Raw genomic sequence first — 144,179 nt, 5'->3', positions numbered from 1 at the left:
GCTGATGGGCGACGGGCGCGAGTGCAGGCTGGGGCTGAGCGGCGCCTTCCCACTCGGTGCCTGGCTGAACACCACCACGCAATCTCCCACCTGCAGCAACGCGATCACACACACCCCGGTTAGGAAACGGTTAAAGTAATTGGCTAATGTTGTTTACGAATCGTAAACGATTACAAACCGTCGCACACGTTCCGAGTGGTTCGATGGGAGGAGACGAAATGGCATTTGCAATGCACGACATTACAACTGCGGATAAAAAAAACATACAAAGGTGACATTGTTGCCGATCGTCGAGTATTTTGGGCCTGTGCCCGGCAACCGTAACTTTAAAATAGATTAAGTCGCAGCACACATTCTTTGCTTTGTTGTGATTTTCAACAGGCTCTATTGATACAGAGTGTCTATAAAGGTATCAGCTATTATTATATAAATATATAATGGTTTCAGGTATGTCACCACAGTGGCGAGGCGTTAACTACCTCGCCTGACACTGGCGGAGCCAGTGGGGGGGGGCTGGGGTGGCACGTGCCCCCCCCAATGATCCGATCGAAATCCCTAATTTCGATCGGATCATTGGGGCTTATTAGTAATAAATCGGCATTTTGCGACCCCCACTGCCACTGTGTAGCATATTATTACGTGCCAGGGACTCTATGAGATGATAGGAAAATAGTCTGAGTCCATAATTGGCAATAATTAACGGCAAAGCAGTTATAAGTGATTCACAAAATTGTGTGCAGTTGCGTATACAGTCCACGACTTCCCTGAAGGCCTTCAGCGAGCGCGATGCCGATCACACACGGTTCGAATTCAACCCTCGATCGATGGCTGTGCCATTGCCGCACACGCGTCGAATAAAAAGCAAGGGACAAGTCCTTACTTACTAACAACTCCTATAATTTTTCATTGCAGGATGGGTTGCCCCGTCTACCTGAAAATCATGGCTCCGCCATTGCCGCCTGGTATATAGGAGGCCTTGGGGTTGATCCCGACCCCGATGCCTGTATATTGCATGTTTTCCCCGTGATTGCATGGATTTTTCTGGGTCCTGCAATTTTTCCCTCCACATTTAAAAACATGACTTCAGAGTATTTGGCTGTTAGAAATTTCCTCCTGATAAGCCACTTCATTGCGCTATAGCTTGTGGCCAGGTCGCTTCTGCACATGAGCTATATAGCTCAGTGGGCCTTACCTAGTAAAATTAAAATATTTTATAGTTTATAGGTCGATAGAACTACTAACATACACACTTAATTAAAATACACATATAGCCCCAAGTCAATGTTAATGAAATGCTGGATGAAGGCCTCCCTCAGCTGTGTCGGTCACAGGAATTATTTGACCTTACCTCCCCACACTGGTCAGTGTGCACGCTAATACTTCAATGTTGACGAGTTGAAAAGACACACGACATTCTGGAGACAAGACTCAGTTATGTGTACCCCCAGCACATTGGCATGCTGGCATGCTCCAGAGGTCGCAACCGGGTACCCGATACCCGTACCCTACCCGATACCCGGCTACCCGTACCCGGCCAGGTACGGGTACCCGTTTGCGACCCTGGTGCGGCCGGGTACGGGTACGGGTAGGCCATGAGTCACTGGTGAGTAAGCGTTTATCACTCATTTCGGGTAGGGTACGGGTAGGGAACGGGTACCTGTACCCGGCCGGGTACGGGTACCCATTTGCGACCCTGGTGCAGCCGGGTACGGGTAAGGAATCAAAACCCGTTTGCGACCTCTGGCATGCTCCCAGGCAAGGCCGACTGAGGCTGGCACACACCTTGCATGCAGGGTGGCACCAGAGCTCAGGGGCGCAGTGCTCTTCGTTGACAACCTCCAGCTGCTGCCAGTGCCAAGGCTGCACGTCCAGCAGTAGCAGCCACGCGTCCTTGAACACCTGCAGTGTGCGCACATCACCCTTAGCCAATAGCGTTGCTCGAAACTTACACGGTGGTGACGCACCCTTTTGTCAGGGTTCTTCAAATAAAGGCGCTCAAAGTGGCCCGCTGAGCTATGGCCCGTCGAGACGAGCAGAGATACAGATTGGCGAGATGAAAGAGATATGAACAAGAGAAAGAGATAAGAGAGCTGAAGCCAAGAGATGAAGATAAGCGAGACCAACAAGAACTAGGCAAGAGGTAGAGGTGAGAGAGATGTAGACGAGAGATAAGGATTGTGATATGTATGCGAGATAGACAAAAGACCTGAAGAAAAGCGGTACACAAGTGGTAACACGTACAGATGTTATGACGTTAAAATGCTCCACGACCTGCATCATGACATTTCATTCACTCGCTGGGGACTGCGGTGGTTATGTCTGGTGCATACCCATGACCGTTACGCTATGGGATCATGGAATCGCATATTCTTTGGAGACAGTGAACGTAAGAAAAGATTTTCCATCACATACCGAACAATTAAACTTTGGCTTTATGCTGCATCAACTGAAAACGTTGTGAACAAGAGATGCAATTGTATATCTTTATTACTTTGAAAGAGATCAAATTGTGATACGTCTGAGCGAGCACACAGAGTACAGGCACCACAATCATGCACGGAATGACTTTGAGCATGATCAAAAACCTGAAATGGAAGAAAAGAAAAAAACACTCACAGCATTGGGGCCTCCGCAGCCACCGAGGATCAGGATTGTCTGATCATCCAACACAATCTGCAACAGAAAAAACACACACACACACCTATGAGATTCCCATGGATACATTGACATATCGTCTCCTCTGCATGGAAGACATTCTCCCCTGCCTTATTTAAAATAGAGCCTTCTCTTGTGAGAGTTGGAAAAAACAATACTTGTTGTCAGAATGCAAACAACAAAAAACTCTGATAATATATGCATTGTCTTTGAAACTGATTGGTCCACACCAGAGATAGCTTTCTTTTGAGCCTAGTCTCAAAACGGTGTTAGACCAGAGGACGCCAAAAGGCGTACAGCACAAAGACAATGCACTATCAGAGTAATGAGAGCTCGGGGATGAGCAGCTACATCATGGGACCCCTCCTTCGCCATATTCACACCTGTTTGTTGCCAGAAAAAAGGGGAAAACCTATTCTCATATTTTGGTACTGGCAAAGGAGGTCCCATGATGTTGGAAAAAAACACTTCATAAAAAGTATATCCTAGGAGATGCAGCCATTTTTGGTTCAGCTAGCACAAGCGTTTCTGCCTAGGAGTTCACAAAGGCAGATATGATCATGGGCAAAAATATCGAAAGTGTCATGCAGAATGATAGGGCAGGCAGTTTCCACACATCAATTTGCAGCCAGTGAAACAGTGATGCTGCACAACTGAATCTGAACAAGCCATACGCTATGAGAGCAGTCGGTCATGAGGCACTGTGAACCCTTTCACCATGCTTTTACGGTAAAACTCTTCTTATCTGTGGCTGGATTGGTGCTAAAACCTTCCTATTTTGTTGCTTGTCTGCAGATAAGATGGAAGGCCGACAACCGTGTTATGAACAAGACATAAGCCTGGTGGGAGGCTTAATGTTGTCCGAGGTGATGCGAGTGAGATCAAAATTGGGTGATAAGTTCATCCTAACATCTGCAATTTCCAGCTGATAAAAACGATGACCGGGGAGCCAAATATTGGTTAAAGCAAATAGGGTAAAAAAAAATATCACGGGGAACACATTCGATGCATACCGAATGACATTACAATACAACGTGAAGATGATTTTGAAAAATAATATTGGATGCCGATAATGACAATGAATAACAATGAGCATAAAATGACGATGGATGATGATGACATAATTATGAAATTAAATAACAATGAGGATGAAGACAATAATGATCATAAACAGGTCCCTGCGGGGTGGGCTGGTAGGAACGAACAAATGAATGGATATAATAAAATGAAATGGCGGGGGTACGATACGAAGGGAGAGTTTGAGGCCTAGTTCTAGGCTTTAGGCCTAGCTGTAGGCTTTAGGCCGCTGTGAGTTAATTTTTAATTTAAATGTTTTAATTAAAAATTATCTCAGGGAATTATAAGGGAATGTTACACTTATTTAGCCAGGAAAGCCTCACCGAGTCTAAAGGTTTTTGTAGGGTCCTGCCAAGTGTTTGCAGTAGGGGGCGATGTTGCTACACCTAATCGGACATCGGACGGACGGACGATATAATCTATTGTAGGCTGGTTCACTTCGTTCCTACCAGTATAAAGATCACGATTGTTGCCAGTCTTCATTGGTAAACAGTGCATTAACTGCTGCCATTATTGATTATGACGAAGATTAATTGAACTGCGTTGGTCGTTGCTATCATTGCTGGTCATTGTCGTCAAGACAGCTTGGCGAGACTGGTGTTGGAAGTGAGCTCGGAGAGGTCGGTGACATCCCTAGAGTGTCCCTAAATTATTCATTCATTACTAAAATAAATACAATTAAGACTGTAGCTTGAGCTAAGTCGATAAAACTACACCCACATGCACACTAGTGGCAGTGTGAAAATATTTTCTTATGAGTCATCCCTCGAATCGCTGAGTCTCACGTCCACCAAGGGCACTGGTGGCACACATCGCATTGAGATTTGAGTGTCCCAGGTGATTGAAACATCTCAATGCTTATAGTTTTAACCACAAAGAACACTTCTGCTTGACAACCAGAATATAATGCATTATGTTGCTAACTTTCAACACAGATGTTAAGTAAAGTCTATTTGTTTAACCAGGGGAGAAGACAAGACACCGGGAAAGTCGAATTTGCACTCGTGACCTGGGTGACCAAAATTACAAAAAAGCTGAACAAATTAAATAAAAGTACAACGATGAAGTAAATATAATCCAGTGGTGCAATGACGACACTTGCCTGGGACTGGCCTCCACGAGGCTGAGGTTTGGTGCCGGTGACTGCAGGTCGCGACCAGGCCCACTGCTCCAGGTCCAGCACCCACACTTCGTTGTTCCTAACGCACGGCAAACAAACGTCACACGTACGTAGCCGGTTGCCCATACACAACGGAGCATCAATTACCCGGCAATAGCAACATCCTTATTCACACTATTTTTCAACATTAACCCTATGTGAATAAGCAGTATACCTCGTTAAAATCTCCTCTGACAAAATCACCCAAAATTATCTCAATTCTGTCAAATCTTGTAAGCAAAGCAGTTTTGAGACCAAATAGTGCTTTGATGCATACTAATACAACAGTGGATTGGACAAAGAGCAATACATTCACACCACAGGTGTTACATAGACTACAGCTATGTCTCCACATCTAAGTTCCCTCGCATTCACCAATGCACGCTGACCAGCGTGGAGAAATGTAGTCAAATAACCCTCCTGTCCCACATAGCCACATAAGGCCCTCATCCAGCAGTGGATTGACACAGGGCTGCACATTTACACATTCAATTTAAGCGGAGTTAGTTTAATTATTTGATTGCAACAAAAGGATTGTACCATAAAATATAACGTACCATAAATACTACCCGATATTGGCTTTCAACACAAACGCCAATAATCCTGTTAAAGCGAAGAGACTGTTTAAGCAAGTGCGTTGAGTGGACACCTATCAAAGGCCAGCATGCCACTCAGGGGAATAGTGGGAACAGCACTAGATTCTGGCCACCTGTTTCCACAGTGATTAAACTGATGTATTCAACCAGGTACAGTACTTGTTTTAGGCAAAATGGAAAGCAGCAGAGGTCAAGGCCCATTCCAGATCCCTACTGTGATCGCCAGTTGTGTGCATGGCTAGTGATAAAACAAAGCTCTGTATATACATAGTTTATACTGGTAGGAACCTCCTGGTTACACCAGCCCACACGGGATTATTGTGTCCGTCGTGCAGGGAGGGGCTGGGTGGGGAGGGGAGGGGCTGGGTGGGGAGGGTGGGGAGGGGCTGGGTGGGAGGGGTGAGGCTGGGTGGGGAGGGGCTGGTCACCCCGTGGTGCCCTTATAAAACTCAACGTTTAACCTACTCACGCCGGCTTGTGTCCGCCCTCACAGTCGGCCATATTTGCCGTTGACCCTGGCCATTGACCGAGTAACCCAACGTTCCTACCAGCTCCCTCCGCAGGAATGTGTTTGCCATTTGTCAAGCCACTGCTGAATGAATGCCTTCCCAATGTTGTGCAAATCATGGGGGGGGGTTGGGGTTGTTTGGCCATACTTCATCATGCTTGGTCTTTGTGGGATGACGAAGTGGGCACTGCTTCATGTATATCACTCACCAGCAATGTTAGAGCTAGGAAATGAACTTAAGGTTCGCTCGGTCCATGGTATAGTACCGCACCCAATCAGTGCACCAACCTAATCCTTAGCCTTCAACAATACCCCCCACACACACTGGCCCTGATACACATGTGACATGTATGCAAAGACTCACATTTGCCGGGATCCCAAGGAGCCTCCAAAAACAATCATCTGATTGCCGATAACAGAGGCCGAGTGCCCGGCCATTGGCGGTGGCCCCTGTGTAGTCACAACGCAATTCCACCTGCGCCAGATGGGACACAGAGCAACACCGGTCACCTGCTCCACCGGATTATGATGTTTTGCAACAGTGGTCGATTTCATTTTAAGTCAATCAACAATACAAAAAAAGTAACTGAAACATTTTCTGTGTCATTCCAGCTACATTATGCAACATTCTAGTGGGAACAAAAGAAGAAAAGACGAGGGGAAAAAAGGGGAAGTCACGTCTAAAAATAAAATAATAAATTAAAATAATAGCGACGTTTCGATTGCAACACAAGCAATCATCATCAGGCATAAAAGAAATAGCAATAAAAATCTAACTAGAAAGGGGAAACCATCGAGCAAAAATTCACAATTACGATCCGGAACCAACCATGTATCAACTATCACGGGAAAACCCATAGCTGATGACTTTTTGCGAGATTGATCCTTGAGTGTTTGCTATTTATGAAGGGAGCAAAGTATGGTTAGACAAGCGAGAGCTACATGGCTCTAGTCTGGTACGCGAGCGATGTATGTCCAGTGAAAATCTCATGAAGACTTATATAGTGTTATACGTTAGTGTGGCAGTCACGGGATACAGGCAGGATACAGGTGCACGGGAATGGTACATATTTGATGAAGTTGCTTGTTTGTGTGTGTGTCTGTGTGATACAGGTATGATACAGGTGTGATTTAAGTGTTGTGCATTGTGCAAGCATGGTGCAGGCATAAGGGCAGCTGTGGGCACATGTGTGAGTGTTCCAACGTGGTTTTGCGAGCTTGTACCAGTTCTTGGAGGGAGAGTAGGTGTGGATCTCATCAAAGAATCGTTCAGGCTGGTGCAGCGGGTAAGGGCTGGGCCGTGTCCATCCTCCAAAGAGAACCAGCAGGTCCCCATGTACCACCAACGTGGCACCCGCTTTGGGGGACGGGTACGAGCCTGGTGTACACACACAAACACAAATATTGCATAATCGGCAATAAGTAACGGCAAAGCAGTTATAAGTGACTCACAGAATTATGCGCAGTTGCGTATACAGTACACGACTTCCCTGAAGGTATACCTTCAGGGAGCGCGATGCCGATCACACACGGTTCTAATTCGACCCTCGATCGATGGCCGTGCCATTGCCGCACACGCGTCGAATAAGGGACAAGTCCTTACTTACTAACAACTATCATTTTTCATTGCTGGAGGGGTTGCCCCCCCCCTCCCTGAAAATCCTGGCTCCGCCTTTGATTGTATCCACATTTTCTTTTTACAAATTTTATTTCACCAGTAAGGCCCACTGAACTATACAGCTCTTTTTCAGACCTGGCCACAAGTGATGGCTCGACGAATTGGCTTACTACGTGGAAACTTATATAAATTTGGAGGAATAAAACCGGAGGACCTGGAAACAGCTCCACGCGACCATGGGGAAACGGACATGCAAACTCGAAATATACAGGCGTCAGGGTCGGGATGGAACCCACGACCTCCTACATACCAGGTGAGGTAATTAACATCTCACCACTGTGGTACCATATTCTTGGGTCTTTCGATAAAGTTGCGTAGATAGGTTATCTACGCGACTTTACCGAAAGACCCAAGAATATGAATTCCTGCAATCACGAAAGCTTTAAGTCACTGTGGTACCCCTAACATCAAAGATCCCCCGTACAGCCTTTAACAGACTTGGAAGCAAGTGCTGTTCGCATGCTCTTATGGAGGCTGCCACGGCTCAAGAGGGGGTGGGTGGCCAACACCACACCCACTGTCTGTCTCCTCAGTGCTGATGTTTACACGCCACACCAGGTATCACATGGCCTTGAGCCCGAGGTGGACATTCCATATTCCTATGGCAGTGGCTAGTCACTCTGCGGGACTTGCACTGGTGACATGCCATAAAGCGAAAGTCATTTCTATGACCATGCAGCAATGCTGGGGCTGGGTCGTTCCCCTAAGCAGGAATCAACGCCCATCTACGAACCATTTGGCTGCCAGGTCCACAATAGTCGATGACCGAAAGTGAATACAGGTATTCCAAGACTTACGATGGTCCGACTTACGATATTTCGATCTTACAATGGCGATAGCGATATGACAAAATTGAAAAATATTTTACATTTTGCGTGGCAGGCAAATGCAGCAGCGTGCGAGGTACGACGCTGTACGTTGGGACGCTGCTGGGATGTACTGTACGCATATAGTTTATACAGTACGGTACTGTAAATTGCTCTGTTTTGCTAAATTATCACCATTCTTTAAGACTCCTGGGTAAGTTAGGCCATTTTCGACTTACGATATTTTCGACTTACGATGGGGTCGTCGTAACACATCTCCATCGTAAGTCGGGGACTACCTGTAGTCCAAGACAAAGATGACGATACTGACCAGAGGCCAGCGGCCGGATCCACTCCTTGCTGTTGAGGTCGAGCCGCCAGAGGTCGTTGAAGGCAGCGTTACAACTGCTGTGCGTGCAGCCCCCAAACACGTACATGGAGTGGTTTGTGTCGTAGTAGCAAGCACCTGCATTAACAAACAAACGTCGGCATTATTCAGGGTTATATACCAACAAATACAGTGGGGAAATCCAAATTTTAAGTGCTATGAGGAAGGACTACTGACTGAAATGTTACCTACTTATCCTTTGGAGAGTGTTTTTGATTAATGTGTTGAATCTTTCGATTATTACTCTGCCCGTTTATGGTTCGATTACTCGATTATTCAAGCATAGATGGGGGAAAGAAGTCTCATATCTGTGCTGTTTAGTGGGCGTCACAGTATATTGTTTGAATCTGCTTCCAGACCCATACCAGGTGTTTTGTGTGACATGTGCCGTGTGATGTGACGAAGTAAGACAACGTCATGCCGTGTGTGCGTCTTACTGTGAGAAGCAGCGGGTGGTAGGTGTGACAAAATAAGACAATGCAATATGTGCATAATACTCAGAAGCACTGTATGAATAAGTGTGGTAAGGTAAGATGACATGCATGTGTGTGCATCTTACAGTGGGAGAATCACTGTAATGGGTGTGATAAAGTGAAATCATCTGAGCAAGTGCAAGTAACTTTTATTATTTTTTAAATGCTTTCTCCAAATTCTATCAAGATTGTGCTGTCAACGTCATGTCAAGCATCGAAGCATCCATTCGAATATCTCGCGCAGAAGTGAAACCCTTCGTGTTAGAGAACGGCCCACGGAAGCGGATATAAGAGCTTTGTCCGAGATCCCTTTAAGTGGTCTATGGTCCACACACAAGAGGGCAGCACTGTCCTACCCGCTCTGCCATTTGAAAGTAATCTTTGCCAAACAAGAACTACGTGAAAGAAAAGACCTGTGACAGATGTGCAAATGCAGGACAACTTTTTCAGGTGTGTACATTATTCTGTGCGAGTAGCAGTGGGCAAGAGTTGTGATCAAGCAACACAATATGATCACGTTTGTGCATGTGTGTGCGCATGCGCGACTCTTACTGTGAGAGAAGCGCTGCGTGATGGGTGTGCCGGGATAGGGGTATGTACGACTCTCCCACTGAATGCGTCCGTCCTGCACAGCTCGAATAAACCCGTGGTAGCACTGCCGTGCAACGCCTGCAATGCACACACACGAACACGCACCTGCTGTTAGATGATCAGGCCAGACAACAACAACAACACACGCCACACTTAAGAGAACACCCGAATTGCATCACACCAAAGAACCATGTCCCACACCTCCAATAAGCAAGATTGCCGATATACGGTGCAAAAAAAGTTCAACATAAATATAAAAGTCGCATCACACCCACAGTGCCGCACGTTCTGCTATAGCAGAACAGCACACATTGATTACACCCATTCGACCGTGAAATTAAACTCTAAATCAGTGTTCCTCCAACAGGAGCTCGTGACCCTTTCCCACCTGATGATAGACGCTTGTGTTGCGCCCGAAACGTCGTGATTTATTTCATTTTCTACCTACGTGACTTTACCGAAAGAACCAAAGAGTATGCATTCCTGCAGTCACGAAAGCTTCAAATCAAGATTCTTGAGAACAGTTTGTTGTGTTTAGTTTGTTGCCCTTCCCCGCACCTCCGATTAACACAATTTGGCTACGTACGGTGCAAAGGAAGTTCGATATACATACATCTCCTTTGGATTAGCTATCCACATCTCTACATCTTTTCTTCTGGTATCCCTCCCCATATCTCCCGTTCATGCCTCTCTCAATTCGCCCCCCCATCTTTCCTCCTGTTCCCTCAAATCTCTGATCTTTATTTGTATCTTTTTGTCTCCTTATCTCTGTCCTTCTGTCTGCTCTCGTGTTTCTTTATACCTCGAACAAAAACCTACGCAGCGTTGCCACAATGTCGAATGCATAATGCACCCTAAAATGTGGTATTTATTTTGCTAAAGTGTCTTATAATTCAATGAAAAATACTCTAAAGTTAATTAGAAAAAAACGTTGCTATTGGAGAGCCATCTTACAGAAGATGAAAATTAATGTGCTACTTAAAAGGGGGGATAGATATCATTAGCAAGATGATTCTGATTGGCTGGTGGTGGTTCCCTGCCCTTAGGGAATTCTGCATTGCAAATGGAAAAAAAAGTCATCCAGAAAATAATTGTGAAACATTCGATTACTACACATCTTCCAGAAGACAATGTATCCGCTGGATCAGCGGTGGCCAAACGGCGTCTCCCAAGCCACATGCATCTCTTTAATCCACCACATACCCCTCTATCGAAGGGGCATAATGGAGAACATTATCAGAGGAGCAAAGAATGATGTTTCCCAATGCCGAAAACTGTTTATATATATGTACACACACTTGGCTCTTTGCAGAACTCATGGGTACTTTTTTGCTCTTGGTCTGTAACAGATTGGGCACCCCCGCTCTGGATTATAAGACAACAACTACGCCAACTCTTGCTTTAAAATACAGGAGGGGAAAAAAATTGCGTGTTATCTGGAGAACGTGGTGTTGCTGCTGGTCGTTGAGCAGACCAACCTTTAATGAGGCGGTGCCACTGCTTGCACACAAGTGCGGCCGTCTTGTGCTGCTGGTAGGGAGACAGGAATGCCAGGATGTACTCCAGGAGCTCCTCCGGGAGCTCCCAAACCGATCGCTCGTGCTGCTGCTGCTGCTGCACCGCTCCACAAAGCCCCAGGCCTGGCCTGTCGGCCAACTCCTCCACATCCATGGCCTCCCCACCTGCCTCCAACGCCGCGATAGCGCCGGGCCACTCGGCCCCGCCGCCGAGCGAGAGGCTCACATCCTGCATGTCCTCAGAGTCGGGGTAGTAGGGCTCCTCTTCACTGTCTGATGAGCTTGCCATGCTGCCGCCCCTGTGGGGTGACATTGAGGGCACGTACGCACACACACAAATATATATATCAATTAATAAGGACATACATTTGGGATTTGTACCACTCAGTACACACGAGGGGAGACCCCCCCCGCCGCACGAGAGCACCCCCCAACCCCCCCTCCCCCCACTGCCTGCTCCCCGAATAATTTCCACTCGCAATGGAATGAAAAGTCACAATTCAGGGTTGTGATTTGATCCAAGAATGTCTTCCTTTTTTAACACTGTGGTGAATTTAGTATGGTTGCTGTACTTCTTTTTCACCGTATGTAGCCAACCATAGTGGCCCCCAGTGGATAGTCACACATTAACCCTTTATAAAGTAGTATGTATATTCGGTATTCGCACTATTATTTTAGTGCAAGGCTATCATGAAAGTGCTACGCTTCACGAAAGAGTATGTTCTGCAAATCGGGGGACTATGGTGCCATGTGGTTGCTCAATTTTAGTAACTTGCAAAAATTGTCTTATTGCTTGGCAATGTCACTGCACCGGGACCATCATCCTCCAAACCTACAATTATCAAAGGACTATGATGGTAGTAGTGCACTAGCCACAATTCAAAATCAATCTAAAAATTCTTCATTAACATTGCATTTTATTGTAAACAATATATGATGGGCGCATTATGTTAAATAAACGATAAGATGGAAATGTCGTAAGCTTAATATTTGATACTAATCGAGTCAATACATCACGACACCCCTGTTACAAAGAAAAAGATCCCCTGTGTAGCCCTGAACAGACTGTTGGGGCACGTGCTGTTTGCGAGCACGTATGAAGGCTGGCACATCACACGAGGGGGTGGGTGGCCAGAACCACGCCCGGCTGCCTTTGTCTCCCGAGTGGTGATGTTTGCACACTGCGCACCAGGTACTCATTTGATGCCGAGTTGACCTAAGGTAGGCCCAGAACGAGTTCAGATAATAATCACTGGCGGTGGCCATGAGCGGGAATCCAACTCAGATCGCCAGGTTCTTGTTGGTCCCACAAATCTTCTTGTGGCTGTGAGCCAAACTAAAATGTGTTTTCTGGCTTCATGCAGCCTTGAGAGCACATTTGACATTGGCGGCATAAATATGTATCAGCAGCCATCAGCACACTCTGCTTACATATCTATACAAATATCTGGGGTGGGGGGGCGTTTAGTGGAATTTTAGGAAAAGTGGCGCAGTGGCGAATGTACTGCGCTACGTACCCAGTAGCCCATTGTTCAATTCCCAGACACAGCTGCTAGCACTAGTGATGAGTAACATTTAAACTAGACCAGGACCCCAACTTTACAAACCCACGCTGATCAGCCTGTGTAAGTATGGTTACGCAACCTATTTGAACAGCACATCACAGGGAAGAGGCTTTCATCCAGCAGTAGATTGACGACCTACTGTAAATAATTCTTAATTATAGGTCTCTACAGCACAACTGCAGAAACCTACGCTGTATCATTATAAATAAGTGTTATTATTATAAAGGGAAACGTAATGCATAACATTTTTAAACAAGTTTGTTCAATGCCAACCAAAAAAAATTAAGGACAATCTTACTCTCGCCAGAAAAATACAATTTGTTGGAAAGAGCGGATGTCAGATTGACAACTTTAAGGGTAACGCCTAAGCAACGGGTGGCACAGCAGTTACAGTGCGCAAGCCGAGAGTTCAAATCCCGGTCGGGTGTCAACTCAGCCCTTCATCACTCTGGGGTCCATAAAATGAATACACCTCCTCTTTGTGGGGAAGTACAACAGCGGTTGTCCTATTCATTAACTTGCCCTGCCACAGGAATGTGAAATTTCTCATACCACTGGCTTCAGGGCTGTAAACAGGGGAAAGAGAAACTCAATTTTACATGGAAACCTATGCGAAAAGCACTGTGATGCAAAATAACACAGGTACTTTAAATTGTAAAAAAAAACTATTTCTAGCCCTCTGTAATTCCACTGCTGGCTATCCTTGAGGCTGGTAAACATTTTGGAGGTAGTTTGGCTAAAGCCACTCAAAACATAGCCAGCTTCTGTGACTCTTACATGCTTCCTTGTCTCCAAAAACTGGAAAACCAGAGTTTTTACTTTCATAGACACGAAAGAATACGAACATTTTACAGGCTTGCCTAAGATATTGGAAAGTAGCTTATATCTTTACGAAATGTAAATGTACCTGTACACTCCTTTTGTCAGTCGACTGCTGGATGAGGGCCATGCCATTGGGGTTATCAGGGTTATTTGACCCTACTTCACAGCGCTGGTCAGGAGCATATATGTGGAAGCATAGCAGTACAGTACAATGATGGATTTTTCTGTACTGCCTTGTGAAGCCCACAATGTAGCCCTGCATCTTGGCAGCGTAGTTTGGAATTAAGGAGTCATTTCATCTTCTTTGCTGGTATACATGTATGATGATAGAATACCATTATTGTAGTGTAGGTCAGCAGAGTGAAGGTAAGTTTACTAAAAATGTGCGATTAAGCATAGTTATATGGATGCTTTATAGGAAAGTTTTAGACAGTAGGAGCAGCTCAACACGGGAATACGTATCGTGAGTTAAGTATGCAGGTAGAGTTTCGTAGCTTTAAAGACGACCCGTGGATGATTGTAAAGGTGATTAAAGGCCATGCAATATTATTATAAGGGATGATGGCCAGTGGTCAAGACAAACCACAGTGGCAAGCAAAGGGTGGGATATGCATTAAAGGATGTCCACAGTGAGGGAGCGATAAAATCATCTCGTGTGTGTCAGATTTAAAGATTGGATTGTTACATCACGAGACCCTGAGAGATGACGGCAGCTTGGGGGTTGCCTTCATCCGTAAGTCCATAGATGATGTTTGATTAATTATTGTTTAAATCTGAATTTGATCAATTCATTGGCATGTATCAATAATATCTTTGTAAACTTGACAATCTTCTTGGGTGGGGGGGCAGGAATGGGCCACCGGTGTTATATATGGCCAGGTATCGAACTAGGGGCGATCAGTTTAGAACAGTGCTCTAACAACTGTGCTACTGCTTCACGCCACAAGTATTTAACAAAACAGACTCGCCACATGATTTAGAAATAATCTATACACGCAATTCATTATATTTTTAATGCCTACAAATTTTCAGTACGAAAAGAAATATTTTATAAAAAATATTTTATTCAACGGCGAAGAAAGGATATCTCGACCCAAGCGAAGAAACCGATATATTTTTTTTATCTGAATCACAGGAGCAGAGTTAAGTGACAAGTGTCGCTTTCGCTGATATCAAGAGGTTACGTCCGATGTTCACCCTCATCGCATTCCTCTTCATCTTCACTGCAGTATTTTGCCCTTCGAGAGGTTTTGGTAGTAAAAACATCAAAGTACGCGTTACATTGTTTTCGATCTAAATAAAGGGTTGAAATTAAGTCCCTTTTGTAAAACTTTCTTTTTCACCTTTTAACGAATACCATTTACTCCGCTGCCACAGAATAATAATTTTTAACCCTTTTTTGTAAAGACGAGCACACAATGTTAAATTCGGCCAGTTCCAACCCTATGTTAGTAAACCGGAATCGTGTTTTTCTTCCTCGCTCTGATACCCGCAGGTAATTAACCTATTATGACTCCGTGCATAACAATGAAAGTGAATGGATCTAGGGGGCAGGGCTCAGGGTGGGTACACACTGCGGTAGCACGAATATGCGTGTCGACACACTAAAAGCTCACCAACCCTCACTTAGCAGGTTGGTGAAGTATGGTTAAAAAAACTCCCAAAGACCGGCACGGTGTGTGGTAGCACAGCGGTGCATGCGTTGCACTTCAAACCCAGCGACTAGAGATCGATTTCCGCTCACGATCAACACTAGGGGCGATTATATGAAACAGTCCTGGGCCTCCACTAGGTCGACTCAGCCTCAAGTGCGTACTTGGCGTGGTGTTAATTCAGCTATCCAAGTCATAAATCTACATAAACAATTGTGGGACTGAAGGATGTAGAAGTTGTCCTTCAGCAATAAGCGGATGCAGAGGCTTGATGCTCGCAGCCAAGGAGAGCAAACTCGAGGCTGCTAAAACATAGCAAGCTGACGGGTAGGAGTACAGGTTGCGCATTCACCAGTCTTCCTTGGTCAGTTAACCTAAAACATCTATGCCTTTTCCGTGACCTCTGGTGAGCGAGCTTTGGCCACGTCACGGCGCCTCAAAAGTTAACCTAGCATGGCCCAAGCACCATGGTGACATCAACACCATTCAGTAGCAAATGGAGGTTGTTGTTTTTGTATATGCATTTGTATGTGTATCCATGCGTGTTTTTATTCTGCTTCAGTTGGTTCGCTCCGAGTATAATCTGGCCAAATGTTTGGTTCAGTCAGAGCATAAAAATCCTTCCTTCTGGTGTAACACTAAATCATGATGACATGCAGGCTGAAGAAGGGCAAGCTGAAGAAGGGCAAGCTGCCTTGATAGGCGCTGGAGTAGCAACGAAAGATGGGCAAGCAAGAGGAAACATTAAGCCAGATTAGAGGACACTGGAAAGGCAATCCTGGGAGCTCCATTACCAACTGTGCAACGTGCATTAGGAGGTGTAGGAACCTCGTGTGCAAAGCTGTTGGGTCTGATAGAAAGTTGCAATGGTGGGGAGTCATAGGCCCAACAACTCGACCTTGACCTTGAGACACGTGTGTAATATGTGAAGGGAGAACATCTGTGCTCCACTGCAGCTGCAGATTTCAGAAACCCCTTGAGAAGTTGCAGAGGGGATTTAGCAACAACGTGAGGCTGTCCAGAACTTCGCAGGTGGACATCAACACACTGTTGGATAGATTTGCAGAGGTGGGAAAGGGGCGAATAAGGACTCAATTGGTTGGCTCCACATTCATGAGTAGGAATTACGCCATGCCTCTGTGGCATCATCCACATCCACTACATTTTAATTGGGATTGGCTTCCACTGCATCGCATATTATGCGATCCACCCATTCCTCATGAAAGACACACAAATAAGCAGAATGAGCAACAACATGGTGACTGTGAATAGCCTTCACTGCATAAACCTTTCACAAAGACAGAGAATTCTCCCCTCATTAATCAGGCCACTTGTTGCGATTTATACCATGCATAATTTGATAGATGTTCCAGTCCAGGGCCACTCTTAGGCTGACCCAGCCTAAGTTCAGTGTCGACTGAAATTCGGCTCTTGAACATCCACAGTATGATGAGGAATGAGGCTAGACATGTGTGGTGCTATCTCTACAACTGCCTCACACACACGGACAATGTATGCGATGCCAGCTGGAATAGATGATCCACACTCGCTAAAAGCACTTGCAATGGCAATTTATATGGTGTATGTGTGCCTTGAGCTGAAGGTAGTAGGATAAGGAGTCATGGCCATATCACAAGTTGGCAGGAATATAGATTTTCACCGGCTTGTTTTTTCCAAGGTCACTTTTCACACCATCGTGTCAAAAGGAATTATAGCTCATTATCATGGTGCATTAAGTGGATTCCAGAAACTAGCGGTTTTTGGGCTAAGTTTTTGAAGCAGCCTCATTTCATAAGCAAGTCAGAACTGTGGTCCAAGAGATTCCTTGCCAGAGTGATGGCACCTCTTAGTCAGGAGAACCATAGAACTGGTCTTGACATTATGGGGTCACCTTGGCAGAGAAATGCGACATTGTAATATCTCGCACCTCGCTCAACCACTTGGCCATGTGTGTTTTAAAACACAGCAAAAGTTAAAAGAAGTTTTCACTTAACAAACGCAAAGCCAACCAACATTACATTATTTTTGTGACTACGTTTTGCAACACTGGCGCAGAGCAGTGGTGCACTGGTTTGTTCGGTGTACTACAAACCCAGTGACCTTATATTTGTGGCCATAGCTAACGTTAGTGGCGAGTTATATTTAAACCAGTTCTACCACCCTCTCCCCTAATTCACCAACCCACACTAACCAGCACAGTGAAGTATGGTCAAACAACCCCCACTACCAACATGCCATGAGGAGGACATGTTGTGGACTACAAATACATTTTTAAACACCGCATTCCAACCATTACCACCACCCTAACTTCAGCGTGATCCCTACCCAACAAAAGCACACCCCCTGCCCAGGTGAGACACCAGGCCACAGCAGCTAGGATGAGGGCAGGGGTGGTCATGCAGAAAGCAGGAGGAATGGAGGGAACACAGCAGGAGGTGGAAGTGAGACCACTAACTCTCTCATTCATGCTTCTGGCATGGAGACCGATAGTCTGCATGCTGTGGCGGCCCATGATTGTTCTCGGTCACCAAAATATAGGCTCCAGCATAGTGTGAAGTGGTTGTGGAAACGCACAGGTAGAGGAACCACCAGTGGCTAAAATCTGCTGCCTGTCATTTGACAAAGAATAGGGTTGGAGGCAACATTGACCTTAGGTTATTTTTTATAAAGACAGAAAGTGCTCATTGCGGCTATTCATCAAGGTTGACTTTTTCTGCATTAATTTTAGCATACCGCCAGTGTAAAACCCATAGTCATTACTGGCTGTCCCATAAAACGGGAGGACCATGTTAATGCACACCTCTGCCACGCTGTCACTCGTAATAATGATGCATAACACCACAAGCAGCAATGACAAAAAACGGGTGTGAACAAAAAACAGAACAGCAATGCAGTGAAATTCATGGTGACACTGGCTCTGATTGCCAAGCTGGAAAATAAATTGTTGTACAAGGGGACCAGGCCTGAAAGTATTTTATGAGCTCTCATAAATTTTATAGAAGTGCAACTACCGTGTAATATGAAACATTACGCAATTCATTTGAATGATGTATGAATAATTATAATGCTGTTATAACCGTTCTAATGGAATTAGTTTAAACGGTGTTATTAAAATTAAACAAGTCTTTATGAGCGGCTTTAAGAATAATTAGCAAGGGCGTAGAATCAGACGCAATTGTTTTCCTTTATCTATACGAGTCATCCCACCACGTCTGGCAGACACTTTTACATAATTTGTATTACTGCTTCATATATAAGTGTCTGTACATAACGGAGTACTACACAGTCACGAGCAGTCACTTGACTTGTGTACGCATGCAAGCACATATCAAATAATCTATCCGCACACAGGCCAACAAACTAAGGCACCTTCAAAATTATTAAGATTCAATTCATGCGTTCAGAAACACTATAAATTAAAGTTTACTCACTCGAACAGAAAAACCATATAAATATGAGACATGCATTCCAATGCACGTTGCTCAAAATAAAGATTAAATATAGAAATGCATCTTTGAAGTGAAATGCTCCTCGTGCATAGAACAATAGGGGTGAAGTTGCGGGGACAGTGGTTGGCACACTGCATTATGAACCCAGCGATCAGAGTTCAATTCATGGCCATGGTTCACATCGGTGGCGAATAATATCTGAACCGGTCCTAAGCATCCCCCTCCCTTCACCAACTTGCATTGATCAGCATGGTAAAGCATGGTGGACCAACCTCAATGAGCGACAAGGCATGAGAAGGCCATCATCCAGCAGTGGATTGAAAAAGGGCTGTAAATCACTATTACCTGCTTAACATTTAATTACCACAACATCAATGTCAGTTGTAATGTGTGTGACGCAGAGCACTGATTTGTACGTATCACAGGCGACATCGCCAAAACTTATATATCACCTGCAATAGGCCAACAATTCAATTGCAACCCTGAATCGTACCAATTAATTGGATGGCAAGGAGGAATATCCTTACGCCTTAATATTAATGCCTTTATCTCTTTTATACATTTCTAGCCTTCACACGGATGACACTAATCACATAACATGACTTCCACAATGGAGGCAGATGTCGCCCTGAGATTTTTTTTCATTTCTAATCTTCGATCCCATATACATTAAATATATAGAGCCACTTTGTTAACCCACTGCTGATCAGTGTGGGTTGGTGGTAGCAGTTATCATAGATGTGAGGACACATACGGTACAACAATGGCATTTACTGCACTGCACTCTGCTGCCCACAATATATCACCGCCAGTAGCCTATACCACCTGTTGTATATGTTGGTAGTGGCCCATCCAAGCACTATCCCGGCTCACAACCCTATTTCGCTTTAGAGGTGTGACATGATCGGGCACATTCCGGATGATTTGGTCATGGGCCCCATATACAGCAGTTCATCCAAAATTCCTCCCCTGCCCTTGTGTCTATTACAGTCCATGGGGGCACACTGCAGCGGACCACTCGCATACAGGGCATCAATCAAAAATAACTTTATTTATTTAAAGGAACCTTCCTTAAAACAAATTTTAAAACCCACGCAATTAAAATAATAATTTTTAATCTACGACCATACATTTTGTACCATGAATTTAGTTTTCATCTGTGAATGCCAGCCTAAACAAATGTTTTAGGGGTTTTTTTCTTTGGAGGGTCATACAGTCTGTTATCTTAAGTATGGAACCCTGATCAGTATTTGCAATGCAGTTTAAAATATATTCTCTTTTTTTATACAAGCCAAGGTTAATGTCTGTAGACAGTTGGGAGTGGATGGCCTTGTATTAAGGACACCAATAAATTACTTGGTTAACAATTAACTTTTATTATGAAATTGTTATATTTAAATACAGAATAATTGAAAGTTCATTGTCAATTACTGGATGAAGGCCTGCTCATTCCATGTAGGTCATAAGGGTTGTTTGACCATACTTCACCACGCTGGTCAGTGAGGATTGGTGAAGGGAGAGTGGAGGAGAGAGCCAAGAACTGCGAAATATATCAAATGCCACGGTTGTTAGCAGTGGCTATGAATCAAGATTAGGTCGCTTGGTACTGTATATTGTAGAGCAAGACAACCTCCATATTACTGCTCCACCCTCGAGTGCCATTTGTAAGATTAAGAATTGATTGGAAGATTGCTTGGAATACAAATGTTTACGTCCTTCCAAAAAAACGTATCCTCCTCGTAAAAAAGAATTACAATATTTATTTGCCCTTTATATTGTCATAAAATGTATTTATCAAGCAGGGAATGCGTTCTGAACAGAAATAAGCTGTATTTGACGTATTCCATTAAATTACAGTACTGGTATAGTTATGTCGGATGCTACTGTAATACAGTCGTGGTTGTTGAAGGTAAATAATTCATGTTTGTAAAATGACAAGTCTATTCACTCATGTCAGGGAATACATTGCGATTGTTTTCACTTGCGTCTTAACAGTAAACCAGGAACCAAGATAATTAAATAGGAGGTTGACTATATTTCCAACAATGATAAGACTATTGTGAGATGGCAGAGAGATGGCAGCAGAAAATTGGATCCTTGAATCTGTTGGGAGATGTGAGTGTTATCCCTTTGCATACGTAGGTGTTTTTTTTCTATAGCTACTCCGATTTGTTTCTGAATACCAACTACCATAAACATACATCCCAAAGCAGGACATTTTCCAAAACCATCTTTGAGGTCTTCGTAAAACTTTCCCAGATAAATGAGGGCGTTATTATCACTATTCTCATTAAAACTCAATGTCTCTATTGTAGAAATTCCGCCTTATAATGGCAGTCACTGTCCACTAGACCAACGTTGTTCGTACACAATAAGTAATTGTTTTACGAGCAAAGATCTCCACCGACACCTGCTGTCAGGTAAATCGCATATGGATATGACAGGCAATGTAAGACAATGTTGAGATGTGGTGTGAAATACTACTGCTTTGAAAACCAGTGGAGAGGCAGCTCAGGGAGGAAACGTGCTTGAAAGGACATCCCCCGTGGAAATGGGGCACTGAAATAAACTCGTGTACAGGTGCAAGGTGGAATGTTACATTGCAGGACCATGCTATATGGTGACGGCGTGGGGAGGCATTCATCCAGAAGTGGATTGATTATAGCTACCGATGACGAAACCCACGACAGTTATACTAATCATTGCGCAGTTCATTTTGCCATGTTTCCCCCCTTAATAGTAAATAGTTACACAGTACATATTTATAAACCTTCAAGTATGGTGTCCGTGGACCAAATTAGAAAGAATGTCAATTATTTACCAAAGAAAGCCCTGCGCAAGCTTTTTTTCAGGAGGGTCCTACTTCATTGGGATGCGTAGCCCACACAATCGGCGTTTGGCTTCGTGGGGTTAAACCGCAGAAACCAGAGGAAAACGCACTACACACTCGAAGGGGGCTGTGATTGAGCACCGCCATATCCTCCGGCCACCTCGCAGCATTACGCCTACAACACCTGGCAAGCCCTGGTGGTCATCCATGCCATCCCAAGAACACACTTTTGATATCCGATGAGACTTGGGCGCAGCGAGGGTTATTTGGTTATAAAACCCAGCAAAGTGGACGCGAGGCGTGATAAGGATAGGCCGTTCCACACAGAGACAATGATGTCTCTATATACATGGGCCCCCTTCACCTGCATGAGAACAATTTAACGGTGCAAGAACTGCACGTTATTTTTTAGATAGAGCCCCCCACAAACCGCATGGTGTGGGGGAGAATATCAAGCAGTGTAGTGACAAATTAACTGTTCCTGTATAATTGTATAGGTTCAGTCGTGGCATGTAGTAGTATTGTAATAATACTGAATGTTAGATGTGACGATGGCACTCACGAAAATGGTGTACATTAGTGATGATGTACAATGTTTGCTGATCATCAGATATGATGTATACGGTAATAATGGTCGTGTTGTGGTGGTGCTGGTAGTAGTAGGTAGTGGTGGCATCGATAGAAATTGTGTAATGGTAATATTGTGAATAGCTGTATTAATATTAAGTACGGTATTAGTATTATTAATGCAATTAGCAGTGAGAGCAAGAGGGGGCTGATGGTGCTGAAAGGGAGTGTTGGTCCCACTACCAGTAATAACAATGTGAAGTACCATTTGCTGCGGTCCAATTACCACTGCAGGCGAATTAATAACATTAGTAGCACAATTATTCGTAGCGATAAAATTTAAGAGACAGTGTGGATCTTGGGTTGGTACCGGCCACCGCTGTAATAACAGCGCGTTCATAATCAACGTTTTTAGGTTAGATCGCGTTATTTATAAATGTGTCGTAACCCTCCACCACCCGACACGGCCAATCAGCAAAAAAGCGTCACGTTGACAAAAGACAAAATAGTTCACTGCTTTAGCCCACCGGTGTGTTGAAGCGTGAAACCACAACATTTACAATTTTTTTGAGTTGTACGACGTTTCGCTGGAAATTGCATCCAGCATCATCGGGCAATTCGCCAGTCGTATATTATCATCATCATTAAGGAGACATCATCATCACGCGTGTAAAGCGGTACGCCGTCAACATTCGTACTGTTAGTAACTGTTAAGAGAGACGAGCAATTATTAAAACGTTCGGGATGGGGGGGGGAGACTCATGCGACACACACCAGGCCTGAGCGTGAGGCGCCACCACCACCACCACCACCACGACCACCACCACCACGGTTACCACCACCACCACCACGGTTACCACCACCACCACCACCACGGTCACCACCACCACCACGGTTACCACCACCACGGTCACCACAACCACCACGGTCACCACCACCACCACCACGGTCACCACCACCACCACCACGGTCACCACCACCACCACCACGGTTACCACCACCACCGTCACCACCACCACACTACCACGGTCACCACCGTCACCACCACCACGGTCACCAGCCACGGCCACCACCACCACCACGGTCACCACCACCACCACCACGGTCACCAGCCACGGCCACCACCACCATCACCACCACGGCCACCACCACCACGGCCACCAGCCACCACCACCACCACCACGGCCACCAGCCACGGCCACCACCACCACGGTCACCAGCCACGGCCACCACCACCATCACCACCACCACCTTCCACACAAGAAGACAACAACAGCCGCACACACGCGAGAGGGCGGCCCACCTTTGCGATCCTCCGAGCCGCCTCTGTAAACGACGCGCGCTTCTCTCCTCTTTACTGCATCGGGCATTTAAGTTCGCTCCTTCAGTCGCGGCGCCAACGAGGTTGGAGGGTGGTGATTTGGTTGGTTGGTGGTGGTGGTGGAGAGGTGAAGACTTCGTCCGAGGTTTTATTTTCCTTCTTCTCAGTGGCGCACCGAACCGAGCTCCGTCGAGTCGCCACTTGCAGCCACCATCTTTTTTGTGCCAACTGCGGGAGGGGGCGGGGGGCCGGACGTGAGCAATGACGTCATCGTCCCCGCCCACTACCGCCCCACCTCCAGCGCGTTGACGTCACCACGCAACCGAGAAAAGTCCGTCGTGCCGGAGTGACGTCACCGCGCCGGAGCGACGTTATCGCGCCGCCGAGTAAACGGTGATTTGAGTTGAACACCACCCTATTAGTGGTTAGTCATAATAATAGTAATTCCATTTATAATAGCTGGTTTTCATCAAGGATCTCAAAGCGCTGTACAGGACAACAGTAGCAGCAGACACTCGGCATAAATATAATACTATAAATACATTTCTTGGTTCTTTCGGTAAAGTGACGTAGAAGGAAAATAATCAAATAATACAAATATAAAAAAATTAATTGTTTTATATTTGTATACAAAAAATTTTGTTGTATATTTGTATTATTTTATTATTTCCCTTCTACGTGACTTTACCGAAAGACCCAAGAATATGAATCCCTGCTGTCACGAAAGCTTTAAATCAAAACTATAAATACATTTTAAGAATAATCTGCTAAACGAACTCAAAAAAGTTTAATAAGCGGAAGCGTATGAATCGATTTTAAGGCGCATTTTAAAAATGTCCACAGACTGAGAGATCACTCCGATATATCATGGAAGAGCGTTCCTGGTGGTCACCAATCGACCGAAACTTTGACCTGTGGGCTTTTGCGACCAATATTATCTATGAAATGGGTTTTTTTGGGGTGAGATCGCGAAACATGAGGATTTTTATATATAAGAACGGGAGACAGAGCAGAGCCTCACCATTCTGGCGAATTGCCCGATGATGCTGGATGCAATTACCAGCGAAACATCACAGTACTCAAATTGTAAATGTTGTGGTTTCACGCTTCAACACACCGGTGGGCTAAAGCAGTGAACTATTTGTCTTTTGTCAACGTGACACTTTTTTTACTGATTGGCCGTGTCGGGTGGTGGAGGGTTACGACACATTTATAAATAACGCGATCTAACCCAAAAACGTTGATTATGATTATGAATGAGGATATTTCTCCACAACTCTGGCTGTCACCTGATGAGGCTGGTTGCTGTAATTACCGGTGGAACGTCACGGTGTTGCTGGACTAGTAACGAATTGGCATGTTTTCTTTACGTGACAAACCTTACTAATTGGCTGTGTCGGGTGGTGGAGGGTTTAACAACACATTTATATTTACGCGATCAAACCCAAAAATCTCTATTATGGATAATGTGATTTTATTTTTAAGAATAAACTCACCTGATGCACAAATGGAAAATTAAAAACTCTCCAATAGTTTGAAACTGTGTTCATCCAGAATAGACCATAACAACATATAACAACACAATGCCCGATCCATAAATACGACATTACGGTGATACACTCCACTGCTTCTGATGCAGTTATCTGGCTTGACCACCTGGATGTGAAATTGGAGTTGTTGCTCTGCATCCACATCAGCTATACGAAATATTTTTTCAGAATCAAAGAGTTTATGTAAGAATACCGTTGTCTATCACTCAAAAGATACTAATAGGTAATTTAATATGCCAATAAAAACCCCGTTAATTATGATTTCTTTCCGAATGATCATGTGTATGAAATTCCCCTGTTTTTATTTTATATGCAACCCCTATAAAGCTTCCCTTCCTGTGTAATGTGCCTGCTACACGGAATCAGGAAAACATCACAAATACTCCAATAGCTGTGGAAAAAAAAAAGTCAAAACTTGTAGACTTTTGATTTTGAAAGTTTTTTATTTTATTTCAAAACAATAGTACAGCGAGTAAACACTTCTGCTCTAGTCTATGGCATGCCCAGTCACATGCCTCAAACCGAGCTGATGGAGGAAAAAGAAGAACATACCCGTGCAGTATTGCTGTGAATCAAAGTACGAGCGTTTCCCTGTAGGGCAAACTAAAAACTAGACCTCGAATTTATTAAAGCTAGTAGCTACATCAGGGAGTTGTTGTATACACAGTATACACGCGGGTGCCCTTTCAACATAGTGGGTTTTTTTATTTTTCGGATGCCTTGGAGATTGGAAGTTATGAAGCTGAAGATGTATTACTGTACAATCGTTCATGTTCTACTTGTATTTATTAGCCGATGGTGATTATCATTGGATAGAGGTTCTTGACAAAGTCCTGAGACTGAGTTTTAGCTTCCCTGGATAAACATACTATTTCCATTAACTTTGACTTTAATGTAGCCTCAAGGCTTAAAGCAGATATTTCAAAGGCATAAATTGGCAGCACGTGGCATATACAAAACAAATAAGCCAGGTGCTCATAAAGGAAAAACACATTGGTAAAGAATCCTAAACAGCAGATGTAGCTCAGTCAATAAAAATGCACACACTAAAATAAGCCATTTTTAGTTCACCAGGTAAGGTCTACTGAGCTATGTAGCTCTTTTTCAGAAGCGACCTGGTCACAAATGATAGCTTAACGAAGTGGCTTCTTCTCATGTGGAAATTTATAGCAGCCAAATACTCTAAACGCCTGTTTCTAAATGTGGAATGAAAATCCGAAGGACCCGGAAAAAAATCCTCATGAACATGGGGAGAACATTCAAACTCCAAATTTATATGTGTCAGGGTTGGGATCGAACCCACGACCTCCTGTATACCAGGCAAGATTTTAACTATCTCCACACACACTGGGTGGTACAACGATTTTCTAATTTGAGTTGCGTCTCTCTAAATCATCAGATGCTAGTGAACATGGAACATTGGACCAATGTTGGTCCAATGTCGAAATTACCTAAAAAAATACCTTTCACCTAACAATTAGGCTCATAGGCACCCGGCGCTGCTTACCTAATGTCCAATTTGCATTTGCAAAAGGTACAGCAGATAAGCACATGGCTCTCATACCATACAACAGACGTGCTATTTGGGAGGGGTGGGTGCTGGGGCAGGGGGAGCTATCCAATCTCAACAGGCTTCCCACTATATTGAATAAAAGTGGTGAGTCAGGCTCGAGTGGGTTGAGACTGAATGTCGAGCGATTGTCACCATCACCTCATCCGTAAGGACAGGCTGCCCTCTAGTTTGTACGGAGAGACCTTTCAGTGAAACACACTGACCATGCCACCTTGCTCTGCACCGGCTGGAATGCGGCACGCATAACCCCCGTCACGGCCGTAAACACGCCGGTTTACACACACATGCAGTCGCCAGCCTCTGCGTGATGATGGCGCTTCCTTGAGAACCCTTAAGGGAGGTTGCGGAAGCCACGGCTGGAGGCAGTTGGTTTGGTGTCGCCTTGTGTCGCCACTGGTGTCCATCAGACATCCGACAAAAATCGAGGAAGAGATTAGTTCCGATAATAATTTCAACTTGCAATGAGCCGCACAGTATTCGCTCGCTCTCATACCGAGAGAACAACTCAGTGGCATGAGGAACCACAGAGAAGCAGGTAGGCAGCAACCATGAGATGAGCCGGTGCCAACAATTGCCCAATCTCTGCGGTCCTCTATAGAAGAAGGTATTTTCGCCCAATTAATGAGTGTTTACACGTGGCAGGAAACCGTAGCACCCGGAGAAACCCATATGTGCGAGGGTGAAACACTCCATCCCATACAGATGGTACAGGTAGAGTCCAAATATTTGCTGTACTACCTTCTCCTGGCAAACCAGGGTATGACACCTCCTTGATGGCCACAGCGAAGGAGTTTCGCAGTATTTGCTCGGTCCATTAACCTTTTCCTCTACAGTTCTGGATTACAGGCATGCACCACTATCGTCTGGGTATGCAGGTCAGCGTAATAATTTTTTCATGGTAATGTGTAATTATCCTGTGATGAAACCAACCGAAATGCGCCCAATCTCGTCATATTTCGGAAGCTAAGCTGAGTTAAATCTCAATCTAGCTTGGTGGATGACCAATTATTGTTGGGTGACCAAATATTGACCACAGGCAAAGCTGTTCACAGCTATGCAGTAAATTACCTCCTCTCCTTCTCTCCAGGACTGCTACTGACAACTCTACCTACTCCTAATCAGGTAAGAATTCATCACTAAATGTACACGTGCAGTTTTCTTCTGAATTTACTGCCGAACGATGCAACCCCACGCCATGCTTGGGGATGCATCGGATTGCACCATGTTGATCAGTGCGGATTGGTGAAGGCAGGCAGCATAGATGTGGGAGCATAGAAAGTGCAATACAGCCATGGATTCTGCTGCAATGCCCTCTGCTGCCTACCATGTAGCCCCCCCACCCCATTCCACAGTATGACCAGCTACACCACATTTACTCAATAGTGGGGTCAAGTTGGAATACTTCCACCTCTTCCAAGATGTCTGGTCAGCATGGAAGAGTAGGTCAAAACAGCTTCGAGAGGGTCGCCCTAAAGTGAGCCCCTTCTAGTTAAGGCCCATCGCCTATGACTTATTCCATAAATGGGCCGAATTTTCTAAACCTATAATAACTATAAAAATGGAATCCCGTATTATAAGGACGATTTCGAAATGTTAACGGCAAGGCTGCCTGATTCGCGGAACCGCCCATGCGGTAGGTCGCGTGTGCTCGCGCAACTCACCTCGTGAGTAGGCGGTGTCGGTGAAGAGCGCGACACGTGAGCATGGGGCCACGTGGAGGCCCTGCCTCAGCTTGAGACACAGGAAGAAGAAGGTGAAGACTGCGAGCAGCAGGGATAGGCAGGCGATAAGGATCACCATGCTGTGACCTGCCGGCAAGTGTCATCGTTATCATCATTTATGGTTTGATACTGTACCTCACATGAGTACAAATTTAACTATTCACTCTTTCTATTTTACCAGGTAAGGCCCACTGAGCTATATAGCTCTTATTCAGAAGTCACCTAGCCACAAATGATAGCCCAATGAAGTGGCTTATCACGTGCAAATGTATAGCAGCAAAATACTCTAAATGTATGTTTATAAATGTGGAGGAAGAAACTGGAGGACCCAGAAAAAAATACATGCGTAATGAACTTACATTAACACATTCTGAAGCGCCGATGGGATTAAGAATCACAATTGAATAGAGCACTGCACATAGGTAGTAGCACGTGAACTTATGATGAGCAAAAAAGTTTCCAAGACAACCAATGACATTGTGTACAATGGAGTGTATAACCAACTACGCATAGACACAATACGCTGACATGCAGTGGCACACAATTACAGGCAGCTTCACTGATAACGGTGGCACTCAAGATACTTGTTTTATACTTGCCAGGAACCAAATTTACTACATTTTAAAACGATCCACAAATGACTCAATTGGAATTATACATGGCAATCATCGTCATCGACTGGCAGACAGACTAATGCCCCAGAGTCACCCTTGCAAATGAGACTATCCTGGTCTCTTGATTTCTCACCTGGTTAAATAAAATAAACTTAACTAAACACACTCATGCCTTCATAAAACACCACAACATTTAAACACAACATCTGTGAGAATGCATTGGCAATAGTGTCAACACAGAATTGCAGGCTAATTAAGAAGGAGATACTCGTTTTATGTGTGGTTGTCTTTAAATATTGGTAGTGTGTACACAAGCAGCCTCACCATCTGCATGGCTCTCTGTAGTAGGGACCAGGTGACTCGTAGCTGTAAGCCACAGAGAAGGAAGGTTTACACTCATATCAGATCCATGTTATGTTTCAAGTTCAAGTTTATTTTGTTTAACCAGTTGAGAACTCAAGAGAAGAGTATGAGTCTCAAAAGCAAACAAAAAAAAAACAAGAACTTCATCACACAAACAATTTCAACATTGCAAATATATTGCCCTGCAGTGCAAATCGGTGTGGGCAAATAACCTCTAGTTTGAACACACCATAAATTACAAAACGAAGCTACGGAAACATTCAACATTAAACGGATATAGGGTGACCATAGTACTAATTTGTGCTCAGATGGAGGGGTCCGATGGTGGTACTAAGCATAAGCTAACTAAGTGAATGCTTTGGGCCCAAAGCTGCATGAGGAATCCTGAATTTATGGAAACAAATATTGGCAAACCAAATATTAGCTCGAATTCATATTCTAATAAACAAAAAAATGTAATTTATCTCTCTCGCGCCTATCCTGTCTGTATTTCCCATCTGTAATCCAACCCCACATTTGTCTTTTGTCTAGAACCCTCATTTCACTCCGTCTGTCTCATCTGTATATCAAATCTGTCATATATATCTTTTCCATCCTCTCACAAGGAGTTTATATCATTGTTTTATGCTTTGGAACCCTAATGGGAAAACACCAACGCAACCCAACGTTGAAACAATTTTCCCCCTTACAGTGCAATCACGATTCACAGTCTAATGCTGGACACTTAGGAGAGGATGAAAGGCACTTGCGGAAAAAAATAACTGGCTGAGAAGGGTGCTGGAAGTATCGAGACTACAAAAACCAAGCCAAGGGACCATAAAAGATAACACTCGGCCAGCAGCAGACTTTGATGCAACAGAGACATCGACACAAGATGTCTTTGGTTCGGACAGGTACATAGAATTGAGGCCAACAAATGACCACCATCAGTGACTTTGCACTGCTGTGTGGGAAGAGCAAGAGATAATGGTTATCCACATAAAGACGTGGATCAGACGGTGTCAAGGAGGACTTATAGTGTAAGCCAAATAAACGCACTGGATGTAACCGCTACTGGCCAAACATCGCAATGCTGAAAAATTACCTGCAAATTACTCAAATGGGATTACACACAGCAGCAACATCACCCAATACTACGAAAACCTGGTAGGCCCCTACTTAAAAAGGGCATTGAGACCCATTGGGGCGTTCCGGGGAGACATAAGCAGAGTAATATAATGAATAATACATAAGAGAGAGAAACAGTCATCTTGCTTACTTTGAAGTGTCTACTACCCACACTTACTTGACCCAATGTATGAATGTTTGCATGTTTTATGGCAATACATTTTGGACAAACTGGTTTTCTGGTCTTGCTAAGCTTAAGGGGCGATACTGTGATAATGTCACTTGTTTGGTGACATCACATCCCAATTAACGCATGTCTCAACTTTATTCCCACCGTGTTAAAAATAGCATCACTTGGCAGCTTTCCAATGTTTTACTGTGGGAAAACTAGTGCCTTGGTATAGAGATACATCCTAGTTTATGTCAGCAAGCTTGACGTACAACATACAAAAACAAGTGGCAATTGACGCTATTTAAAATATTTGTTCATAACTAGCTTTTCTCATTTGCTATGTGCCTTAGTCTTACATTTATCACTCACCTGACACTTCAAACTCGTGTGACACTCAGCCAACACTCATCAGACAACTCACCATTCACGTGACACTCACAACTTGCCAGAAATTCACCTGACACTCGCCTAGCACTCATCCACCACTTATCAAACACTCACTACCTGACACTCACCTCTTACTGCTCACACACAACTCACACCTAACAGACAATCACATCTCATATTGTAGCGGGGTAAATGTGGATATTCTTTCCTCTGTCCAGCATCCACCACTCACCTGACCCTTACCAAATTCACATCTCACACTCGCTTGAGGTCCGTCAAGTAGACAGAGTCAAGTAGACAAAGTCTGAATGGCACGACTCTGTCTACTTGACGGACCTGTTCTCCACCTGAGGACGGCTGCTTGCATTGTGGCCGAAACGTCGTGAGAATGATTTTATTATGTTTTATTTTTATTATTTTATTACTTCCCTTCTACGTGACTTTACCGAAAGAACCAAGAAGATGAATCCCTGCAGTCACGAAAGCTTTAAATCGTAAGACTCACCACTTGCCTGACACTCACCGCTCACCTACGATGATGTGCTAATGAGCCCGGTTTGTCGTGGAGTACTACACGATTTGTTGACCGTTTGTGAGCACCCACCTGACTCCTGTAGGCTGATGGTTGTCAAGTTTTGAGCATCCACCAGGCAGGGTGGCCATCCTGTCGCCAGCAACCCAACCACAGCCACGACGAGCCACATCCCAGCAGCCATCCCGTGTACAACCTGCCATCGTGCATACGCAGATTTAATTAGGTTAAACCATGGATGTGAAATGTTGTGGAAAGGTAAAGTGTAGCCCTGAAATTGGCTCCTCATGCCACTGCGGGCAGACGGGTCTCCGCTAGACAGAGCTGTAGAGAGCCCCTCTAGAGGGTATTAGGCCTACTCTTCCACAATGGATACAATTTCTTGACATAGGTGGGAGTCTTCTTGGTTCTTTCGGTAAAGTCACGTAGAAGGGAAGTAATAAAACAATAAAAAATAAAACATAATAAAATAATTCTCACGACGTTTCGGCCACAACGCAAGCAGCCGTCCTCAGGTGAGGACCTGAGGACGGCTGCTTGCTATTTTATTATGTTTTATTTTTATTGTTTTATTACTTCCCTTCTACGTGACTTTACCGAAAGAACCAAGAAGGTGAATCCCTGCAGTCACGAAAGCGTTAAATCGAAAAATAGGTGGGAGTACCCACACTGACCACGGCACACACGACCTGCCGATCACGAATACGTCCAGTCCGCGTGTAGTTTTAATTGTAGCTATCCATCTGTGTGGAGGTTTGAATGTGTCTCCTTGGATGTGTGGTGGGTTTTCTCTGGGTACTCTGGTTTCATCCCACATGAAGCCAACCTCTCATGAATGTAAATGGTCAAACGTCCTATTGCAGAAACCGTCTCCATCTGAAAAATACTTTTGTGACTTGGCAAGACTTGATTGGGTAAATAAAGCACAAATGCAGTCAAGGGAAAGTAGAGATTTGGAAGGAAGCCTGCATTTCAGAATCACAATATTAATTTACAGTGAAGGAATCCGATGAGTGATTAAGTTATTTTTTTACAGTGGTGAGGGTGGCACATTTCATGTGACCATCAAGCAGTGGTGATGCTGGCTCATTGGGGGCCCCAAAGAGAACTTATTTTTTGGGGCCACCTGGTTTAATCTATAAGATCGAAGATAAATGATTGAAGAGATATAGATTTAGTTAGAAAAATGTCAGTAAAATAGAGATGTAGTGAGATGATCGAAGCCAGATGCAGACAGGATTGAGATGAGAGAGAATAATTAGCTTTTTATACATATTATGGTCGTGATTTGAATTTGAGCTGATATTTTACACATCCCTATTTTTGAAAATGAAATTTGAGTACCTTGAACCCCTTGGGGCTCTAAACGTTTGTTGATTGGTTAGATCTAGACTTAAAGCTTTCGTGACTGCAGGAATTCATGTTCTTGGGTCTTTCGGTAAAGTCACGTCAATAGGTTCAAAGAAAATAACAAAAAAATAACAAAAACTACGACGTTTCGATCGCAACACAGGCGGTCGTCTTCAGGAAAAGGGGGGTTAACTTCCAAGGCAAACTGTTTATAAGGGTTTGAAATGGGCGTAGCTCTAATGTCAGCAGCCAATGACAATGTAAGTGGTGGGCAGCCAACCCGACGGTGGTTGGTTTTCACCAATCAAAGGGCTGCCAGGTGAAAATTAGCATGTTAAAGAGAGATTAGCATGTTAATGGGAGATCACAGAGCCGCAAACAAGGGGTCGGCGCACGAAGTGACTGTGCTAGTGAGAACCGAGTGAAAACGCAAGTTTCAAATGGGAACATCATAGCCAATTATAACTTAAACTGGTTGATAACGTCCTTCCAATGATTGCTCAGTTTATACCCATCTTCTCGGTTGAAATTGTGTCTGTGTCTATTTATATGTATGGCTTCCGGCAAAAACAACCCCCTACCTCCTCGTGGTGCCGGGCGGCAACGCTGTGGTGGGCAGTGCCGCCGGGGGAGGGCCAATATAGATTGGCCTTTCCCCTCATGGCGTTTGTAACCACCACAGCGGCCAAATGGGGCTCTGGATGGGTGCGAGGGGCTGGTAACCCCTCCACCTTCAATTAGTTATCACCAAACCACGTCTAAAATATCTAATGAATAAGCTTGTGCCGGAGGCCCCGGGGGAACAGGCGTCTATGACGTATCCTGGCCAAACCCCATTTGGCGGAGCCAGGAGATTGAATCCTTACCCTCGGGGCTCCTCCAGAAACAAAAAAAACCCTCTACGTGTGGCCACGTGGAATGTTCGAATGCTCACTGTGGAGGAGAGGCTGCCACTCCTCTGTCAGGAGCTGGACCGGTACCGCCTGGAGCTTTGCAATATTCAGGAGGTCCGGTGGACCGGCTCTGGCTCCTGCCACCATGAGAGGTGGACAGTCCTCTTCTCGGGGCAGGAGAATACCAATAAAGAGGGAGTGTCTCTTCTTCTGAACAAAAGAATGAAGGGGGCGTGGGAGCGTGGCGGTGAGGTGTGGGAAGCTGTAAGCCACAGGCTACTTTGGGCTCCCCTTCCCATCAACCAGAGGCGAGGAGTGGTGGTCATGGTTACTTATGCCCCCACCGAAGACGAAAATCCGTGGAGGGATGCAGGCAAGGCCGATGAGCCAGATGCCTTCTATGAACTGTCACAGGTGCTGGCTAAAGTGGCCCCTTGGGATAGAATCATCTTGTTGGGTGACTTCAATGCCCGAGTTGGTCATGATGCTGGCACCTGGTCTGGAGTGATTGGAAGGCATGGGCCAGATAAGCTCAATAACAATAGCAGGAGGCTGCTAGATTTTTGTGCAGCCCATGGCCTTGTAAACACCAACACGCTGTTCCGGCATCGGCGCATCCACACATCATGGATGCATGCCGGGTCCAAGCAAGAACATCTGCTGGACTACATAGCAGAGGTGGGACAAAGTCATTGTTATGCAAGTCCAAGTCGAGTCGCAAGTCATCAAATTCATGACTCGAGTCTGACTCGAGTCCAAGTCACATGACTCGAGTCCACATCTCATAGGTGGGACAAAGTCATTGTTATGCAAGTCCAAGTCGAGTCGCAAGTCATCAAATTCATGACTCGAGTCTGACTCGAGTCCAAGTCACATGACTCGAGTCCACACCTCTGCTACATAGTGACGGAACAGCGGATGCGGGCCCATGTCCTTGACACCAGGACCTACCGTGGAGCTGATCTGCCCACTGATCTTCAACTTGTCATCTGTAAGATGCACCTGCCATTCTTCCACTCCAGTGGTAGGTGTACACCCAGGACCCCATTCAAACCCTTAGTGGCATGATCTCAGCAAGCTGATGAAAGTTGCAAGCGAGAATTTCATCATCGCTTGTGGCTGGTGTTAGCTTCGTCCCCCACTCCTCCTGATGTCGAGGGGAAATGAGCGAGGCTTTGGACTGTGGCTCATGCAGCTGCAATGGCTGCTTTGGGTACACGGTCCAGACCTCCCCAGAGACCCTGGCTGACAGAGGAGGTGTTCAAGCTGGCTGAAAAAAAGCGACAGGCCCACTCTCATCGGCTACAGCATCCCACATCAGAGAATGAGGAGGCTTACCGCAGCCTTCGCTCAGAGGTTCTGAGAGCCGTGAGGCGCTGCAAGGATGGGTGGTGGTCGCGGGTTGCTGAGGAGATGGAGTCTGCCTCAATGGCCCGCGATCACAAATCGCTCTTTAATTCCATCAAAAAAGTAACCTGCAGCGCCACACCTATTACCATCATTAGGGGAAAGAATGGTGATCCAATCTCTGACCCCCAGGAACAGGTTTGCAGATTTGCTGACTATTTCTGTGAGGTCCTGGGGGAGGGGAAATCCCTCAGCTTGGAAAACAACGTGGGACAAAGTGGGGATGACCCTGCCAAGGCTGTGGTGCCTTTAAATATTGAAAGAAGTCACCCCCTGTGAGTGGCTGGCTGAGGTGCCATCTGTTGAGGAAGTACTGAAGGTGATCCAGAGCCTGAGACCAGGAAAGGCACCGGGCAGAGATGATCTCCCAAGCGACATGCTGAGGGAGGGTGGTGTTTGTGCACAGACTGCTCTACATGACATCATAACAACAGTCTGGACCACCGGACAGGTTCCGCAGGATTGGAAGGATGCCCTGGTGGTCCCCCTCTTTAAGAAGGGGGACCGCACAGACTGTAACAACTACAGATGCATCTCACTCCTCAGTGTGCCGGGAAAGATCCTGGCAAGGATTATTCAACATCGCCTTGCTAGGCACGCTGAGGAGAGGTTTGCGGAGCCCCAATGCGGTTTCAGGAAAGGGCGGTCCTGCACAGATGCCATATTTTGTGTCCGTCTGCTACAGCAGAGGTGTAGGGAATTCCAACAAGACCTACATCTCTGCTTTATTGACCTGGTCAAGGCCTATGATACCATCGGTAGGCCAGGGCTCTGGGATGTTCTTCGTGCTTTCGGAGTCACTGACCCTCTGCTCACGATCATTAAGGACCTTCATGATGGTGAGCAGGCCCGGGTAAATCTACGTGGCCGGGTGTCGGAGCCATTCCCTGTACACCTTGGGGTGCGGCAGAGATGTCCTCTGGCTCCCACATTATTTAACTTCTATTTTGACCACGTAGTTCGTGAAGCCTTCAATAGCTGAACCGGAGGAATTTCCATCTGGTACAAATACAATGGGAGGCTGATCGAAGTCCAGGTGCAGTCAAAAGATGACTCCCTATTGCTCAACCACGTTATGTATGGCGATGATCTGGTAATTGCTGCTCACTCAGAGGAGGAGTTGGAGGCGCTGCTGCTGAACCTGGAGCTTGCCACTAAGAGGTGGGGACTTACCATCAGCCCCACCAAAATTAAGCACCTGCCTGGGAATTTTGTACCATCGGACACTCCACCCCCATAACTCCCAATTGGTGATGGGGTGGTTGTGGAAAGAGTGGAGTTTCCCATACCTGGGCAGTGTGTTCATGACCGGTTCTGGTTTAACAGCAGAGGTCTCACTCCGAATCAGTCAAGCGGCATTATCTTTTCATTGGTTGCGTAACGCTGTGTGGAAGCTACTTGGTCTGTCACTCTGCATGAAGCTTCAGGTCTTCTCGGCCATGGTTATTCCTTCCCTTCTCTATGCTTGCGAAACGTGGACCCCCCTAATGGAACATCTTCGCTGGTTAGAAACATTTAGGCTGGCCTGCCTACGATCCATCCTGGGTTTAACCAGGGTGGATTGTGTGAGGAGCTCACAAATACTTGCAAGATTTGGACAAAGTCCCATCGGTGAGCTCCTCCGGCAGGCAAGGCTGCGTTGGCTGGGCCATGTAGCCCGCATGCTAATCTCTCTTTAACATGCAAATTTTCACCTGGCAGCCCTTTGATTGGTGAAAACCAACCACAGACGGGTTGGCTGCCCACCACTACTTACATTATCATTGGCTACTGACATTTTGGCTATTCCGATTTTAAAACCTTATAAATAGTTTGCCTTTGAAGCTAACCCCCTTTTTCTGTGTTGCGATCGAAACGTTGTAGTTTTGTTATTTTTTGTTATTTTATTTGAACGTATCTTTGTGACTTTACCAAAAGACCCAATAAATTGATTGGTTAGCTTATAACTAGCACCAGCGCTGGCATGAAGTCTGAAGTAAGGCAAAAGAAATAGTTCCGAAATCAGCAATTCATTTAGAAACAAAATAAAAAACCGACCTGGCAAAGGCCGATTGACTTTTATCTTTGCAAAGTAGAAACATGTCCACACCTTTTCCACTCACCCATCTCAAAATTCAATTGGAAACTAAACATAGGCACTGCAATACATTACATAATATAATTACACATTGGCACTGCAGTACATTACATAATATAATTACACGTTGAAACGGTAGTTATTTCTAGATTTGAAGCTTTCGTGACTGCAATGATTCATATTCTCAGGTTTTTTCGGTAAAGTCACGTAGGTAAAAACATTAAAATTAATGAAAGTAAAATAAAACAAAACAAAAATAAAATTCACGACGTTTCGGAGGCAACACAAGTCTCCGTCATCAGGTGGGACCGTCACAGCCGAATTAGCTGCATCAAGTGAAGCAATGATTCAAGATGTAATCCCTTATAAGCAAGTTGAAGGGAGGTGGAGAGGGGGGGGAGAGCTTATCAGGCTGTGGTAGCCAATGAATGGAAACGTATCGTGAGGGAGGAGGAGCGGTGATCAAAGACTGCACGCAGTGCTCAACACAATGAATGGAGACGTGTCGGGACGGAGGGCGAGCGGCGATCAAAGACTGCACGCAGTGCTCAACACAATGAGTGGAGACGCGCCGGGACGGAGGGCGAGCGGTGATCAAAGACATCACGTAGTGCTCAACACAATGAATGGAAACGTGGCGAGCGGTGATCAAAGAACAATGAAGAGATTACTGTTAAACACTGTGGATGTTAACACTCGGTGAAGTAAATTAAAATAGTGCCTGTCAGATAAGATGGTCCAAAAAGTGTAATTAAGTCTTTTTTGCGTGGTTGATAACATCTTTCCAGTGATTACTGAGTTTGTACCCATCATCACGGTTGAAATTATGTCTGTGTTTGTATATTTGTATGGCTTCGTGTACAAACCTTTGATGGTAGCCCGGAGGTTTGCAGAGAACCTTGGTCTCGGAAAAGACAATTTCATGAGAGCCCGCCGAGTTGTAGCAATGATCGGCAACGGCCGAAGAATCAGTTCTGCCGTGTTTCAGATCTGACTTGTGCTCGCGGACACGATCAGCAACATGACGTTTTGTTTCTCCAATGTAGCAATCACCACAAATGCAACTCAATTTGTAGACTCCAGGATACTGTAAGTCAGGAACGACATCCTTCACAGATGGAATCAGATCACGGATTTTATGCACTGTACTGAATCGGACTTGGATCTTATGTTTGTTTAGAATTTTGGAGATCTTTTTGGTCACGCCTGCTATGTATGGTAACGTGATAGTTTTGGTCGGAGTTTCATGTGGTTGTTTCTCTCTCATGTGGTTGTTTCTCTCTCCCACCACACAGAAACAACCACATGAAACTCCGACCAAAACTATCACGTTACCATACATAGCAGGCGTGACCAAAAAGATCTCCAAAATTCTAAACAAACATAAGATCCAAGTCCGATTCAGTACAGTGCATAAAATCCGTGATCTGATTCCATCTGTGAAGGATGTCGTTCCTGACTTACAGTATCCTGGAGTCTACAAATTGAGTTGCATTTGTGGTGATTGCTACATTGGAGAAACAAAACGTCATGTTGCTGATCGTGTCCGCGAGCACAAGTCAGTGCTGAAACACGGCAGAACTGATTCTTCGGCCGTTGCCGATCATTGCTACAACTCGGCGGGCTCTCATGAAATTGTCTTTTCCGAGACCAAGGTTCTCTGCAAACCTCCGGGCTACCATCAAAGGTTTGTACACGAAGCCATACAAATATACAAACACAGACATAATTTCAACCGTGATGATGGGTACAAACTCAGTAATCACTGGAAAGATGTTATTAACCACGCAAAAAAGACTTAATTACACTTTTTGGACCATCTTATCTGACAGGCACTATTTTAATTTACTTCACCGAGTGTTAACATCCACAGTGTTTAACAGTAATCTCTTCATTGTTCTTTGATCACCGCTCGCCACGTTTCCATTCATTGTGTTGAGCACTACGTGATGTCTTTGATCACCGCTCGCCCTCCGTCCCGGCGCGTCTCCACTCATTGTGTTGAGCACTGCGTGCAGTCTTTGATCGCCGCTCGCCCTCCGTCCCGACACGTCTCCATTCATTGTGTTGAGCACTGCGTGCAGTCTTTGATCACCGCTCCTCCTCCCTCACGATACGTTTCCATTCATTGGCTACCACAGCCTGATAAGCTCCCCCCCCCTCTCCACCTCCCTTCAACTTGCTTATAAGGGATTACATCTTGAATCATTGCTTCACTTGATGCAGCTAATTCGGCTGTGACGGTCCCACCTGATGACGGAGACTTGTGTTGCCTCCGAAACGTCGTGAATTTTATTTGTTTTGTTTTATTTTACTTTCATTAATTTTAATGTTTTTACCTACGTGACTTTACCGAAAAAACCTGAGAATACGGTAGTTATTCATTTTTAAATATATTGACAGGAATGGTAATGTATCAATGTGTACAGTATACATGATATAAAAGACTAAACATTATTTTATTTTAAATCCAGGACGGCAATGGCTTTTGCCGCACTGCCCTCTGCTGCCCATGCATGGTGGTTACCCCTGATCAGTGCCTATCTTATTACAGACCAATTCAACACCTTATTGGTTACCCCGTGCCCTTATAAATGACGTTGATCCTACAAAGTCCCATCACAATTGAGAAACACAAACGAATAGACAAAACCTTTTTTGCCAATATTTAAACGTCTGTACGCCGTATGGACCTGACAACTCAATTTCCCTACACAAGAATACGGGTAACCCCGTATGGGTTGGCACGGTATGTGCATTGTCCAGGCTCAAACCAGCTTAGCTTCCGAGATCTTACGAGAATGAGTACATTTTTACCCCTGATCAGTGCCTATCCTATTAAAGACCAATTCAACACCTTATTGGTTACCCCGTGCCCTTATAAATGACGTTGATCCTACAAAGTCCCATCACAAGGGGGAAACACAAACGAATAGACAAAAACATGTTTTTGCCAATATTTAAACGTCTGTACGCCGTATGGACCTGACAACTCAATTTCCCTACACAAGAATACGGGTAAACCCGTATGGGTTGGCACGGTATGTGCATTGTCCAGGCTCAAACCAGCTTAGCTTCCGAGATCTTACGAAAATTAGTACATTTTTACAAAAGTGATTTAGTCATAGGCAATGACCAACGTCACTTGAGACCCAAACAGCGTCGATATTCCTCGAAAGCCAATGGTATAACCACCAACCGCATTCGAACAACAAAAAGCCGATGTGCACACCTCCTTCCTACATTTAAAATTCAAGAGAAGCCACATTCGTGTGATTGTGGCCGTGTAATTCAAACTTGTGGGCCGTTGAGGACGTAAACCACTGTTAGTTTATGCTCACTCAATGGAGGAATAGTAAAATGATACCAACTCTCTCCTTAAGCCCTCTTGTGGCGAGCACATCTTGACATTGGCATCGAGCTCTTGAACATTTTGCCATACGCAACGATTGAAGAGTCAATGCAAACGGGAAGCACAAAACGGTTGTAGAGCTCTAAGGTTAAAATGTGCAAATTTAAACTGTTATGCATGTGAAGAAATAGGCTTTGTTTCGCTGTGTAACAGGAGGGAAAGTAAAGTAACACTCGTAATTAAATATCAGACCTGGTTTGAAATTCAGAACCAACACACCCGTCAATAGCAGTGGCTTTAAAAGAGAAACAAATTGCGACGTTTCGGGCAATTGCCCTTTCTCGTGACCCATCGGTTTGCGGTATAAAACTCGCGCTCTGATTGGCTGGACGGTATCACGTGGTCATCGTGAAAAGTCCAATTTCAAATTGGCTGAACGTTTGTGTCGATTTTTTAAATATATTTTTTCTTCTTCTTAAAAACTGGAGTAATATATCATTATAAATGTGTTGTTTTCTTAACACAGTATCTTAATAATTATGTATTATCCCAGTTAATTAGTTGAAAAATAAAACAACTTGGTTATTTTGCTTTATAGGCCGAGCAAGGATCCTGCGCCTTGCCTTGATCCTCTGCCGCGCTCCGTGGGCCGGACTGCCCAGGCAAGAGTGGAGGGTGCGGATTGGGCCTCCCGACTTCACTAACAACTAAATTAATGAGGCTGTAATACAATTACTCAAGATTTGAAGCTTTCGTGACTGCAAGGATTCACAATCTTAGGTTTTTTTCGGTAAAGTCACGTAGGTAAAAAATAAATAATAAAATAATAGCCTAAATAATAGAAATCAAATAGTAAATAACAATATAAATAAAATAATAAATCACTGATTTATTATTTTATATCTATGATTTTTATTCTTTATTTTTTTACCTACGTGACTTTACCGAAAAAACTTAAGATTATACAATTACTCAGTAACTTGAAACTACCCCATGACTAAAATCATCGGAAATGTTGCCTGATCTCGAAAGCTAAGCAGGTCTGAGCGAGGACAGTGTCTTGGTATGGGTTACCGCAATGTATAACACAGGTAACAATAGAGGTTACTTTGTCAACAGATGGCAGTGCGAAATAAAAAAAATAAACGATTGTTGTATTCTACGTCTATGCTTCGACATCTATGTTCCCCCACCTGCAACCCGCATTGACCGACCGGTGCGACGAAGTTTGATCAAATTTACCCGCACGACGTGAAGATGCCCCCATCCCAGGACTGTAGTGAATTGTCAAACGGAGTTTCACAGTAATGTATGAATACAACAAACCGTGTTGCAAAACTGACATTTGCTTCGTCCGACCCTGAGACGTTGTGCAACATTTAGAGAATGATGCCACGGAATATGGGTGCAGGTCAACAACAAAAAAAGCTAAGCCACTTAAGCTTACAGACACACACCGTAAGTCTTCTTGGTTCTTTTGGTAAAGTCACGTAGAAGGGAAATAATAAAATAATAAAAATAAAACATAATAATATACAATGTATTTTCATGTAGAAGGGAAATAATAAAATAATAAAAATAAAACAAAATACTATTTATTTTCACGTAGAAGCGAAATAATAAAATTAAAAAAAATTAAACAAAATAAAATACAATTTGTTTTATTATTTTATTACTTATTATTTCCCTTCTACGTGACTTTACCGAAAGAACCAAGAAGATTAATCCCCGCAGTCACGAAAGCTTTAAATAGAAACACACCATAAGGTCAACAGTTGCTGATACAAAAGGGTGACAAAGTCACACTCGACCACGGTCAATACATCGCCGGCTGGCTCTCCAAAGTCGCTATTATCTGCGACGTTCTGTTTGTAAATGTTATCCACCTTTGCACGTGAGCTGATTCAGTCGCTCCCAGTACCGTGTCGTTTTAACCTTGACCATTGTCCCTTCTGACCACGGCGTGTCCTGCCCGCTTATCAATGCGAATGGTGTCAGGAGCCCGCGTTCTCCAATTTGTTTTTTTTAAAGAGTGACACATTGCATTAGACAATACCACGTATAATTTTAACTGTCTGGAACAAGTTCCATTTCTATCAAAACTCACTCGTTTGTAAAGTGTTGTATCCATTCGCCTGAATGCATACCTGTCAACCCCTTATCAGTGCCCTATCTTATTACAGACCAATTCAGACCTTATTGGTCACCCTGTGCCCTTATAAATCTCAACGTTCATCCTACAAAAAGTCCCATCACAAGGGAGAAACACAAACATGTTTTTCTGGCCGTAATGAAACGGCTGTACGCCGTATATGGACCTAAAAACTAAATTTCCCTGTACAAGAATGCGGATAAACCATGTGGGTTGATAGGTATGGGAATTTATATTTTTGGTTCTTTCGGTAAAGTCACGTAGAAGGGAAATAATAAAATAATAAAAAGATAAAACAATAAAACAATTCTCACGACGTTTCGACTGCAACACAAGCAATCGTCATCAGGTGTGAAATCCACAGCAATAAAATTTCACACCTGATGATGATTGCTTTTGTTGCAGTCGAAACGTCGTGAGAATTTTTTATTTATTTCCCTTCTACGTGACTTTACCGAAAGAACCAATAATATGAATCCCTGTAGTCACGAAAGCTTTAAATCAAAAGGTATGGGAATGTCACAGAATATAAATTTTCCGTGTCAAAAAACATTATTTGGACCCTAATAAGCAACCATTTTTTAAATCTCTTTGTCGATCCACTGCTGGATGAAGGGCCTCTTCCATGCCGTCTCAATCCAACACCACAATGGCTCATATACGACTCGCCACTGATGTTAGCCGTGGCCTGTCATCAAACTCAGGTGGATTCACGGTGGATGCGCTCACCAACGCGCCACCGTTCCACCGTCAAAATACGAAAAACGCCAATTCTCGCACAGGCGATTCTATGGGTCTATCTCGGGTTCTTTATCGTCGATATTGATCGATTAATACATCGTGTGGGCCCTAATACGCAACCAACAATAATCGTGATGTCACACAACCCAGGTATAACTCGACAATGACACCTAGCGCCAACCCTAAACCCTAACTCAACAGCAATCATGAACTGAAAGTATCTGACACAGTACGGCGCTTGACACCAGCCATGGAGTCAACATTGGGGGGGACCAAATCTTCCAGGGTCTCTGGGGGTCCCAACCCAGAAAAATATCTAAATTTGAAAACAAATTTCCTGCCTAAAATATTAAAAAAATCACTAACACATTGGATGGACTTTTTTTTTTACAATAATGTCTAATAGTGTATTGTATTACATTGCTCTGTTTTTACTTTTTTCTTACCATTTATTGTATCATTGTATATAATGGCAGAGATTAGGGATGAATAAAGTACAACCATAACCAAAATCATATAAACAGAAATCTATGCATTGATTTTATGAAGACAAGTCCAGATATTGTGGCCAAGGTTTAGCAAATTGTTGTTTTTATTTACATAGCATAGCAATTATTTTCATAGCAATTTATTGGGGGGGACATTTTGAGCATATTTGAATATTGGAGGGGAGGGGATGTGTCCCCCCCAATATATATTATAATTACGGCCTTGTGGTGAAGTATGGTCAAACAACCCGCCTGACCGATATAGCCCCCGGGAGACGCCTTCATCCAGCAGTGGCTTGGCGAAGGCGCTGATTGACATTGCCCGTCATTAAGCACCGTGTTGCTAATGACTGGGACAGGGGGGGTACATGTCAAACGTGAGCACGGTTGGCCACGTACGGCGCGAAAGAAGTTCAACGTAGAGGACAGACATACGGAGTAACAACAACAACAACGACGAGACGTATGGCCAGCACAGTACTTGGGACTCTTTTGCAAATCCACTGCTGGATGAAGGGCCCTGCCCCGGAGCTTTGTGTCGGCCATGTGAATCGTTTCACTGTTGTACGTCAACCACGCCGGTGCACACGAGGTAAGACGCCTTATGGGATTGCAGGCTGCCGTGAGGTTGTACTCCTGTGTTGGACGTTACAGGGCCACCAAACTCGATGTAGGATTTAACACCACGCGGTTTTGTCTGTATGTGTACCGTACGTTGGACGACAGACAAGAAGTTCACCAAAAGAGATTTCGAGTTTTTCGTTCACTCTCGGAAGCTGCTAAGCGGCGCTTAGTCTGGATAGCGTTTGGATGGGCTACCACGGCGTGCCAAAACCAATGCTCACAGGCTCATTCGCATTGTCCACGTTGGTGGGCAGTAAAAAAAACACAACGGATTCATCAACAACCACAATGATGGCACTGCAACTGCGCTCCCAACATCTACATGGCTGTGTGCCTTCACGAACCCCGCGTTGGTCACTGTGGCGAAAACCGGTCAAACAACCCGAACAACAACCCCACGGACCCAGCACGCACAGGCGTGGGGTGGGGGGGTATCATCATCATCCAGAAGTAGATTGACAGCAGGGACGGCTGCCTGTTGTAGGGTGGTCCAGATGTATTGTGACCCCCCCCCCCAATTAATTAACCCCTAACATTACTTTCCTTTGCAATATTCATTTCTGTTTTAAAAAACCTCGCTTTAATTTTTTTAAAGTTTAAGATGACTAAATGGGGTGGGCAGGGGGGGGTCACAAGACATTTAGGCCACCCTGCACAGGACTGTACGTGTAGGATCACACCGTACATGAAGTGCGAGATACTTACGAAGTTGCGGCGAAGACCATCAACGTTGGGTGGACGTTCCGAACGAAGAAAGAGCGAAACGAATGGCTTAGGGTGGGGGGACGGACTCAGCAGCAACCCTGGCAACGTAGCTTCTATATATTTTTTATTTTCCAAACCGGATTAGAGCAGCCCCTTTAAACTTTGTACCCTTGGGACAACAGGATGTGCGACTGTGATAATATTCAACTCTCACAAAGTGCTGGGCCCGCGGTACATTTCTTCCTTACACCCCCTGCCACACTGCAGTTACTTACTGGCAATGTTGTAGGACAATCGATACAACTCGACAAGAGTTTAACGTGTGCGCGTTGACGAGCGAGTTAAGGCGAAGTTGGGTCTCTTCTCACAGGCAAAGAACTCCGTGGCGGTCAGAGTTGGGGCCACACCTGGGCCACGTCACTCAAAACGCCGCGCGACCCACAGGTATTTACTCCTGGCCGACACGTGGGCGTGCAGGTAGTGGTGGTGGGAGGTGCTGGTGGAGGTGTGGGGGGTGGGTGGGTGTGGATGTGTGGGGGGTGGTGGTGGGAGGTTCTGGTGGTGGGTGGGTGTGGAGGTGGGTGTGGAGGGGTGGGAGGTGGTGGTGGGAGGTGCTGGTGGTGGAGGGAGGTGGTGGTGGGTGGTGGTGGGAGGTGTGGCTGGTGGGAGGTTCTGGTGATGGGTGTGGAGGTGTGGGGGGTGGTGGGTGTGGAGGTGTGGGAGTGGTGGTGGGAGGTGGTGGTGGTGGGTGGGTGTGGAGGTGTGGTGGTGGGAGGTGCTGGTGGTGGTTGTGGTGGGTGTGGAGGTGTGGGGGGTGGGTGTGAAGGTGTGGGGGGTGTTGGTGGGTGTGGAGGTGTGGGGGGTGGTGGGTGGAGGTGGTGGTGGGTGGGTGTGGGGGGGTGGTGGGTGGAGGTGGTGCTGGTGGTGGGTGGGTGTGAAGGTGTGGGGGTGGTGGTGGGTGTGAAGGTGTGGGTGGTGGTGGATGGAGGTGGGTGGAGGTGGGTGTGTGTGGAGGTGTGGGGGTGGTGGGTGGAGGTGGTGCTGGTGGTGGGTGGGTGTGGAGGTGTGGGGGGTGGTGGTGGGTGGGTGGGTGGAGGTGGGGGGAGTGGTGACGCAGCTGTTCGCGCTACGCTGCGCTACGAACCCGGCGACCCGAGTTCGATTTCCGCTCACGGCCAACAACACCGGTGACGATTATCTGAACCGGACCTGGGCGTCTTATAACTCGGCCTCAAATGAGCACCTGGTGCGTTGCGTATTTAAAAAAACCCATCGCCACTCGGGAGACAAAGGCGGCCGGGCGTGCCGGCCTTTATATGTACTCGCTAACAGCACTTGCCCCAACAGTCTGTTCAGGTTATACGGGGGATCTTTGTCTTTGGTGGGAGGTTGAGGGGTGACGCAGCGGTTAGCGAGCTGCTATATGAACCACGACACACCTGAAGACATACACCACCACCACCACACCCTGTCAAGTCATAGGGGGTTTGTTTGACCAATTATGTACAGGGGTTGGCAAACCTAAGGGGCATGCGGTTCTCACTAAGGACTGCTTCGTGACATTATATATATTAAAAATTTAAGGACAACCGTCTCGTACATTGTGGCTCTCGAAATATTGAGTTCCTTAGGTTGCCGAGCCCTGGACTAAATACCTCACCGTGCTGGTCAGTGTGAGTTGGTTAAAGGGGTACACTAGGATGTGTTAAGATAGACGTTTAAGTTGTAACATTCATGTTTTTGTTTTCTCTTTGCACACATTTGCGAAACGAAACTTGCAATGACATCTGAATATTCACAAAGACTGGAAGAATCCGATGAGCTATGAAGCTCTTCTTCTTGGATCTTTCGGTAAAGTCACGTAGAATTGACGGCTACTTGCGTTGTGGCCGAAACGTCGTGAGACTTATTTTATTATGTTTTATTTTTATTATTTTATTATTTCAATTCTACGTGACTTTACCGAAAGAACCAAGAAGATGAATCCCTGCAGTCACGAAAGCTTTAAATCGAAATTTATAAAGCTCTTTTTCCACAGATGTCCAGTATGGGCGGGTCAGCAAGTTACAATTATTTGCAATTATACCCAGAATGCGCCTGAGCTCGCTCGTTGGGTTCATGTAAGCTAAGCAGTGCTGAGACTGGATAGGGCCTGGTGTTCTATGCTGTGGGGCTGGGTGGTGGGCAGCAGAGGGCAGTTCATCATATTCCATTGCTGTACTCTTACTGCTGTGCTCCCATGTCAGTGCTCATGGAGAGGCATGGGCAAATACTCCCCACGACTCGCAAGCCACGGGGAGACCACATGAACAATACATGAACAATACCTACATCTATATACAGAACATACACACCCTTACACATGTACATGCATTTATGGTACCTGTATCCAGAGTTGTCAACTTTTCCATTTGCAAACCATGGGGGTGGAATTGGTAGTGGGAAGAGAGAAGGGTTGACCACTCCATGGTCAGTGGACAGCAAAAAACGCTATTAACCTGGCAACTTGAGTTTAATTCCCATCCACGTCTCACATTAATGGAGTTAAAACTAAACTTTTTTTTATTTTACTAGGAAGGCCCACTGAGATATGTAGCTATTTTTCAGAAATAACCTGTCCACAAGTGATAGCTCAACGAAGTGGCTTATGATGTGGAAATTTATAGCAGCCAAATACTCTAAACGCATTTTTCTAAATGTGGAGGGAAACCCGGAGAACCCGGATAAAAATCCACGCGACCACGTGGAGAGAGACACACAAACTCCGAATATACAGCAAGGGTCAGGGTCGGGATCCATCCCACGACCTCCTGTATACCAGGCGAGGTAGTTAACATCCCACCACCGTGGCGCGAATCTGTCCTGGGTCTCACCCTGCCACCTTCAACCAACCTACAGAGAGTAAAGTTCATCACATGACAGCAGTCAAATTAATACTTCTAATTTTTAGAGATGGAATTTAGCCAAATTAAGTGCAGAATCGAATTTACTGTGGCGTAACCACAAACCACTGCCTGGATGCAAACCTAGCACTAAGCGGTGCCCGCTCAGCACTCTGGCCTCTGAGCCGCGTGGTCACCTCTGACTTTGCCCCCATTTGAATTAGGCCATCTAAAATCACAGGCAACAATTATAGAATATACCCCTTCACGAATTGTTAAATGGCAGAACTGAAACTGTCCGTAGTTTTCACGAAAAAATCGTCACAGTGGCCTAGCTATCAAGTGTGTAGGTTGATGCAACTGCACCGTGGCCCACTGGCCATTCCCCCACACGCTCCCTTTTGAAGCCAGGCGCTTGGGCCCCTTTGGCCAGTGGGCCCTATTTAATGTATTGCATGAGGGCTCATGCTAACCATGATAATCCACTTGCTATCATAACGCAAAAATGGGCAAAATGACGGCTAAAACATTAATCAGTCATGTGTTACGCAACCACTGTACGGTGAACAAATTTACATTCCGGGCAAGTACATGGACGCTTTGTAAATCTCACCTGCTGCCAACCTTCCCAGAGTTTATGAGCATTGTACAACATTGTGGTGTGCAATTCTCTACGGGAAACTTTTCACTCACGAAAGAGTCGTTGGCCACCCACATATAGTCAATATTTGCTCCCATCATGATCATCATATTCACGGTGAAATGGCGCATTCGTCCTTTGTTGCAGAGGCTCACGGTTCAAAGCCAGCGGCCTTCCTGTTGAATACTCTCGTTTTATTGACCTCAGAAGTACGCGTCGTCTATCTCACAGTGGATGCGACATCATTCGCAAGCATAGGCGATTTTTTACGTATTGTATTTTGAACTTCCTTTGCACCGTACCTGGCCAACCGTGCCAATCGGAGGTGCTGGGGAAGGACAACAAACTAAACGCAAAAAGCATTTGTAAAAAAAAAAGAGTTTTCAATCTAGATTTGTGCGGGTGTCATGGTACAAATGTGAAAACTTACTTGAAAGTTTTACAATTGGAATATATATAGCAATCATCGCCCCTACTGAGTCATGAGACTCAATAATACTTCCCTGAGTATACATTATTGGATGAGGACCTCCCCAAGTCGTACAGGTTGTGAGGGCTATCTGACCATGCTTCACCATGCTGGCCAGTGCATGTTGGTGAAGGTTTTGGAGCATTGATATCACCAATTTGCCTAACTACGCACTGCTTCATGCAATGTATTACCTCCCCCCCAGCCCAGTCACCCTATAATTCTTAAAAAACAACAGTGGAATAAAGGCCCATTTCTGGCTCAAACTGCATGTCACTATCTATGGTTTGTAAATTAACTCAAAGTGTTGTCAAACATTGCTTATACATGACTCAAACCCCCCATTAATTCTGTCACATTGTTTTATGGAGTTGTGTAAAGTGGTTAGCGCACTGTGCTATGAACCCAGAAAACCAGTTTGAATCATGGCCATGGTTAACCTCAGTGGCAAGTAATATCAGAAGCGATCCCGCACTAAACCAGCGTCAAGTATGGTAAAAAAAAACAATGACCGACATGGTGTGGGTGAGGCCTGGATTCATTTGTAAATTGAGAATGACTCATTTATAATTGTCTTGTCACAATTTTATGTAATCTTTAAAAATATGAGTGGGATGGGTGCGCATTAAGGTTTCCAAAAAGTCCTAGGACATCTCAAACTCTGTATGTCAACATACCTGGCTCTCATGCAGCTTTACTTGACGTATTCAGCATTGTTTACACCTGACACAGATCTCCCATTAGTTCACATTATCACGTACTTTTCTAGTGGGTTCTACAGAGGCACACACTTGAACTTGGAGGCAACACGTTTATTATAACACCCCAACAGGGTTTCTACATAAACGTACACAGTTACTAGACCCTAACAGGGTAACTACATAAACGGGTCAGATCAGCAACACGCTGCCTGATCCACGATGCCGAGCGTAACGACCGACGACCAAAGAGACGTCGCACCGAGGGTTCCATTCCAGCAGACAGCCATGATTGTTCTCGGGACCTCCCTTTTATCCTCCCGAGCGTGGCCTCGCTCCACCTTCGGCAACGCCCCCTTCTGGATCTCACCAGAAGGTTCTCGACCGAGCATCACGTGTCCTTCAAGCCACCCTTGAAGGGCACGTGCCCTCTTGGGTTCACCCAGACTGTGACATCCTCACTTGCCCTCTCTCTGACCGTCACCAGAACCATGCCCCCTGGGGCCCGCTTCCGTGCCATACCAACTCTGGTGCCAGAGAGAGGCTCAAGATGCACAGTTCCACTCTTGTGACAATAGCTGGCGCTAAACGTTATAGTGACTCCATTTACATCACTACACTTTTAAGTGCATACGTCATCTTGTACATTACTTTAAAAAGACGCGAGATGGATGCCCATATCTGGTTTGTCATTCCGTTGGTCACTTGTATAATTGAGACAATTTATTTTGGTCCACTGCCCTCTGCTGCTTCTCAACAGCGTATAACAAGCCTGTTATGCATGTTGGTCGGCAACTAAAGCACTATTCAGGCTAAATCCTGCTCATCTTCTGAGATCTGACAAGATCGGGCACATTCCGGGTGATTTGGTCACGATTAATTGTTTACGGAAAACAAATGTGAATTCAGATATCAAAAAAACACACACACATCTGTACCAGTTTCCTCATGCACTTTTATTACTCGCCTAAAAGTCACAAATCAATGTACGAAGGTAAACAGGTGTTCATTATCTCCGCTATATGCTTCACGTGGTTATTAGCAGTGGACCTACATGACAACGAGCACACCTGCGTCAGTGAAAACCAAAAACTGTCATTATATACCACGGTAAAGCTGAATTATTTGTCAAAACAAACCTTTCAATAGATCAAAAAAATAGTAACATACAGAAATGTCTTATTGGCAACGTTTACAAATTAGAAATTGTATAAGGTTTTATCAATATATATTTATAGTTTATGACGTTAAAGTCATGATTAAGGGGTAACTACCAAAGTCATGAGGTTTACATTTTATTATACGATTTATCTTTGACGAACATTAAGACTTCATATGTATGGTTTAGGAGTTACATTTAAACGCGTTTTCGTTCACCAAAAGTTTAACACGAAACCAAGCTCGTAGCAAATCACCGACACCACTTTTCCACTTTCTTAAGGGACCTGGAAAAATCAGACAAGCAGCCTGACCAGTTCACTTGCAATCACGAACAAAAAGAAAAACCCCTCTTCTTGTTTTTTCGGTAGTCACGTAGAAGGGAAATAATAAAATAATAAAAATAAAACAATCAAATACAATTCTCACGACGCTTCGGCAACGCTGTCTTTCCGACAGCCCTGTTCTTCACCTGAGGACGGCTGCTTGCGTTGTGGCCGAAACGTCGTGAGAATTGTATTTTATGATGTTAAATTTTTATTATTTTATTATTTCCCTTCTACGTAACTTTACCGAAATAACCAATAAGATGAATCCCTGCAGTCACGAAAGCTTTAAATCGAAAAAGAAAAACCTTTGGACAAATAGTGAAAATACACAAAGGTGCTAATGTCTGCATCGTCTGATTTTCCTTTAAACTCACCACAATGCACAGCAAATTAAAATCGACTCAGTGTTACGGCTCTTCCCCCACGTTTTCGGGTTGTGCCGCGTTTAGTTCGGCATGATGTCCCCAAAAAAGTGTCGCTCCGCGTGCTGGGAGCTTCTTCAAAACTGAAACTGCGCAGCTCGCTGTTCTCAAAGTCCAGCAAACACGTGGCACAAAACCCGAACTCATCGGACAGCAGCATTGCAGCATGACCACGAGAACGCGTACGCAGCAACTCAATTTTTCGTTTCTCATTTCGGAGAAACAGTGGACTTCCAATTACCCTGCGGATGTGATTTCATCGCAATTTTTTTTTTAAACAATCGAGGCAGTTTGGAAAGGGCTGCGTGAATAATTCTGCCACATGCAGGTACGGTTCTATGAGGCGTGTTTACAAGTGAGGATATGTTGTGTGCATGATCTCCTGCACTTGTTGTACATGGGGGAGCCAGGTTTAAGGAAGGTGGCACACGAACAGTTCACAAGATAATGCCAAATGTTGTGGCGTTCTGCATGTGAAACTTCTGGAGCCTCGACATAGACTTCAGGCCACATGCTGTTGAGTATCACTCACTTTGCTTTCGGGTTGTACTGGGTGTTGTTCGGCAGGATGTCCGACGTTTCGCCCCACGAACTGGCAGCTTGTTCAGGAACCAATTGGACATCGTCCCGAACAAAATTTGGTACAACCCCAAAAATATCGCTGAGAGGTATACAGCACAACCGCTATAACCTACGCAGTTACACTTAATGAATGTAGTTCCAAAGATTCAGGAAAAGTAGCGTTATACTACATAAGCATAACGTGGCAATGCGGTCCATGGGCATGGAATAAAGAAAACGCGACACAAACTGAACATACTAACCTGTTAAGCTGGGTTTAGTGTAATGGGCTTACATAATCATTGGGGGCTCAAGCATTAGGAGGGCTCGGTGAAAGTGCCGAGGATTTGAGACGACATAAGGGGGAAGGGGGGTTTCTCCATTGCTCCCTCCTCGATAGATCAGCCTTCTGTCAGCAACATTAGTTATAGATGAACTCACCATTACTTTATTTGTAAAAGATCTTCATTGATCGGTTACTGAAATACCTCGGCATCTGAAAGCACCCCAAGTCACATCATCTCAACCATGCCATTGCCCGAAGACAATCTAGCCTAGGAGATCCCCGGTAGCAACTGTCTACGCGACACAAAGTAGACACCGCTGAACTGCAACTGAGTATTGCCTGCCAGCTAGTGGCGATGCTACAACTAGTTCCTCCCTCCCCCGCACAATTAAATACTTTGCTCATAAGCTATATAACAGTTCTCACGAGTTGTTATAATTGTAATGGGAATATAAGACATTTTTCAAGGGTAAGGAATTATTGGTCAATAAAAAATTAGGAACCGCTGGCTCGGTACATGGTGGTTACCTCTTTTAATGTTTACGTTTTTAATACACAGCATGCTCAGCTTTATTTGTGATGAAAAACATTAACAGTGATAATGTACCAGTGTCTGTACAAAGAGCACATTGCCCCTAAACACATCAACAAACGTAAATTAAGCGAATTAAAAAGGGGCTCTCAAACTGAAAATCAACCCTACGAGGCTACATTAAATTGACTCGTAGATGAAATGTACAATTACCATCTAAGTACCAGATTTCAATAAAAACCGTTTTGTTCACATCTCTTTACAGTGAAAATAGCAGGCAGGGTTAGTGTTGAGATATTGAAGCTAGAATTTGACACGGGGTGCTTTGGCCCTATTTTTACATTGAAAGCCACGATTGTGGCCGAGTGTGGTGGGTACACAACAATATGGCTATTATAAAGTATGATAGTGGTGTAAAGTTGAGTGTGAGCCATGATAAGTTTGTCACTACCACTGCTGTTGCTTCTAAATTTGACTTCTGCAGTATTCAAATGATGTAAATATACCAGTGGTAATTGTATCCACCAGGGATCAGCATAATTCCATACATGAATTGTTATATCCGTGCCTGGTAATTGGTGAATTTTACACAAAACGTATTGGAACCACTTAATTAAAATCGGTCCTGAGCAAAAAAAAAGTCATAAGATGTTGCCACGGTATCTGTAAAAACACCAGCAGTCCAACTTCTCACATTTGTCGCATTGATCCTGGAACCCCGAGACCATCAGAAGCCAGGGGATCTGTAGCGATGGCAACTGCTCAACGATAATCAATTTGGATGGTAGAGTTGCAGCCCCGGAATTGCTTCCTCGTGCCAATATTGGCACAGTGGTCTTCACTAGACAGTTCTAGAGCCTCTACAGTGGGTATTTTGGCCTACTCGTGCAGGCTTGCCAGATGTCTTTGACGAGGTAGGAATAATCCACCACAGTATCTGGGCCAGACCAAGTGGATGACAAAAGAATGTCACCACCACCATAATATTTTGCCTGTGGTGAAGTTTCTACACTGCCATGCGGACTCTGCATCATATGAAACACAGGGATACCATGACAAAGGTAAATGTGGTCTGTCAGTTTAAAATGAACACCTCTCTCATCCGAACACCTATATAGACATCACAACGGATACGAGGGTGCTACATAGTTCTATTTAATTAGTCACAATTTTAAAAGGTACATTTAAATACAGTATATTTATTTTTAAAATTGTCAACTAATAAAAAGATAACGTGCTGGCCCTGGGTAATATACGAATACCAACAATACATATTATAGGACTGATATTGGGCGACTACTACTGTAATATTGAAGTTAACAATATGGGGTGAACTATGTTAGTAGCAAATTAAAACACTAAAACCGAACCACAAAATAAAGGCAGGCCCCTTCCATCGTGCCAGACCCACGTTTTTTTTTGGCATTCACACCTTCCAAAGAGAAGTGTATTCACGGAAGGTGGATGTATCTACAGCAACACTGCACATGTCGACGGAACAGGCTGCGCTTTCTGTTTCATCCGCTCTGCATTTGGCAATTTGGAAGGCATTGGTTTCATGATTCTCACAATCAATAATTCACTGTTTGCAAGTTGCATGTGAAAGATTCTGTCGCCTCGACGGACCTGGTTTTCACCTCAGGACGGCTGCTTGCGTTGTGGCCGAAACGTCGTGAGAATTATTTTATTGTGTTTTATTTTTATTATTTTATTACTTCCCTTCTACGTGACTTTACCGAAAGAACCAAGAAGATGAATCCCTGCAGTCACGAAAGCTTTAAATCGAAATTTACAAGCTTCTTGATTGCTCATTATCACGTGATATTCCTTAAGACTGCTTGCACGTGTTACTTGCTAACTCGACCAGACTGGACATCTGTAAAAAAAAGTTTCATAGCTCATTGGGTTCCTCCAATCTCAACGTGGTGATTGTGAATCTGTATATATGTACTGTGGAAACTTATTGAAATGGTGTCTCATTGAATTTAACCAAGATTATTAATAATTGCTGCCGCTGCAGTGTCTGTAGTGTGGTAGTTTTTAATCGTGTTTTTTTCCTCTCCCAGGCATTGTGAACATACAAGCCGACAAGAGATTGACAAACACCACCTCACAGCAAACCTCACAATCCTAGACATATGCAGTCCAATAGTCTACTAGCCACATGCATTGTAACACTGTAATATGCATCGCCATAAAACATGCCCCCCCCCCCCCCCCCTGATATTAATTCATCTGCACGTTCTTACGCATTCAGGAGACGACTGGCAAAACCTTGACACGGCGTCGAGATTGACCAGAATAGAATGTGTCCGGTGTTAGTGATGATGAAAGCTTTGCGTTGTTCCGTTTGTGTGGCGGGAACCGCTAATGCAATTCCTAACCTTCCCACACAAACCACGGAAAGTGAACAACCAACAGAAATATAATTGGGAAATACAAAACTTAAAAGACTGTTAACAAGAATTTAATGGAACGGCAAAGACCGCTGTTCAATCAATGCGCTTATCTTTTACTAACTGCAGGTTATACAGCTTAAACATTAATTCTGTAACCATTAGTGTAACGGTTGAATTGTAAACATTCAGTTCATACCATAATCTTGCAGTACTTTTTTCAATTCATTCAGCATTTACAAAATTCAACTTTCACCAAAACCATTATGCGGATGATTTGTCAGTCATTTTATCACTTCTACATTATTTTTATTAGTGTTTCGTGATCTGGACACTGCATTTTTGTATTTTTAAAGGTTAATTGCAAGACATTTTTTGTGAGCAACAATTATGGTGATTAATTCCGATCTATGCTTAACATTGATTTTTAGATCCTCTTTTGAAATTTAGCCATTGTAGCGAGCTAAGGGGAAAGTAATTTTAATGACGGATGTTTTCATGGAATTACTTGTGCTCAAGTTGAAACCGTTGATCTCACTACACTTTAGATCCTGGATTAATGTAAAGCGAGCAGCTGGTATTCAAATAAAGATTATCAGCAGCACTGGCTCGTTGTTATACCATTCTGTTTTTAATAAAAGTCACCATAGTCAGAAATTATTAATGTCAATAGGGTCTTTCCGCCAGGTTAATTGATCCCTATTATACTCTTATGTCCGTGTAAAGTTGGTCAGAAGTGGTCCTCCAAATTCTACAATTAAAGCGGTGTGGTTATGTACACGATACGAAGAGGTACCAGACATGTGCCGCACATTAATCGGTGAGAAAATGAACGTGCGTTTTAATATCTTGCAAACAATATCGCGCAGAACAACAATTTTGTTTTAATAGTATTTGTCAGCATCACCTGCAGTGTCACGGCCTCTACATGTAGCCCAATAATGAAGCCAACCGTACGCAACCCAAAACAACGTTACCACTTCGCGCTGGCGGTAACCTCCGGACGCAAGTGGTGCTCGTCCGCTAATCCACTCGTAGTGTGTGTTGTTAGTGTGGAGAGTTAAGCGGTGATTTACAGGAGCTGGCACTTCTTCTTGCGCTTCTTGGCGGGTGGGGGACACAGCACGGCGCGGATGGCCTCGTCAAACACGGTCTTGAGGCCGCGCTGAGTGAGCGCCGAGCACTCCAGGTACTTCACTGCTCCTGCTCGCACGCCACACACAAGCCACCGGGTAAAGCAACACGCAGCAGCAGGACCAGCGCAATGTGCATATAAAGAACCGCTCCCGAACAGGATAACACTATTACAGAAGTTTGTAAAATCCACAGCTTTTAGGCCGGAGAATTAGCGGATCTATAATATTGTAATGAGTTGCAGCAGTAGCACTGTGGTTAGCATACTGTGTTACAAACTCAGCAACGTGTTCTGTTCCTGACCACAGTTATCATAAATGTTGAGCGATGTCTGAACCTGTTTTGGACCCTCCCACCACCACCTTCACCAGTCTGCACTGACCAGTGTGTTGAACTATAATAAAAAAACTGCATGTAGAGACATGCAGTTTTTTTTACTATCTAGAAGAGGTATGAGGCTGCTACAACTCCTACAAATGAATGATTCCAAACCTCTATTAACAGCTTCAAGAATACAGAATGTAATGTTAAAAAAATACTGTCAGAAGGAAACAAGCATAGCAATTCCCTGGAATATTTGTAGTCAAACCTACTGAGGTCCTTGGGAGTGTGTATCGGAACTTTAATAGCGTAGTCGCTGTTAACATCAATTACATTCGACCAACACTTCTATTTATCATATTTCCTATTTAGTCCTTTGACAATCCATTAATGTATGCAATCCTCCCGGCGTTAGTTATGGCGGTTGATTGACCATACTTAAACACGCTGGTCAGCGTGGAAAGACCTGGGACCAGTTCACAAATCACCCTTCCCCAATGTTAGTTGGGGCCAGAATTGAACTTGGGAAGTTAAGCTCATGGCACAGAACGACAACCACTGTTCACTGCTCCTCCCCGCTACTCCAACGGTCCACGGAAAGCTTTGCCTTTACGCATGACACTGATAACTAATGGATATGACACTGAACATTTAGCTCGCAAAATTAAATTATAGATGTGTCAATGAGATTGTATGCGTGTTAACATGCATCTGCAACGATGCACGAGTATGTGCGTACAATGTGTCCTCTAGATAATGTGAGCAAATATACCATGTTGCACATATAACGGGGGTATTGGGGACATCTAAATAACACAAAATTGGATATATTTTTCTCTTTTTCGAATTGCACTCCAGAAGCTCAAAAACAAAACATCGTGAAAAGAAACGCTGCATTGTTTTTAGCCGCGACTCCAAGCAGCACAGACACCACGCAGCCCCAGTTTAGTCCTGTACTGGCCAATTACTGTAGCAATGGACTTTGAGTTCCAGAATTAGTTTGTGATTTTCAGCTGTTTCAAAGGTGCTTTTTTTACATCAATATTATATTTGTGGATTCATTTTAGTAATTCCATATGGCAACATCACCCCTTTATTGATAGACTATTATAGCCGCGTGTGAAAGAAAGTGCCTTCTTGATAACATTTGAGTTGGAAGAATGGCGCCAACTCATATCACTGTGGGAATTGCAAGTGCAGGCAAGGCTGCACACGATGGTGCATTATCGCTACCAATCTCTTTGGCCATGGCCAGGCCCTGTGGGTAGGTGATGGGCGCCAGCTTCTTCTCGCGCAGCTTCTCCACAGTGTCCTTGTCGTCCCGCAGGTCAAGCTTGGTGCCAACCAGGATGATGGGGGTGTTGGGGCAGTGATGGCGCACCTCTGGGTACCACTGGATAAAAAAGATTAAGGGTAAAGTGTGTTATCGCATGTGTTTGTTTGCTTGCGTTTGTTTGTGGGTTTGTGTGTACTGCACTGCACTGCACGACAACCTCAGTTGGATTCCCGGCCATGGCTAACATCAAGTGCAAGTGAGGTCTGAAAAAGTTCAAAGCCGCTTCTTGGTTGACTTAGCCTTAAATTAATATTTTGTGCAGCGTGTACACGTTAGCACTCGGGAGACAAAGGTGGCCAGGCATGGTGCAAGTCACACCACCCCACCCTATACCGTTGCAAACTTAATAGGTGCTTGCTAACAACGCTTGCCCCAACAGTCTATAAAAGCGACATGGGGATCTTAGTTTGTTTACGTATCTTTGTTCTGTTGTGTATGTGCATGTATATTTTGCGTGCCTCTGTTTGCGTGTTTCTTTGCGTAGGTATGTGAGCATTTTCAATCCAGATCCATTCAGTTTGGTTCCCTTCAGTCATGTGCTGGCTGGGGCTGTATGCAATGTCTTTGGCCCAAGAGTTTATAAAGGGTATATGGGTAAAGTTTGTCTTTGCATGCTTATACAAGTGCAGGTATATGAGATGCTGTGTGCATAAAAGTGTGCTGTGTATATCTCCGTGTGTCCGTATCTCTGTGTACACATGTGCATCAACCCACGGGCTGGTTGAATATTCCAATTCACCCCTTTGCTCGCTTAGTTGAATGTGAAGGAAGTCTTCGTGAACCCCTTAAATCTGCAGCCGTGTTACCATGTTGAAGACAGTGTGGAACATTTCTGTGACGGCAATCCCCTGCTAGATGGAGGCCTCCCAACACCATGCGGTTCTTGGAGGGGTTGTCTGTCCATACTTCACCAGGTTGGTTAATATGGGTTAGGTGGGGTGAGGTGACTCGGGATAAGTTCAGATATCCCTCAGAAAATGGCCATACAGTACAATAATAAGATTTACTGCAATGCATTGTTGCCTACCACGTAGTCCCACACCAACCTACGACACCTGTCATTCATGGTGGTTGCCCACCCAAGCACTCTCCAGGTTTGGTCCTGCTTTGCAATCGAGGTCCGATGAGCACCGACACATTGTGAGCGATTTGGTCATCGTGCTGTTATACTGGTAGGAACCTCCTGGTTACACCGGCCCACAGGAGATTATTCTGTCCGTCTGATGTGCAGGGAGGGGCTTGGTGGGTAGGGAGGGGCTGAGTGGGGAGGGGAGGGTGGGGAGGGGCTGGGTTGGGAGGGGTTGGGTGGGGCTGGGTGGGGGGTGGGAGGGGTGGGGCTGGGTGGGGAGGGGCTGGTCACCCCGTACGTTTAACCTACTCACGCCGGCCATATTTGCGGAATACACCACGCCGCCGTTGACCCTGGCCATTGACCGAGCAATCCAATGTTCCTACCAGCTCCCTCCGCAGGAATGTGTTTGTTACATATTGTGCCAATGACCGCGCGTCACCACGAACGCGGAATCAACGCCGAGTGAATGTGGCGATGCTCACTTTGGCACGGACGTTTTCAAAGGAGGCCGGGCTCACCAGAGAGAAACAGATCAGGAACACGTCCTGTTAAAACAAATCCACAACATACGCTTAGTATAAACCAAAGCCTATTCACATTAATCTCTTATTATATTCACCACAGACACTCTTCTGTGTAAGACTCTCAAAGCAATCTTTGTGACCAATTCCATTTGGGTTTCAGTCAAGACCACTTTGGGTAATTTTGCTGCGTTTGGCATGGTATATTTGTGTATTTATATATTTATGCTTTTTTATCTAGGAAAGCATCACCGAGTAATTTTCAAATAATTTTATCAGCATTGGGATGATTAACTAATACTAGTTACAATGTTTTTAGTAAATGGATGAAAACCAGAGAACCGAGGAAACCCATGCAGAATAGTGGGAGAAAATAAACTCCACACACTGCAAGGCACCAAAGTCAAGAGTTGAACCCAGGACTTATTGCAGTGAAGTACAAGTGTAAAGGGTAGGCCAATTGTTTGTTTATTAATTGTCTGCATTACCTCTGTAGATGGATAATATGTAAATTAGGCTAGGAAACACATGTATTGCTTACTTATGTAGAATGGTGGTGAAGACGAGAATGTGTCATCTGTTTTTATTGTTTCATAAATAAATTGGGTCAACACCTGCTCTGAGTCAGAGTGAGGGGCATCTAATAATTATTAAACCAGCTTTGCCTGTCGGCCTCTTTTGCATGTGTAATGAGTTTGAATTTAGGCGCACACAACTTCTTGGGAGGCCACACTATTTATTACTGAACACAACAATTAACTCTTACATTACGCATAAGGTGGTGACCACCGACCTACTCTAGCTAACACACACTTCTCTAACTCTCAGCTACTCTAGCGTGACCCAGCCAGGTGGGCTACTGGCAGGTCCGCTGACTGCAGGCTTGACTCTTTTTGGTGTCTTCACGATGCATCTTCATTCTTGATACGGGCAGCCTCGAACCTCGTGAGGAGGCTGCTTATAATGGCCTCGGCGTGCCCGGGCCCCACCCTGGCCACGCCTCCCTTCGAGAACCCTCTGGAAGCCCCCCCCCCCCCTGCTGTCCACGTGCCCCCCGAGGTGCCCCCGGCCCCCACTGGGATCCAGTCACGTGTCCAGCCGGGGTCACAGAGAGTGCCACGACCTCACACCACCCCCGTGGGCCTGAGTCCAGAACCGGCCCTGACGTCATGTGTGTGTGTAGACCCACGTGGTAGTGACGCTCCCCCACATGGTGACGTCCCACGTGTGCATGTGTACACAGTAGTGATGCTACAATCACTACACATGTACTGTTAATTTTCAACCCAGATAATCCACCCACAGATATTGATAGTTGACTTCAAATGTAGGTTTGTCCATTTAGAAGTAGTTTTATGACAAAATTCTTGTCATGAACACTCCACCACCAAACATGATTGTTAAGTTGACAAAGATATTATTTACACATGCCAATAAATTGATAAAATTCTGACCAAGAAAGCTCCTCACTCGTGGCTTAAACAATTTAACTTATAGCAAGCAGATACTATAAAGATACAACATTTAACTGTACAACTTAGTAACCAAGGCTTCCTAAAACAACACTACCAGTCGACCTCTACTCCATAGGGGGTTGCTCCTCTGCTGCCTTTGATGATGGGAATTTCCTCTCCCATACTCTGCACACTGCTGCCATCTCCGCCTGTGAGAGACCTGATGACCTTACGATTAACTGCCCGCCTTAACATTGTTCTCGACATCCGTCTTCATATTGTATCAACTGCTCATCCATGCCTCGAGGGCTTTATAATAATTTCAACATTTTTCAAATAATATAACCCACAACCCTATCCATCCTTTCAACAACCATTTTCCAAAACGCATGTCTCATAACTGCAAAGTATTTAGACACCATATGTAGAGCCCTTTTGTCAACCCACCGCTGGATGAGGGCCTCACCACTGGCAGCACAGATGCTAGAGCATGATACAGCAATTCAAAGGATTTGCTGCACTACCCTCTACTGAAGGTAAAAAGTAAACACTTGTATTTTTCATGGTGGTTGCTCATCCAAGCACTGTCCCTGCAAAACTCTGTTTGGCTTCTGAGATCTGAAGAGATGGGTATTTCAGGTGATTTGGTCACGTGTCTGCAAGTGGAAACAGCTCATTCTGCAATTCCTAGGAAACAACTGCGACTCAGCTATAAGCACTTAAAACAATGTGCGATAATGTCTTCAAAAAAGTGTGGAGATCTCTGAAAACGAATGAACGAAGCAACAGTTTTGACTACCCGATGTTCAGATGAGGCAAATATCAACTCAGGTACGTGCATTCATTTTTTTTAACGGTATGCCAATTATGCTGTGTCATGTTATGAGACAAATAATCCATTCAGATCACTCAAAGAGCAGTGCAAACCTTCGTGTTAGAGAACGGTCCATGGAGTGGATATCACTGAACTACTTATGACATCCCTGCGGTCCCTCGATGGGGCAGAACTTTCCCACCCATTCTGGCAGAGAAATGCTTGTCACATGACAATCAAACTTATATTAGAAATTATCACAGCTATAGTGCAGCCAATTTAAGTGCACAACCAAATTGAATGTGACAGGTTTTTTGTGTGTGCAGGCATTGGTATCCTGCCCGAGGATAATCAATTCACCACACTTGAGAACTTGGTTTAATCACAGGTAGCCGAAACCCACATTCTAACAAAGAATCGCAGCTCTGCCAGCTCTTGACACCAGAGTCACCCAGCATCCTCTTTTCTATCTTATTCAACCAGTTCTGCTACGAGTGTGCATTTAGAACTCACTATCTGAGCAGCCAGTTCTACTACGAGTGTGCACTTAGAGAACTCACTGTCTGAGGGTAAGAGAGTGGACGCAGACGGTCGTAGTCCTCCTGTCCGGCTGTGTCCCACAGTCCGAGGTTCACCGGCTTGCCATCCACCATCACGTTCGCAGAGTAGTTGTCAAATCTGTGCGGTCAGCACAAACAGCCCCCCCTCCCCTTATTAGACAACTACCAGGGAATACGAGCTGCCGTACACAATCACAAGGATCAGCTTTGCTTGTCGGGTTTATTTTGCATGCACCGTTCATTTGCAACCCAGATAATCCATCCACGGATATCGATAGTTGACTTAAAACATAGGTTTGTCATAGCCAATACTGTAATCAATATTTGTTTTTGGGTTCGGCCATGTAGTAGTAGTTTTACGACGGAATTCTTGTCATGAACAATCCACCACCCAACAAGATTGTCAAGTTTACAAAGATATTATTGATACATGCCAATGAATTGATCAAATTCAGATTTAAATAATAATTAATCAAACATGATCTATGGACTTATGGATGAAGGCAACCTCCTGGCTGCCGTCATCTCTCAGGGTCTCGTGATGCAGCAATCCAATCTTTAACTCTGACACACACGAGTTGATTTTATCGCTCCCTCACTGTGGACATCCTTTAATGCATATCCCATCCATTGCCTGCCACTGTGGTTTGTCTTGACCACTGGCCATCATCCCTTATAATAATATTGCATGGCCTTTAATCACCGTGTTGAGCTGCTCCTAGTGTCTAAAACGTTCCTATCAAGCATCCATATAACTATGCTTAATCACACAATTGTAGTAAACTTACTTTCACTCTGCTGACCTACACGACAATATTCTTCTATACTCATACATGTATACCAGCAAATTTAAATTACTCCATAATTCAAAACTATGCTGCCAAGATGCAGGGCTACATTGTGAGCTTCACAAGACAGTACAGAAAAATCCATTATTGTACTGTACTTCTATGCTTCCACATATATGCTCCTGACGTTCAACCCACACTGACCAGCGCTGTGAAGTATGGTCAAATAACCCTGATAGCCCTAATGGCATGGCCCTCATCCAGCAGTCGACTGACAAAAGGAGTGTACAGGTACATTTACATTTTGTAAAGATATACGCTACTTTCCAATATCTTAGGTAAGCCTGTAAAATGCTTGTATTATTCTGTGTCTATGAAAGTAAAAACTCTGGTTTCACAGTTTTTGCAGACAAAAGGCATCCTGTAAGAGTCACAGAAGCTGGCTATGTTTTGAGTGGCTTTAACCAAACTACCTCTTTCCAATACCCATCCTCTCCAAAATGTTTTCCACTCGGTTTAGTTCCCTCAAGGAAAGCTTGCCAATGCCCCATTTAATGACCGTATTTAAGTGAATTGGCTGGGATAGATTGCGACACGAGTGGGCACAGCTTTCAATGTCTACCCGAGCCTAGAGCGTAAGGGACACACTTGTGAGAAGCGTGTGCATCCCTTCTCCCTAGGCTATAGGCAAAAGCCTATGGCTAAGTTTTGACAGGGTGTCTTCCATAATGTTTTAGTACTGGCACTCTAAGACTAGAGAAATCAATTATGAAAATCAGAGAAACGTGCTTGAATTGACGAGTGGACGAACAGTACTGTGTGGCCTTTGGCATTTGGAATGTGGCTGTAGAGCAAAAACACATGTAGGGCATGTGCAACTATGTGCATCTCTCTCTGGATCTCCGTTTCCTCATGTCTTGCTATATTTTGCCGTCTCTCCACGTCTACGTCTCTTTCTAAAAGTCTTTTGTCCGTCTCCGTGCATCTTCCCATGTCTACCTATGTCCATCTCTCTCAATCTCTATTTCTCTCCATGTTGCCCTTTGTATTTGTTTCTGGGGACCCTCCCCACCTCACCTGCATTAGGCTCTACTTATCGTTAAAATGGATTTGAGTGAACCTTCACCCTACCTGCTCTGCACCCCATGGCTCATTTCTTCCATCTCTCGATGTGCCTGTCCCCCCTGCTAAATATGTCTGTACCGTTGCCTCCAGCCTAGGCAGAACTCAGAAGCAGCTGTGACATTAAAGCAGCAGAGCCGCAAGGCGATGCTTCAACTGTAATATAACTTACATCATTCAAGAGTCAGGTTGTGCTTATTTAAAAATTGCATGGAGAAACCACTCTGTGATTAAAATTGATGAGTAATGATTCTCCCCTCTCAATTTAACAATTATTATTCTAGATCACAATTCAACTTAAATATCTATTCTTTAACATTCTTGTGTAGTGGCCTCGAGTGGCTCATATGAACTCATTACGCACATTGTTGATTCGTACACCTAATTAAATACACGGATGTAAGCTTAAGAATGTATATTAATCAAGGAACTGATGCATCACTACACCCACACTAGAAAGCACCGATATTACTATCAATACCATTGTCCATAATACAGGCTTTTTTGTTAGATCGTGTAAATATAAATGGTCTTAATCTTGGGTCTTTCAGTAAAGTCACATAGATAGGTTCAAAGAAAATAACAAAAAATAACAAATAACTACGACGTTTCGATTGCAACACAAGCATTTGTCATCAGGAAGAAAAAAACATTTTTGTTGTCATCAGGAAGCAAAATATATTTTTTTCTTTGAACCTATCTACGTGACTTGACCGAAAGACCCAATAATATGAATTCCTGCAGTCACGAAAGCTTTAAGTCAAGATATGTGTCGTTAAACCGACAACCACCTGACACAGCCAATTATTAAGGTTTGTCACGTAAACAGAACATGCCAAATCATTACTAGTACAGCAGACCGGTGTGTTGGAGAGCAAATCCACAACATTTACAATCGGAGTACGACGTTTCGCCAGTAATTACAATCAGCATCAGGCGGCAGCCAGATTTGTGTATTATGGATGATATTGGTTGCGAAAGCCTACGTGTTAAACTGACAATACCATTGTATTTTATGCTGTATACAATTTTCATATATCAGAAACACGCAGTTGCTTGATGGCATTCATTTAATGAATTTTCCATTTGACACAAATCAAAGCTGTCCACCTTCAGAGGCAATACCCATCATCTGTCAACAAAAAAAAATATGTCAACATGCCAACACACTTAAACCTTCAGACGTTTACAAATTGTCGGCCATAACGTGTGAATCTTCTCATGCTGACAATACCTATATCTGGGATATGATTCATAGCAAATAAAGCACTGAAAATTGATTGAGGGATGAGATTAGATGTTTGGAGAAACGCACTGGATGGAGGTGGCAAGAGACTGTGAAGAGTGTAATACACTTGGGGAGATCTTTGCTCAGCAGTGGGATATTTAACGGCTAGAATCCAACCCCTGCATCATCATTGGGGAGAAGGGAAACATCATTAGCAGGAGTTGTATTAAAGTGCTGCTTAAAGGGCCTCTGGCCTAGGGTGTAGGATGACAAAGTGGCATATCTACCTAAGGTAGATGAGTCTCCAGTAGTGATTATGCCACAAAAGGATAGTGAGTCACATCATCAATGGCAGAGGATGATCTTAGTGGGTCAAAGGCAGCCACAATATTGGGAGAGGATTAATAACTCTTTAATCCCTTACCAGCCACCACATCATGTCTCCCTGACAGAATCCATGCAGACAATGCACAGGTTATGATAATGAGGCTGGCTGGATACTGGAAACCTAGGATGAGTTGTAAAAAATTAAGCTGATGGTGGTGGTAAGGGATAATCCTCTAACAATTTATCACAAATGTCAATAGGAAGTGAGAATAATGAGGTAAGAGGATTGCACATTTATGTAGTGATATCGATTATGCACTGACCAATGTGAAGCAAGATCAAACAACCTCCATGACTGACAAGGTGTTGGAAGGAACTTCATCCAGCAGTGGAAAAAAAACATGCTGTACCTAAATCCATCACAGGTGACTGAGGAGATGGTGAAGATCAATTTTCTCAATAATTAAGAGGGTAAAGTTTCAATGGACTAAATATATAGCACTTTGGAAGAGTAGAGAAGTGTTTTATTCAGGTGCATGAAGAAGATGTTGGGTGCACAGGTTACCGAGACAAGCATAGGAGTAGGCACATAAGTAGGTGAGCAAGTGAAATACCCAAAGCCAAATGGTGGAAGACTACAAGATTAGATTTTAAAGGTCAATATCTGGCTTTGCGACAGTTCTAAGATCCCATGTGGTGACATTAATGGCAATGGCTGCGATAATCTCTTCACCTTGCCCTTTAATGACGGTTAGTTTTGAAACTTCAAGTTTACTGAATTTTTTGGGTCATTTGGTCTATGGTATTAAGAAATAGCACAAATCCCTACACCTCGGAAATGTTTTAAAATATTTTAACAATGCTCCTCACTGTGGACCGTAACCCACACTGACCAACATGGTAATGAAAGAACAAACCACCGCGACCTGCATAACCCCAGTAGTCAATTGACAAAGGGCTGTAAAACTTATTGGGGAAGGAAGCTTCACTTTGAAATTTGCTTTAGGGACATTCATGCTTCCTATTACACTAACTATTAGCTTGTGATACATTATGATGAAAGTGCAGCAGGATACATACACAGTGGGGATGTACTCCCCCGGGAAGGCGTTCGTCGTGTAGCTGATGAGGAGACACGTCTTACCAACGGCTCTGTTGGGAGAACATGCAATACATTGAGGCAAATGGTGCCACACAAGCGCACCCATTAAGACAGTGTTACAGCACACACGCGCACCAAAGGCAGGTAATTATTTACACAGCATTTTACAGGCAATGTGAAGCAATCTGGTTAGGTTCATTAACCAGGCAACAAGACTTGGCCCAGTTTTCCATGGTAAACTTTACCTGGCCGACCGAACATGGGTTCTGAGCCTTCTTTCTCACATATACTCCTCTGTTCTACTGGCACATCCGAGCCAAGCCAGGGCACTCATGGGCGTGAGGATTTCTAATGGCCAATTGCCGTGCGGAACCAAACCACGATACCCTGGCATCAAAACACATCCGAATCTGGCTCGCGGCCGAGCCGGGCGAATGTTAAAGATAAATCTAGCTAAAGATCCGGGAAATATTGAAATACATTCCAGTGGTGATCGTGGCCAAGGCTGGAACCTGGGATCAATGTCACACACAGCTCTCTTACACACATACAACAGCCATTCAATATGTGAAGACACAAACACGATCAACTCAACAAAAATATATGGAACAAAGACATACAAGACATATAAAAAACCACACAACATATGGAAAAGGCACACAACACAACCAGCACCCAGATACACAGTACACATACAATACACACATGGGACACGGACACACACACATACGCACATACATTATACAACATAAAAACAAATGTAATACAGTCCACGCAACACACTTGAACACGGGTACACGATACAATTCAGTGCATAAACATAAACCACCCATAACCTTTAAAACAAAAAAAACCCCGCTCGCTGGGCCGCGCCCTTCTTAGGCCCCTCATCACTTGCCTCGTAGCCCCTACCGCCACGAACCGCTCGCTCTGGGCGGGAAGCTTAGGCAAGACCGAGGCTGCAGCCCGCACAAGGCCCTAACCAGGCCGGAGTTAAACCGCACCGCACTCACCCGTCTCCCACGACGACGCACTTAATCGCCTGCATCTTGCCTGCGTTCTTGCGCCTTATTTTTAAGTGGGGGGAGGAAAAATCAAGCAGAATTAAGCGTTACGTGTTTTGAAGAAGAAAAAAAACGGAGCAGTCAATAAGCCGCACTCATCCGCCCACGGAACGGAGGTTGCGAGCCGACGCCTAGAGCCGGGCGCGGGGGCGGGGCTCTGTTGAGTGTAACCACGCCCCCGTGAGGGAGGCCCCGCCTCTGTATATTAGACCACGCCCCGTCTGCGCTGAGTCAACGTCAATAAACATTTGCATTGCCATTAAAGAACACGTGCTCTGCAGAAGGGTCATTTCCCGAAACGTCGCCTGGGATGTTTTTTGTTTGTTAATTTATTGTAAGGCCACTTTTCGATTTAAAGCTTTCGTGACTGCAGGGATTCATCTTTTTGGTTCTTTTGGTAAAGTCACGTAGAATGGAAATAATAAAATAATAAAAATAAAACAATAAAATAATATAAATATTTTATTAGAATAAAATAATATAATTATTGTATTGTTTTATTTGGAAATAATAAAAAAACTACGTAGTAGATTAATATAATTATTTAATAATAATAAAATGAAACAATTCTTTTTTTTTATAGATGTATTATTTCCATTCTACGTGACTTTACCGAAAGAACCAAGAAGATGAATCGCCTCCTCCTTCGAAACTTGCCAGGACCCTCCTGGAAATTATTCTCTTGAGACTCTGCGAGGCTTTTCTTAGTAAACAAGCGTAGTCATGAATTTTGATTTAAAGCTTTCGTGACTGCAGGGATTCATATTATTGGTTCTTTCGGTAAAGTCACGTAGAAGGGAAATAATACAATAATAAAAATAAACAATAAAATTCTCACGACGTTTCGATTTCAACACAAGCAATCACCATCAGGTGTGAAAGAAACCCGCCACTTTTTTCTAATTTTTTTACTGTGGGTTTCACACCTGATGATGATTGCTTGTGTTGAAATCGAAACGTCGTGAGAATTTTATCGTTTAATTTGTCTTATTTTATTATTTCCCTTCTACGTGACTTTACCGAAAGAACCTAGAATAAGCGTAGTCATAATAATAATGATGATTCATAGCAACCCGATAACTCATCGGAGAGGTAAAAAAAAATACAAGCTGGAAAAAACTCCCCATGGAAACAAAACAGATATTGTAAGATAGCGATGAAAAAAAATCGCACCAATTCATGAAATTGAATGGTTCAACCCCTCCTGGGAGTGCCGGACAAACCCTGGGGGGTGCGTCTCTCGATTCTTAAGAACTGGTCTAACAATAAATATATATAACACGGGTCTTTGTGTTTGTGAACTCAGTTGGGGACTCATGGTCAACTCGACATGACGGAGATTAAATGCATCGTTGTTGGCGACGGGTGAGTTTTCACCATCGTAATTATTTCCGTGAATTATAAGAGAGACAGACGAGACGAGAACAGGGTTGACACAACAAAGTAGTTTAAAGGAAGTGTTTTTTTTTATTGTTATCATTGTGCGTTTATGTATTACCTGCTTTTATTATCATCCCCTTCATGAGATAGCCTTTATTAAATATTAGAAGCGGAGGAGGCGAGAACAAGTTTGAGGGTTTTGGGAATTGTTGTTTACCTGATAATGAAGAGCAAGATACCAATGTGCATCAAGAAGTAAGTACGTGATGAGTGTATACTTACCTTAACTCTAGATACTGCACGCTCTAGGAATGCAGAAACAAAAGCTTACATATTAACGGAGACAAAATATTAACCATCAGATTTGCTGATGACAACGTCATTATAGCATTCAATGGGAACGGGCTCCAGGAAATGTCAGAGTAACTCAATATTCTATTATGTATGACGATATGTTCAGGAGTTAAGTGATAACGAGCCGAATGGCTCACAGGGTAAATCCTAATAAATGAAACTGAAACTGACAGTTCGTGTAGTTTTGCTGTTCCTCCATTAGCACCCTTGTTTACTAAGTAAGCACACCCTCTCAATGTGTTGCTTTTGGTGTTTAGTAATTCTAATCTGTTAACATTTAAATGCTCCTCGGGATTTTACCTTTTTATTTGTATATTTGTCTGTCCAGTAGTTAAATACTATGACTCAGTCGTTCAACACGGTCCTCAGACACCAGGAGGAACAGAAACAGTTTCTTCTTCGAGTGTTCGAGAAGCATCGTCAGTAATATCCGAACGCAAAGAAGTCCAACATTGTCCAAAGAATTCGCAGTGACATTTATCTGGACCATGTTGTAGATACTATCATAAATGATCAACCAGTATTTTTTGGGGGATTTCCTTTAAACTCGCAGTGCTTCAGATTAACAAGCAAATGAATAAAACCAGGATACGTGCTTTTGAAGATAGCACGCTTTAATTTTGAGTGGCACCCTAATTAACCCATTCAAAAATTCGAAGGAGGCATCACAGTTATACACTCCACTACTCCTGACGCAATTGTCTGGCTGAACCACCTCATTGTAGAATTATAGTTGTTGCTCTTTATCAACATAAGCATTGCCAAGTTTGGTTGAATATAAACATCAGGAAAACGAAGGTTATGTACGACAAGTTCGCTGACAATCGGAGATGTATGTCGGAGGCACACAGCCGGAAAACACAGCAGAATAGGTATTCATAGGACAGCGATTGAGGCTAGACCAGGGAAAATATCATGCCACAAAGATCCAGACCAAAAGCAGGTTGGAGTGCTTTTGTAAAACGAAACCAACTAATGAAAAACATAGAATGTGTTAATCAGTCCATATTTCATGGCATGACATTGATCATAACGTGGAAATTTATAACAAACATGAAACAAAAACTGAAAAGTGCGCAAAGAAGCTTGGGAATGTGCACACTTGCAATTACTTTGAGACACAGAAAGAGGAACTGAGCTGCTCTGAGCCGAGTTCTCCAGGAGTCAACACTTTGTGGTGACACCAGCTTATCTGTATCATCAGAACAGTGGATGATGCACTCCAACCATGATCGCTTTGGTAGTGGGTTGTGACTTGCTTCTAGATTTGAAGCTTTCGTGACTGCAAGGATTCATACTCTTAGGTCTTTCGTAGGTAAAAAAAATGAAATTAAAATTAATAAAAATAAAACAATAAAAAATCACGACGTTTCGGAGGCAACACAAGTCTCCGTCATCACGTGACTTACCGAAAGAACTAAGAGTATGTGACTTGCTTGTTCACCAGTGGCCATATTCAAACAGTTTTCACCCCGACCATACAGTACAATCAAAAATCATCATTGCTTTGATGCAAAACCTAAATTAATCTGTCAGCACTTTGGTTACACATTCACGGCAGCAGAGAGTTACAACCCAAAAGCAAAACTAACATTGATAATGGGTAAAATGCATCTTAACTAATCTTAACTAATTTAAGGGGAGGTACTGCAGGTGAATAGGCAAAACAAATTGCTGTCCTTTTATCAGAATGAAAAATTACCAGATGAATATACACAAAAATCTAAAAATCTAAGATTTGTGTGTATTGTGAATTCCACCCCATTCATTTATGCATATTATGTGCTATCTCATTAAATATGCAGAAATTTACATATTATGTAAACACACTATTGACTTAGTAGATGAAGTCAGAACTTTTTGGTTTGTTTTAATGTGATCAATAACTAATTGGTTGGTAATCTACAGAGGCTTTTCTAAAAATATCGTTATTTCAGTTAATTATGTTAAAATACACTTTAACATGTTAAAAAACAAGATTTTCGCAATGTGTTCCCCCTCTTATTGCCATGACAGCAAAGTAAATAGCCATATGTGACTAAGCTAGACGTCTGCTCCAGAGAATAAGCTTTTCACTGATATGCAATTCAACTAGGTTAATTCTTAACATGCGGAGATAAATTGCGATGAAAGATGCTAAAAAACGCTAATTTAAGGCTTTGTTTACTTGGCGAAGTTTATATAAAATCGTAAAAACTAACTATTTATAAAATAGAAATATGTATTTTACAAATATAAATAGTTCGTTTTTATGATTGGTAATAATTGTGTGCATGTTATGAAAGTTTACAATTTGTAGAAGCAAAACGTAAAAAAATATGAAATTGACAAACTGAACAAAAATAATGATTTTTGCCTGTAGTACATGGCCTTAAATAATAATCTTAACAGGTACATTAACAAGTTAGCACTTTAGATATCTTTACTGAATAATACAGAACCACCAGTACTTGCCTCACCTGCCAGTAAATGATCATGAGCACACAAGCTGCTAGAAACAGAAGGAAAACAGAGAGCGCCAATCTATTCCAGACTTCACTAAGTCACTGAAATTGAAGCACAAGCGTGAATGAATGCAAGAATATGTATGAAATACATCCCTTGGGGACAAACATACATTTGTAATTTATTGTCTTAATTATCAGCAGAGGTGTTGGAATGCTTTCTTTGTAACCTCGGGGCAAATAGGCGTGATTACGATAGGTGCAAAAACAGGTTTCCTGCGAGAAAAATTAAAACAGCTGCTCAGTTGGAAAGGTTATCATGTATTATTTTACTTCTGTTGATGTAACAAATAAAATGGCACCGTTAAAGTTTTGCCACCTTGGGTGGTGCCCATATCTTTGTCTGACCCGAGGACTAAGCCTGGTGAAAATGATTGGCATGCGTCTGTGGATTGTGAACAAACTTGTTTTCTTGCAGTCCCCAGTGACGGATGGTCTGCATGGGGTTTGAGGTGACACCCCACCTAAAATGTTGTTATAAGCTATTTTTAAATATATATTTATTTGATGTAGAATAAAACTCAGCTATAACAGCTCCCATTCAAATGTTAATACCAATCGGTGAATTCAAGTATATATTTTTTTATGTAAGTGTATTCTCATAAAATAGTTTAAAACCAAACATGTATGTTTTCTCCGTGGTCACGTGGATTTTTTTCTCCGGGTCCTCTGGTTTTTCCTTCCACGTTTATAAAGATACTTTTAGAATATGTGGCTGTTATAAATTTCCACGTGATAAACCACTCCATTGAGCTATCATTTGTGGCGAGGTCGCTTTTGAAAAAGAGCTATATAGCTCAGTAGGCTTTACCTGGTAAAATAAAAAAAACTGTTAAAATCTGAATACAGTAAGACCTTGGATTGCGACTAACTTGGTCTGCGAGTGTTTTGCAAGACGAGCAAAATTTTTTAATAAATATTAATTTGATAAACGAGCGGGGTCTTGCAATACGAGTAGTACGTGTTTACGCTTTGTCTGCCGAGCGTCACGTGATCACAACTGATACACGAGTGCTTTGGATTACAAACACGTTTCCGGAACGAATTATGCTCGCAATCCAAGGTTTTACTGTAGTTTAAAGTGGCACAATGAAGCCCCTGGCTAATACAAGCCGCTGTTCCAACTTAATTTTCAAAGGGACAGCCAAACAGGTCCCTGCGGGGTGGGCTGGTAGGAACGAATAACCAAAGAATATAAAGATAATGCATTATTACACTTGTTTAGCCAGGAAAGCGTCACTGAGTCTAAAGGTTTTTGTAGGGTCCTGCCAAGTGTTTGCAGTAGGGGGCGATGTTGCTACACGGACGGACGGACGGACGATATAATCTATTGTAGGCTGGTTCACTTCGTTCCTACCAGTATAAACTCATCCTTCTAACGCCCCCTCCCACCTACGGCGCCGGCACCGCCCCACCAAACATTTGAGAGGCCAGCTGCCACCGGCATTAAGGGTAAAGTCAAGAAAAATTCACACATTTTTCGAATTCACCAGTTATTTGCTGTGTGTGCGGCACGTGTGTGGGTGTTATGAGAGACAAGCACGTCGGCTGTGGTGCTTTCCTGCCGCACCACCCTAAACAGGGGATGCCATCGGCAAGAATAGAACTGGGGATTTAGTTTTTTGTCTTGTGTGATCGTAAGTCGTCGTTCTTTTGCAGATACGTGGGTAAGACATGCCTGCTCGTCGCCTACACGTCTGACGTCTACTCGCAACACAACTTCCTCCCCTTGTACGTGAACCCAGCCCTGGTCAGGGCCAGAAGCGCACTCAGATAGACATTCGGAGGGGGCATTGTTTTCCTACCACAGGTCATTTTGCCTACGCGTGCACGTGTGTATGTATTTTTATTTGCATATGTGACCGTGCGTAGGTATGTATTTGTCACTCTTTGTGTCTGTGTGTATGTATGTGCGGTGCGATAATGTAATGGTGAGCGCACTGCGCTCCGAACTCCACGACCCGAGGTCGATTTCGGTGACGAATATCTGAACCCGTTTTGGGCCTCCTCTAGGTCGATTGGGCCTTAAATCAGTACCTGGTGAGGTGTGTAAACGTTAGCACTGGGAAGACAAAGGCGGACGGGACGTGGTATTGGGTACCCCCCCCCCCCCCCGTTGTGCCGTGCCAGCCTTTATTTAGGTGCTACTCGCTAAAAACATTTTTAACAACCGTCTGTTAAAGGCTATATGGGGGATCTTTGTTCAGAGACACAGTTAGAGGTACTCTTAGGTTTTTTTCGGGAAAGTCACGTAGGTGAAAATAAAGAATAAATACAATAATAATAGAAATACCTTTATTATTTATAATTAAAAAAATAGAAATAAAATTATTATTTATAATAATTTTATTTCTATTATTTATAATAATTGTATTTCTATTATTATTTCCATTATTTATTTGTTATTATTTATAATCATTTTATTTCTATTATTAGTTCTATTATTTTATTTGTATTATTTATTTTTACCTACGTGACTTTACCGAAAAAAACCTAAGAGTATGAATCCTTGCAGTCATGAAAGCTTCAAATATAGAACAGTTAGAGGACTCTGGGTGTCGCGCCAGCCACAGTGCTGGATATGGGAAATGCAGGTATGTGATTAGTACTACTTATGCCCGTGCATTATGCAGGATTAGCAGCATCAAAGGGAGGGGATATGGGAAATGCAGGTATGTGATTAGTACTACTTATGCCCGTGCATTATGCAGGATTAGCAGCATCAAAGGGAGGGGATATGGGAAATGCAGGTATGTGATTAGTACTACTTATGCCCGTGCATTATGCAGGATTAGCAGCATCAAAGGGAGGGGATATGGGAAATGCAGGTATGTGATTAGTACTACTTATGCCCGTGCATTATGCAGGATTAGCAGCATCAAAGGGAGGGGATATGGGAAATGCAGGTATGTGATTAGTACTACTCATGCCTGTGCATTATGCAGGATTAGCAGTATCCAAGGGAGGGGATATGGGAAATGCATATGGGAAATGCATATCCCCTCCCTTTGATGCTGCTAATCCTGCATAATGCACGGGCATAAGTAGTACTAATCACATACCTGCATTTCCCATAAATATGCTAAATTCCTCTTGATATGCAAATTATTTTGTCAAGGCGTCCTTTCCCCCCCTTCCTACCCAGCTTAAATATATGCTCCAAGCATGGTACTGTTTCATTCAGACGCTGTCGCCTCGACAGACCTGGTTTTCACCTGAGGACGGCTGCTTGCGTTGTGGCCGAAACGTCGTGAAAATTATTGTATTATGTTTTATTTTTATCATTTTATTACTTCCCTTCTACGTGACTTTACCGAAAGAACCAAGAAGATGTTTTTTTACCCTTTTATCTGGCAACAAAACTGACACTTTTTTTTACAAAGAGTCATGTTTGCAAAGACCACAATACCTGCAGTCATAATGTATGCATTGTCCTTGAAGTTGATTGGTCCACACCCGAGACAGCTTTCCTTAGAGCTTGTCTCACATGGGTTGGACCAGATGACGCCAAAAGGCGCAAGCACGTTTATTGAAAATATACGTGCGTACTCTTAGTTCTTTCGGTAAAGTTACGTAGGTAAAAAATGAAATAAAAATTAATAAAAATAAAACAATAAAAATCACGACGTTTCGGAGGCAACACAAGCTTCCGTCTTCAGGTGAAACCGTCACAGCAAAATATCTGTACCTTATATAGTGGTTGAGGGGGGAGGAGCCAGGAAGGGCAGCGGGGGAGGAGGAGTTGTGAAGTGGTTAATAACTGCTGCCCTTCCTGGCTCCTCCCCCCTCAACCACTATATAAGGTACAGATATTTTGCTGTGACGGTTTCACCTCAAGACGGAAGCTTGTGTTGCCTCCGAAACGTCGTGATTTTTATTTTTTACTTTTATTAATTTTAATTAAATTTTTTACCTACGTGACTTTACCGAAATAACTAAGAGTATGAATCCTTGCAGTCACGAAAGCTTCAAATCTAGAATATACGATCGTGCCAAACTAACACGCGGTACGACCCGAAAACACATTGCAGAACAATGTTGCCGGGCTTGTCTGAAAAAACTAGCCTTAAACTGCTGTTTCTGGTACTGTAATAATTTAATGGGCTGTGTCATTTTCATTGCCAAGGTTTAACAGCTTCTATGCCAACGTAACGGTGAATGGCGACTCGTTGAACCTACACCTGATGGACACACCAGGATTAGAGGAGTATGATCGCCTGCGTTCTATCTGCTACACGAACGTCGTGAGTGTTACCCCCACATAACGCTCGCTTTTCAGACGATTATATCAACTTCTAACTCGGAACAGTATTCACTGATCCTGGTAAGTCACCACCGCCGCCCAGGTAAACAAATGTTTCCCTTGTGTGTCACGTGAACATGAAGTAAAACACTTTGGTTACGTGATCTTTGACCGTAACTTTGTTAAATTCAAACGTGGCGAACCTAATGTTTATGAACTGCAGGAAAAGGCTTTGAAGAACTCAAGAATGAAGGCTGCAAAGTTGGGATGGAGATACATATGGGCAAAACAAAAGTCGTGTTAAACATGTTTGCTGAACAAACTGAAATTATTATTTGCCGGGTTTGTCTGAAAAAATCTCGCCTTTGGAAAACGATCTAGGAAAGTAAAATCAACCGATACCAAAATAACCGTCAGGACCTCCCCAAGTCAAGATTAAGCTTTTTGACCGTAACTTTGTTAAATTCAAACGTGGCAAACCTAATGTTTATGAACTGCAGGAAAAGGCTTTGAAGAACACAAGAATGAAGGCTGCAAAGTTGGGATGGAGATACATATGGGCAAAACAAAAGTCGTGTTAAACATGTTTGCTGAACAAACTGAAATTATTATTTGCCGGGTTTGTCTGAAAAAATCTCGCCTTTGGAAAACGATCTAGGAAAGTAAAACCAACCGATACCAAAATAACCTTCAGGACCTCCCCAAGTCAAGATTAACGTTCCACAACCCACTTCGGGATTTTATTCTTGCGTATGACGGCAATATGTTCAGGAGCTAGATGACAATGTCGAGACAGCTTCAGGAGAGAGTCCGTGTAGTTTTGCTCTTCCAAGCTCTCAAAGTTCCCACGTTCAACTCTGAGGCTCGGTGAATAGCTTGGGAAAATACCAACGTTGCTAACTCGCACTTAATCATCAACCCCAACGAAAAACCCCACCGTTTTCAAGTTACCCCACAAACCATACCATGTATTGAATTACATCAGAACATCGCAATGCAGATGTATGTATGCTGAACTTCTTTAACATCGTACGTAGCCAACAGTGCTAATCGGAGGTGCGGGGAAGGACAACATCACCTACAGCGATGGATAATAATAAGGAATTGCCCACGGTGCGATCGCGGTGTGCAATATCAAACCACAGACCACATAGTAACACTAGCGCCTGCTTCGACCATTCACCGGCAGAATTTCAGATGTTGACCAGGCTGCTCCTGAAGCCAGCTGTCCACGGGCTCATCCACCAACCTCAACATGAACATATACACACTGGATGTTACCAAAACATTAACAACCTACGCTGCATTCTCCTACATTACTTTTTAAAACGTTATCAAGTACTAATTGTGTTTGTCACCTTGCTCTGAACAGGACGTGGTTCAGATCTGTTTCTCTCTAGAGAACCAGTCTTCATTTGACAGCATCCATGCCAAGGTGAGCGGAGGCTTTAATAGCGGCAATATATGCCAAACACACTCACCACTGCACTAATAATGATTTCAAACAGCTGCGATTGAGACAAACAGCACCGGTGCTTTGTACTATGACATATGATTCCGTAAAATGGCCATTAACCAAACAAAATGGGACAAAAAACTGCAGTGTGCAAATAATTAATATTCTTTGGTTCTTTCGGTGAAATCACGTAGATGGAAAATAATAAAATAAAAATAATAAAAAATAAAAAATTCATTTAAAAAACGACGTTTCGATCACAACACAAGCGGTCGTCTCTCCACCTGATGACGACCGCTTGTGTTGTGATCGAAACGTCCTGAGTTTTTGGTTTTGATGAATTTGTTATATTTTAATAATTTTGATGATTTTTATTTTATTATTTAATATCTACATGACTTTACCGAAAGAACCAAAGAATATGAATTCCTGCAGTCACGAAAGTTTTAAGTCAAAATGTGTGCAAAGAATTGAGAGATGTTAAGGAAAGGGCTTGGAGCCAGAGAGAGAAGCAAGTGGGCACTCACTGATTAGCGTAGATGCACAAACCCTTCTCTATACAGATCACGTGACGACCACGGTTTTCGCAAAGCATCATCGTGTTCTTCTCACATTTAAATAATGTAAAGGTGCAGCCCTGCAATTGATTATTTACGCCACTGCTTCCGAAAGGTCCTCCACTCGAGTAAGCTCTCAAGCGCTCTTGAGAACTTCCATGCTGGCTATACATTTTGGATGGGAGTATCACACCTTACCCCACGACATGCAACCTACCGATTGACTATGGTGTATCCATTTATACTGCTTGATAGACAGAGGGGATATTTAAGAAAATTGCCCCATTGTTTTAACTGCTGTGCCATGAGATTAAATTGAAATGGCAACCTCCAGATTGTCCAGTGCGATAAACATGATACCACAGCAGCATCATACATTGAAATATAACCTAAATGAATATGACGATGCTGTGATGGCTTTGTCGTTGGACTTCCAGTGGTACCCAGAGGTGCGCCACCACTGCCCCACGGCTCCCATCATCCTGGTTGGCACTCAACTCGACCTCCGGGACAACAAGGACACTGTGGAGAAGCTCAGTCGGAAGATGCTTCCGCTCATCACCAACGAGCAGGGCCTGGCCTTAGCGAAGAAGATTGGTATCACTAATTCACCATGCCAATATTATTGTAATTTGTTTAAAGTTGGGATATTTGATATTTAAGTAATCCGTTACTCTATTGATTGTTAGTTCAATCATCCGATTAATCGATAAAGTGTTTTAGAAAAAAATGTGTCTCACTTCTGTTCCCGCATGTGCCGCTGGATGAGAAGTGATGGGCGGGATTTGATGATGTCATTAGCATCATCATCTGTGTCGTGCTGGGCGTGGCTTGTAGGGGTTGCCTGCCTTCGTGAGGCAGAACGTTAAGCCGTTTGTAATTTTTATAGGAGCCTAAGTAATAAAAAAAAGGATTAGATTACAATTTGTCATTGGTTCATCTACTAATCGTCCCAGCTCTACATTTCTTAAAGTGGTGCTCAATTTGCAGTGCAAATCACGGCGACTCTGCAGTTTCCATTTTGCAACATAATTGCACATAACTGAACCATTTCCGCATAGGCTGAACTGTGAAATGCTTCTAGGTCTAGAACCTTGTCTCGTGGAGGCCTATTTCGCCAGCAGTGGTGTAAGCAAACAATGGCAGGGCTACACCTTTAACACATTTCATAATTAAACGGACGTCGGTTATGCTGGAAGAGCTTAAGACCGGCAACAGGAAGACTTCTTCACAATTCTAGCAAATCGCCTGATGAAGTTGGTTGTAATCACCAGTGAAACGTCGTATTCAAATTGTAAACGTTGTGGGTATACGCTTCAACACACCGGTGTGTGCTGAAGTAGTAACTAATTGACACGTTTTGTTTCCGTGACAAACCTTACTATTTGGTTGTCGGGTGGTGGTGGGTTAACGACACATTTATATCCACGCGATCTAACCCAAAAATCTTTATAATGAATAATATTGCTCGCGAAAGACCACACGTTAAACAGCGTTTGTGTGTGGCGTCTGTGCAGGGGCGGTCAAGTACGTGGAGTGCTCGGCACGCACCCGGAATGGCATCAAGACCGTATTTGACGAGACCATCAGTGCAGTGCTGTGTGACCCACCTGCCAAGAAGCCCAAGTCCAGGAGTTGCTGCAGGCTACTTTGAGAAAAAAAAAAAACGCTCGTCACGAGGTGGCCACGAGGCTCAGGGGTCAAAGTGCTGAGCTTAGAGGTCACTTCTGATATGGTGCACGGGCCAGAGAAGAAATTGGTACCGCATTTACTTACAAGGCTAATACGGGTGAATAATTTGATCATCCCCTCGTATAAGATTGTGATTTTATAATTCACTCTTGTTGACCACATACAGATATTGGAACTGCGAAAGCTATTCGACCCCAGGAGATAACGATAAGTAAATCATCTATGATATTATAGATGTGAATCCAGGTTTCAGCCACTTGTGATTAAACCGAGCTTCTGAAGTGTGGTGCGTTTCTGGCCTCAGCACACTCACCAATGACGACTGCACACACAAAGATCTCGTTAGAAATCTGGTTGTGCACTTAGTTTGGCGAGTTTCCAACCCTGGTCATGCAGAATATCATGTGACAAACATTACTCCTGTAGAAGGAGTGTATGTATGTTGAAATTCTTTCGCACCGTACGTAGCCAACCGCGATATTCGGAGTGGGAAAGTGCTGCCCCCTAGTGTGGGAATAACAGCTCTCTGGGATACACCTCAGAGGCAGTGACGTGGCATGCACTTGCGTGGATTGTTCTCGAAATGCGAAGGGTTGCCCTGCTCTTGAGAGTGTACTGAATGTATGCATTGTCTCGTGGCATGGCAACAATAGCACATACTCTTAGTTCTTTCGGTAAAGTCACGTAGGTAAAAAATGAAATTAAAATTAATAATAAATAAAAACAATAAATTATTATTAATTTTAATTTCATTTTTTACCTACGTGACTTCACCGAAAGAACTAAGAGTATGAATCCTTGCAGTCACGAAAGCTTCAAATCTAGAAACAATAGGACAATTATTTTTGTCTTGCTGCTCTAAGAGCGGGTTTGGTTGTTGTTGTGAAGCTGCCCCATCACTACCCCGACTGTCCCTACCCCACCCAACTGCTGTGCACACTCCCCCCCCACCCCTCCCACAACACCACCACTGTTTAACACGTGGTAGGCTTTCACGACCAATATCATCCATAATAGAGGTTTTTGGGGTTAGATCGCGTAAAAATACAAATGTGTCGTTAAAACCCGCCACCACCCGACAGCCAACTAGTAAGGGTTGTCACGTAAACAGAACGTGGCCAATTCGTCACTCTTACAGCACTAGTGTGTAGTGTATAGTGTAGTGTATAGTGTAGTGTATAGTAGTGTAGTATACTAGTAGAGCACACCAGTGTGTTGGTTCAAGCCACAACATTTACAATCTTAGTACGACGTTTCGTCAGTAATTACAACTAGCTTCATCAGGCGACAGCCAGATTTGTGGAGAAGTCCTCCTGTTTCGTTCCTTATATAGAGACGTAGATGTGGTGACCACACTTCTGTGCTCTTTCGCAAACTGGGGGGAGTTAATGAGTCAACGTACATTGTGCATGTGCATTATGCGAGCCCTTTGATCTTGTCCTTCCTGTCCATTGTGTGTATTAAAACAGCCGTACCAATGGTAATCGCTATTGAAGTATGCTGCCTTTATAGGCATGCATTTAAACAATGTATTATTTGATGATTCGCTTCCACGCAGCACTTAAGGCGGTCGTTATCCGAACGGTTACAATTATTTTCATTTTTTCAATTTCGATATATTCTCTAATTAGTCTTGGCCAGTCGTAGCTAGTTTTACACACAACTTCAACATTATCAAAAGAAATTGAGTGTCCTTGTTGGCACGCGTGTTCTGCTACTGCTGACAGTTGGATTTGGGAGTATTTAATATTTCTCTGATGTTCTTTAATCTCGTGCTAATCATTCTTCCAGTTTACCCAACATAACATTTGCTTCGGTAATACATCTTTTGTACCATATATTAATTTCTGTATTTTATGTACCATGCCAAATCTGACTCAGATATTTTATTTTTCCAAACATCTGGCTAGTTTATCAGTTGCTCCTGCAATGTACGGTATTTTGATCTGAAGGCAGTCACACCATCACCCCACACAGAAATCTGCTCTTATCAAGACGCTCATTCATCGACCTAAGAAAGTGTCAGATTGTGAGAGTCTGAAAAGTGAAATTCAACATGTTAAAGAAGCGCTGCAAATGAACGGTTACAATGATGCACAAATCAACAGGGCATTGAATACCAAAACCAAATCAAATAACACGAGCATTGAAACTGCCCAAGTAATTCAAACGATCAAAATACCATGTTGCGTGGAAGCGAATCTTCAAATAATACATTGTTTAAATGCAATCCTATAAAGGGATTACCGTTGGTACGGCTATTTTAGTACACACAATGGACAGGAAGGACAAGATCAAAGGGCTCACATAATGCGCAGGCATAATGTAAGTTGACTCACCCCCCTCCACTTTGCACAAGAAGAACACACAAGTGTGGTCACCACATCTACGCCTCTATTTAAGGAACGAAACAGGTGGACTTCTCCACAAATCTGGCTGTCGCCTGATGAAGCTAGTTGTAATTACTGGCGAAACGTCATACTCAGATTGTAAATGTTGTGGCTTGGCTCTCCAACACACCGGTGTGCTCTACTAGTATACTACACTATACACTACACTATACACTACACTATACACTACACACTAGTGCTGTACTAGTGACGAATTGGCACGTTCAGTTTACGTGACAACCCTTACTAGTTTTGCTGTGTCGGGTGGTGGGGGGTTTTAACGACACATTTATATATTTACGCGATCTAACCCAAAAAACACCACTACTGCCCCACTACAAGACCTACGCCGTGTCCGGGGAAAGCAAGATATACACAGAAAGAGGCAGCGCCTAAAAATATTGAAGGGACAGTTCCTAAAATGGGAAGGTGTAAAGCCGAAAGAGGAAGAGGAGGGGCCTAAGCAATAAGGGGGCGTGGTATAAAGAGGAAGGAGCGGGGCCTAAAGTGGTTCAACTGCCCTCCTGATTTAAGGCAATAAGAGAAATTAATTAAAAAATTCGTGCAGCAGATGTGGCCACAGGCCAACAAGTCGGAGTAACATTGAGGTAGAATTACGTTTAAAAAAAACCTTTGGCAAGCGCGACGTGTAATGCTGCTGTTCAATCTACCCCAACGCGTCTGTTTTGTAAAATTTTGTGTTTCATGTGTGTTTTGTGGGTTGCTATGGAGATGCACCTGTGTTTAAATGCTATGTAAATTAAAACGGTTATTAGAATAAATTGTAATTGTCATTTTTAATTTCATTTGGTGGCTAAATAACCGAGCTGTCAGTTTAACCTAGAGGCTTTCGCGACCAATATCCATGATTTGAAGCTTTCGTGACTGCAGGAATTACTCTTTGGTTCTTTCGGTAAAGTCACATAGAAAGAAAATAACATACTCCTTGGTTCTGTCGGTAAAGTCACAAAGGTAGAAAAATTTAATAAACAAAAATAATATATCACGACGTTTCGATCGCAACACAAGCGGTCGTCTTCAGGTGTAAAAAATAATCCAGCAGTGGAACTGCTGAACCATACATAGTGTCTATGTTGTGTGTTTGTTTCTGTGTATCTCTGTGTTGTCTCTCTCTGCTTGTGTGTCTGTCTGTGTGTTTCCGTGTTTGTGTTTTGTCTCTCTCTCAAATTTAGTTCGACCTGATGACGACTGCTTGTGTTGCAATTGAAGCGTCGTATTCTATTATTTAATTTATTTATTTCTACGTGACTTTACCGAAAGAACCAAAGAATATTATCCATCATAGAGGTGTTTGGTTTGGATCGCATAAATATAGTAAACCCACAACATGTATTATCCAACACACCGGAGTGCTGTACGAGTAAAGAATGGGCATGTTTTGTTCACGTGACAAACCTTAATAATTGGCTGTGATGGGTGGTGGCGGGTTTAACGACACATTTATATTTACGCGATCTAACCCAAAAACTTATATTATAGATAACCAAGCTGTCCTTATACACTCACTGCTTGAGCCAGTTGACATTTGTAATAATCGCTATTTGGGTCAGGCCATGTAATGATCAAAACAAATCTGTGTCGCGAAGAAATGTTAACCACCCGACACAACGAAACAAATTAAATTCTAACGTGTTCAAGTGTTGGATAATTATTTTTTCAGCTCGCCTGTAAGTTGAAGAACAATTCTCAGAATTAAATGTAACAATTAGATACGTTTAGTTTTAAATCCCTCTTAGAACAATAGAATAATATATGTAAATACTGTAATGAGATAGATCGATGTTCTAACACTGCAAGGCCCACGGGCCACTGGCAGCCTTTAGTGCGGCCCTTGACAATACACAAGTGTGAAAACACGACAGCGTGCCGTCAACCCCCAATGGTTTCAAATGAAGTGTTCAAACGCCAAGAAACACATTCCTGCGGAGGGAGCTGGTAGGAACGTTGGGTTGCTCGGTCAATGGCCAGGGTCAACGGCGGCGTGGTGTATTCCGCAAATATGCCCGACTGTGAGGGCGGGCAACTACCTCGCCAGGTATACAGGAGGATGTGGGTTCGATCTCGACCCTGACGATGTCTGCTGCTGTATATTTGTAGTTTGTGTGTCCGTCTCTCCCCGTGGTCGTGTGGATTTTTCTCCGGATCCTCCGGTTTTTGGCTCCACGTTTACAAACTCGCGTTTAGAATATTTGTCTGCTATACATTTCCACATGATAAGTCCACTCCGTTGAGCCATCATTTGCGGCCAGGTCGCTTAGGAAAAAGAGCTATGTAGCTCAGTGGGCTTTACCAGGTCAAATACATTTTTTTGTAAATTAAATAACCAACATCACGCGTTTCGAGTATTTGGCTGCTATAAATGTCAACATTATGATTTTAGGAAGCCACTTCGTTGAGCTATCATTTGTGGCCACGTCGCTTCTGCAAAAAAAAAGTGGCTATACTGTACAGCTCAGTGGGCCTTACCTGGTCCAATAAAAATAAACAGTTTTAGTTTTAATTCCGGTCAGAGCGGATATCGGACGGCGGTCGGATATGCGACGTTTTGGTTCATTTGTGGCAGGCATCTGGCCCCTCCCCTCCCTCCCTGCCAGGCACCACCCCCCGCCCGAGTTCGCTGGCCACCTAAGCGCGCGGGGGGCGGGGCGTGGGGCCCGGGGGCGGGGCGTGGGGCCCTGTGGGCGTGGCGTGGGGCCCTGTGGGCGGGGCGTGTGGCCCGGGGGCCTTGGGGACGGGGCGTGGGGCTCGGGGGGCGGGGCGTGGGGCCCTGTGGGCGGGGCGTGGGGTCCTGGGGGCGGGGCGTGGGGCTCGGAGGGCGGGGCCTGGGGGGGTCCTCTCTCTCTCTCGGTCGTTTGCTCGCGAGACGAGGAGGAGGAGGAAGCCTGCACATGGATGGCGTCCTCCCGGCAGAGGCGGCGCGGCGGCGCGGGCAGAGGGGACGGCGAGGGCGACGGGCAGCAGGGGCAGCAAGGGCAGCAGGGGCAGGGCCCACCTGCCGTCCGGAGCGGCACGGGCCCAGCGCAGACCCAAGAGAGCGGGCGGCCCGCGGAGTGAGTGTGGGCTCAGAAGCGGTGCGCGTGGAGTGGTGGGGATGGCAGTGTATGTGTGTTAGATTGCTTGGCGGTGTGTGAGCGTGTCAAATAGTGATTGTGCGTGTGAGAGAGGAAGTGTGTGGGGACGTGAGAGTGTGTGCGTGCATCAGAGAGTGTGTGCGCCTTGTCATCCGACACGTGGCGTCGGACGCGGGAGACGTGGTGCGAGTGATGTGGTGTGCGAGTGAGTGATGGGGTGAAGGAGTGTGAGTGATGTGGGAGTGTGAAGCGTGGTGTGAGACCATGGGGTGGTTGTGAGTGATGTGGTGTGAGAGTGAGTGATGTGGTGTGTGAGTGTGTGATGTGGTGTGAGCGTGATGTGGTGTGAGCGTGAGTGACATGGTCCATGTGAGAGCGAGTGATGTGGTGTGTGAGTGAGTGATGTGGTGTGAGAGTGATGTGGTGTGGTTGTGAGTGACATGGTCCATGTGAGAGTGAGTGATGTGGTGTGATAATGTGAGATGCGGTGTGAGAGTGAGTGATGTGGTGTGAGCGTGATGTGGTGTGGTTGTGAGTGACATGGTCCATGTGAGAGTGAGTGATGTGGTGTGTGAGTGATGTGGTGTGAGAGTGAGTGATGTGGTGTGAGAGTGAGTGATGTGGTTTGAGAGTGAGTGATGTGGTGTGGTTGTGAGTGACATGGTCCATGTGAGAGCGAGTGATGTGGTGTGAGAATGTGAGATGTGGTGTGAGTGAGTGATGTGGTGTGGTTGTGAGTGACATGGTCCGTGTGAGAGCGAGTGATGTGGTGTGAGAGTGAGTGATGTGGTGTGTGAGTGACTGTTGGAGGCCAATGCCCGTCTCTGGTTTCTGTTGTTGCGACACATCACAGAGGTGCAACTCATGTGCTCCACGTGGATTGTCTCGCCTCTAAATAACAATTGGCCACGCCATCATGTCCTTGACACATTTGCACCCATTGACTTGAGCTCTGCGAGACAAGCCCACATTGGCGGCCAAATGCGTCCAGAACAACCGCAGCGATCCAGAGAATTGCAGTTTTTTCTGTGCATTAATTATCAATGAGGAAGTCGGAGACCACCAACAACCAGGGCTGCACTGCACCGCAATGCGTGTTCCATTTTATTAAGTGATGGGTGAAGCTAAACGTGCAGCCCTGCATATTGCTTGCTCACACCGCTGTTGGCAGGCCCTCCACTATCGAGGGAGCTCGAATGAGATCATCTCGTGTTCTAGAGGGTATATTGGCCGAGACGGTCTCTTCCAAGCTCTCCTAGGGGGTGATTTTTCCTGCTCTTCCACGGTGGCTAGATGTCTCGGGAAGAGGAGGTGAGTACATTTCGATTTAAAGCTTTCGTGACTGCTGGGATTCATCTTCTTGGTTCTTTCGGTAAAGTCACGAAGAATGGAAATAATAAAATAAAACATAATAAAATAATTCTCACGACGTTTCGGCCACAACGCAAGCAGCCGTCCTCAGGTGAAGACCAGGTCTGTCGGGGAGACATTCAGACGCTGTCGTCCTCAGGTGAAGACCAGGTCTGTCGGGGAGACATTCAGACGCTGTCTCCCCGACAGACCTGGTCTTCACCTGAGGACGGCTGCTTGCGTTGTGGCCGAAACTTCGTGAGAATTATTTTATAATGTTTTATTTTATTATTTTATTATTTCCATTCTACGTGACTTTACCGAAAGAACCAAGAAGAGGAGGTGAGTAACTACATTCTACCCCACCAAACGTCACCTGCCGACCGACTAGGCTGCCGTTAAGCATGTTGAACTTCTTTCACACCATACGTCGCTAACCGTGCTAATCGGAGGTGGTATGGAGTCTAATTTGCATATCCCCTTCTCAATGGACTGCTGAAGAAAGGCATGTAGTGTCGGTCATGGGATTTTCTGACCATACTTCACCACGCTGGTCAGTGTGGGTTGAATTGAGTGACCCAGTCTCTCCCTCGATCAAACAGCGTTGCCTGCTGCTACTACCTATGCTGCTGATGTTGCCTGCTTTGTATAATCGAGGGAGAGAATGATCTGTCGTATGTATGTTGAACTTCTTTCACATTGTACGTAGCCAACTGAGCTAATCAGATGTGGTATTAGCACGGTTGGCTACATACGGTGCGAAAGAAGTTCAACATATATACATACAGAATGAGTTGTAAATTCAATTCCCGAAGAAGCTCACAGCCCGTGGAGCGAAACGTCGGACACTGTGCAGAACAAACCCTTGCTATGACCCAAACAACACTTAGGAGAGCAATAATCTGTCGTTTCCTTTGAATCTCTGCACAGTGCACCCAGCGCAGTAGGAGGACAGATATGGGCTCCAGAGGGGGCCACTGCCTTCAAGTTGCTCTTGTCTGCTCGCTTTTGCTCAGCGCTGCTCAGCAACATCTCTGACTGCGATGAGACCTTCAACTACTGGGAGCCTGTAAGTTTACGTGTCGTCGTTGTCGTCCCCACATTTTGTGTTCTACTCGGGAGTGGCCAGACTGGGTGCGTGGGTGTTGTGGTCGATTCAGATAAAACTAAATGTAAAAGAAATCCGTCCATTGTCCGATCCATTGCCGGATGAATGCCTTCTCCCGTGCGATGTCATTCATGAGGGTTGTTTGATCATACTTCACCGCACTCCGTGTAGGTTAGTGGAGGTAAGGTGGGGGAGGTCCAGGACCGGTTCGGATATCGCTCGCCACTGACGTTGACTGCGACCGGGAATTAAACTCACGTCGCCGGGTTTATAGCGCAGTGCGCTAACAATTGCTCCACCAGTCCATCTATACCTGCAATTACATCTGGACACATTTTCACATTTTTTACGGTCGGTGACCATAAGAGGCTGGGTATTTGTAATGAACACTTTCTTTGCGTGATACGGTGAACTGTCGGTATAATATTCCCGCTTTGTGCATTTTCCCACGTCTAACATGTTGTTTTTTTTAAGTCACAAAAAACATCCATAACAGAACAATGTGCGGTAAATGTTCTCCAATTGAGCATTGTCCCACACATAATATAGCAAAATGGCTGATTCCCCTGAAAACTATCAAGGGTTCACAATGTTGAATGGCTAAGAATTATCTAAATGTTTGACTGGTTAAGGAAGCTAGACTAGAGCAATGACGAAATGAAACCCACGGACTAAACTTCAACAGGTTGTTATCGACTATAGTAGGACTTTAATTATGGTTTTTTAATGCTGACTCTCAATAACCACTGGCCTAGCATCATTGGAGTAACGGTCGAGGGCAGCTGTCCTGGCAACCTCTGGCTCTGGAGCTGCATGCAGCTTTTTGGCTTCACCCTTGCGGACAGCCGTTTAAAAAAAAGTAAATCTTAAACATAATTTAACGTTAAGATAATTGATTAAATATGGCAGGGAATGGGTCGCTATGGAATGTCTTATTGACAACAAAATGTACAAACTGTATTGTTTAAAGAATAAGAGGGGAAAAACGAAATAGACGTAGTTTATTTCATCGCCTATTTTGTTTAGTTAAGTCAGTATTTGTTTGTCATCTGCTGTATACCCGCTGCTGTATTTGTGGGCGTGTAGAAGTTGCTCTACGTGTGATGCGGTTCTCGAACTATTTTGGTCAAAGACAAAAAAAAATGGCTCTTCTTCTTTTAAAAGGTTGCCGACCCCTGGTCTCGGGAGACGAAACCCAGCGAGTGTCTGTTGGGCCCCGTGCATTTCAGACGCACTACCTGCTGTACGGCACCGGGTTCCAGACGTGGGAGTACTCCCCCGAGTACGCCATCCGCTCGTATGCCTACCTCTGGCTGCTGGCCATCCCCGGCTGGTTCCACAGCCGGGTCCTGCAGGCCAACAAGGCAAGTTGACGCCGAGCGATCCGTTTCCACGTTGAGTCTTTCCTGTCGCGAATACGGGTGCTGGGCAGTTTCGCAATTTCGGTCGTACGTTTCAGACGTGCTACGGATGTGGGCGGCGATTGATCATGAGTATAATCACGAAGTGGTTTTTGCTTTTACTCTGGATTGGTACGCGATGTAAATGATTTGTATTTGTTTATTACTGCGTTGTAAAATTTCGATTTAAAGCCTTCGTGACTGCAGGGATTCATCTTCTTGGTTCTTTCGGTAAAGTCACATAGAATGGAAATAATAAAAAAAATGCGTTGTAAAATGTTTTGGATCGCTCTTCAATCAATTGGCACGGTTATTCACGTGGCAACTTTTATTATACAGTATGGCTGTGTCAGGTGCAGGAGGGTGTACGACACACTGGCATATTACTCACGAGATCTGAATCCGAAAATATATATTTGTAATCATATTGGTCGTGAAAACCTTGGTGTTAAATCTGTAATTAGAGTAAACTTTTTATTGTATTCGTCTTGTGCTTTGCTTATATTGTCCATGTGCTGCAGGTGATGGTGTTTTACTTCATGCGCTGTGTTTTGGCCTTCACCTGCTGCCTCTGCGAGTTGTACTTCTACAAGTGAGTTACGTTAACGCGCTACATGTACAGCCCTTTGGTCAATCCACTGCTAGATGAGGGTCTCTCAACGCCGTGAGTGTCATGAGGTTATCATTCGAGCTTCATGCCGTCGGCGTGTGCGGGTTGGTCAAGATCATAGACCTGGGAGCGTAAAAGTATGATGCAACAATGGGTTTTGTCGTACTTGCGTCTGCTGCCCTCCACGCGTCTCCGAACCCCCAAGCAATGTTGACGAATGGAGTGGAGTGTGTTTGGGTTGTACCAATTGTTGTCCTGCATGAGGAGCGGTAATGTAGCCAAGCAGCATTGAGGCTCTTACATCCAATGTGTCCGTCTCCTCTAGAGCTGTTTGCAAGAGGTTTGGCCTCCACGTGGCCCGGCTAATGCTGGCCTTCCTGGTGTTGAGTCCTGGCATGTTCCTCTCGGCTGCCGGTAAGGAGTTAACGACAGTCAATGCACAAGCCATCTTAAAACAAAGGTTTTCGTAGCCAATACAATGACTGATATTTGTTATAGGGGTAAGGTACGTAGTAGTTTCATGCCAAAATTCTTGACTTTAACCCTTCGCCACCGAACAAGATTTTCAGTGAGGTTTATTGGTCAGAATATCATCGATATATTGGCATGTATAAATAATATCCTTGCAAGTGTGACAATCATGTTGGTTATTGGAGTGTTGATGACAACAATTTTGGAATTTAAAAAATACCGATGTGACAATTATTCCCAAATTACTCATTTGGAATTATATGTTTAGCAATCATCGACCCTGAACTGCCAGACTAATGCCCCTGGTCACTCCTTGAAATGAAATGAGATCTTGGTATCTTGCTTTTCACATGGTTTAACAAAATAAACTTGAAACTTTATCCAAGTGCTGTCCAGGTATTTTATTTTTACATGTCATCATCAGCAATGATTGATCCACTGCTGGATGAAGGTACATTAAACCTGGGCTGTGGAGAACCCAACAATCTCCTTAGTACCTGCACAGGAGCTGATGTCACCATCTCTGCAGTGGACATATTTATGTTCAGTACAACCATGTGTATCCAACTGTCACATATTTGCTCAGTTAACCGCCCACATCCAGTGCAGTATTTGTGTATGATGGTGTAACTGGCAATTTCTACAGATATTCACAAATTCACAGCTTTTCACATGCAGAAATATATTCTTAATCTCGTGTGCAACTTCGTGCAGTACCCTATTTGCGCATGGTGTAATCGTCTCAAGGCGTTCACATATATCTGCGTACTATACCTCAAACTCCCGGCACTTCTGATATGCGTCGTCGTACTCGGTTCGTACACGAACATCTGTGTGTACGTTTTTCTCCTCTGTAGCATACCTGCCCAGCAGCTTCTGCATGTACACGACGCTGCTCGCCCTCTCGGGCTGGTACCTGGGCCACGACGGGGTCGCCGTCCTCTCCATCGCTGCCGGCGCCATCGTGGGATGGCCCTTCAGCGCGCTGCTCGGGCGAGTGCCACCCTCGTTCCCCCCCCTCCTCACCCCCCCTCCCCCACCGCCCCTCAACCGCTCCCTTGACTCTCGCCTTCCTGCGTTGGCGGCTTTCTCTGGTCAGAGCCGAGCCGGCTGGGTTTAATGTGGGGGCGGGGGAGCCTACGGCTCATGGGCCGCATGCAGCATGCAACTTCATTTCACACGGCCCGTGGCACACACAAGGCCTACCACTTAGAAGCGACTCCCAAATTGTAATTACCTGTCACTGAAAGTATCTTAGCCGCTGCACTAATCAGGTACTAGAGGGGAATATTTTTGACCAAATAACACGGTGTTTTTAGTTTTAGTGTGCTCAGTGACAGAAGTATCTGAGTTGCGTGTAAAAAATGTGTGCGGTGTTCTATTTGGTGTATTTCACTTAATATGATGAACTTCCTCGACTTGTCTTCTTCCTCTTGACATGCGTGTTATAGTAACTGACCCGGTGACCCGTGAGGCTATGGGCGATGTTGGTTGACCCTTGAACCATCCTAGCCAGAGATGATCGTGGAGTGTTGCTGGTCGACATTAACGTGACGGCTTCCTGCACTGTTTCCTTCACAGGATCCCCATTGCGGTCGACCTGCTGCTGAGGAAAGCGCACGTGAAGGACTTCCTTTGGTGGTGCTTGGTCGCTCTGCTCGTGTTTTTGGTAAGAGCAGGCCTGGCACGTGCTCACGAATGGCCAGCACAGGCGCAGCACTACCGCTCGGCTGTGTTGACAGGTTTAATCGTGACAGTGATAGGTTACCGAGTTGCTGATTCATTTAACTTATGCGTGAAATAACAGGCGAATTAAATACAACAGCGATGAAATATAACAATAGGCTTTACCCTTTCTAGCAATTAAACAGATGTTAAGATGTTCAAACACAAAATAGATACCTATTGCAAGGCATCAAGTCTGCATTTGCCACACATACTTATGGCAAAACATGTAAAGAAACATGCTCTGATAATATATGCATTGTCTTTGAAACTGATTATGGCCTTATCTCACCAGTGATATTAATGGCATATATTTGTATAAATAATATTCCACAATTTTATTCCGATTGGATACTTTGTCTCACGACGCCATCATATCATGAGACTAAGTATCCAATAAGATCTCCCACAGAGCAGCGCCGGTCCTCCTTGTTACGAGAACGGCCCGCAGAAGCGGGTGTCGCAGAGCTACCTTTGAGATCCCTTTAAGAGATCCCTAGTCCACACAGTAGGGGGCAGCACCTTCCACCCACCCTACATGCACTTAACAGCCACGGACAAGAGAGTGCATACAACGTGGGTAATGTAAATTAATAGATCCGATTGATATGTTCATCTCGATTGCACTAATCTCACGCCCGCTCCGTTTGGCTGGTGCCCACAGTTGCCCGTGGTGCTGGTGGACAGCTACTACTACGGCAAGCTGGTGTGCGCGCCGCTCAACATCATCCTCTACAACGTCTTCACACCGCACGGGCCAGATCTCTACGGTGAGCCTGCCCACCGGCAGCCGAGCTGTCGATGGCACAGGCGGTGCAACTGCACGGCGACCCACGCGGCCGTAGGGTAGATGGGGCCCAGGTGCCGGCATATAAAGAGGCAAACTAGATGGGGTACGGGGGGGCCCAGTTTGTTCCTTGCACCAAGATCCATGCTAACGCCGCTCTGCAACTACACCGGGCCACCTCCAGGGTACAAAATGATTGAAAACCTCTTGCCGTGTTGAAACGGCCTCGTGTCAACGGCGGTGTCTTGTGCCTTCAGGGACGGAGCCGTGGACCTTCTACTTTGTGAATGGCTTTCTCAACTTCAACATCGCGTTCCCGCTCGCCCTGCTCGCCCTGCCGCTGGCAATGCTCACCGAGTCTCTTCTCTCCAAGTACAACAGTAAGGCTCATTGTGGTCACAGTATGGTCACAGTGTGTGTGCTTGTGTGTTGGGGCGTCGAGTGTGATTGTGTGTTGGGGTGTCACGTGTTGGCATGTCATCATGTTTGATTGCTTGCTGTGGCGTCATGTGTGGTTGTGTGTTGGGGTGTCGCGTGTGATTGTGTGTTAAGGCGTGCCATGTGTGATTGTGAGTTGGGGTGTTGTATTTGGCTGCAATACATTTCCGCATGATAAGCGAATTTGTGACCAGGTCTCTCCTGAAAAAGAGTTATATAGCTCAGTGGGCCTTACCTGATAAAATAAAGAATAGTTTAGTTTTAAATAGTTTATTTTAGTTGTGTGTTGAGGCGTGCCGTGTGTGACGGTGAGTTGGGATGTCGTGATTGTGAGCTGGGGTGCCGTGTGCGATTGTCTCAGTCCAGCACCTGGGGCGGCCCTATTGGCTGTCGCTGTCTCCGTTCTACCTGTGGCTGCTCGTGTTCATCGCTCAGCCGCACAAGGAGGAGCGCTTCATGTTCCCTGTGTTCCCGCTCGTGTGCCTGCACGGCGCCGTTGCGCTCTCAGCGTTGCAGGTACCGCGTGCTCTCGGTTCGCGCTTCACGCCGTACGATTGGACGCTTGAAAGTCGACGTGTTTCTATTCCTATTTGTTGTGGCGTGGGGGGAGGGGTGGCGCAGCGGTGAGTGGCACCACCGCGTTTTGAACCCGGTGATTTGAGTTTCGATTGCCGACCACGGCTAATGTCAATGGCGATGATATCCGAACTGGTCTTGGGCCCTTCCCTTCACCAAACCGCATTGACCACTGTGGCCAAACAGCCACCAATGGGGTGTGGAGGCCTTCATCCAGCAGTGGACTGACAAAAGTTCTAAACATTTGTACACCGCCCTAACCCTCCCCATGCAGAATTTGGCGAGACCTAGGTTCGATTTCCTGCCACAGCTAATATCAATGGGTGACCTGTCGTCTGCATGCCGTAGGTTAACTCGTCCTTAAATCGGTATCCAGTGCAGTGTGTTAGCATCGGAACTGGGGAGACAATGGCAGTCAGGCATTACTGCTGGTTGCTCTTCCTGTGCCATGCCTGGCCTAAATCGGCGCTCGCTCCAAACATTGGCCCCAACAGTCTTCTTTTACACCGTACGTAGCCAGCCACACTAATTGGAGGTGCGGGGGAAGGACAACAAACGAAATACAAAAAGCAGTTCTAATATCGAAAGAAAGAGTGTTCCAGACGGCTGCATATACACTTTTAAAGGCTACACGGAGGATCTTTGTCTCTGTATGTGGGTGTAGAAGTGCTACCATTTTACGTTTTGGCGCTACCGTCTGGAGCACTACACTCACTCGTCGCAGTGGCTGGCACTGTGCGCACTCGCGATCTTCTCTGTGCTCTCAGCCTCGCGGACGCTCGCTCAGTTCAAAGGCAAGTTGACTCTCACATGCACACTCAGGGACTCATGGCCCCGGCTGTTTTACTGCGTGGAGAGCATTGACGATTAAGCACTTCTTACACTTTATGAAAATCAAAAGAAACTCTTTGGACAGATAATTGCTTGCAGGCTGGAAACAAGAAGTCATAATAACATCACACGAAGGATGATTTTGAGACTGCAAAAGGGACAATTGTGAACAGAGGATCAATCTGGCCATCATGCTTTGGATGTCACGTGAGACGCAAGGCATGATTGGAAGACTGACAGAAGCGACTGGAGTGCATGTTAATGTGTGGCTTACCAAAGCTATTTGAAAGTCCTCTTCTGCCCTCATTAATGAAGAGATTCCACACTCCTACTACGCTACAAGAATAACTTTGGCACAGCCTCGGTGGCAACGAAACACCGGTTGAGTTAGAGAACGTCCTTGATGGTTGTTTTATCCGTTTGGTTTTCCCCGCGTGGTCGCGTAGGGTACCACGCCCCTCTGGACCTGTTTACCGAGTTCCACCGCGTGGCGGCCGACCCCAGCATCCACACGCTGGCTGAGGGGAAAACGGTGAACGTGTGCATCGGCAAGGAGTGGCACAGATTCCCCACGCACTTCCTGCTCCCTGAAACGTAAGGGGGAGGGGGCGTGTCTGGAGCAATGTCACGCAACGGGAATGAGAGTCAGATGATAGGCAGGCAGAAGGTTTTGTTTTTGGTAAATGAGGAGGTCTTCAGTTTTGGTGAGGTTCGTTTGGAGAAAGTCTGAGCCAGCCCGAGACGGGATTGTGGCAAGGCCGCATGTAAGAGTGTACGGTGCCGTTTTTAAACTTGTGTTGTGTATCTTCTTGGTTCATTCGGTAAAGTCACGTAGAATGGAAATAATAAAAGAATAAGATGTTTTATTTTTATTATTTTATTATTTCCATTCTACGTGACTTTACCGAAAGAACCAAGAAGATGAATCCCTGCAGTCACGAAAGCTTTAAATCGAAATTGTGTTGTGTAATTTGATGAATTCTCACTTTCTGTGGCTGTTTGCTTCGTGATCAGTGTAGAAACCGCTGAATCACTCTGCACCAAATCAGTGGCTCACCTCCAACACCTGCCTAATGCTTTGGGGTATAATGATTCTTCGAGTCATCAATTGCATGGTGTATGTAAGAATCAGTTATTTTATGTTTTGTATATGCTGTGAGTAATTAGTCAACTTGATCCCTGCAGGCACAAGAGGTGCTACAGTTCCCCCACGTAAAAAAAGAAATGTCATTTACTCTTGACTTAAATCGCACCGACAAAATAGGAACGGATCATCCAGTCACAAGGAGGAATCGTTGAGCAGCATTATCATCGTCGTCGCTGTCTTTAAGGCTAAAAGCGTTCTTCTACAGTCGCCAACGTTGCGTGCTGTGGTCGCTCAACGCCGTTCGTGCCACCGCTGCCAATCGCCCTCTGTGGTCCTGAGCAGAAACTGGAAGCTGCAGTTCATCGCGTCGGAGTTCCGGGGGCAGCTGCCCAAGCCGTACCCGTCAGGAGACGACGCCACGCGGATCGTCCCCTCCCACATGAATGACCAGAACCGCGAGGAGGAGTCGCGATACGTGCGTACCGCGGCAGCGCGTGTGCGCAGCCCCTGTTTACTGCACCTCCGGTTAACACGGTTGGCTACATGCTGTGCGAAAGAAGTTCAACGTACATATAGCACGTTTAGTTCCGTACGCTGCAAAAGAAGTTCAGCATACACACAAAGTGAAATTTCTGCTCGTGGTCGTCAGCGCATGATCACGGCAACCCTGTGACCCAATCTCACTGAATGTGGAATGTGACCCCAATCCCCGCCGGCAGCTAAGTGGGGGATGAGCTTGGTCAGTGCTTAGATGGGCGTTTGTTTGTATGTATGGTGAACTTCTTTCGCAGCGTACGTAGCCAACCGTGCTAATCGAAAGTGCGTGCCAGGTGTTGTAGGCGGTCATGCGTGTGAGGGGATAACACTGGATGGGTGACCTCCTCCCCTTTGGGAGTTGCCCTTGAACAAGTGCTTGCTCGCTCAATGGATCTTCCCCCAGGATACTGTACAATAACATTGGTGTTGTAGGCTGCAGCTACTGGGCTATTCTGTGGACAGCAGAGGTCAGTGAAGCAAAGTCCATTGGACTGTACTTCCATGCTCTTAGGTTTTTTCGGTAAAGTCACGTAGGTAAAAAATATAATTTTAAAATTACTAAAAGTAATAATAGAAATAAAATAATAAATCACGACGTTTCTTAGGCAACACAAGTCTCCGTCATCAGGTGGGACCGTCACAGCCAGATTTGCTGTATCCCTCGATTACTTTTAGTTATTTTATTTTTTACCTACTTTACTTTACCGAAAAAACCTAAGAGTATGAATCCTTGCAGTCACGAAAGCTTCAAATCTAGAATTGTACTTCCATGCTCCCACTTCTATGTTGCCGGCTTTAAACCTTCTTGCCAGCGTGGTTACGTGTGGTCAAATGAGAACCCCCACATTCGGAGGCCTTCATCCAGCAGTGGATTGTACAATCCGGTTCACGGCTGTCAATGTTTTTTTATTTTACACAGAGTTTTGAAACAATCATGACCGGCGCGGCGTAGCTAGCGGGTGTGCAGGCGGTGCACCTGTGCCGAGGCTTGTGGGCCAAAGGGTCCCGGGCTACGAAGAGAAGGGAAAAGTTGGGTCAGGCGGCTGGGCCCCCCTCCACCCACCCCATTTTGTTCCTTGCACGAGTTCCCGTGCCACTGGAGACCCCGGTCGCAACGCCGACTGCCTCAGCATGCTTGTGGTCCAATGGTCCTGGCGGCGTGCGCGCAGGTCGACGTGAAGCAGTGCCACTACCTGGTGGACCTGGACAGGGAGGTGGAGACGGAGCGCGAGCCCCGCTACGCCGCCAGGACGGACGAGTGGAGCGTTGTCGCGTACAGGTCCTTCCTCGATGCGGCCAGGTGCGTACGGCGTCCGTCCATCTGTAGCAGGAAGGGGGGGCCGCTATAACTCTACGAACAAAAACTTGAGTTTAAAGTTGCATTGATTATTAGGGAATCACCCTGGAGAAAACTGGATCAATCGATGAAAGGGAGCTACCGAAAAATTGGAGACACAAATCAAAGGAAAAAAATATTTGCCCTGATAGCTACCCATTGGTTTAAGGCTAAGCAGAAAGCGTGCACAATAGACTGAACAGACCCAGATGGAAAGATAAGTGCATGTGTTGTCCACTGTTGAGGCATGCAGTGTGTGAGGTCTCTACAGGAGAAGAGCACCCACTAAGGCTAGTGCTTGAAACCCTCCCACCAATAACGACTACGTCTTCAAGATCTGGAACTGGATTTGTCAGTCCCATGTGATAGCCGAAACTGTCATCCGTTGCAGCGATGGGAGAATGCAGACGATGAAATGCTTGAGCACTTTGGAAAACGATACATAATCCACCTAATTCGTAAAAAGCAAGAATACGTGGAGCCACTGGAGGAATCTACTATTTCACTCTAAAGAAATGCAACGGGTATTTAAGTAGGGGAAATTTAGCGCATTGAATGGAGTAGCTGCAGCCGAGATGGTAGGACACGAGCCGGCTTCGTTTAACATGTGAAGGACATGGATTCCGATCTCTGGCTCATAATTTTTTTTTTCCATCCACCCCAAGGTAACTTAATGGGGAGTACTTCATCCAGCAGTGTGTTAAAAAAGGGTTGTAAACTATGTATTATTACCATTGGAACCTCATTTGCCAGTAAAAAATATAATTGTTTTTTTACCCTTCTATCTGGCAACAAAACTGACACCTTTTTTACAAGGAGTCATGTTTACATAGACCACAATACCTGCAGTCATAATGCAAACAAAAAACCCATGTGAGACTAGGCTCTAAGGAAAGCTGTCTCGGGTGTGGACCAATCAACTTCAAGGACAGTGCACATTATCAGTTATGTTTTTTGTTTGCATTATGACTGCAGGTATTGTGGTCTATGTAAACATGACTCCTTGTAAAAAAGGTGTCAGTTTTGTTGCCAGATAGAAGGGTAAAAAACCAATTATCATGTATTATTATTTAATTCTCTTTACTGTACTAATATTGCCACTGCATTTTCCAAAAATAGAAACATAGGTTTAGATTATTTGGCCACTATAAATTTCCACATGATAAGCCACTACGTTGAGCTATTATTTGTGGCCAGGTCGCTTCTGAAAAGAAGCTGACAGCTCAGTGGGCCTTCCCTGGTCAAAAGATTTAAAAAATTTGCTTAAATAGGCCTTACCTGGTAAAATAAAAAAATTGTTTCTTTAAATGTTGTTAGTGATTTGCTTCCCTTTCCTTTAATTTGCACTCCTATCATGTTTTTAGTCTTGTTGTAACTTTATTACCCGTCCCTATTGGACATCTGTGAAAAAGGGCTTCATAGCTCATCGGATTCCTCCATTATAAATAAAAGATTGATTTTGGTGCTAGTGCGAGACTCACTTCCGTTCTCTCTCCATCTCTCTCTGTGTCTCTCGGTGGCTCAACATGCGCAGCTCGTCCAAGCTGTTGCGCGCCTTCTACGTTCCGTTCCTGTCGTCTCAGCACGTTGTCTACCGAAACTACACCATCCTGAAGACGCGCAGAACCGGGCCCGGCAGGAAGAAGCGCACGAGGTTTCCGTGACGGTGTGCCGAAGCGAACTGCACACTTTCTCGAGCCGCGTGTTGACGATGCGTTTTCCGGTTGCGCCGCGCTCTGGTGTGATAGCCGGGGGCTTCTTCAGGAACTGAATTAATTTCCTTAATTGAATTGAGATCAGTTTAAAACTACTATTTAAGCTATTTTTTTTTTATTATTTTGACCAGGGAAGGCCCACTGAGCTATATAGCTCTTTTTCCTAAACGACCTGGCCACAAATTATAGCTCAATGAAGTGGCCTCATGTTTATTCTGAATGTGAAGGGAAAAACCAGAATACCCGGAGAAAATTCACATGAGCACGGAGAGAACACGTAAACTCCGAATATACAGTCGTCAGGGTCAGGATCGAACCCACGAACTCCTGAATATCAGGTGAGGTATTTAACATCTCACCACCATGGTGCTGCAGAAGGTACCAGCCATATAAAGCAAAACTTCGGTACGTTGGAACTGAATTTAGGAACCGAACTGAACGCAGTTCCCGAACCTTCCCAGTGCACGGAGAAAAACGTCGGTACGTCGGGAACTGAATTCAGCAACCGCTTTGAATTGAATTCAGGAACTGTCAGTGAGTTCTTTGAGAAGCTCCCCAGCACACGGAGCGAAACGTCGGACTACGTAACCGTGCGGCACGCAGCAAGACCCAAACGCACTGTCGGAGAGAGCCGTGCAAGCGCGACCCCGCGAAAAACTCGGGAGTGTTGTGCCGCTTTGCAGCGAGCGTTCGTTACGAGGGGTAGAAAAACGGTTCGATCGTCGATGGCCTTTTTATTCAGGTATTCTCGCACGCGTGCGCAACGCGTATTCACGCGTGTTCAATGACGATTTTCCAAAAATAAATAAACACAACGCATTTAATTATCGCCCGCAGGTCTTCAGGGTGTGGGTGTTGGTGGCGTGGGGGGAAAAAGCATTGCGTTAATGAACATTGGGATCCACTTGTCACTTGTGTTTGTCCAAGCTGTGTATTTCCTCGGTTAGTGTTAATTTTCTTGGCCCAGATAACATAAGAAAAAGGTTATTTGACTGATAAGTACAATGTTTATACGTGTAGTAGATGATGGATATAAGCACACCCCATGGGAGCAAGGCCAGCTGTCCTTGTATCAGAAGGCATGAACCAGTATCAGAAGTTGCCCTTTGACTTGCGCTCCCACCAGTGTAATGTATTTGACCAGGGAAGGCCCGCTGAGCTATATAGCTATTTTTCAGAAGCGACCTGACCACAAATGATAGCTAAACGAAGTAGCTTATCATGGTGGAATTTATCGCAGGCAAATACTCGAAACGCACGTTTCAAACTCCAAATATACAGTAGGTGTCAGGGTCGGGCTCAAACCCAAGACATCCTGTATACCAGGCGAGGTAGTTAACATCTCGCCACCCCGGCTCCCTGTTTCTTATATCAGAACTGTGCTTATAGTAAGGTGTGCTTATATTCATCCAGCGTCTACTGTGCTTCGAGTACAAGGGGTGATGAAGTCCATGGCCTCACGCCAGAGGGGTGGTGATACGACGGAGTGAATGTTTAGACATAGTTACTTTTAAGGATAATTACCAGGATGTCAAGTTAATTTATTGATTGAAAAATGGGGAAACCTGAGCTGATGGTGGCAAAAAAATGACTGCAACAAGAGAATACCACCATGTGGTTGGTAAATTAAAATAAGTTGAGTACATTCCCCCCTACGTCCGGCAGACATCGTTGTTTCTGCCAAAGTCGGGCATCACGTTACGCGAGGTCATGTAAGTTAACCGGATGCGACATCTCTAACACCGTGCAGGCAGGTGTAGCTTTGGCTTCTGTGAAGACTACCAGAGAGCCTCATTGAAGTACATTACATGTTCAAATATCCGACCATCGCATAAACTCTTGACCGATTAAATCACCCACGTCTAGTGCAGTATTTTGCATGGTGCAACTGCCATTATCCATAGATGCACAGATATGCGAGCTTTTTCACATATCTGCCTATTCCTCAGTCCCAAGCGAGGTGGATATGCAACATTGTACTGTTCCGCTAAGTCGACCTGCTAAGGTCGCAAAGGATTACGTGATACATTTGTAATTGCGCGTAGCAAAAGCGGTGAGTGTAGTTCTTTGGATAAAGCTGTATTCGACTGTACAAGTGCATTCCTCTGTTATTCCACTGCTGGATGAGTGTCTCCCTTCGCCTTGTGTCATGGGGGGTATTCAATCACACTTTACCACGCTGGCCAGTGCGGGTCGATGGACGTGGGGAGCATAGTTGTGGGAGCATAGCACAGTACAATACCGGATTTTGCTGTACTACCCTCTACTGCTGCCCACCACCAGCCCACAGCACCTGTTGTGCATGACAATCACCTATCCAAGCATTATCCAGGCTGAAACCTGTGTAGCTTTTGAGATCTCACCGGATCGGGCGCATTCCGAGTGATTTGGTGAGTGGCTGTACTTTAATATTCCATGGACTTGAATGATGATGATGCACAACTCTGTTATTTTACTTGTAACTGAAGCTTTATGATGACCAAACCCTCGGGACCAGTGAGCTCACGGTTTGTGGATATGGACTTAAAAGGCTGGTGCATTAACATCTGCTGTGTAGTCATTGTTGAGAAAGCCTAAATCCTGATGGTCAGCTGTTATATCTGTGTATATACGTAACACTTGTTGAGCACAGGCTCAAAGGCCCGAAACGCTTAAGTGGCCAGCAACGAACAGCATTGTTGAAGTTGCGATCGACAAGTTTAAATTTGTTTCTTGCACCGAGAAAAGTTATATGAGCTGGGGAGAAGAGATGATGGGAGAGAATTCTAAATAACCAGGAGAGATCAATGTTGTGACCTGCAGTGTGGTGGCGGTTGAACAGCACGGTGGATGAGATGAAACGGTCCGGTAGTCCTCAACGTGGGTGGAGGATTCGATGTTTTAGGGAACAGTAACCATCGTACCGTAGTAGTCGCCGCCGCGATAGAAGATTATTCAGGAGGTGACTCGGAGTGAATCGAATAAGCGCTGGATCATCACTCAATCCGACTGTGTTGGAAGATGTTGGGACGGACCGGTCGCATCATCAGTGCCCGAGTGTGTCCCCAAGTTTTTCCCTGGTGTTCGTCCGCACGCTCTCTGTTACCAAGGTAACGCCGATGATATACATTGTAGCCGTGTTTTGTTTTCCCCGAATTTTTTACCATGTTGGAATTTAAATTGCTTGGAGATATTTAAGCAGATTGGTGTCGATAGCTTACCCTATGGGTCAAACGTGGAAGTGATTCAATGTTGCAACATTTAAAGCGAAATAAACTGCAATCAATTAAAATAGTACAGTTTCAGGTTGTTTTTTCTTTCGAGACCATGGTCTCTGTGTCCAGGCGTTGTTTGGATAAATGGGGAGATAACATGTTATTAAAACAAAAATAGTTTGATATATATTTGTTTCATTCGTTTTGCTATTGTTATAATGGTGACCCAGGTCACTATTGCAAATGAGACTATCCCGGTCTCTTAAATTCTCACCTGTGGTTACAGAAAATAAACTTGAACTGGATCTTTAGTACAATACCTTACTCCTGTGCAATTACTGTGGCAATGCCCTGTAAAGGAACGTACCCAGGACCAGTTGAGACATCACCCGTCACGGATGTTAGTCGTGGCCGGGAATGAAACTGATGTTGCTGGGTTCAAAGCACAGTGAGATAACCACGGCACCAACCCAGAAGAAACTTCACACGACGACGGGGAGAGAGAGACACCGCAAACTCTAAATAAACAGGCGTCAAGTTAAGATCGAACCCACGACCTCCTGTAAACCAGGCGAGGTAGTTCACATATCCTAGCCACCGTGAAGATGATGAGAGAGAGACACGCAAACTCCAAATATACAGCAGCAGGCGTCAAGGTCAGGATCGAACCCACAACCTGTATACCAGGCGAGGTAGTTAACATCTCTTCGCCACCGTGATGATGATCTGAGAGACACGCAAACTCCAAATATAAAGCAGGCGTCAGTGTTGGGATCGAACCCACGACCTCCTCCTGTACACCAGGCGAGGTAGTTAACATCTCGCCACCGTGATGATGATCTGAGAGACACGCACACTCCATATACAGCCGGCGTTCGTGTTGGGATCGAACCCACAACCTCCTGTACACCAGGTGAGGTAGTTAACATCTCCTAGCCACCGTGATGATGACAGAGAGACACGCAAACTGCAAATATACAGCAGCAGGCGTCAGCGTCGGGATCGAACCCACGACCTCCTCCTGTAGCCCAGGCGAGGTAGTTTACAACATATCGCCACCGTGATGATGATGATGAGAGACACGCAAACTCAAAATATACAGCAGCAGGAGTCAGTGTTGAGATCGAACCCACGACCTCCTATATCCCAGGCGAGGTAGTTAACATCTCCTAGCCACCGTGGTGATGATGATAGAGAGATACACGCAAACTCAAAATATACAGCAGCAGGAGTCAGTGTTGAGATCGAACCCACGACCTCCTATATCCCAGGCGAGGTAGTTGACATCTCCTCGCCACCGTGATGATGATGATGAGAAACACGCAAACTCCAAATATACAGCAGCAGGAGTCAGTGTTGAGATCGAACCCATGACCTCCTATAGTCTAGGCGAGGTAGTTGACATCTCCTCGCCACCCTGATGATGATCTGAGAGAGACACGCAAACTCCAAATATACAGCAGCAGGAGTCAGTGTTGAGATCGAACCCACGACCTCCTATAGTCTAGGCGAGGTAGTTGACATCTCCTCGCCACCGTGATGATGAGAAACACGCAAACTCCAAATATACAGCAGCAGGAGTCAGTGTTGGGATCGAACCCACGACCTCCTGTAGCCCAGCCCGAGGTAGTTAACATCTCCTCGCCACCGTGATGATAGAGAGAGAGACACGCAAACTCCAAATATACAGCAGCAGGAGCCAGTGTTGAGATCGAACCCACGACCTCCTGCATACCAGGCGAGGTAGTTAACATCTCCTAGCCACCGTGATGATGATAGAGAGAGAGACACGCAAACTGCAAATATACAGCAGCAGGAGCCAGTGTTGAGATCGAACCCACGACCTCCTGTAGCCCACGCGAGGTAGTTGACACGTGGCCGCCCTGCACCGCTGTTGTTTACGTCACGTGCGCCCACGTGACTCGCGAGGTCCGACGAGAGCGACAAATCGCCGCGGTCCCTTTGAAAAGCTCGAGCCGGGGCACTCGGGCGAGCTCAGGAGAGAGAGAGAGGACGACTACGAGGACGACGAGGGGAGGACGACTACGAGGACGACTACGAGGACGAGGAGACGGTAAGAGAAGAGTGGAGAGATGACGTGGGGTGAAGCGAGGAGGGTGAGGGAGGGAAACGAGGGAAGGACGCGGCTCCTGAGTCGTGTGAGTCGGAGCTCATCGCCAGGCCCGGCTATCGGGCCTTCAACCCGGGCCTAAACGCAGCGCAGTTAGCGATAACAATTCTACTTAAATAATAAAACGCAGTGCTATAATAATGTGTGTTGTAATAATGACAATAGGTATTGCGCTGTTATAATACGCGCATTGGTGTAATTGCAATCCCTAGTGTTTTAATTACAGCGAGCATTATCCGGACATGGTAATATGCAATGTTAAAATGAAAACTGTTACAACGTTATTTGTAGTAATCGCAGTACTATAGTTTAAATAATCAGCCACCAACGCCGCACTGACCGGCGTGGTGAAGTATGGTCAATGGGGCAGTCGCCACAATCGAAACGGTTTGGAAGACGCCTTCCATCTAGCAGTTGGGTTGACGGAGATTTGAATAATAACAGTAATTATAGCAGTATTCTTAGTATTTCAGTGATAGCATCGGTGATACGCTGATAATGATAAACGTAACCACAGGGATAAAGAGGGTTGGGGTGAGGGTAACGGGCGCCAAGGGGCACTGGGACATCACCACAATGTTAGCGAGAAAATCACCAGCATTGAGTGACCCTTACAGTGTGACACCACCACCACCACATTGCGAGATATATAACCAGATTGTGAGTGACACCACCACCACATTGTGAGTTACACCGCCACCACGTTGTGACACGACCACCACGTTGTGACACGACCACCACATTGTGAGTGACACCACCACCACCACATTGTGAGTGACACCACAAGCGAATTGTGGGTGACACGACCACCACCACATTCTGAGCGACACAGTGACCACGTTGTGACACCACGACCATATTTGTGGTGACATCAACACCACATTTTGAGTGGCACTCACTTTGACACTGACGCTGTGACACTAGCACTTTGGGAGTGACACAGTCACCACATTGCTGTATGCGCTGTCGCGGCTCTATACCGGAATCAACAGCACTGCAAATTTGCTGATGATGTAGTTTTCTTGGGGAGGAGACTAGTTTTTTCTGGTTGTCGACTGGCTCCAGCAATAGCAATGTGGAATACACACCGTGGGATTAGTGTCATCGGCACACGAGAGCACCACTCCATATGCTCGTTGAGAGTAAATACACTGCGATTGTGTTATTTACTTGAGTAACTGTGATATTACTTTATCGCGATAATAAGATCGTTTGCAAGTCGGAGGATTTGATCTATTATCTACAGAACAATTCAAATCGTGTTAACTGCCTGTGGATCACCTTAAAAGCAGGGCTTGATTTCAGCCGGAATACTTTTCTGGAAATAATATTGGTGTGCCACATCCATTTTGGGATTACATTAACATTGTGTACAATAATGTATGTACAAATTGGTGTGATGGGCACAACGTTGTAATGATTGACACGAAATTAATGAATAAACATTCACAAAGTATTATAGCGATTTCGGGAACAATAATATGGGATAGGCATACCTTGTACAGAACTTTAGGGGTAGTGCATTACGCCATTAATCCCTACTTAACCGTAGATCATCTCACAAGCATCTGCATTCATCTGTGTCATGGTGTGACTCACAACATGCTTTTAAATCTTAGCAACACCTTCCACTTCAATAATAATTGTGTTCACATTTTTTTAAAGTTAATAAAGAAACACAAATGCACCTCTTCACAATTTCTGGCAAGGAGGTAGAGCACCCCCACGGTCTGGCCTCACAAATAGAGATCCTTTATGGGTCTTTGTCAGAGGTTGCAAACGAGTTTTGATTCCTTACCCGTACCCGGCCGCACCAGGGTCGCAAATGGGTACCCGGTTACTCACCAGTGACTCATGGCCTACCCGTACCCGTTCCCGGCCGCACCAGGGTCGCAAACGGCTACCCGTACCCGTACCCGGCCGGGTACGGGTAGCCGGCTATCGGGTAGGGTACGGGTATCGGGTACCCGATTGCGACCTCTGGTCTTTGCCTTCTCGTGATGATGATGTGACCTCGTCACATGAGGATGAAGCACATGCAAATCGCAGTCAAATTGGTTATTGCTGTAAAAATAAACAAACGACAATATCACAAAATAACACGGGATATTGTAATTGTCTCGTTTTCTTCCCAGCATGTCTCTTTTGTGCTGGGGGGGGGGCTTACAATGATCGGATGCCAAATACTGAGTCTCCTCAGTATTTATTCATTGCTGTTTATTGAACACAAGTAGGGTGGTAATTGCAACACTTAAGGCGAATTGCATTGCTTTGCAATGATTGCAACACCTCGTCTTTCGCAGGAGACACAAGCCTGACCCGTACCGTGCAATAATTGACATGATGGCAGATGACGTGACCATTTTATTTAAATCTTGTTTTTAAATTTGGAAATTACTGTTGCGCATGTACAGCCCTTTTGTCAACCCGCCGATGGACGAGGGCCTCCTCCGCACACCGTGAGGGTCGTGGGGGTTATTTTGACATGCTTCACTACGCTGCTTGGCGTGGGCGAGTGAAGTTGTGGTGCAGATGTATGAACTGCTTTTTTTATGTTTAGTTCAGTGTCTTTACCCGCGCCTCCGATTAGCACGGTTGGCTACGTGCGGTGCGAAAGAAGTTCAACATGCTTACCCCGAGCTCTCATACTCTGATGGTGCATTGTCTTTGAGTTGTGCGCCTTTTGGCGTCATCTGGTCCAACCCATGTGAGACTAGGCTCTAAGGAAAGCTGTCTCGGGTGTGGACCAATCAACTTCAAGGACAGTGCACACATTATCAGAGTTATGTTTTTTGTTTGCATTATGACTGCAGGTATTGTGGTCTATGCAAACATGACTCCTTGTAAAAAAGGTGTCAGTTTTGTTACCAGGTAGAAGGGTAAAAAAACAATTATCAAGTTCAACATACATACATCAACAGCAATACAGAACAACAATAGATTTTCTTACACTGCCCTCTGCTGTCCTCAATGTCGCCCTGTAGCAGCCTACAATAACCGATTGCTTTGTGTTTTGTTCACCCATCAAGGTGAGATACAGGCTCACTGATGCTGTTTTTTTTTTAAATCCTTTATATTAAGTTCGCTTGCTTGCTTAGGACCGTGCAAATCTTTCGGTCGTTTTTAACCCACTTCCCGTGATCCAATCGAGCTGACATTTTGCACACAGACTCGTTGTGCGTGACAATGCATTTTCGTGAAAAAATGTTTTACAAAATTTTACACTGTTTAGGGAAAAAATATTTAATATTTAATTACCAATTGTTTAATGCTGCCAGACAATCATCTGACCCATAGGTGGCAGCCATCTCAAGCCAGAGGACGAGAGGACTCTAGCCGCCCCGATGCCACGTATATAAATGATTTATAGTGAAAAACTTTGTTTTTATGGGTTTACTTGTTAAAGATCTGATTGGATTGGGTGCATTCCAGGTGATTTGGTCGTGACACTTGTGTCCCACAGCAAGAAGTGCCTGGGTTTAAATGTCCTCCCTCTGTTCTGCGTGGGTTTCTTCCAGCTTCTACAGTTTACTTCCATAGCAAAAAAAAAACTTCCAATGTAATTGTTATTTGTCAAACATTCCACCTTACACAAGCAAACGTGCTAATCGAATGGGATTGCACATAACAGCATCACCCCCTCTTTTAAAAATTGAGCTTCAATTAGGCTTTCCTAAGAAACAAGTGTAATAATAAAATAATAACAATGGATTTCGATGCACTGTCCTCTGTGTAGCCCCTGCAGTGTTGTGCGGACGCCTAAATCACAGTTATCATTTAAATTTGATCTTTTGACTTGACGTTGATGAGATATGGGGTAGAGCCGTAGCACACTGATTCGCACCCTGCCCTACAAACTGAGTGTTCGGAATTTAATTCCAGACGCAGTGTATGAACTGGCTCCGAGCACCCCATTTACTGACAAGCTTGGTGAAGTATGGTCAAACAACCGCTGCCACAACCTACACGACTTGACGAGGGCTTCATGTTAAAGTGGATTGACAAAGGGCTGTCAATTACTGACAATTTAATTCTGTAGAACTGCATGATGTCTCTGAAAGACAAGCGGTGTATTAAACATTCCCTCTTTTGTAACCGTAGATGATGGTGATGTGTGCCCTCCGCTGGACCGAATAAGTGGAGCATGAGGAACGCTCGGATTTGAATGAGCTCAAGGTCGAAGAGTGAGTTGAACAGCAGCAGCAGCAGAGCAAAGCGAGCAGGGTGAGAAATGTTAACTATACGCCCTCCATAGCCAATGAGCAGTGCTCCACATATGCTGCATACTGAGAACTGAATTAGCAAAGAATATAGGAATTCATCTTCTTGGTTCTTTCGGTAAAGTCACGTAGAAGGGAAGTAATAAAATAATAAAAATAAAACATAATAATGGTCTTCACCTGAGGACGGCCGCTTGAGTTGTGGCCGAAACGTCGTGAGAATTATTTTATGTTTTATTTTTATTATTTTATTACTTCCCTTCTACGTGACTTTACCGAAAGAACCAAGAAGACGAATCCCTGCAGTCACGAAAGCTTTAAATCGATATATAGGAATTGTCTGAAACGTTTACATTTAATGTGTAATAGCGCGGCAATTCAACCAGTGGGCGAGTTTTTTAACTCCCCCCCCCCACTGCCTCTGTCCACCCAGCAGTTAGTCGATCGGTAGGTTGAATGTGGTAGGGTAAAGTGTGGGTGCTCCCACCTCTTTGAAGACATCTGGCCTCAATGTTCCCTCGAGATGGCTTATATAAAATTCCCTCTAGAGATGCTCTCTCTAGAACTAGCGGAGCCACTTCCACCAGCAGTGGCGTAGACAATATAATTGCAGGGCTGCACTTTAACGCATTACAATATGTCTGAATGAGCTTCAGTGTTTGCATGACAGAAACCGATGCATGTTTGGTGAATGATTGGTCACATGATCCTCAGAGCCCGCAAGGGGGCGGCTCGGTAACATCCCCTCACATGCCCTGCTGTAGAAATATGTTCGTCGCCTGACAGTCAAACTGATACATTTTATTTCTCAGCTGGTATTTCGGCAAATTATGTTCCAAACCGAATTTTACGTACAGAGTTTTTGCTGTGCAATCATTTCGATGTAAAGCTTTCGTGACTGCAGGGATTCATCTTCTTGGTTCTTTCGGTAAAGTCACGTAGAAGGGAAGTAATAAAATAATAAAAACAAAACAAAACATAACAAAATAATATAATTCTCACAGAATATAATTCTCACAGAATTATATTATTTTGTTATGTTTTGTTTTGTTTTTATTATTTTATTACTTCCCTTCTACGTGACTTTACCGAAAGAACCAAGAAGATGTGCAATCATTGTTGACCAGAGTGAGCGCATCAAATCGCTACACTCGATTCAAACCCAGGATCTCAGCAGGTGCTAGCAATGTGGTCCGACCACGGAGCAATTTATGATGCAAACAAAACATGCCAATTAGTACTAGTTCAGCACACACCAGTGTGTTGGAGAGTAAACCCACAACATTTCATGTTTCGCCGGTAATTATATAACCAGCTTCATCAGGCGACAGCCATAATTGTGCGAGAAATCCTCCTGTTTCGGTCTGCGGCAACTGCATTTCGGCAACGTGTCCGTCCGTGCGATAGCAGGGCGGTGAGAGAGATGGAGGCGGAGGGAGAGCGCGAGGGTCCCTCGTTCCGCGAGCTCTGCTGGCTCGTGTGCTGGCCGCCACTGCCCAGCCGCATCGTGTCCAAGCTGGCGTTCTCGCCGTCGCCGCCGTCGTACCGCCTGCAGGGAGATGGAGCGGGCGGGCGCTGCGGCCTCGTGCTTACGGAGCGCGCCGACTGGCCGCACACGTCCTCGCGCCTCGACGCCATCGACGTCTTCCTGACGCACACGCGGCGCGGCAACCGCATCGCCTGCATGCACGTGCGCGCCTCCCCACAGGTGCGCGCTCGTCGCCCACTCGGAAAAATAATAATAATCGCATTCACAATCTCCGGTTTCCTTCCCGAGTAAAGCCCATTGAGCGATATAACTTTTTTCAAGGGCAACTCGGCTAGTAGATTCATAATAATTCAGGAGCAATATTGCTTGTTTACATATTAGTACAATTGTCACCCTATATCTGTTCAATGCTTCACTTTTTGCAGCTAATTTGTGCTGTGATCATTCTGGAGGTAATCTAGCTGAACCGATTTGTTATGCAGGGAATTTTATATTTAGCTTTTATTTAACGTTGAATCAAGTTTGTGGTATTTTTTATTCCTCGTGTGATACAGTTGTTTTTGGTATTTGTGTTTGTTCTGATTTCTTTGCTCCATTGCAACACAATTCAGTGTTGCGATTCGATTCAATAATTGAGTGAACCCATTACAACAAGCATTTTAAAGACAGTTATTGTTTTATGCGACGTCCGATGCATGTATCGTGAGCTTAAGCATTGAAATTAATCATTAAACCGACGTGTTATTATACCCCTACAATTTCACAGGGGTCGGCTCTTGCAAATAATTATACGGGAGGTTGAATAGCCACATTAAAGGGACCTTTAGGAAATTGGAAAGGTCTCTGCTGTAGAGATTGGCAGGACAGCCCTAGAAAATTAATCGTGGACCCTTTGTTATTTGGCTCTGGAATGAGGAGTGCTGACCGCTAAGATCCTAGACAATTGAGGTGGCCAGGTGCCTCAGAGGTGAGAGCACTGAGTTGGCACCGCTGATATCAGGGGGTCATCTGTTTGAGCCACCCGTGATTAAACTGGTTTCTCATTTAGAGGGCTGTATTTGTTTCATTACGTATTGTGCTAATTTGTACGTGGCAGAGCCTATTGTACTAACTATGGGTCTTAATGGGACATCAGGTTTGGGAATTTTTGGTAGCCCATAAAGTCTTGGTGGTTTTGATGCCCTTGGTTTGATCAGGTATTGCTCTTCCTTGTGAATTGATGACCTGGCAATGATTGCCGTTGTTTTACGTTCCAAGGTGCTGGTTGGGTCTCGTTTAATTTTAAGGTAGGTACCTTCATCGAGTAAATCTTTGATTTTATTATCATAGTCCTCAAGGAGCATCACAACAGTCGATCGGTCCTCATCAGCAGCAATAATTTGGATATTTTTTATTTGCTTTCAATTATCTTAAGGCTTTTGCTTCACTGAAGTTAATTTTTGTTTTGGCAATTTGCTGTTTTCAATTATTTTGGCAACCTCGTGCCTAGTCATCTCAGCTTGATTGTGGGGGAGATGTCTAACTGCTGATTCCACTTCAGCAATGATCTCATCGACAGGGATTGTACGTGGGGCAACAGCAAGTTAAGACCTTTAGACAGGACTGAAACCATATCGCTGAATAATTCAACGTTAGTCGTGTTTTAACGACACATTTATATATTTACGCGATCTAGCCCAAAAACCTCTTATGGATGATATTGGTCGCGAAAGCCTCCTGCGTGTTAAAATGAACTATCATGCTACATTACTCTTCATGTCGCAGAGCATGTTTACACATCGATCATCCTGCACCGGCTCCCCCCTCCAACCCACGCCACAGGCCCGCTGCACTCTGCTCTTCTCACATGGGAATGCCGTGGACCTCGGCCAGATGTGCGGCTTCTATGCCGATCTTGCAGCCAAACTCAACTGTAACGTCTTCTCCTACGACTACTCTGGCTATGGCGCCAGCTCGGGCAAGCCGTCCGAAAGGAACCTCTACGCCGACATCGACGCCGCGTTTCAGGCGCTTCGCACGCGGTAACGAGCCAACACAGGCCACGGTCATTCATACCGCGGGAAAAAGAAAACAAAAACTTTTCCTTACTGAAGGACAAACTTGTAAATACCTTCAGCTAGCCACACATTGATACACATCTTGCTGTTATCCAACAATAAGGTTTAAAGGTAGAGGTGCAGCCCTGCAACTGCTTGCTCACTCTGCTGCTGGCAGAGGGATATCGTTCCAGACTGTTGGCAGCCCCAACAGTCTGGAACGATATCCCTCTGCACATTCGCAGCATCACCTCAATCGCCTCCTTCAAGAGAGAATTAAAAACTCACCTCTACAATCACGTGCTTTCGAGCGACTCTGAGCTTGGCTCCGCGCCTCTGAGTTGCGGCCACTACGTCTGCAAATTTGTGCGCGTTACAAATTGAACTATTATTAATATTATTAAGAGACTCCACTCGAGGTAGCTTCAGAGAGCGTCTCCAGACCGTTGTGCGACAGTGACGTGGGATGTAGTCTACGCGTCGACTGCCTATGAAGAGTCCATTGCTTTAACGGAAGTGACTTTGAGTGTGCTAAAATAAAAAAAAACTGTATAAAAACATGTCGTACGTGGCACTTGGGAGGAGGGTGTGTGCTGCAATGAAATATCACTGGCTGCTGAGCAAAGACACTTGATACAAAGCATGGAATAGTGTAACTAAAAATAATAAGAAACATTTTTAAATCCTTTATATTAAGTTCACTTGCTTGCTTGCTTGCGCGCTTACGACCGTGCAAATCTTTCGGTCGTTTTTTAACCCACTTCCCGTGATCCAATCGAGCTGACATTTTGCACACAGACTCGTTGTGCGTGACAATTTATTTTCGTGAAAAACTTTTTCCATAACTTTACACTTTTTAGGAAAAAATAAATTATATTTAATTACCAATTGCTTAATAGTGGCAGGCAATCATCTGACCCATAGGTGGCAGCCATCTCAAGCCAGAGGACGAGAGGACTCTAGCCGCCACGCATATAAAGGATTTATAGTGAAAAACTTAGTTTTTACGGGTTAATTTTTTCGAATGCGCTTCCCAAACAGGGAAATCATTCACGAGTCCCCCAGGCCATCCTCGGGAGGTGGGGGAGGGGGGGGAGCCAGGGCCTGTTGAGATGCTGGAGGTGGTGATGTGTGTCTGTGTTGGGGCAGGTACGGGCTAACCCCGGACAAGGTGGTGCTGTACGGTCAGAGCATCGGCACCGTGCCCACGGTGGACCTGGCCTCGCGCTACGAGTGCGCTGGCGTAGTGCTACACTCGCCGCTGGCGTCCGGCCTGCGCGTGCTCTTCCCAGGGATTGCTCGCACCTACTGCTTCGATCCTTTCCCAAGGTGCGCGAGTGACGTGCGGGGGAGACGAAACGTTTATAAAACCTACACAACGAAGAATAAATCCTTGGATTGCGCAATACGTTCAGGGACAAACGCACGTCGGAAAGCATCGCTGCCCCATGTCGTTTTTTTCTTTTTCCTCGTTTTTATTGAATGCAAGAGTTTCTCTCTGTCTCCCTCCTCGTTTTTTTTCCCGTTTGCAGCATAGAGAAGATCTCCAAGGTTTCCTCCCCCGTACTGGTGATTCACGGCACGGAGGACGAGGTGGTGGACCTGTCGCACGGCATGGCCATCCACGCGCGCTGCCGTCGTCCCGCCGAACCGCTCTGGGTGGAGGGCGCCGGCCACAACGACGTGGTGCTGCATGCGCAGTACATGGAGCGCCTGCAGAGGTTCCTCACCCACGAGGTCGCTTGTGCCTAGGTTCTGCGAGTCGCGCACACCACCACGCCGTGGGCGGGGAGCAATGGCCACGCCAATATCATCACGTCGTCGCGTAAAACACCCGTCGTGGCGGCGGTGGTGGTGTCGTTGTGACACCTTTGGTGGCGTGTGCCACTTTTTAACGCAATGCAATGCAACCGTCTGAATGCATTCCGCCATTGAGAGTAAACGCTGCGACGCGCGCTGGTTAATTTGCGTCGTTCCATAGACACCGCCATAACTGACGTGGGGGTAGCGGTTAGGTGGTGGTAGTGGTGGTGGTGGATGTGCCACATTTGTTTTTGGTGCGAGCCACCTCGCAATGCAATGCACCTGTCTGGATGCAACTGCTTCCTAACACAATGATGAAATAGAATCAAAGGTGAAAGGTGCAGCCCTGCAATTTCTTGCTCTCATCACTGCTGGCAGAAGGGCTTCCACTGGAGGGAGCTCTAGAGAGCCCCTATTAGAGGGTATTTTGGTCTGCTCTTCCAGAGGTGGGTATTACCCACACTTTATCCCACCACAAGCGACTTGCCGATCGACTTGACTGCGGTGTAGCCATCTATACTGCTGGGTGGACAGAGGCGATGGGAGGGGGGGGGGGATTAAAAACTCGCCCTTTGTTTCAACTGCCACTCCGGGAGATGAATTGAACTGGTGACCTCTCATTGCAAGTCCAGTGCGATGACCATGTCACCTCAGCAGCATCCCCAGTGAAATAGAATGTGCAGTAAGGAATGGGCGTGACACGCACATGCACCGTGCAATTAGCATCGACAGACTTCACCACATCGCACTGGACCGCATCGTTCTGCAAAGAACCGCACTGGATTAGAGATCACAAGCTGGTGTGCATGTGCAACTTTTCTTGGGGCCACAGAAAGCATTGACGGAGGAGAATTCCATGTCAGACGTGTAGTGCAATCATCCATTTCCATTTGCTTTGATCTGATGACCATTCCATTACCATGCCGTGAAGTGTTTTTACTCCGTGTGCGCCATCACTTACAAAGTCGTTTGCGTGTTCTTGCGGAGCCGTGCTTTACCTGTTTTGAGTTTGTATTTTGCTTTTCCGTGACAGTGTTAAACGTTTAAATTGCGTTCATGATCGCGAACCTCGGGGGCTGGTCGTCCCGTTATTCATCTTGTCTTACAAACTGTGAAGAGAAGAGATCACTATTTTCCTACGGCCTGGAGCCCAGCAGTAGACACAGCGGGTGTACATTTGTGCGTGTGTGTGTGTCCGCCCGTGCCCGGCACACTATACCAGTGTGCCATTCATAATATGGATGCATGCCTGTGTGCATAATGCAAAGTCCAAAAAATGTATTCAAACTTAAGAGTTTGGTACCAATCAGGGCTTAATTTCTCATTGAATGTTTTTTTTTTTGGGTCGCTAGTAGACCTGGAGTAGGTAACAACGTGCCGAGTATCCACAGCCCATATTGCGAGGAAATGTTGGATGTGGTGTGCCGGGTGCAGAAATAATGAGCAGGTCGCCAACCCGGACAGACCCGGCAGAAATTAAGCCCTGGTACTCATGTCCAGTTAACTCTCGGTCCTCTGGGGTAATGGGAGGTGGGGGGGGATGGTTACCCGGATAGAAACAAAAACACGGGACAATGCAAATGGTATGCAACATAGGCTATGAAAAAAAAACATTTATTGTTTACTTACGTAGAATGTGGGTGAAAATGTAGAATGTGCCGTGTTTTTATTGGTCGCTGAGTCACGAGTGGGGGAGCAGTAAGTAGTCGAGTTAGTGCGCATGCGTAAAGGGCGTGAATTGGCGGAGACTTTTATATTTTCTTTATTTTTTTGCAAGCACGGTTGACCCGCAATCCGGATAATGAACACACGGTTCATCGAGAGTTGACTGCGTATGGGTCGTTGATCTTGGTTTTTTGTCTTTCTTCCTCGTGAATGTTACATTTATCGCGTCAATCTTTTACAGGGGGTGGCTTGCTCGGTGAGCCTAAAAGCCAGGGCCGCAACTGAGCTATCGGTTGGGAAACTTGGTCGCACGCGACTGAATTGTGCCTGCAAACTAGTCACGAGCAGTTGTGCAACCGACTGCTTGCAGTCAAGATTCGCCTCTCTTTTCAACAGATCTTCTCGGCGATTTGTAGCAATGTCTTTCATCACGTGCGCGCATTTGTGAACCGTGATTGGTTCGTACAATCCTGAACGTGGCGCTTGATTTTATTGTTGCGCAACCGCTTGCTCGGATGTGGATGAAGCCAGTTGCAGGGGATGATTATTATTTCGATTTAAAGCTTTCGTGACTGCAGGGATTCATCTTCTTGGTTCTTTCGGTAAAGTCACGTAGAAGGGAAATAATAAAATAATAAAAATAAAACATAATAAAATAATTCTCACGGCGTTTCGGCCACAACGCAAGCAGCCATCCTCAGGTGAAGAACAGGTCTGTCGGAAAGACAGCGTCTGAATGAACGTTCATTCGGAAAGACAGCGTCTGAATGAACGTTCATTCGGAAAGACAGCGTCTGAATGAACGTTCATTCGGAAAGACAGCGTCTGAATGAACGTTCATTCGGAAAGACAGCGTCTGAATGAACGTTCATTCGGAAAGACAGCGTCTGAATGAATGTTCATTTGGAAAGACAGCGTCTGAATGAACGTTCATTCAGACGCTGTCTTTCCGACAGACCTGTTCTTCACCTGAGGACGGCTGCTTGCGTTGTGGCCGAAACGTCGTGAGTTATTTTATGATGTTTTATTATTATTTTATTATTTCCCTTCTACGTGACTTTACCGAAAGAACGAAGAAGAGGGATGATTATTATCAAGTTGCGTGATTTCGAGAGCGACTTGGGTTGAGCAAGCTATCTCTCCGTCGTGGACCTGGCCAAAGTTGGCCCTGTGCAGTGTTATTTTTGCACCGTGTTTTCAGTTGCAGCTTTTGTTGATATTTTGTTTTTATTAAGCATGATGTTGTTGTCCCCATTTAGTTGAAAGACGTGTGAAACTTGAGCGGGGATTGACATTGGTGGAATTGGCGAGAGCTCGTTTTGCCAAAGGCCTTCATCGTCTTGCGGAAGCTCTTTCCTCTTCCATAGCAAAGGGGGGGGGGGTGTGTTTAAGTCTTCTCTGACCTCACATCTTCCGTAATATATGGAAACATTTGTCCGTGTTCATGTCGTTTGAGATATTTAAAAATAAAACAAATCTTTAGTTGTGAATTCCGCCGCCGTTATCGAGTGTTGCAACAGCCATTGTGTACACCAAGAGCATCGTCAGGTGTCGCGTTTCCGAAGACCAATTTAGAAGCCTCCATACAGTAGGGGTCATACAACCCATTACATTAAACATACACGCAACCAATTCTGAGTTCTTACATGAGCCAATGGATCTATCAAGATGGCAGATACAATGTCTGTAAAAATAAAGTACTGTAATTATAGGAGGCCGTTATGTTTGTATTTAGCGAATGCTTTCACACAGCACCAGATACACAAAAAAAATTAAACACAAATGTATGTAGATGTTATATGTGAGTGGACGTCAGCCCACGTAGCCACAGAGCCACGTGACACCCTCCTCCATCACGTGCAGGGCAACCAGTCTTTTTGAAAGCGTGCAACACGGAAAATGTGCACGTTTGCAAATGTGCGTGGTTACGGGGCCGGTGAAGAATGTGTCTCGCTTCACCGTTTCGCAGCCATGAAACGCCACTGTGGAACGCGAGCCCACACAATTGTCACAAGCGCCTTATCTCAATCTTCGAGTATTTACAGTAACAGCAGTGGCTACCTCTAGTCCACGTTAGATATACACGTTATGTTCCTAAAATAATGTATGATGTCTCCCATCGACTGACGAAGAAACCCGAGTTGATCAATGGTCAAGCATCTTAACATAGTCTAATTGATTAATATAAATAATATTCAAATCATTTACAGCCTCGATCTTTGTGAATCCACTTTTTGCCCCACGCCTTGTTGGGCTTTTGGGTTGTTTGTTATCACTTCACGCTTAGTCAGTGCGAGGTTGGTGAAGAAAGTGGACCAGGACTGGTTCAAATAACACATTCCTGCGGAGGGAGCTGGTAGGAACGTTGGGTTGCTCGGTCAATGGCCAGGGTCAACGGCGGCGTGGTGTATTCCGCAAATATGGCCGACTGTGAGGGCGGGCACAAGCCGGCGTGAGTAGGTTAAACGTTGAGTTTTATAAGGGCACCACGGGGTGACCAGCCCCTCCTCACCCAGCCCCACCCCTCCCACCCCCCACCCAGCCCCACCCTCCCCACCCAGCCCCTCCCCACCCTCCCCTCTCCACCGAGGCCCACCCCTCCCATTTTTTGATGCACGACGGACGGACGGACACAATAATCCCCTGTGGGCTGGTGTAACCAGGAGGTCCCTACCAGTATTACTCGCCACTGATGTGAACCGTGGCCGGGAAACGAACGTATGTTGCCGCGGCTGCCTACCGCGGCTTGCTATTCACTGTGCCAACGTTCAAGTTGATTACAAAGCATGACCACATTTTCCACGATTATAAGACGCACCAGAAAGTAAGACGCACTCCAAATGTACGTCCGGTGTCAATCAAGTTACACACCGAGCGGATGATAAGACGCGCCCCCAAGTTTGATTTACAATTCAGGGGAAAGAGGTGCGTCTCACTATCCGGAGAACACGTGGCGAAAAATAACCCAGACCTCAAGTTTGACCATTTCCAAGGTGACATTTTTTCACTCGCAAACTTCATCAAGGGGGATTTCCCATGCTCGGTTGCTGTGATGCTTGTCGCTATACTTACGATACTGTAAAGGGTAGAGTACGGGGCTCGGGTGGACGCAGGTATGCACTCAGAATGCCGTGCAGGCTGGTGGGTTGTCTCATATCGTTCATGGATGGATATACGGAGGAGACATGTCGTCTGCTTATCTATTTTGTTATTCTAGTTAACTGAACTAAACTATAATAATAGGGTTTTTCCCATTTTTTTCTGGCATCGAAACTGAAACTTTTTTACAAGGATTCATGTCTGCATTAACCACAATACTTGCAGTCAAGATGTGGTTAATGCAGACGTGAATCCTTGTAAAAAGGTTTCAGTTTTGTTGCCAGAAAAAAGGGGAAAACCCCTATTATATTTTGGTACTGGCAAAGGAGGTCCAATGAACTAAACTAAACATTTTTTTTTTATTATTTTCCCAGGCAAGGCCCAATGAGCTAAATGGCTATTTTTTCATAAGCGACTTGGCCATAAATGATAAGCTCAACAAAGTGGCTTATCACGTTGAAATGTTTTGCAGACAAATACTCTAAACGCGTGTTGTTGATTCTTAATGTGGAGGGAAAAACCGGAGGACCGAGAGAAAATTCCACGCGACCACGGGGATGGAACCCACGACCTCCTCCAAATCAGACGAGGTATTTAACATCTGCCACGGGTTTGCTATTCTCACAGCCGTCAATTCACAATCGTTTTCAGTTTCTCCTGCAGCAGCTAAACACTCGCATATTCCATGGGATGAAAGTTATACACACACATCAAACTTGTATCCCTGTTTTTCTTTGCCCACACATTTTCTCCAAATATAAGGCCCGTATCAAATGTGAGCTGACCTTTAGTCGTGATATGGGAATTGAAATTACAAGCACGTTTAGTGGGGTTTGTTTTTTCTCAAAATTACAAACAATATGAATTACCATTTTATGCAAGAGCAAGAATACGATAATAAACCAAGTTACATAATGCTGGTGCGTGCCAACACATATCACGCTGCAGGCGAATTTTCTTATTCTTATTATTCCTGTGGCTGACGTCGATGTAAAGCAACAGCTTTAAGTTTACATTGGGGCGCTTGAGCCGGATAATAGTATCAGGATTAGCGGAGTAAATCGCTGTGATGATGCCTCCTCCTTATTTGTGAATCAGCCACAATTGCACACACCTTGGGAGAGTTTTTAATCTTCCAATATGTGCATCGTAACCAACATCTGCTTGCCATTGTTTGTCCGGATTCAGTTGAGGGCTCTTGTGGCCCATGAGCTTCGAATGAGAATTGAAGGCAGCGATCTTCTTGGCTTATTTTTCCCGCAAAGCTTATGGGCAAACCCTAAACCGTATCTATACAAGCAGATCAAATACGGCTACTGCTTTTAATTAGTCGAGAAAACAAAGTAATTTAAATATATCCATAAGCAGTGCATGTGCATGTGCGAATCGATGGGATTGTAGCAAGTTGCCAAAATCACACACTGGACCGTGTTTAGGGAAACTTTCCCATTCACTGTACAAGTTCAAAATCATAATCTGTATTTATACTGAAGGAATCCGATGAGCTACGAAGCTCTTTTTCACATGTCCAGTCAGGGCGGACAAGAATGTTATAACAACAAACTGTACAAACAAGTGCAAAGTACAAGAAAGGTAAACAAATCACCGAAACACCAACAAATACAACTAAACCATCCCCATCCTACCAGGCAAAGCCCACTGAGGTTTTCACTTATTTTTCAGAAGCGACCTGGCCGCCAGTGAAAGCTCAACAAAGGGTGGCCCCATCATTTGGACATTTATAGCGGCAAAGTCACAATAGCTCCGACAGCCACAAACTGAGAGCAACTCTTATTCTCAGGTTTTTTCGGTAAAGTCACGTAGTTAAAACATTAAAATTAATAAAAGTAAAATAAAAATAAAATAAAAATCACGACGTTTCGGAGGCAACACAAGCTTCCGTCTTCAGGTGGAACCGTCACAGCACGATAGCTGTATCAAGTGAGAGCTATCGTGCTGTGACGGTTCCACCTGAAGACGGAAGCTTGTGTTGCCTCCGAAACGTCGTGATTTTTATTTTATTTTTATTTTATTTTTATTTATTTTAATTTTTTACTTACGTGACTTTACCGAAAAAAACCTAAGAATAGCAATCGTTGCAGTCACGAAAGCTTCAAATCTAGAATGTGAGCAACTCTGTCAACGAATGCAGAGAAGAATAAATTGGGAGAACTGTCCCGATCCGCGGTGACTGCCTTGGCTGCCTTGTTAACGTAGCTGTCCGAGCACTCTGCGTGTGTAGTAATGTTTCCACGAAACAGTCTTAAGCTAATTCAATGTGAGAACGCCCGATTGTAATCTTGCATGGCCAGAACAAAAATTTCGCACGTGCACAAAAGTGTAGGAAGCTTTGCGAGCTCCTACGGAGCCTCTCGTCGCGAGTGAGCTCATGCATTCCTGAGTGGTGATCGTGACACCTCGCTCAGCACATCAACACAAAGCCCGTGTGTGTGTGTGTGCGTGTTTTGAACTTCTTTCGCACCGTACGTAGCCAATCGTCCTAATCGGAGGTGCGGGGGAAGGAGTAACAACCAAACGACATTCTTAGATGATTTATATATTTATAAAGCTCCTAACATTTAGGCGCTTTTCAGTAATTATACAATTGTACCATAAGATGATAGTGGTTGAGATAAAGAGTGGGGTTCTCATTAAAAGTGGTAGTTTCGTTATAGTGATAGGAGAACAGGCAGGAGTGATTAAATAGGGGTAGGGGTAGTGATAGGGGTTGGGGTAGTGATAGGGGTTAGGATAGTGATAGGGGTTGGGGTAGTGATAGGGGTTGGGGTAGAGGTAGTGATATGGGTTGGAGTAGTGATAGGGGTTGGGGTAGTGATAGGGGTTGGAGTAGTGATAGGGGTTGGGGTAGTAATAGGGTTTGGGGTAGTAATAGGGTTTGGGGTAGTGATAGGGGTTGGGTAGTGATAGGGGTTGGGGTAGTGATAGGGGTTGTGATCGTGATTTTTTTTGTCATAAATGTTTCGTAACGAAGACATGCACACCCTGCACCCTCTCTCACCCACAGGTCCGTATGCTCACAATAAGTTATTTCAAATGAGACTGTCCTGCGCTTTTGAGTTGTTCAGCAGGTTTACCCATTTGTGCGGACGATGTAAGTGAACCCGCTTTCTTGCACCGCCATGTCCTGACCATCTCGCAGCCCTGCGAGCGGGTGTGGAACTTTCACAAATCTCGACGTGATCACCAACCCTCTCCTCCAAACTGATGGATCGCAGACGTCTCACATGGCGAACAAGGGCGCGCTTACGTAATGACGTATTTGTCAGGCATACTGTGTGATGTACACACACAAACACGTCTCCGAGTACTGGCAGCCAAACCTTGCCGAGCCCTGTCCTGCCACATCTCTCTGTGCGTGTGTAATGTACGCTAAGTAGTTTGGCCGGAACGTGTGGGAGTAGATTCTGCTAAAGGTTCTAAGTGGGTGAGTCAATGTTGCTTTAGAGCAGTGGTTCTCACAGTGTGGTCCCCGTGACCACCAGTCAGTGGTCCGCGACTGCCCTCCACGTGGCCCGCGAGGCTGTGATGCAATTACAGGTTGATCCCGACATAATGACAATGTTTCGGACACGAATTAATATTTTACTCGTGATATTTAATTTCAATATAAAGTTAGGTAAACTACCCCTGAGTAAACTATCCAAACCATGAGATCTAAATGACCACCCCCCGACCCCCCCAACTAAAAAAAAACTAATTTTGGTATTAGTGGTATTCAGAGGGAGAAGTCCATAATAGAGGGTTTTTTTGGGTTAGATCGCGTAAATATATAAATGTGTCGTTAAAACCCGCCACCACCCGACACGGCCAACTAGTAAGGGTTGTCACGTAAACAGAACGTGGCCAATTCGTCACTAGTACAGCATTAGTGTATAGTGTAGTGTATAGTGTAGTGTAGTGTGTAGTGTAGTGTATAGTGTAGTGTATAGTAGTGTAGTGTATAGTGTAGTGTATATTAGTGTATAGTGTAGTGTATAGTGTAGTGTATAGTAGTGTAGTGTATAGTGTAGTGTACAGTGCAGTGTATAGTAGTGTAGTGTATAGTGTAGTGTATAGTGTAGTGTAGTTTGTAGTGTAGTGTATAGTGTAGTGTACAGTGTAGTGTATAGTAGTGTATAGTGTAGTGTATAGTGTGTAGTGTATAGTAGTGTGTAGTGTAGTGTACTAGTACAGCACACCGGTGTGTCGGAGAGCCAAGCCACAACATTTACAATCTGAGTACGACGTTTCGCCAGTAATTACAACCAGCTTCATCAGGCGACAGCCAGATTTTTGTGGAGAAGTGCACCTCTATTATGGATGATATTGGTCGCGAAAGCCTACGTGTTAAAGAGAGATAAGTGATTGCGTTTTGTCACCAGGGATGGGGGGGGGGCTTGGGTGGTCTGCGTAAATGTTTACATCGGTAGAGTGGTTGGCAGGCCAAAAAAGTTTGAGAAACACCGCTCTAGGGGCAAAGCTTTGTAATATCTGAATGCAGCTGCCGTGCTGTCGTGGTTGCCACAGTGGACTTGCAATTCAGAGGTCGTCGGTTCGATCTGCCGTTGCGCCAGCGGTTGAAACAATGGGGCAAGTTAACTACATCAATCCCATGGCCTCTGTCCACTTGGCAGTGTAAATGGGTTCACCACAGTCAGCCGATGGGCAGCTGTGTGAGTGTGGTGTGGTGAAATGAGAGTACCACCCGCCCCACCACCTCTTCAACGATGTCTGGCCAGCGGAGAAACGCAGGCAAGATACCATCTTGAAGGGGCTCTCTTAATCTCCCTCGAGCGGAGGTCTAAACCCCAGCGATGGCGTGAGAAAACAATGACAGGGCTGCACCTACGCCAAAAAACCCTTAGTAACGTGTAAAATTACCCTAATCACGAATAAGAGGGGTAGGAGAGATGACAATCGTGGAGGGGCATGTTCGCACAGAATCCCCATCTCCCGATGGGGGTGTGGGCACGTCCTGCAGCGGCGATGGGCCGCGATCCAGTGTGTCCCAGCACCACACACTCAGCAGCACTCTGCTGTTCTCACGGGCGTTGCAGCTTTCCCAAGACGGGGGCAAGTCTGTCCTTGCAGCATGGTTAACGTCCCTCGCGTACGCTGATTTGATTACTGCGTGGGTTTGTGCGAGTGCCAGTCCTGGTGGCGTCAGCGGGGGTGGAGAGGAAGAGCGGTGGACTAGCTGGGGGATCTCCGGCATAATGTCGAGATTCTTCTTGGTTCTTTCGGTAAAGTCACGTAGAAGGAAAATAAAATAATAATAACAAATAAAACATAATAAAAATAATTCTCACGACGTTTCGGCCACAACGCAAGTAGCCGTCCTCAGGTGAAGAAGCAGGTCTGTCGAGAAGATAGCGTTTGAATGACACGCCCCATTCAGACGCTGTCTTCTCGACAGACCTGTTCCTTCACGTGATGACGGCTACTTGCGTTGTGGCCGAAACGTCGTGAGAATTATTTTTATTATTTTTTTATTTTCCTTCTACGTGACTTTACCGAAAGAACCAAGAAGATGAATCCCTGCAGTCACGAAAGCTTTAAATCGAAATTTAATGTCGAGATTGTCACACGAACTCCGGTCATCCTCGCAGCAACGACTTTTGGCTGGCCATCGAGTAAAGACGGTCGCCGCATCGCGAACTTTCAGGTGCGCTTCTGCGGCCGTCTGGAACGCTCTTCCTTCCGATATTAGGAAGCCACTCTGAGCTGGAATTTATCCAAATTTAGCGAAAATCTAAATTTAATATGATGGGTTTTTTTTATGCATAAGTCAATGGTAACCAGGTCTGGAACATGATCTCGCTACACTTGATAACCCGGTTTAGTCACAGGCGGCTAAAGCCCTGGATTCAGACACAGGGACTTCAGAGTGTTGACTCAGCACTCTGACCCCTGTGAGACAACCGGGCATGTCAGGTATCAGTTCAAAGCATCTGTTTAAAGGATGTTGGAAACTTACTGACCTTTCGGACTCATTTTTAATACAATTGGTGGTGTGCCTCACAAGCACTTGTGCAATCATGTGAGCGGATCATCTGTGTTACGAACCAGATTCCATGGGCACTGTTAACATCAGTAGCGATTGATGTCTGAACCTGTCCTGCCCCCCCCCTCCCTATTCTCCAAACATCATTGACCACTGTGGTCAATTATAGTCGAACACTCCTCACGGGGAGGGCCCGATCCAGCATTGGATTGCCTGAAGACACTACGCACAGGAATCAGAAACGAACTTCACGCAAATTGGCCCTCGGCTAGAATTCCAGCTGGCAACCTCCCCGCTCTGCAGTGGTATGTCACTGCGCCAATTACCCCGCACGCATACAACAATCATGGAGTGTAGCCATGCGTAGAATAATCGCTTAATAACAATTCTTCAGCTGGCGTTACACGCATAGCATCGCGTGCCTAAGACTCAACATCTCTAGATTCAAATATGCGGCATGTAATGGGTTCATTTGACCCCTCCATCCACTGGAGGACGCTTTATTTACATCACGCCGTGTCTGGCACACAGACCAAGACGGTGACACATCACGCCGTGCCACGACGCCTATAGCCACACACAGAAGCCCGCTGAGCTTGGCTCAAGGCGATGTGGAGGGCAGGTGGCCACGTCCACGCGTGACCGATGATGATAGAGGTGGACCGACTCTCTGTGTTGCATTACATTACATTTCGATATCTTACTAGGTTATTTAATTTTAGTGTGTCTTTCTCCAGATTTTCAAACTTGTGTACCGTGCCGCGTCGTCATCTTACTTGCAGCAGCATCACGTTGCCGTCCACTCATTGATATGCTAAATTTTTCTCTGCCCCCTCCCTCTCTCCGCCCCCGCCCCCCTCTCTATATTTAAGGCACCGTCACAGAAACGACCTCTCTCTTTGTGCCGATATGTGTCCTCTCTCTGTGTGTCCTTGTGATGTCTGTCTGCTTGTATGTCTGTCTATAGTTTTCTAGTTAGATTTTTGTTGCTATTTCTTTCATGCCTGATGATGATTGCTTGTGTTGCAATCGAAACGTCGTAATATGCAATTATTTAATTTATAATTTTATCTTTAGACGTGACTTAACCGAAAGAACCAAAGAATAATTCCTGCAGTCACGAAAGCTCCAAAATTAAGTGGAATGCAGTCTTTGTTCTGCCACCACTGACTGAGCAGTCTGCCGGATGGAGGAGCTGGAGCTCCCACGCCGAGCGGCAGGTGACGGTTACAGTCCACCGCTGGGAGTCACGAGACCATGAGCTTCTGCCACGATTAGCACGGTTGGCTACGTACGGTGCGAAAGAGGTTCAACAAACATACGGAGGTTGCAGCCTTGATCCTCTGCCTTATTGTCACTCGGGGCTCTGTCGGCAGCCACAAGGGGATCCGCATTGGCCGTTTTCCGCATAGGCACGGGAGGGTTGGTCTGAATACAGCCCGTGGAGGCTTGACGTGACGGTGGGGTGCAATTCGATAGGGGCACCACGATGGCGAGATGTTAACTCCCTCGCCTGGTATGGGGAAGGTCCGTGGGTTCCATCCCGATCCTGACGCCTGCTGCTGTATATTTGGAGTTTGCGGTGTCTCTCTCGCTCTCTCTCTCCCCGTGGGTCGCGTGGATTTTTCTCCGGGTCCTCCCGGTTTTTTTATTCCACGTTTATTCATCGTGAGTTTAGAGTATTTGGCTGCTACACATTTCCACGTGATAAGCCACTTCGTTGAGCTATCATTTGTGACCAGGTAGCTGCTGAAAAAGAGCTACATAGCTCAGTCAGCGTTACCTGGTCAAATACAAAAACATAGTTTAGTTTCAATTCTCGTCTGGCCGGGCGGAGCACACCAGACGGATGTTCGGCTGATTGCATCTCCCTTCAGCTGTCGCGTATTTTTTTGTCGTCAGCGGGACGGGGAAACTAAATGATCCTCCCCGCGAACCGATTGCTTGCAACTTCTCTTCGAGGAATCCGGGTACCATCGCTACCGACCAGCTCTGGCGGAGAAGTACACCGGGCGAGACCGGTAGCCAGCAGAAGTCAACGTTCCACGTTTATCGGGGGTGGGGCTTGAGACCCGTTGCAGAGTTCAGTTTGACCGTGCAAGCAAATTCAGCCTCTGACTGCGACAACCAGACTCAGGTATGCCCCCACCTATGCTGGCGAGTGAATTATTCCACCTCCACTACTCTGGTCGCCCGGGTTTTGTAGCGCAGCGCGCTAATCACTACACACACAACCGGTCCCCTATACAAAGGCAAAGCCATACAGAGATCTCCGTGGAGCTCGACCATACTTTTGGGGGCAATTGCTGTTGTTAGCGAGCACCTATGAAGGCCGGTACGGCGACACGACCGGGGTGAAGTGGGTGGACCAGCAACCACTCCCGGCCGCCTTTGTCTCCCGAGACTGAGTCGATCTAGCGGAGGCCCAGGACAAAGATAAAGACAGAGATCCCCCCGCATAGCCTTAACAGACTGTTGGGGCAAGTGCTGTTAGCGAGCACTTATGAAGGCCAGAACGGCACACGAGGGGGTGAGTGGCCAGCACCACGCCCGGCCGCCTTTGTCTCCATAGTGGCGATGTTTTTTACGCACCGCACCAGGTACTCATTTGAGGCTGAGTCGACCATAGGGGAGGCCCAGGACCGGTTCAGATAAATCGTCACTGATGTTGACCGTGAGCAGGACACCCACGCACACACTCCCACACCTTTGCATAATGCCCTCTTGCTCCTCCCCGTGTGGGTGGTTGGGTGGCTCGGTATGGTGCGGGCTGTGTGTGGGGCGGTCTGGTGTGCGGACAAGAACATCTCTCGCAGTGACAGCGTCCCCATCGACAGGTGCAGTCACGAACAGTCACGAACAGTCCACACGCGGCACACAGCGCACACGGCACAGCGCACAAGTTCACACGAGTTGGCACGAGTTTGCGCAAGATCACACACGGCACACAGGTTGACACACACACACAGCACACACATAACGCAAGTTGATCCAGCATTCACATCACACAAGTTGACACACACAGCAGATACATCACACAAGTTGACAGAGCACACACGTTCACACATCACACACAAACTCACACACACATCGTCGTCATCACCTGAGCCATCATTCGACTCGTCTCCAAGTAGCGTTCACAGAACGCAGTAACATCGAGTTTGGTGCAAGTATCAACAGCTACCATCACGCGCGAATATTTATCATCAGAAGCAGCCGCAGCCATGATCTCTCCACTGCTGGATGAATACCTCAAGCCGTGCTTATATCGACGAATTCAATGATAGTTGATGTAAGTCGCCTGAAAGGTTGCTTGCTACACACGTCTAGTGAGGCACATTGCCTCCTGTACTCTTACTTAATGAGTTCCTTTAAAACTGAGATCGTTAATTTAATCAAAATCGGGTACCAGGTAGATTTATCCACCGCCGCCGCGCGTGTGTGCAATGTGTAGAGCATTAGGGGTGTACACGTACCGTACACAAACAATATCGTTGTAAACATATACATATTTATAATTTTCTCACGGTTTTTTCTAAAGTCCATTCGTAACATGAGAACATTTATATTCTGACCTTTCAGGCAGCTCACAGTCCACCACCGCCCGTACGTTTCACGTGTAGAGAAGACGACGGGTACTTCACACCCGCAAGGTTGGAGATTGAGACACGTTTTTAAAAACGCCACCGATTTACCATCAACAATTACCAGCGAGTAGATCGGCAACTCGCGTGCGATGGCATGAAGCGTGGGTCCTCCCGTCTCCTCCAAGTCGTCCGGCCAGATCGGAGGAGTGGGCGAAATCACACCCTTCAGAGTGCCTCTGGAAGACAACCCTTGAATGGAGACTCTCCTACCAGCAGTCGCGTGAGCGGGGCTCACACGTGCTTACTGTCACCAACGATTACAAACAACAACAACAACAACAAGGAGTTAGACACGACAGGACACGTCGCTTCAAATGGCCCGGCATCCCCCCCCACGCACGGACCTCCTGCAAGACCTCGAGGTGTCCGAGCGTGACCTCGAGGATGACCCCCGCTACAGCGAGCCGCGCCGTCTGGCGCTCGACGTTCTGGTGGAGCGTGGCGAGGTGCCCTACCGGCAGTTTCTGGAGCGCGAGGGCATCGTCGACTTCTTGTCTCGCGGCGACGTGGAGCACATCGGGCGTCACCTCCTCGTGCCACCGACGGCAGAAACGGCGTCTGGGGAATCAGCCGCCGACGACGACGACAGCGACGACCGCTGCAGCGACGGCTCGTGCACTTATTGGCCCACCGTGTCGGACGTGGTGGTGCCAGATTTGGAGCTGGGGTGGCCTTCGCCGTCCCACGCCGGGGGGCCCCGCCGCGGACAGACGAACGTGACCCTGTACGCGCAGCCCCCGCTGGGAGAAGGGGTCCCCACTATCAAGCAGGTGGTGCGGCGCATGCTGTGGCAAGCCACGCAGGTGAGCGAGCGCTGTGGGTTTCGGGACGGGTTGGAGCTTTTGGAGGAGACGGCTGGGGATTTTTGGTTATTCGTTGAGTGAGTGTGTCCGTGCGTTTCCGATGGACATATGGAATCTTGAGTGTTTTTGTTTTTACATTCATTCTAGACACTCTGATGATGTGACAGGAGGAGGCGCGACTTGTTAAACCAAGTATTTGGTACTCTTAGTTCTTTCGGTAAAGTCACGTAGGTAAAAAATGAAATTGAAATAAAATAGATTTGAAGCTTTCGTGACTGCAAGGATTCATATTCTTAGGTTTTTTCGGTAAAGTCACGTAGGTAAAAACATTAAAATGAATACAAATAAAATAAAATAAAAATCACGACGTTTCGGAGGCAACATAAGCCTCCGTCTTCAGGTGAAACGTCGTGATTTTTTATTTTATTTTACTTTTATTAATTTTAATGTTTTTACCTACGTGACTTTACCGAAAAAAACCTAAGAATATGAAATAAAATATTAATAAAATAATAATAAAAATCTCAATTTTATTAATTTTAATTTCATTTTTTACCTACGTGACTTTACCGAAAGAACTAAGAGTATGAATCCTTGCAGTCACGAAAGCTTCAAATCTAGAAACAAGTATTTGGTGACACTGCTGCGCACAAGCACAATTCACAAATGCATGCGTCAATAACACTGTATTTAAAAGGAAAACTGTTTGTAAAGTTTATAATAATTAATACAATGGGCGACATTTCGGGGCAATGGGCCTTTCTGCAGAGGACGTAACGTATTGCCACGAACAGAAATGTCACTTCCTTGTGACATTGCGCGCGTATGCGACGTTGAACACAGTAATGAGCCGAGAGGGACGAGGTGACTGTCGGTTATCGATAATTATTAATAAGTGAACGTGAATCACTGGGAGGTGTCCTTGTGTGGCTGTGGCAGGGAAAGGAACCGCCTGTGTTGATACGAATGACTCATTCGTTTCACAACATTTGTGTGATCTACCAAACCTTCGCCTCCAAATGTATGTACCGTATGTTGAACTTCTTTCGCACCGTACATTAGACAACCACGCTATACTCTTTGGTCCTTTCGGTAAAAGTCACGTAGGTATCAAAGAAAATAAATCACGACGTTTCGATTGCAACACAAGCAATCGTCATCATTTATTTTCTACCTACGTGCTTTACCGAAAGAACCAAAGAGTACGGATTCCTGCAGTCACGAAAGCTTCAAATTTAGATACCACCAACCACGCTAATCGGAGGTTCGGGGGAAGGACAACAAAACTAAACACAAAAAGCAGTCCTAAAGAAATTCGTCTTCAATCTAGATGACTTAAAAGTGCACGGCTCCAGTGGCATCCCCATATCGGAAGGAAGAACGTTCCAGACGGCCCCTGAAAGCGCGCGATACGGTGACCGTCTTTGTTCGATGGCCGGCAAAATCGCCACTGTCCGTTGCTGCTGCTGCTACGAGGATGACCGAGTTCGCGTGAAGCCAGCTTCAAATCGCTTTAAACTATTGTCATTGTAGTGCGTATCTAATGTGGCGCTGCACTCTGATGTTGTAGGAGAAAAACATTTAGATAAAAAGTATATTTAATTAAGTAGAACGTGTTGTCTATATATATTTAAAGTTGCGCATTTTTATGCAACGTCACATTTCTCACCCCCCCCCTCTTCGTCACACATCGTCACAAATGTCTGACCCCCCCCCCCCAGGTGCGTGACGTCATTTATGGACGACCCCTTTGGTACCCGCATCCCCATGGCACGTTCTCTTACGCAGATAGATATGCTGCTCTCGCCATAGCGTGACGCCGACAGCACAGTCGGAATCAAGTTGGGGAATTAAGCGGCGAATATGTCTCTGTGTTTACGAGTGGAATGTTTATCTTGGCGACACCATTGGGCTCCTAAATCAGGTTGCTTAATAGGGACCCTCCGAATCCCATGTTTACATGTGAAATTGTTGGATCATGGACTCTCTGAGTCTTTAGAAGTCTGTAGATTAGACTTAATCTGCTGTATACATAATTACACACCAGACATGTGTGTGTACGGATGCAAATATACGTTTGTTTTGTGAGACGTGTGTGTATTTGTGGGGAGGCTTGGTGGTCAGCGCATTGCGCCATGAACCCAAAGACCTAAGATCGAAGTCTAATTCACGGCCATGACTAATACACGCAATGACCAGCGTGGTGAAACATGGCTCAACAACTCCCACGACTGACACGCCGTGGTGAGGCCTTCATCCTGCATGGGATTGAAAAAGGGCTTTAAATTATCAGAATTTATTTTTACTGTGTGTGTTAGAATGTGTGTGTACAGACCATTGGGGCAGTGGTGGTGCAATCGTTAGCGCACCACCTTTAGAACCCGGTTATCTGAGTTCAATTCGCGACTATGGCTAAGAGCACCAAGTGATATCAGTCCTGGGCCTCTCCCGGGTCGAATCAGCTTTGAACATTAATACCTGCTGCGGTGTATAAACATCTGCACAGAGGAGATAAAGGCGGGCAGGCATGGTGCTGGCCACAGCATCCACCCCAACATGCGCCGTGGCAGCCTTCATGTGCTAACTTACATCAACGTTGAGGCCACGTTGGCCCAACGGTTCCAACCACATGCCAACGTTGTTTCAATGTGTCATTAATTTTAGATTTGAAGCTTTCGTGACTGCAAGGATTCATACTCTTAGTTCTTTCGGTAAAGTCAAGTAGGTAAAAAATGAAATTCAAATTAATAATTTGATTGTTTTATTTTTTATTAATTTGAATTTATTTTTTACCTACGTGACTTTACGAAAGAACTAAGAGTATCAATGTGTCATGTTTACTGGGAGTCTATGTAGGCTGCCCGAGTGATGTCTGTCTTTGTATTTTTTGTATACAGTGACATTTTGCAAACTTGTCAAAGACCCAGAGGGCTGTGGATTTATGTAACCGTTTTTATAATTGAATTGGCACTGCCTGTGACTTAAATGTCTCAAATTTGTCACCTTAGGGGCTTCAAGGCATCCCTCCTCTAAACCACCATATCACAGTGGTTAACGCACTGCGCTCACGAATCTGGCAAGCCGAGTTCGGATTCTCGGCCACGGCTAACATCGGCAGCCGGTGATTATCTGAAGGCGATATTGTCTTTTTTTTTGTATTCGCAGGTCATTGCCATTGTGATGGACGTCTTCTCCGACGTTGACATCTTCAGGGACCTGATGGATGTAGCCTGTGTGCGCAAGGTGCCAGTCTACATCGTGCTGGACAACATCGGCTTCCCCACGTTCAGGGACATGTGTGACCACTGTGGCGTGCACGCGGGCAAGATAGAGGTAAGCGGGGAGGTAGCCAGTTACACTGTAACTTTTCTGAGCAATGGGAGGAAACCGGAGAACGCAAAGGAAACCACATGCAGAAGAGGGGGAGAACATACACACTCCGAACAGAAAGGGGCCTAAATCATTTCTAGATTTGAAGCTTTCGTGACTGCAAGGATTCATATTCTTAGGTTTTTTCGGTAAAGTCACGTAGGTAAAAAATTGTAATCTCTCATTTACTTGATGCAGCTGTCGGGCTGTGACGGTTCCACCTGAAGACGGAAGCTTGTGTTGCCTCCGAAACGTCGTGATTTTTATTTTATTTTACTTTTATTAATTTTAATTTTAATTTTTTACCTACGTGACTTTACCGAAAAAACCATAGAATATGGGCCTAAATCAGTTAAAGTATCGAACCCAGGCCCCTTTTTTACTGTGAGGCTAAAGCGTTACCACTGCAGCCCACCGTGCCGCCCTAATGGCAAGCGCGTCTCTCTGTGCGTAGAACATGCGAGTGCGGGTCATCAAGGGCACCGTGTACTGCTGTCGAACGGGCAAGAAGTTCCATGGGCAGATGTTCGAGAAGTTTCTTCTCATTGACTGCAAGGTCGCTCTCTGCGGCTCCTACAGGTGACGGTGACACTCGTACACACCTGCCGTTTCAACACGCTGCATCACGGGGTTCTTCTTCAGCAGGCCCGCCGAGCTATTGGCTTGCTGAGAGGTTTACCAAGTACCCTCTAGAGCAGTGGTTCTCAACTGGAGGTACGCGGACCCCTGGAGGGTACACGTGGCAATGTCTCAGGGGGTACGTGAGGTGATTTATAAATGTCTAGATTTGAAGCTTTCGTGACTGCAAGGATTCATATTCTTAGGTTTTTTCGGTAAAGTCACGTAGGTAAAACATTAAAATTAATAAAAGTAAAATAAAATAACAATCACGACGTTTCGGAGGCAACACAAGCTTCCGTCTTCAGGTGGAACCGTCACAGCCACGACAGCTGTATCAAGTAGATGAGAGATTGCAAGAGCTACTCTCCGTATATATAATGGTTGGAGAGGGGGGAAGGGCCAAGTACGGCACACTTTTTATTCAGTTGTTTCTTCTTTTTTCACACTATTGTTATGTAGGCCAGGCTTATTCACAAACCGTACCTCTCCATAACAAAGGCTCACCCTCTTAAGCCTCACCTTACCATATGAATAAAAAGTGTGCTGTACTTGGCCCTTCCCCCCTCTCCAACCATTATATAAACGGAGTGGTAGCTCTTGCAATCTCTCATTTACTTGATACAGCTGTCGTGGCTGTGACGGTTCCACCTGAAGACGGAAGCTTGTGTTGCCTCCGAAACGTCGTGATTTTTATTTTATTTTACTTTTATTAATTTTAATGTTTTACCTACGTGACTTTACCGAAAAAACCTAAGAATATTTATAAATGTGTGAAATGATACCATGCCTGAGAGTCATTGGTGAATAAATCATATATTAATCTGGCAATATAGAATAACTACGATAACATTTGAATCCATATGGTAACCCCCGCCCCCCCTCCTCCTCCCGATGCGTTCTACGTGGCACGTCGTGCCGTCTTTGAGCCCCGCCCCCCTCCCTCCCGATACGTTCCATTCATTGGCTACCACATTCTGATGAGCTCCCCCCCCCTCTCCTCCCCCCTCAACTTGCTTTTAAGGGATTACATCTTGAATCATTGCCTCACTTGATGCAGCAAATCTGGCTGTGACGGTCCCACCTGATGACGGAGACTTGTGTTGCCTCCGAAACGTCGTGATTTTTATTTTATTTTACTTTCATTAATTTTAATGTTTTACCTACGTGATTTTACCGAAAAAAACCTAAGAATATGGATATAAAAGACCTTTATAAACGCATTGATCGTAAACAATGTGGTTTCCAAGAGTAACCAGCGAGCGTGAACAAATTACGTCACTCTTGCAGTGTCCGTAGATTTTTTTGTATTATTCGTTTGCGGTTACTAACCAGTTAGGATGCTCACAAAATGGGCAATTGGTAAAACTATTGATGTTCATTATTATCTCAAAACCATGTTTAGTCAGGAAAGGGGGGTACATTCGTTTTTAACAAAATTCAACCAAGATAGGGGGGGAGGGGGGGTGGTAACAGGTGCCAAACCAGGTAGAGAATCACTGCTCGAGAGGAGGTCCCCAGAGCTCCCTGTCACAGAGGCTCTTATGCCAGCGGTGGCATGAGGAAGAAATTGCAGGGCTGTGCCCACACCCACACTGGTTTTGAGATGATTGATGTCTCTGATCGTCAAGCGGTGCTTTCTGTGGGGCATTTACCAAAGCGCTGTAAATAGTTAGCTGGTATGTTCAGGGTTGGTTGTTTATTCAATTATCCTTAATGCACCACAACAGCACAGAATTCATTTTCACAAATTGGCAGTTCCACAAGTTACGTAACTTCACATTATTTGTATCCGAATGCCAGTCCTAATTGGTTTAAACACTATGCCCAAGTAAAAATACACTTCGTAATTATACTAACGCTCACCCACATCTTCAATGTGTCTGAAAAGTACATCAGAATGCGTGGAACTGCCCTTCGCATCAACTCTATGGCAAGCCATGCACCCTCACGATTACAGTTGGATAAAAAAACATTTCCGTTCTGAAAGATCACGTATCACTATAGTTTAACGATACGGTGGCACAAAAATTCAACTTTTATTTTATTTTAGCATATAATAGCTATTTTTCAAAAGCGACCTGGCCACAAATGATAGCTCAACGAAGTGGCTTATCACGTGGAAATGTTTAGGAGACAAATACTCTAAAAGCGTGTTGATTCTAAATGTGGAGGGAAAAACCAGACGACCCGGAGAAAAATCCACACGACCACATGGGAGAACATTCAAGCTCCATATATATACAGGTGTCAGTGTCGGCATCAAACCCACGACCACCTGCATACCAGGCAAGGCAGTTAACACCTCGCCACCGTGCCGCCCATATAAAATCCACGTGTGTGTTTGCAGCTTCACGTGGTCCTACGAGAAGATCAACCGGAGCATTGTCCAGGTGTTCACGGGCCAAGTGGTGGAGATCTTCGATGAGGAGTTCCGCATCCTCTATGGCCAGTCGGACGCACCGGACTGCAGTTGCAGCCCCAGCCGGGGTATCGCACAGCAGCACGACATTTGGGACCATCGCTTCCAGCTCGACGGGAAGACGCAGGACGCACGAGCCCGGGCGTTTGCGCGCGACTCGTCACGCCACGGTTCAAGAAACCCCGATTCGTCGATCAAGGGTGGAGGGTTCAACAAGGACAGAACCACCAACCCGAGCGTCGCGTCCGGTGACAAGGACTTCCTGATGATGTCGTACGATGAGGTTCACGCGAGGAAGAAGTGGCTACAGAAGCAGCAGCAGCAGCGCGACTCCGGTACCCCCGACAAGCCCTCGGTGCTCTTTCGTAATCAGAAGATGTCTGGGGCATTGCAGAGTCCGAGTTCAACTTGCAATGCCTGGAAGCGTCACAGCTATGCTGGGGAGTTAATGGAAAGTGGCAGCAGATTTCAAGCAAGCAATATGTTTTTTGAGAGCAGGGATCAGGGAAGCATTCGGCCGACTGGCCGTTGCCAGGACAGTACGGCCGCCAAAATGTGCGAGCCTGCCCGTTACGGAAGAGTACGCTTGCTAGATGCCGAAAGTCAGAAGTTTAGGGGGTCGGCATTGTTTCTGCAGAGGCAGACCTCTTTACTTTGTGAAAGCTCCTACGAGGGCTCCATGACAAAGTCACAGCAGGAGAGCTGCGAATTCACAACACATCACAACTCGGGCAAATTCAGCAAGCTGTCGTCTTCCTCGAGGGAGGTGAAGGTAGGCTCGCAGTTTCTGAGCAGTGTTGGCAAACCAGAAGGCAATACCTCTGGCCGGCTGTACGCAATGCCACCGCAGTTCCACGAACACAGACGGTCCAACGGTGAGCACGCCGACACGAGTGCCACAGGAAGGCAGGGAATGGCTACAAAAGTCAACTTTGACCACAAATTAAGAGCCAACCCTTACTTTGACGAGAATAGCTGTAATGAGGAAGACAACACTTCAGATGTGAAAGGAGATGATTGCAACTACCCCGGAAAATTCCACAGGTCTACAAGAATAACCACCCAGGTTAAAACGACGCAGGAAATTATTAACATCAAATCTAAGTTCAAGTTTGCACGGAATTCGTGGTTTCAGGCCTCCCTACCATTGAGCAGCATGTACAAAAGCGAGTCTGCAATCAATAAATATGATGATGCTCCAGTGGGCCGTGGACATGTGGAGAGGTTTTCTAAGTATGCATCACAAGTATCGCTCAAGCAAGGGAGGAATTCAGAAATTACAAACGCTCAGAGTGAAACACATTCCAGCGAGCAGCCGTTGCTCTTTTCAAGATTCAGGACAGCTTCGAAAGATCGAGACAAGGAGACAGTGAGAAGCTCTTTACAAATGTTGTCGGCAACCAGGGGCCAGGATCATCTTCAGCTGAATCGTCATCAAACCACGTCCATGAATAACCTTCAGAGCAAGGAAGCAGCGGGCGACTGTCGCTATGGAAAGCCAGCGGAACGCTCAGGCGAATTGTCCCTTCGCACGCTCTCAATGCCATCCTTCGTGGAGACCGAGCCCCAAGGACTTCCTCAGGGACCTGCGATGAAGATGTCTTCGCTATGCAAAGAGGGGAAAAAGGATGAGAGCGCGATGGCAAAACTCAAAAGGTCACTAAAATTCCGATCGCTGTTTTACTTTTCGCCGGACAAGGGATACGAGCACTGTTTAAATGAAGCCGCTCAAAGGATAGATGATGCCAGGTCAGATGAGTTGGCTGGAAGACAAGCGGAGAGCAGCATCCCGAAGAACACCGAGCTTTTGGAGAAGAGTAAAGGGAACACTCTACCTTACGCAGACTCTCCATCAAAGTACGAGCACATCCCTACCACCTCCACGCTAGCCTCTGCTGAGATGAAGAGCTCGGCGCTGCTCGAGGATTTCAGTCCTAATGTCAGCACCAATTGTCTTGTGGACACGAAAACGTCCAATATGGCACCATTGCCCAGTCGCAGACTAAACGCAGCGAGCAAACTAACCAAGACACCGAGTGAGGTCCGGCCAGAGTCGAATTACTTGGCAGGGGCTTCACACGGAGAGTCAATCAGTGGGGCCGTGGACGAAGTGGCCCCTACAGCAGCCGACCTGACCCCAAACGTTGTTGATCTGACTGACACTAAAGCACAGGAGCTGACCCCTAGAGCAGTGGAACCAGGAGTCGAAGCAGTAGAGCTCGATACCGCAAAGCGCGAAGAAGTCAACAAGAGCGTTGAGCTCAGGTCGCAGGAGCTACTGCAGAAGATCGACTGCATGCGCAGAGAGAAGCGCCCTTACAGTCGCTTTGAGGTCTTCTACAAGAGTGACGAGGACGACGCGGGGAAGGTAGCAGCAGCAGGAGCAGCAGCAGCAGAGGCACCTGCGGCGACCGTGGCGGTGCTGGACACTCGTCCAGTGAGGCAGTCAAGGTTTGACGTGGACATGGGCAGACGTGGAGCGCAGGTGTCGTTCTCTGACTACAACCGGCTGAGCCGGCACGGCTCGCTTTCCTATCTGAACAGCTCCTTCAGGACCGACGGCGGCAACGGTGGGCCCCGTGGTGATGACAGAGCCACGACAATGAAGCGATTCACAACGCAGCAGTTGCTGCAGCAGCAGCAGCAGTTGCTTCAGCAGCAGCAGCAGCGCCAAGTGCATACTAATCATCCGACCGGCGACCGGCAAAAGGAAGAGAGGCGGCTGCCTAAATTAATGCAGAGGTTCGTGGTCACGTTCAAAGCCAAGAAGAAGTAAGGAGAGGACGTTTCAAGAGCGGAGTGCGTGGAGAAATGTTTTCTGTAATTTTTTCTTGCGGGTGGAGCAGTCGGTTTGCGTACTGAGCATTGAACTCAGCGGTCTGCTTTTATCGAATTTTAAACTGTCCTTTGCCTCCCCTGCTCCTCTCCCCCCGCCTTTATTCAGCAGTGCATTGAACGGGTTTGTGAATATAACGCACATTTACTCCACTGCTTGCCTTGGGAAATGTCTACCATTGAGATTTGCGTAAGAGGAATTAGCGTGAGATACAACTCGGCTGAGTCTTAATCACAACGTATTTGTGTAAATAATATTGTATTTAATTTGTTTGGATTTCCGGAACTTGCTGTTTGTATAACTAGCGATGCACCACAGTGATTGAATGGTTTACTTAAACATTTGGGGATGAAAACAAGTGCTTAGAAGTATCCAAAACGCTTTTTTATTTCCAAATTAAAAAATTTCAAGAATAAATAAATTGGGAAAGCATTATAGTATCCATCCACATGTATTCTTGTTATTTATTTTTGTTTCAAAGAAATAAATTTTGCTTGGACTCTGTGCAAACACGATGTGTACAGGGCCCAGGGCCAACAGCAGAGTGAGTGGGGTGACAAGGGAAAGGAAGAAGCTGATGACGAAGTTTCACCCCGTACCGAGGTGGAACTGCGCCCAGGTAGAACCGGTATGGGGATGTACAGTGAGGGAAAAAAGTATTTGATCCCCTGATGATTTTGTACGTTTGCCCACTGACAAAGAAATGATCAGTCTATAATTTTAATTGTAGGTTTATTTGAACAGTGAGAACCAGAATAATAACAACAAAATCCAGAAAACGCATGTCAAAAATGTTATAAATTGATTTGCATTTTAATGAGGGAAATAAGTATTTGACCCCTCTGCAAAACATGACTTAGTACTTGGTGGCAAAACTCTTGTTGGCAATCACAGAGGTCAGACGTTTCTTGTAGTTGGCCACCAGGTTTGCACACATCTCAGGAGGGATTTTGTCCCACTCCTATTTGCAGATATTCTCCAAGTCTTTAAGGTTTCGAGGCTGACGTTTGGCAACTCGAACCTTCAGCTCCCTCCACAGATTTTCTATGGAATTAAGGTCTGGAGACTGGCTAGGCCACTCCAGGACCTTAATGTGCTTCTTCTTGAGCCACTCCTTTGTTGCCTTGGCCGTGTGTTTTGGGTCATTGTCATGCTGGAATACCCATCCACGACCCATTTTCAATGCCCTGGCTGAGAGAAGGAGGTTCTCACCCAAAATTTGACGGTACATGGTCCCGTCCATCGTCCCTTTGATGCGGTGAAGTTGTCCTGTCCCCTTAGCAGAAAAACACCCCCAAAGCATAATGTTTCCACCTCCATGTTTGAAGGTGGGGATGGTGTTCTTGGGGTCATATGCAGCATTCCTCCTCCAAACACGGCGAGTTGAGTTGATGCCAAAGAGCTCCATTTTGGTCTCATCTGACCACAACACTTTCACCCAGTTGTCCTCTGAATCATTCAGATGTTCATTGACAACTTTAGAAGGGCATGTATATGTGCTTTCTTGAGCAGGGGGACCTTGCGGGTGCTGCAGGATTTCAGTCCTTCACGGCGTAGTGTATTACCAACTGTTTTCTTGGTGACTATGGTCTCAGCTGCCTTGAGATCATTGACAAGATCCTCCCGTGTAGTTCTGGGCTGATTCCTCACCGTTCTCATGATCATTGCAACTCCACGAGCTGAGATCTTGCATGGAGCCCCAGGCCGAGGGAGATTGACAGTTCTTTTGTGTTTCTTCCATTTGCGAATAATCACACCAACTGTTGTCACCTTCTCACCAAGCTGCTTGGCTATGGTCTTGTAGCCCATTCCAGCCTTGTGTAGGTCTACAATCTTGTCCCTGACATCCTTGGAGAGCTCAAATCAACGGCGGCCATGAGAAATGGCATCAAAAGAGGCGGCAGCGACGACCCCTGACCCCGGCGATCAACCGTCATCACTGATGGATGATATCACACGAGGGACGTGGTCAAGTTGCTGCCCCTGCCACCACCGCTGCCACCACTGCAAGGGCGATGCACACCGGGTCCTGATGAATACCGCTGACACAACACAGCTCAGCAGCGCCAGCACCACACCCACAAAAAACATTATTTCCTTGTAAATATGTACATTGTATAATTCTGTAAATAAATATGTAAATTTTTTCAATAAATAGTTTGAATCAATTTCTTATTCTTGGGTATGATTATGTATCTAGTTCGTAAGGCCATGTCCAGATCTAATAGCGAAGGGATATCCATACAGCAACGTGAATCTATGAAATGACTACTGCATTATTTATGTGTTCAAAAAAATAGTGACTTTTGATGGATGTTTTTGCCATGCAGTTCAGACGTTCAATACCCACTTAATCCACCAGATGGCATCACTTTAGTGGTTGCAAATTCCCAATGTGGGGCCAACAGTGAATAATTTGATAAACATTTGAAATGAGTGGTTTTGTATGAATGTTGAACTTCTATTGCACCGTTAGTAGCCTATTGTGCTAATCGGAGGTGCGGTTATCAATACATTCACTCATTGAGCGTATTTATCCAAAGGTGCGACTAAACATGCTACCTGACGTGTTACTAATCACTGCTCTGGCCCATGGACTAAATGGCTTGATTCCAACCCTACATTTGAATGCATAATTCTGCACATAAATATAAAATGTCCAACAGTGTATGGCTGCAATACCACAAGAGCTACATGATAGAGTCTATGAAGCCTACAATCTCAATTTAATTGCCAGCTATGGGGAGCATCACTGGCTCGTGATATCTGAACAGATCCTGCTACCACCCTGCACTCACCAGCGTGATGAAGTATGGCTCAACCCCTAGGAAATGTGTCTATTAGCCATACACTACACTATACATCACGCCACATATGCTACACTTGACACTACACTACACGAAACATCACGTTAACTTTAGTATACACGCTATACGCTACACCACGTAAACCACACGCAGTACACAATATACACTGTACAACAAGGGATCTCCTTTGCCAGTACCAAAATATGAGAATAGGTTTTCCCCATTTTTTCTGGCAACAAAACAGGTGTTGAGATATTCTTGGTTCTTTCGGTAAAGTCACCTAGAAGGGACATAATAAAATAATCTAAATCTAAATAATACAATAATCTAAATATATTTTATTATTTCCTTCTACGTGACTTTACCGAAAGAACCAAGAATATGAATCCCTGCAGTCACGAAAGCTTTAAATCAAAATTTAGGTGTTGAGATGTTAAAACACCAAACTGAAACTTTTTACAAGGAATCATGTCTGCATGAACCACAATACTTGCGATCAGAATGCAAACAAAAAACATACTCTGATAATATATGCATTACATGTATCACACCAGGTGACGATTATCTGAACCGGTCCAGGGCCTCCCCTATGGTGACTCAGCCTCAAATGAGCACCTGGTGCGATGTGTAAACATCGTCACTGGGGAGACAAAGGCGGTCGGTCGTGATGCTGACCACTCACTCCCTCGTGTGCCGTGCCGGCCTTCATAGGTGCTCGCTAACAGCACTTGCCCTCAACAGTCTGTTAAGGCTACACGGGGGATCTTTGTCTTTGTCTTGTCTCTCGTTTGACCCCAGGCTGAGTGAACGCCACTTGCCGTGATGCTTAGTCCTCCGCCCTCCAGTGGCCACATTGGCTAATTTCACTCCACCTGCTCCATCATTATCAGAATGAAACTAAAATTAATCTACACGCACCTTAACATCATCCGCACCTAGTTTACACAACAAAGGCTCATTCCTAACAGCGTGCTTCAGCCGCATCGAACCTCACAACAATAATATCCAGGGCCTACCTTGGCTCCTCCCACCCTCGACCAGTATATATACAAGGACTGTTTTCTTGGTATTTCTCTCACTTGATACAGCTATCGTGCTGTGACGGTTCCACCTGAAGACGGAAGCTTGTGTTGCCTCCGAAACGTTGTGATTTTTATTTTATTTTTATTTTACTTTTATTAATGATTTGTTTTTACCTACGTGACTTTACAGAAAAACCTAAGCATATAAAATTAAACTATTGTTTTTATGTTGCCAGGTAAGGCCTGCTGAGCTACATAGCTCTTTTTCACAAGCGACCTGGCCACAGTTGATAGCTCAACGAAATGGCTTATCACGTGGACATTTATAGCAACCAAATACTCTAAAAGGATGTTTCTAAATGTGGAGGGGACAACCGGAGGACCCGGAGAAAAAAAACACGCGACCATGGGGAGAGAAAGCAGGCATCAGGGTTTGGATCGAATCCACGACCTCCTGCATACCAGGCGAGGTAGTTAACATAAGGGTCCATGGGGGGGGTGGAGGTCCAGAATATTGTAACCGGTTCTGGGCATCCCCTAGGTCGACTCAGCCTCAAATGAGTACCTGGTGCCCTGTGTAAACACCAGCATTTGGGAGACAAAAACGGCTGGACGAGGTGCTAGCCACCCACCCCCTCGTGTACTGTGCCGCATTTATAGGCGCTCGCTAACAGGATTTGCCCCAACAGTCTGTAAA

The 144,179-nt window shown here is 45.2% G+C and overlaps 7 protein-coding genes across 14 annotated transcripts in view; 4 read left to right on the top strand and 3 right to left on the bottom strand.

Moving 5' to 3' along the window:
• FBXO42 (F-box protein 42) overlaps positions 1–23,896 on the bottom strand; it is a 29,700-nt gene extending 5,804 nt beyond the window's left edge. Inside the window, exons 1-10 of the mRNA XM_078611418.1 lie at positions 23,637–23,896; positions 11,410–11,747; positions 9,893–10,009; positions 8,811–8,945; positions 7,220–7,373; positions 6,360–6,470; positions 4,835–4,931; positions 2,617–2,673; positions 1,783–1,899; positions 1–90 (exon numbers count right to left, since the gene is read on the bottom strand). The exon at positions 1–90 is cut by the window's left edge and continues 151 nt beyond it. Coding sequence (XP_078467544.1) covers positions 1–90; positions 1,783–1,899; positions 2,617–2,673; positions 4,835–4,931; positions 6,360–6,470; positions 7,220–7,373; positions 8,811–8,945; positions 9,893–10,009; positions 11,410–11,737 — 1,206 coding nt within the window. The 5' untranslated portion in view covers positions 11,738–11,747; positions 23,637–23,896. The remainder of the gene's footprint in view (positions 91–1,782; positions 1,900–2,616; positions 2,674–4,834; positions 4,932–6,359; positions 6,471–7,219; positions 7,374–8,810; positions 8,946–9,892; positions 10,010–11,409; positions 11,748–23,636) is intronic.
• Positions 23,897–25,627: 1,731 nt separating this feature from the next.
• Positions 25,628–50,208, bottom strand: LOC144730719 (uncharacterized). Of its 3 annotated transcripts, none has more exons than XM_078611417.1 (5): positions 50,131–50,208; positions 31,746–31,869; positions 29,437–29,478; positions 28,439–28,585; positions 25,628–27,170 (listed from the first exon to the last, which is right to left on the bottom strand). In XM_078611417.1, the coding sequence occupies exons 2-5, from the start codon at positions 31,855–31,857 to the stop codon at positions 27,109–27,111; spliced, it is 363 nt and encodes a 120-aa protein (XP_078467543.1). In that variant the 5' UTR covers positions 31,858–31,869; positions 50,131–50,208; the 3' UTR covers positions 25,628–27,108. The 3 variants fall into 3 exon arrangements, with proteins under 3 accessions (XP_078467543.1, XP_078467540.1, XP_078467542.1); XM_078611414.1 differs by lacking the exon at positions 50,131–50,208 and adding an exon at positions 45,463–45,881; XM_078611416.1 differs by lacking the exon at positions 50,131–50,208 and adding an exon at positions 45,738–45,876.
• Positions 50,209–55,463: 5,255 nt separating this feature from the next.
• LOC144730718 (ras-related C3 botulinum toxin substrate 1) lies at positions 55,464–68,846 on the bottom strand. 2 transcript variants are annotated; one of them, XM_078611413.1, is made up of 6 exons: positions 68,628–68,846; positions 67,593–67,664; positions 63,048–63,165; positions 60,181–60,243; positions 58,524–58,683; positions 55,464–57,038 (listed from the first exon to the last, which is right to left on the bottom strand). In XM_078611413.1, the coding sequence occupies exons 1-6, from the start codon at positions 68,660–68,662 to the stop codon at positions 56,908–56,910; spliced, it is 579 nt and encodes a 192-aa protein (XP_078467539.1). In that variant the 5' UTR covers positions 68,663–68,846; the 3' UTR covers positions 55,464–56,907. The 2 variants fall into 2 exon arrangements, with proteins under 2 accessions (XP_078467539.1, XP_078467538.1); XM_078611412.1 differs by having other exon boundaries at positions 55,464–57,041; positions 68,628–68,840.
• A 1,114-nt stretch (positions 68,847–69,960) lies between these two features.
• LOC144730717 (ras-related C3 botulinum toxin substrate 1-like) lies at positions 69,961–80,916 on the top strand. Its single transcript, XM_078611411.1, has 6 exons — positions 69,961–70,043; positions 74,576–74,647; positions 77,043–77,160; positions 78,532–78,594; positions 79,610–79,769; positions 80,690–80,916. The coding sequence occupies exons 1-6, from the start codon at positions 70,009–70,011 to the stop codon at positions 80,824–80,826; spliced, it is 585 nt and encodes a 194-aa protein (XP_078467537.1). The 5' UTR covers positions 69,961–70,008; the 3' UTR covers positions 80,827–80,916.
• Positions 80,917–86,118: 5,202 nt separating this feature from the next.
• ALG9 (ALG9 alpha-1,2-mannosyltransferase) lies at positions 86,119–103,590 on the top strand. The gene is made up of 15 exons (XM_078611410.1): positions 86,119–86,325; positions 88,627–88,765; positions 90,034–90,168; positions 90,726–90,796; positions 91,140–91,228; positions 92,143–92,278; positions 92,867–92,954; positions 93,675–93,780; positions 94,055–94,177; positions 94,597–94,751; positions 95,476–95,605; positions 96,089–96,236; positions 97,072–97,204; positions 98,436–98,566; positions 100,137–103,590. Exons 1-15 carry the CDS (start codon positions 86,168–86,170, stop codon positions 100,264–100,266), a joined length of 1,872 nt encoding a protein of 623 aa, XP_078467536.1. The 5' UTR covers positions 86,119–86,167; the 3' UTR covers positions 100,267–103,590.
• A 1,816-nt stretch (positions 103,591–105,406) lies between these two features.
• Positions 105,407–118,345, top strand: LOC144730724 (alpha/beta hydrolase domain-containing protein 17B-like). Of its 3 annotated transcripts, none has more exons than XM_078611435.1 (6): positions 105,416–105,585; positions 109,744–109,866; positions 111,273–111,570; positions 113,173–113,372; positions 114,537–114,716; positions 114,920–118,345. In XM_078611435.1, exons 2-6 carry the CDS (start codon positions 109,808–109,810, stop codon positions 115,137–115,139), a joined length of 957 nt encoding a protein of 318 aa, XP_078467561.1. In that variant the 5' UTR covers positions 105,416–105,585; positions 109,744–109,807; the 3' UTR covers positions 115,140–118,345. The 3 variants fall into 3 exon arrangements, with proteins under 3 accessions (XP_078467562.1, XP_078467561.1, XP_078467560.1); XM_078611434.1 differs by having other exon boundaries at positions 111,270–111,570; XM_078611436.1 differs by lacking the exon at positions 109,744–109,866 and having other exon boundaries at positions 105,407–105,585; positions 111,270–111,570.
• An 8,095-nt stretch (positions 118,346–126,440) lies between these two features.
• LOC144730714 (uncharacterized) lies at positions 126,441–141,821 on the top strand. Of its 3 annotated transcripts, none has more exons than XR_013587842.1 (5): positions 126,441–130,408; positions 133,574–133,741; positions 134,232–134,356; positions 136,746–140,272; positions 141,458–141,821. XR_013587842.1 is itself a non-coding variant. In XM_078611409.1 (5 exons), the coding sequence occupies exons 2-5, from the start codon at positions 129,920–129,922 to the stop codon at positions 139,591–139,593; spliced, it is 3,630 nt and encodes a 1,209-aa protein (XP_078467535.1). In that variant the 5' UTR covers positions 126,441–129,250; positions 129,541–129,919; the 3' UTR covers positions 139,594–141,821. The 3 variants fall into 3 exon arrangements, 2 of the variants coding, with proteins under 2 accessions (XP_078467535.1, XP_078467534.1); XM_078611409.1 differs by having other exon boundaries at positions 126,441–129,250; positions 129,541–130,408; positions 136,746–141,821; XM_078611408.1 differs by having other exon boundaries at positions 136,746–141,821.
• The last annotated feature ends 2,358 nt before the right edge of the window (positions 141,822–144,179 follow it).

This window comes from Lampetra planeri, chromosome 36, assembly GCF_965212315.1.
Source record: "Lampetra planeri chromosome 36, kcLamPlan1.2.h2, whole genome shotgun sequence".
NCBI lineage: Eukaryota > Metazoa > Chordata > Hyperoartia > Petromyzontiformes > Petromyzontidae > Lampetra > Lampetra planeri.
This window is presented reverse-complemented; position numbering and strand designations above follow the sequence as displayed.

Coding starts and splice junctions, on each gene's coding strand:
- LOC144730719 (XM_078611417.1), bottom strand. CDS start 31,857: ATGGCTGCTGGGATGTGGCTCGTCGTGGCTGTGGTTGGGTTGCTGGCG. Junction 29,479..31,745: donor CATCAGCCTACAGGAGTCAG/GTGGGTGCTCAC, acceptor TGTGGCTTACAG/CTACGAGTCACCTGGTCCCT. Junction 27,171..28,438: donor CGACACCGCCTACTCACGAG/GTGAGTTGCGCG, acceptor GATGGACACCAG/TGGCGACACAAGGCGACACC.
- LOC144730718 (XM_078611412.1), bottom strand. CDS start 68,662: ATGCAGGCGATTAAGTGCGTCGTCGTGGGAGACGG. Junction 60,244..63,047: donor CACTCTCTTACCCTCAGACA/GTGAGTTCTCTA, acceptor TTGTTTTAACAG/GACGTGTTCCTGATCTGTTT. Junction 58,684..60,180: donor TTGAAAACGTCCGTGCCAAA/GTGAGCATCGCC, acceptor TTTTTTATCCAG/TGGTACCCAGAGGTGCGCCA.
- LOC144730717 (XM_078611411.1), top strand. CDS start 70,009: ATGACGGAGATTAAATGCATCGTTGTTGGCGACGG. Junction 74,648..77,042: donor CAACACAACTTCCTCCCCTT/GTACGTGAACCC, acceptor TTCATTGCCAAG/GTTTAACAGCTTCTATGCCA. Junction 77,161..78,531: donor CTATCTGCTACACGAACGTC/GTGAGTGTTACC, acceptor TGCTCTGAACAG/GACGTGGTTCAGATCTGTTT.
- ALG9 (XM_078611410.1), top strand. CDS start 86,168: ATGGCGTCCTCCCGGCAGAGGCGGCGCGGCGGCGCGGGCAGAGGGGAC. Junction 91,229..92,142: donor CATGTTCCTCTCGGCTGCCG/GTAAGGAGTTAA, acceptor TCTCCTCTGTAG/CATACCTGCCCAGCAGCTTC. Junction 94,752..95,475: donor TTGCGCTCTCAGCGTTGCAG/GTACCGCGTGCT, acceptor ATGTGGGTGTAG/AAGTGCTACCATTTTACGTT.
- LOC144730724 (XM_078611434.1), top strand. CDS start 109,808: ATGAGCTCAAGGTCGAAGAGTGAGTTGAACAGCAGCAGCAGCAGAGCA. Junction 109,867..111,269: donor AGCAGAGCAAAGCGAGCAGG/GTGAGAAATGTT, acceptor TCCGTGCGATAG/CAGGGCGGTGAGAGAGATGG. Junction 113,373..114,536: donor TTTCAGGCGCTTCGCACGCG/GTAACGAGCCAA, acceptor GTGTTGGGGCAG/GTACGGGCTAACCCCGGACA.
- LOC144730714 (XM_078611409.1), top strand. CDS start 129,920: ATGGCCCGGCATCCCCCCCCACGCACGGACCTCCTGCAAGACCTCGAG. Junction 130,409..133,573: donor TGCTGTGGCAAGCCACGCAG/GTGAGCGAGCGC, acceptor TTGTATTCGCAG/GTCATTGCCATTGTGATGGA. Junction 134,357..136,745: donor GCTCTCTGCGGCTCCTACAG/GTGACGGTGACA, acceptor GTGTGTTTGCAG/CTTCACGTGGTCCTACGAGA.